The sequence below is a fragment of the Kogia breviceps genome, chromosome 8 (genome assembly GCF_026419965.1).
Source record: "Kogia breviceps isolate mKogBre1 chromosome 8, mKogBre1 haplotype 1, whole genome shotgun sequence".
NCBI classification, from domain to species: Eukaryota; Metazoa; Chordata; class Mammalia; order Artiodactyla; family Physeteridae; genus Kogia; species Kogia breviceps.
Window position 1 is genome coordinate 75317763 of NC_081317.1, and position 144179 is coordinate 75461941.

The following is a 144179-nucleotide window of genomic DNA, read 5'->3' on the forward strand; positions in this document are numbered from 1 at the left end:
TAGATTTACTGGGGAGAAAGACATGAAGTATAAGGGGGAGATGGGCAGAGTAGGCAAGGAGAGCCTTCAGACTGATGATCTGATAACTGTGGGAGGAGACCAGAAGGAATAATTTGTAGGATGAGCCTCCTACTGCAGCACAGTGAGGCTATTAGAGTGAGCCATTCTTGCTTGACGTGGGATTTCTCGATGGAGTCCCATGAAATTTGCTAAGGGATGCCCCGTTGACCTGGCCAAGACTTTCTCAGAACTGTGCCATGGAAGCCATTCTATGCTGTAGAAGAGGTACACAGAAGGAGAAGAGAGATATTAGCAAGACTACACTAGAAATTGCCTAGGGTTCAAGCCCTGGTCAGGGAAGATCCCACATGCAGTGGAGCAACTAAACCTGTGTGCCACAACTACTGAGCCTGTGCCCTAGAGCCTGTGAGCCACAACTACTGAGCCAGCGTGCCATAACTACTGAAGCCTGTACACCTAGAGCCCATGCTCTTGATTTCCAAGATTCAGTGACTCTAGGAGCTACAAGTATATTTTGAGCAATGGCAGTATCTTTTTAGGAATACCCCATAAGTAGACTCTTGAGACAAAAAATTGAGTGCAAGTAGTTTAGTTTGGGGGATGAAGGAGACCCTGGAGGGGAATGAGGAAGTGAGACAGGGGGGAAAATGTAGCCAATAAAGTCTATGAAATCATGCCAGCTAGGACTGTGGTGACTGGAGTTTAATCCCTTAATCCCTCTGTGGAAATTCTGGGAGCCTGTGTTGGACACACAGCTCAGAGTTATCCTACCTGGGAGGCAAGGCAACTGGAGTGTGCCCAAGCTCTGGTTAGTCTTTGGTTGAGGGCTGCTTCTAGCCAATTGGATAGCAACTGTTGGCTCAGGTAGCAAGAGAAAGCCCTCAAGAAAATAAATACAAGTGCTGATAGTTGGCAATTGAGCCTGTGTGCACTGAAGTGGTAGGGTGAGGTCATATGGGTGAGGCATCAACAGCGTCTTACTGGAAGCATCAATGTAGTATTTTATACACAGTCATCATACTCACTTTTCTCTAATCATCATCATCATTACCATCATCATCAGAATGGAATATAGAACAATAAACTTAAAAGCCCTTTCACATATTATCAAATACTTCTTTGATGTAAGCAGCATTGTGCAGATGGAAAATCTAGGTATAAAAAGTAACTGTCAATTGTATTGAACACCTTAGGATGAATACATTTTATCTTCTTCATGAGAATTTCTCATAATTTAAAAAATGCTTCTTTTCTTATACCAAGTTGATTATTCCAAGTTCTAGTTTTCCTTATTTTGTGAATTTTCACAGCTTTTTTTTTTTTTTTTTTTTTTTTTGCGGTACGCGGGCCTCTCCCGTTGCGGAGAGAGTTGTGGCCTCTCCCGTTGCGGAGCACAGGCTCCGGACGCGCAGGCTCAGCGGCCATGGCTCACGGGCCTAGCCGCTCCGCGGCATGCGGGATCTTCCCGGACCAGGGCACGAACCCGTGTCCCCTGCATCGGCAGGCAGACTCCCAACCATTGCGCCACCAGGGAAGCCCTTCACAGCTATTTTTGATGGGACAGGCATGGAAGTAGGAAAATTCAGGAGGTGTGGGGGATGGAGAACATTTTTGGACACCCCAGTCTAAAAACCTCTGAGAGGGCTTCCCTGGTGGCGCAGTGGTTGAGAATCCGCCTGCCGATGCAGGAGACACGGGTTCGTGCCCTGGTCCGGGAAGATCCCGCATGCTGCGGAGCAACTAAGCCCGTGAGCCATGGCCGCTAGGCCTGCGCGTCCGGAGCCTGTGCTCCGCAACGGGAGAGGCCACAACAGTGAGAGCCCCGCATACCACAAAAAAATAAATAAATAAATAAATAAATAAAAACCTCTGAGAAATAAGCTAGAACAGCATATTAGAACCTCATTTAAAACAAACAAATAAACAACCAAAAAAAGATATCAATTGTAATTGGAAAAAACAAGCCATGTATAGAGTTTAAATCAAATAAAATTTGTTCATTTATGCTATGTCACATTATGTAATAGAAGAAATATTTGCTTCATTAAATAGTTTAAATCAAAGTGTTCCTCCTTCCCCCCTTCTCCAAGTTCTGGTGAGATGAGCTTATTTCAAAGAAGTCACCACTGAGAAGTATTGGGAGAACTCTAGGACAGCCAAAAGAAGATTTTGTATTTATTAGCTTGTGTTTCAAGTTAGCTCAGTGAACAGTAACTCTGTCTGGACAAACTTTTTAAGGGATTGTCCCTTCTGAGTTGAACTGCTCTTTCAAAATATTCTTGCATCGGGCTTCCCTGTTGGCGGAGTGGTTGAGAGTCCGCCTGCCAATGCAGGGGATACAGGTTCATGCCCCGGTCCGGGAAGATCCCACATGCTGCGGAGCGGCTGGGCCCGTGAGACATGGCCGCTGACCCTGCGCGTCTGGAGACTGTGCTCTGCAATGGGAGAGGCCACAGCAGTGAGAGGCCCGTGTACCGCAAAAAATAAAAAATAAAAAAATTCTTGTATCCAAATCCACTTGTTCTTGGATAATGCAAAGGAGTGACCCTACTGCCAACACATTATAATGAGAAAGCAAAGGACACAGATTATAAGAACTTGTAGGGACTTCCCTGGTGGCACAATGTTTAAGAACCCGCCTGCCAATGTAGGGAACACGGGTTCGAGCCCTGGGTCCGGGAAGATCTCACATGCCACGGAGCAACTAGGCCCGTGCACCACAACTACTGAGCCTGTGCTCTAGAGCCCACGAGCCACAACTACTGAGCCTGCGTTCTGCAACTACTGAAGCCCGTGCACCTAGAGCCCGTGCTCCACAGCAAGAGAAGCCACTACAATGAGAAGCCTGCGCACCGCAATGAAGAGTAGCCCCCGCTTGCAGCAACTAGAGAAAGCCCGCATGCATCAACGAAGACCCAATGCAGCCAAAAATAAATAAATAAATTTTTTTAAAAAAAGGACTTGCAGGGCTTCCCTGGTGGCGCAGTGGTTGAGAATCCGCCTGCCGATGCAGGGGACACGGGTTCGTGCCCTGGTCCGGGAAGATCCCACGTGCCGCGGAGCAACTAAGCCCGTGAGCCATGGCCGCTAGGCCTGCGCGTCCGGAGCCTGTGCTCTGCAACGGGAGAGGCCACAGCAGTGAGAGGCCCGCATACCGCAAAAAAAAAAAAAAAAAAAGGACTTGCAGAGTTTCTTGTAAGTCATATTTTTGTTTCCTTATAAAGGGAAATATAATATTATGTTTAGAAATTAGAGGGTTTATATTTCAATCCTCCATAAAAGAGATTAAATCTTATTGTTTATTAACATGCTAGTAATTTATTAAATCTTTAAAGTTAAACATCAAACCACTAACAAATTAAATTTGAATAATTTTTATATCAGTGGAGAAGCACTGTGATTAAAAAGATGTATTCAGGATTTTTTTTTTTTTTAATGAGCACTAAGAATTTACCATTACGGAGTAAATTTTTTCCAAAATCGTAAGATTTCTATTTCAGCTGGCCCAATGTCATTTGTCTTGCCTCCAGCCTTTCTAGTTTAACACTCAAAACTAAGAACACAAAGGCAGCATGTTTGGGGACAATAGGACACTTTGGAGCCAAAGTGTCACAAGAGCAGGGAAGGATTGGAGGGGACAAAAGGTGCATTTGCTTCCGTTTGCTATGGTTCATCCAGCTGTTGCTGCCTTCCTGGTAGGGCCATTATTTTAAGGTCCAACAGACAGTAATTTTGGTTACTTTAGATTCTGTCAGTCATATAAATATGACCAAAGTAAGACATGAGCCAGCTTTTATCACAGAGTTGCATGGACTCAGATTGCTCACTGCAAATTCATTAGTAAATTGGCATATTATCAAGAATAAAAACTCCCTAAAAATTATCTAAAAGTAGTTCATGGCCTGACCCTCTTCATTTCTAGATAGAGATCCACTTTTAGAACATAACCTCTTATATTTTTATATTCCTCTAGAGCACTAAAAATATTCCCACTTAGGATTATCATTTAATCTTCATAGTAAACCTCCAAGGTCAACAGAGTGAATACTATTAATATCCCCTTTAACTGATGATGAAACTGGCTCCAAGAGATTCATTAGTATGTCTGAGTTTTCAAAACCTACCTACCCTCTCTTCTCCCTTTGTACTGCTAATTTTGCTATTTTCTTCTCTAATATAATAATTTAAAGAAAAGGAAAATGTGAAGTCACAGCTCTGAATTATGAGGCTATTCTATAAAACTTTCAAATGAAGAAAAGGAAAGTACCTCCTTGGAACATTTTCTTCCCTTATATTAATTTAGGTGTCAGGGAGCTTTTAGTTACCAAGGAAAAGGTAAAGATATATAAAGAGGGGAAGATACATTCTCTGCCTTTCAGAGATTTTCAATCTAACAGATAAGAAGGTAGCAGATAGCTTCTTGGAAGGCAGATCTGTCTCTCTGGGAATCTTCCTTTTTTTAAAACAATGCTCTGCATACCACCCTGTTTAGAGAACTACCTAGAACTGGTAGTATCAAAAGGGATAGTACAGTGTCCAATAGCTCTTCTGTCTTATTCTAAGCGTTCTTGGAGGGGGGCTTCGAGTAGATGACTTCTGGGAAACATTGGAAAGGATCTGAAACAATGGTACAGCCATAACAGCTACTGTTAGCTTTCCTTACGAGTCCTTTTACATTCTTTTAATCATTATTTTTGTTTATTTCTCTTAGGCTCTGAAGCACAAAAATACAGAGACAAAATGTGACCAAAATAAGGGCTTAATGAGTGCTAAAGAGGCAAGAGAAACTCCTAATCACAATCCCCCCCATTTTAGCCTGTTTCCAGCATCTCGAAACCAGTTCTACACTATTTACTCATATTCAAATTTACTTTTTACTTTTTTTTTTTTTTTTAATTCAAGACCCATTTATTCTCTAGTTATGCCCACATGGAGACACCCTCCTTGAAAAGGCCTTGAATCCTTCTGGTCACTTTAACACCTTGTGCTGAAGACACGTGTTCTGAGGTTTCAACTATGAGATCCACATTCTTAAAGCACTAATTCTTAAACCTCATCTAGATTTTTCCCCTTGGATGGGGGAGATGACCCAAACACAGAGAAGAACAGAACAGCTCAGGACTGTGGGCTCTACTCGCACAGAAGACTTTGCAGATTCCCCTGACCACCCGGCTGGAGCCAACATTAGGGCCCTGAGAGAAGGGGCACCTGCTGGGCTGCCACCAGCCCCCTAACTCCTGTCCTCTTCACTAGGCTGGCTGTCACCTCTAGTTTCCCTGGAGTTTGGGGATTCCAGACGGTCTCTGCTCACACTTCTGTATCACGCCTGCTGCCTCAGCACTGCTGATCCACACCAAGGGGCAAAAGCACACAGAACTGCTTTTCAACACAACCAATGTTCCACACAAAAGTTATTTGATAAGCCTGCAGGTTCTTTTTCATCAGAGGACATTCCCAAGGCCATGACTTCCCCCGGCTCCCCACTGCCCTTGCCCCCAGACTGGACGTGCGTGGCCACCCGTGCTGAGTCGGGCACACCCCCCTGGCTCCACTCCGGCCCACTCTCCTGAACTGAGGGTGGTGCCCTGGGCTCATCAGCAGGATCTGTCCTGAAGCCAGTCCTAGAGTGACAAGAGCCACACCTGCAGATCTATTCCACTGACCAGCCGCCCAGGACCAAGCTGGGCCCACCGACCTTGGTGTGGATTGTGTTTGCTGGTCATTCTTGCCTAGGTTCACAGGCCAGCAGCCAGTGTCCTTCCTTCCCTGCTCATCGCTGCACCAGCGGCTCACCCCTACCTGCTGCCGTCACGCGCCTGGCAACCTCGTGTTCCGAGGCCAGCCAAGAACTGAGACCCCAGCAGGACCCTAGTTCCCAGCAGGCAAACTCCCCATTAAACTACTGCGGCCTAGCCGTGTTCTGGAGGCTTCAGAGCCGGGAAAGTGCGGAGAGCATAGCAGGCCGCGGCGCCCCAGCCCCGGACCCGCGATGCTCTGCGGAGGCGCCGGATACTCGCCGCACCACCACGCCCAACACAAGCGACCTCTGGGCCCGCCTGTCTCGCGGCCCCGGGCGCACCTCCGGCCACCGCGACCCTGGACGGAGGCGCGGGCGCAGGGCTCGGACGGCGGCGGGCGCTGGGGCGGGCGGGGACCCGGGCAACGGCCCCGAGGCCGCGCGGACCCGCCAGGCCCTCCTCCGTCCCCGCCACCCGAAAAAGTTCAAATTAACTATTAACCGCGTCTTTTGCTTTCTTTTTTTCAACGTTGTTCTTGCAAAATATTCCTTAATTGACAAGGTGTTTGGACTCTACTTATACTTACCCTGCCTTGCTCTGATTATGCAGCTTTGTTTGGAAGGAAAGTTCTTGTGGCGTTCCGAGGACAATGATGCTTCAAAGACAAAGGGAGACCCGGCCTGAAAAAGTTTCAGCGTTACACCCCCTACCGGATTCTTAATTGCCATACCCACCATGTTGCGATGGTTATGAAATTCCTGAGCCCACCTCGGCGACGCCCACCTGTCCCAAACAAGAAAAGGCATCTGGCTAGTCCCACTCCCACCCTATAGAAGGAAGGTATATGTGCCTCGACTAATCAGTAAACGAAATTTTCACCTCGGACCATTCCTTTGTTTTCTGGCTATAAAAACTAATCAATAGCACATGTTTGGGCTCGACTCTCCCAGACTACTAGGAAGTCAACCCACAGTTCTGGCAGCAACCTTTCCCTCTAATAAATTCTATCTTCTTTACATTCTGCCTTGTGTCTGGAAATTCTTTTTCAACCTGCGTTAGGACCACAACAGTTCTGTTCCGTATTCGTTGATGTTTGCAATAGCTCAACCTTTTGTCTTCATGATTCTAAAGAGAGCACTTATTAATTGGTGCTAAATTCAAGTCTGGTTGATGCATGCTACCACTTCATATGTTCTCTTCAGTTTCTCAGATTGGTAGTTAAGTCATTTAGAAGCTACTGTTTCAACATTGGCAAAAGTTGGAAATGGTATGTTGCTCTGTTTCTTGAAAATTCATGACTTAAAAAAAAAGAAACATAGAAGATAACAGCAGTAACATTCACCAGAGAGCAAGCTCCTAGCAGCCAGCCCTAGAAATCTAGATCTTCTGGATAGAATCCTATCCACTGGGCAGCCAGAAACTAATTTTTTTTTTTTTTTCAGTACGTGGGCCCTCACTGCTGTGGTCTCTTCCGCTGCGGAGCACAGGATCCGGACATGCCCAGCAGCCATGGCTCACAGGCCCAGCCACTCCGCAGCATGTGGGATCCTCCCGGACCGGGGCACGAACCGCGTCCCCTGCATCGGCAGGTGGAATCTTAACCACTGCGCCACCAGGGAAGCCCCAGAAACTAATTCTTACCTCAGGGTGGGGGTAGCTTTGGTCTTGGCTGTCTGGCTGTAGCTCATAGCAGAGTCTTTCAGGGCCTTAAGCAGAGCCATGTTGCTCTTAATTTAGACATAATTTAATAAGCTCAGGTTTCTGATATCCTAGATCATCTGAATAGAAACACAGAAACAGCAAGTCAGAGCAGAAAAAACAAGCTCACAGTAGCATGTAGTGACAGTTAAGACTGTGAAAGGACAACAGAGGAAATTGGAAAGCAAACATAAAAATCTAAAAAGTAAAGCAGTCTGAGGCTCGTTAACATAAAAGCAGATGACTAATTATGTAATCTTTGCAGCCCTTGAACTGAGAGTACCAGGAGAGGACAGAAAGAAAAAAATCTTTTGAAAAATGGCAAAAGCTTCCCAAATTTATTGAAGAACAATAACCTACACATCCAGGAAACTCAACAAGCTCCAAGTATAAATGCAAAGAGATCACAAATAGACACATCATAATACAAAACACTAAAAGGCAAAGACAAGGATAAAATCTTGAAAAAACCTAGAGAAAAACATTGCATCACTTACAAGGAAACAGCTCACTTCTGGCTTATTAAGAAAATCATAAGGAAGAGAAAATACATGTACAGTACTGTATTGTCTTTATTGATACCACAGGTTTATATTGTCAGTTTACAAGATGAATCATCTCTCTGCCAATACCTATATCAGTATTGTCTTATATGACACAAAATACTGTAGATGTTATATGTATTACTAACACTAAATATCAAAAATGAAAAGATAATGTGAAAAAGAAGTTCGTGTTTATTTACAGGTATAACGATTTGTGCATTGATAACAAAGAAGCAGCAATATGTTTGCTTTATGGTAGCCTAGTGTAATCGCTACAATTGCTTCAAGGTAGACTAGCCTATACACAAATGAATGAACTGTTATAAAAATTGTAATGGTATACAGTATTATGGTCCTATTCATAATACAGTATTGGAAACAGTTACATTTAAAAAAAAAACACTTATGGGGCTTCCCTGGTGGCTCAGTGGTTGAGAGTCTGCCTGCCGATGCAGGGGACACGGGTTCGTGCCCCAGTCCAGGAAGATCCCACATGCCGTGGAGCGGCTAGGCCCGTGAGCCATGGCCGCTGAGCCTGCGCATCCGGAGCCTGTGCACCGCAGCGGGAGAGGCCAAAACAGTGAGAGGCCCGCGTACCGCAAAAAAACAAACCAAAAAAGAAACCCCACTTACCTGTGATAAGCTGATATGTATTTTCTCCAAATATGAGAGAAGCATACTGTACAGTAGTGTAATTCTTTTTAAGCAAAGCATAAAACAGTAAGAAAACTAACACATTATTAATTTTATATTAAATATTACCTTATGCCTGTGTAAGGATAGGCTATCCACTTCAATACAAGTCTTGCACACAATGTTCTATATGATGGATACTTAGGCAATGATAATGATGACACAAAAACGTCTCATACAGTTCTTGTTGTACAGTTATTAGACTTTCACATGAAGACACTCATACACATGCACAACAGATAAGTTTATTAACTATATGGCATAATGATTACTTACTATTCACTAGGAGGAAGTGAATCATCATAAAGGTCTTCATCTGCATCATCTTCATTTTGGGTAGGCTGAGGAGGGAGGAAGAGAGGTTGGTCTTGTTTTTTCAGGGGTGGCAGAGGCAAAAGAGGTGGAGGAGGTGTGAGGGGAGGCAGGAAAGGGAGGCGCACTTGATGTAACTTTCTGCAAATACACTGTAATTTCTTCCTGATTTTTGCTTTTTCATTTCTTTAAAAATGTTTCCATATGGTACCAATACCTCCTCCACCATTTGCTTTAGTTTCAGTGCCCATATCATAGAAGGTCCATGTCATAAAAGAAGTCAAAAGCAGTCATGAATAATCAGAACCCTTCTGCCAGTTGTCTAGTGTCAGTTTGTTTTCTGGCACTGCTTCTTCTACATCTTCTTACTCATTGTCTGGTACTGGTTCGAAAGCACTCTGCCCCATCAAATTGTCTTCTATTAATTCCCCAGGTGTGGTATCTATTAGCTCTTGAATTTTTCTAATATCCATATCTTGAAATTCTTCACCCCCACTTTTTTGCCATATTCACAGTCTCTTTCATTATTTCCTTGACTGGTTCTGTTGTAAATTCTGTGAAGTCATGCACAACATCCAAACACAGTTTTCTCCAGCAGGTACTTATTGTTTTGGGCTTGATGACTTTCACAGCTTTTTCTATAATGGTGGCATATTTAATGGTGTAATCTTTCCAGACTTGCATGATGCTCTATCAGGGTTCTCTTCCATAGTGTTGACAATCCTTTTCCATAGAGCACCATGTGTAATGAGCATTAAAAGTCCTTACGACTCTCTGATCTAAAGGCTGAATAAGACGTTGTGTTTGGGGGCAAGTAGACCACTTTGACACCTTTAAGCATGGAGCTCATTGGGTTCTGGATGGCCAGGGGCATTGTCCAATATCAAAAGAATTTTAAAAGGCAGTTCCTTACTGGCAAGGTACTTCCTGAATTCAGGGACAAAGCATCAATAAAACCAGTCCAGAAAAACAGTGCTCATTGTTCAGGCTTTCTTGTAGTGCAATCACAGGACTGGCAGCTGGTATCATATTTTCCCTTCAAGGCTTGGGGGTTAGCAGCTTTATAGACAAGGGCAGTCTGGAACATAAACCCAAATGCATTTGCACAAAACAGTAACCTGTCCCTTCTTGTCTTAAATCCTGGTGTTAACTTTTCTTCCTTACTAATAAATGTCCTTTGTGGCATTTTTTCTTTCTCCTCAATGATATTGATATTCTTTCTCCTCAATGATTTTCTTAATGGCATCTGGGAACTTGTTTGCTGCCTCTTGGTTGGGAGGAGCTGCTTCTCCTGTTACCTTGACATTTTTAAAGCCAAACTTCTTTCTAAAAATTATCAGACTATCCTTTGCTGGCATTAAATTCTTCAGCTTTAGATTCTTCATCTTCCTTTTGCTTTGAGTTGTCATATAATTACTTTTTCCTCAAATCATATTAGAGTCTATAGGTATGCCTTTCTTATAATAATCCTGCATCCACATAAAAGCTGCATTTTTCAACACAAGATAAAAAGGTATTTTGCAAAAAGTGGGAGGTTTTCATGCCTGCTGGTATAGCAGCAGCATGTTTCACTAATTTCCTTTTCTGCTTTTACAATGGTCCTTAAGCTGGATTCATTTATCTTGAAATGGAAGTCAACTGTGGCTGCAGACCTCAATCTATGGTCAATGGTACATACCAAGCAACTCAGCTTTTTCTTGTAATGTCATGACTTTTCTCTGCTTCTTGGGAGCACTTCCAGCTTCACTAGTGGCACTTCATATATGTCCCATAGTGTTATTCAAGGTTTACAGTATTGCACCAAACATGATGAAAACTATGTGAGAACCACAAGAGATCACTTTTTACTGCTCTATGCAATTTACCGGAGGAGAGATGAACTGCTCACACGGCATCTTAAGCAGATACTCAAAACACTTGAGCAAACTACCCTAGCAATGGTAGGTGGCTACAAATTTAATACAGCAGTACAGTAACTACAGTTAATTTTTTGAGATTACTGTATCTTTACTTACATTTACATTTCACTCAACGAGAATGGAACCATGTATGATCTGTTTGTAAGTTTTGATAAATTTTAACTTTTTATAATAGATTTGTATTTTATGATAGTAAAAGATAAAAGACTAGTATCTGGGACTTCCCTGGTGGCGCAGTGGTTAAGAATCCGCCAATGCAGGAGACATGGGTTCAATCCCTGTTCTGAGAAGATCCCACATACCGCGGAGGAACTAATCCCTGTGCCACAACTACTGAGCCTGCGCTCTAGAACCCATGAGCCACAACAACTGAGCCCACGAGCTGCGACTACTGAAGCCCGCACGCCTAGAGCCCTTGTTCCGCAACGAGAAGCCACCACAATGAGAAGCCTGCACACCGCAACGAAGAGTAGCCCCCGCTCAACGCAACTAGAGAAAGCCCACGCGCAGCAACGAAGACCCAACTCAGCAATAAATAAAATAAATTTATAAAAAAGACTAGTATCTATATATTTTATGCATTTATGACATACATCTTTATTTTTTCATTTCTAAGCTATGTGGTTTGTCTGTGAGTTTTTTCAAATTGTCACAAATCTCCAAAAAATTTTCCGATATATTTATTGAAAAAAATCTGCATATAAGTGGCTCTACCTTAACAGAAGTAATACGTAGCCATTACTTAGAAAATACTTTAGTTAGACTTGATACTCAGAGTAAGTTTCAGATATTATCCAATTTATTGCACTCCCTGACCACCCCCCCGTCCCTGACCCCGCAAAATTAAAAAAAAAAAAACCTCAGCATCACTCATCACTCAAATATAAGGAATCCTCTTCTACTTTTATTTGTTGCTCTGGCAGCCAGGCTAAAAACATATTTGAGAGTTACTTCTTGTTGGTCTATGCTGGGATCCTATGATTTCTTAAATCGAGCCAGTTTCTCCCAGTAAAAATAAAAACCAGTTTTTGTCTTTTTTTTTTAATCATAAAACATAGCAACATAAAAAGTTACCTTTCTAAGAAAAGGAAAAAACTCACCCACAATCCTATTCCCTCAACACAATAATTTTTCTTTGTATTTATTCTCTTTTGGTTTTATTCCAGAGGAATTTACACTTCATTTTATGGAGGTATAACCATTTATATTTTTACTTTTTCAGTTGATATTACACTGGATATTTCAGCAATTTAATTATCATTTTTGATAGCATCACATATATTCAGGGACATATAAGCTATTTTCTCATGTCTCACTCCCATATGCCCATTCAATTTTCTATTGGTGGACTTAGAAGGCTCAAGATTTTCAGATTCAAACCAGCTAGGAAAAAATAGCAAAACGTCAAACTTTGGTGAAGTAATATAGCCTCTTACTTTACCAAAGCTTTAAAACTGAACTTACACAATTTGAAATTAAGTGTTTAAATATAAATACAAGTTTCATCTGAATAAGATTTTTTTTCCATCTAATATTTATAACGTAAAATGCTATTAGAAGTTAAGTTTTGATATTCTATGAATCCACCATACTCTGCAGGTAATCTGAAAAAGAGCAGTACATTTAAAATTTTTGATTCAGATGCCCCTATATTCATAAACCTACCTGCTACCTTTATTACCTCAACTAATATACTGCATTAAGCAGTAATTTTGGAAAAATAAAGTTCAACTCTGAATTAATCTAGTACAATAGTTGAAATTTGCATTTTTATCAGTATGCACAAAATACCACAAATTATTTTAAAACAGCTTTTCTCACAATTTTTCTAATATAAGTATGTCATTTCTTAAAGTATACTATTAAATTTTTTTTCTAGGAGTGTTATAGTTGTATTATGCAAGTTCAGTACATGGCCTACAGGAGGAAATAAAGAGGGAGAAAAATAATTTCAGGTCCATCTGGCTTCTAATGTGATAACCAGTTTAACAGACTTTAGCTTACTGATATTTATAAAGACTCTATGCTTTTCCTGTTTTCCCCCCATCCCACCGCGGCCAGACTCTCAAGTGGGTCATTTCCAGGATAGAGGTATTTGATTCCTTCCTTAGCATTACTCAACCAATTCAGTCAGAGGCATAACCATTTATAGATGCAGTAGAGATCTCTCCATTCTGCAAATTATAACTCAATTCCAGTTATCATATGCACAACTCCTTTTTTGGTTACTGGACATTTGGGATATACATTATTGTTAGAATGCAACATGCTGTCATGGTCTTTGAACATACTGCCTGTTTTAAACCAAAACAACACACTTAAAGCCCATCCATCACCAATTAGTAACAACTGCTTTGATGCTTTTTTCAACATAACTGCTTATTCTTGGCATGCTATAATTTGTAGTAAATGTGCTGCTGAAGTAAACATTTGATTGTTTATTCATGTGACTATAGTTACCATCTTCACTAGGTTTTAACAGACCAAATAGCTGTTACTGAGCCTTGTAAAATGGATTAGTGTTAAATACTTTAAATATAGAAATAATTAGAGAAATGTTAAAGATACCACCTACCAATTTACTATTCAATGAATAACTAGCTGATATGGAGAAATCTAGGAGCCATTTAAAAAATACTTATGATTAATGTTGGAGAGCAAATAAGTTTATGCTGTATTATAGCTCAAAAGGATCATTGGCATATTAGTCCCGATAAATTTGGTTAAGAGAAGATAATGATAGTACAACTCTGGACAATTAGATTGTAGACCTTGGCAAAGTAACTTCTCTTGTTTGGGCTTCCCCACTTGTAAAATGAAGGGATTAGGCTTTATTATGTCTAAAGTTTTAAGATTTAAGAGTTTTTTTTTTTTTTTTTTTTTTTTTTGTGGTATGCGGGCCTCACTGTTGTGGCCTCTCCCGTTGTGGAGCACAGGCTCCAGACGCTCAGGCTCAGCGGCCATGGCTCACGGGCCCAGCCGCTCCGCGGCATGTGGGATCCTCCCAGACCGGGGCACGAACCCGTGTCCCCTGCATCGGCAGGCGGACTCCCAACCACTGCGCCACCAGGGAAGCCCAAGATTTAAGAGTTTATCTGGCTTCCCATAACACCTGTTCTTGAAGTTGCTTTTGCCATATAGAATGTCTGCTTGCACCAAGAACATCCTATTTACATGACAATTGAACTCAGTTTACAATTAAAAATTCATTTTCATTTATTAACCTTTCTTAAAGTGAGCAAAACCTATATATTTATAGAAATCACCAAGAAAAAAACTACTGTGGAATATATATTCTTAGCTGGAATATAGAACTGGTGATTTTTAGTAAGTCAGAAGTCTGGGGAAAGTGTGAAGATGATAAATCAATTTATTTAAGTTCTTATTCTGCTTTTTGTACTTGTAAGATATTGTAGGAGTTATGTACACTGTTGACCCTTATCCCAGGATTAACATTACTATTCAAATTGCACAGTGATGGTATGCACAAAAGCCACATATTGAAATATGCTGTTGGGGTTACTCTATTCAAGGAAGGTTAAAAATTGATATGTCATTACATATGAGTGGGGCTGATTTTCACATTACATTAAAAATGTAAGGGATTAATCAGTTCCATCTTTTCATTTCTAGTAGGAAGTTGTGGTTGTGGTCCAAAGAAGTGACTTGCCAAGGTCACAGATCTAATTACTGTCAGTTGAGAAGAGTGCCCAGATCTGATTGCCAATTCTACATCATACTGTCCTTCTCCTAGATGCCACAGAGCAGGCAATCCTTTGATTAGGTAGAACTCTAAATGGAATATAAAATCTGAAAGGCACTTTAAAGACGGTCCATGTAGTTCAATTTCTCAGTTAAATCTGAAATTTCTTCTGTAGCACTGTGTCAGATGTCATTCAGCTTCTGCTCCAGTGGTTAACATACTCATTTATCCTTCAGAGGTGATCCCTTTCCTTGATGGACAAAGAGCCATAAATTCTCTTACACTGAGCTCTAATCTGCCATTTTGCAACTTTCACCTAGTTCCACCGAGTCAAAGAGTAAATTGTACATACCTGTCAAATATGTGAAGACAGCTATCATTCCTTAGTGATAATAATCCTTCAGTTATTCTTTGGGTTTGTTTATGGTATTCTTCCCAACTTGGTAAAACACCCCAGGATTTGCTCTAATTTGTGAATATCCTTTCACTGCATCCTGAAATTAGTATTGCAGATGTGGTCTGACCAGCACTTTGTATATGAGGTTTATTTCCCCATGATCAATTTTTCATCACCATCATCTTACTTCAGGTTGTAAACAATTGGCTCAAATGTTATTTCCAGCAAGTTAAAATCTCTAGATATTTTTCTTCTTTTTCTTAAATTATGTTTTTGCTCCATAGTTTTTTTTAAAAAAATTATTTTTGGCTGTGTTCAGTCTTCATTGCTGCATGCAGTTTTTCTCTAGTTGCAGCAAGCGGGGGCTACTCTTCCTTGTGGTGGGTGGGCTTCTCATTGCGGTGGCTTCGCTTGTTGCAGAGAACGGGCTCTAGGTGCACAGGCTTCAGTAGTTGTGGCTCATGGGCTTAGTTGCTCCACGGCATGTGGGATCTTCCCGGACCAGAGATAGAACCCGTGTACCCTGCACTGCAGGTGGATTCTTAACCCCTGCACCACGAGGGAAGTCCCCAGATATTTTTCATCTATAAGCTCTTGACAAGTGTAGTTTCATACTTTTTTCAATGGTTTTCTACTACTTCTAGAATAATGATAATGATATCATGTGTGATTGGGCCCCTAACTAGCTCGCCAGCTGCCAGCCTCATCCCTCTGACATCATTTCCCCTTGACCTCTGACCAGTGTTCTTAATTTCAAATGCACCATCCATCCTCTAGGCTTCCACATACTGTTCCCCTCAGCCAGGAATGTTTCCCTTGGGCCACCCAGGCCCAGTCTTTTCTTAGTCATCCTTCAAAGCTCAGTTCAAATACCACATCTTTGTGGGACTCCTTGCCCTTCTTCCCATGTTCCCTCAAGAGTACCTTTCACCTATTATAATACTCTACAAAGCTCCTTCAGCCTTATACAAACAGTAATAATACTTGTGCAATAAGGTGACTCTCCTCAGTTATACTGTGAAGGCTGTGAGGACAAGGTTGATGTCTATCTTTATCTGGCATAGGGTTTTGAATGATTTAAACATTCAATAAGTATCTGTTGAATGAATGAGTGAATACTGAATCACTGTGATCAATATTTTGATTTTCCCAGGTGATTAAAGAAAACAGTTAAACTCTGGCGTATATGTTGTACAAAGAAGGAAACATATAGGCTTTAAGACAATCTTGAGAAGGAAAAACCTCTCTAAAAGAAAGAAGGAATAATAAAATTTAGAGAACTATAGATCTATATACTATAAAGATGAATGGTATTTTTTCTTTTAGTCCTTGTAGTAAGTAGGGAGTGAGGAGCATGGAAGAAGGAAAACAAGCACAGCTGAGTGGCATATTTTTGTTTTACTGTTAATTTGACACATCTGAACCAAAGCATTCACAATACTTGATATACTTTGAAGAGAATCATACACTATAGTCTTAGACATAACCACAGAACAAGCAGAACAATTAAAACTACATAAGGCCTTAAAATATATCCACAGTGTGTATTATTTCAATATTCATTCATTTACAAATTAGACTACATACCATTAATTTTATTTTTATATTTTTCTTTCATTGTTTTATTCAAGCAGGATTCATTCAAGGAAAGGCAACTTAGTTTTTGTGTGAGCTTTATTTTTTTCACTACATTCGTTAATATAAAAGTTATGAATTAAACGTTTTCTTATCTCCTGCATCCAGGAGTAAATCCATGAAACTCTCAGAGATAGTAATCCAAAACAACAGGTCCTATTCTTAAAAATAGTCAAAGTGAAAGGGATCAAACAGCCAGTCTGTTTGTGGTCTTAAAGAATATCTAATGGACTTTCAGGTTTTCTAATAGTGACAGTATTGCATTTCTACAAGTTTAGTCAAAATTTAAAACAACATTGCGTACAAAATTGTTCTTGAAGCTCTAAATGCCTTTTAAACTACTAAAATGAAAATTTTAAGTAGTTGCCTCACAGTACCAAACTTATAAATCTAGTTAAAATTCAGTGCTATTGTGACTTATCATTTACAAGGTAACTAGTGGGTAATTAACAAATGGCACAAAAATTAAGACTTACATCATTTTTTTTAAAGGAGAAAATGTATGATAACCAGGGAATACAGAAAATTCAATGTAATTTACAATAAAATAACCTTTAAATCTCTATCCCTGTACAACAGGGTTTAGGTCATCTTTAGTGAACTTGCATGTTTTCATACAGTTTATTCTGAGTACTTTAATTGTTTTAGATATACAGCTTTTTATTGAAAGAATATTACATTTGTATACCAGGATAAGATTTAGTACATTGAGATGTTTTAAAAATATTTATAAATTTGTTTCTGATATGCAAAAGCATTTGGCAATACTTTCATAGCATTTGATCTTATAGAGTTAAAATTTCATACAGTACTCATCTTGATGTTTAAAAAAAAAATTCACAGAAAAAATATAAATTACACAGCCTGACTGCATGATACTGTTATTTCCAGTTTCTAGTTTGGTAATTAAAACCTTCATTAAGTCTGTTAACAAATCATTACCTGTACATTTATGAAGGCAACTGACATGATTTGCAAACAAAACCTTCAGGTTTTATGTTATTTACCAAAGAGTGCAGTTCAGCAAGAAAGAAAACCCAGTATGCAAATTTTCAGAATATTTTACAAATTTACCAGTTCCTGTGACACAAACTGTTTCAATCTTTCAAGATACTGTCCATAAAGTTCCACATCATTGTGACCTGCCCCTTCAACCCACAGAGGCTCCACAGGTCTTTGGCAACGCTCAAACAATGCGAGGCCATGTGAAAAGTCAATGACTTCATCTTCAGTCCCATGAATTATTAATACTGGAGAGGTAATCTTAGAGATTTTGTCAATGCTGTAGGGAAAGAGAAGGACGAAAGAAGTCAACAAATTAAGTATGAAAAGGAAACAAATTTTCTTGTGTTATATTAGATAATTTAAACATCAGAACCATCTTTGAATCAACTCAGAAGAGACAGATACCTCTTGGATTTCAAATAAGATTCAAAAGTCATCTTTACATTACTCCCTACCTTAAGATTATCTGAGGACATTAACTTCATGCACTTCTGTTTTGAGGGAATCACTCAATAACTATAGTCATCCTACTTCGCCTTTCTACAATGTTGATATTTTAGCACAGAAACTTAGGTTGCAAAGAGAGGAAGAAACCAAGGACCATTTCAGCTATGTGCTAACTTCATACCTCTCTGCATTCACATTTTTTTCTCCCTCGCAATATCCTACTAAAATGATTGCAAAATATTTTTTTTGTTTTGGGTATTTACTACAAAAATAGGAAGAATATAATAAAACATAACATTTTGGAGCTGGAAAGCAGATGAATATGTGAGATAACAGATTAAAAGTATAGGAGAAAACACAATTTTTAAGAGGATAGAAGGGTAAAGTGAAGAACAAATCCAATTTATATCATGGAATACCCCAGAAGGCTAGGAACTGACATGCAGATAAAGGCGGGTGATTCAAATCTACAGAATTTGTTCAAAGTCTGTTTAAGAAATAGTGTCCTGCACACCCCTCGCCACCCCAGTTCTTTTCTTTCCCCTTCCTTTTGCAGCTGGGTAACTGCCCTCCATCTAAAACTGGAGGGTTTGTGGATTAGGGGATTGCTGGACACAGTTTAAGGCAGAGGTACCAAATAGCAAGTAAACATATACATGTTGGCTGCTATGAGCCCATTTTCCCTACTGGGCTCCCAGAATGCTGGCAGCCAAGCCTCCACCTTTTAAGAGAGTTGTAGGAAGAGTCTTCTTTGGAGACTATATATCTGCCTTAAGAGGAAAGATAATACTGACATCGGGGTGGGATCCCCAACTAATTGGCTTGGCCAGGTCACTGGATAGTGAAACAGAGTCAACAAGTCTTAATTCCCCACACTTCAGGCCAGCTCTTAAGTTCCTTAGTCTTCCATATGAGCACACAAGTAAGAATTATCGGACATCAGAGGAGATGTCACTTTACATGTAAGACAAGGATAAAAATAAACAGTAAAAAAGGGCCACTTGGAAGAGACAAACAATACAAAGAAGAAACCTTACAAAGAACAATCCTTTAAAAATTTTCTGAGAGAAAGAGGCACAAGGCATTATAAATAAACTGAGGACAGAATCTTGAAAAAGAAGAAAATCATCAACGAAATAATTCAAGGCAGCATTTGGTAAGGAAAAAATGCTTGGGTATATTATTTGCTGTCAACTCTTCAACAGTAGAGAAATTAAACAAAAAAGGAAACGTATGATCTTTTTCAAACAGTTTACTGTTAGTGCTGCACTGTTGGTGCAGCTGAAATGAAAGAGGGAGCTAAACAGAGATGTAATTTGGCAATAGTTTATCCCAAATGTCTCCGTATCATTCCTACCATTCAGCTACAAAGTATAATGCACATACCTTCCAATCCACCATTTTCTAAAACAAAAACAAACCCCCAATAAATGTAAAAACCAAAAACCTCCCAGAGCCTGCTCTGGTAATAATATCATATGCTTCCATACACTTCCCTACCGAAGTAACCCCTTACTGGCTAATGAAGAAAAAATTTGTTTTTGAAATGACCCTTGCTGTTCTTATAAACAATCAAGTGGTGACTTGGCCTTTGGCCTATCTATCATTCACAAAGAATCTTTGTATTGCTGCCAATTTGGGAAAGGAAATAAGACTGAAATTTGCCAGCCTGTCACTTCTTGCCTTTTTCCTTTCTTTGAGAAAAATAGGCAATCAATTTTTTTGTAACAATGAAGAAGAGAGCTAGTGGGAACTACCAGCCTGTGTTGAGAAGCATGAGGAAAGTAGCCCTTCTTTTAAATTTGTCTAACACTTAGGTTTGCAGACTTTGTGGGGGCAATAATTATTCTGGCTCATTTAAGACTCAACATTTTCACAATTCACTTCTTTTGTAAATCAGATATCACTAATTAGACATGTTCATTCATTTTTTACAGAAGATTTAAAAAATTTTTTTATTTATTTTATTTTTGGCTGTGTTGGGTCTTCGTTGTTGAGCGTGGGCTTTTCTCTAGTTGCTGCGAGTGGGGACTACTCTGTTGCGGTGTGCAGGCTTCTCACTGCAGTGGCTTTTCTTGTGGAGCACAGGCTCTAGGCACACAGCTTTAGTAGCTGTGGCACGCAGGCTCAGCAGTTGTGGTTCGCAGGCTCTAGAGCACAGGGTCAGTAGTTGTGGCACACAGGCTTAGTTGCTGCACAGCATGTGGGATCTTCCCAGACCAGGGCTTGAACCCGTGTCCCCTACATTAGCAGATTCTTAACCACTGCGCCACCAGGCAAGCCCCGTTCATTCATATTTTATGCACGTGTCTCATTTTCCCTCTACTTGTTCCTCTCCTCCAGTATTATGCACCTCACTGGATGGTACCATCGTCCACTAGCAGCTCAAGTCAGAAACCTGGGTATTATATTCAAATTCTTTTGTTTAGCATCCTATATACAGTCTGACATTTAGTTCTATCAATTTTTTCTCAAATTCACTCTCTTATCTCCAATACTAGTGCCACCATCTGGGGTATAAGGCTCTCAGCACTTTTCACTTGGGTTACTACTGCTCAAACACTTCAGCCTTCTGACAGATGACCTGCCACCACTTTCTTCACAAATTAATTTTTCCACAATTTCTATAATATATGTAAAATAGGAGCTCATGGCTGAGTGAACTGTATCATGAATACCGTAAGTGATGGAAAAAAATTCCCTCAAAAGTTTCTTCGAATTAAACTATTTGAATATTAATACTTACTTTGGGAATGCATCAAAACAGTAGGTCTTCTTGGTATCAGGAAAAGCGACTCGCATTCCTGAGGTCAAAGGAGAATGAAGAATAACAGCAGCACTCTCATACCGAGCAGCAAGATCCACTGATGGTACTGTCCCTATACTTTGGCCATATATAATCACATTTTCAGGGCGAATGCCATATCTACAAAGTTCAGAAGTTTAAAAAAAAAAAAAAAAAAAAAAAGAGTTGGAGAGTCAGACTGGTATGAAGTGTTCAATCACTACTAAGGACTTAATCTTAAAAAAGAATGACAGAATGAGACAATGTCAATAAATTTATATTTAAAATTTAAGTTTCTTAGTCATCACATTTAATGCCACAATAAAATCTATATTCAGTTATTTCATCTGTTTCAAGTCTATCTTTTGGAAAAATAATGGCTGAGGTCTCTTAAAATTTTAATCTTAAGGAATGAATTTATTAAATCATTTATGCAATTCAATGTAGCATATTATTGCCTATATTTGGAACATATTGTGTCACTAATATTTTAATGGACTGATGTTTAATGGAGATTTAGTATTTATTTTCCATTCAATGTAACAAAGGTTCTTTATTTCTCTAGGCATTAAAAGTGGTTCACTTTATTTTCTGAAGTTGGTCATAGTGACAAAAATGCAACATATAGTTACAGTGTGGAATGATGAATAAAATATATGTATTGTTTTAGCCAAGAGCAAATTACTTTTCTTGAGATTTGCATTTATTTACCCATAGAAATGGGACTAATGATTGGAAAGATCAATAGATGAATGAGAATTCCAAAAGCCACATGGGTCAGTGATTTATGAATACTTCCTTTAAAAATGATTCAGATTTAAATACATGAACTCACTAACTCAATTATATTGGTTATATACTATGTTCCAGGCATTGTTACTTGTCTACAGTATAACTGTCCTAACTATAAACTACTGCAAGTGTAAGTGAGGTACTATAGGAGCTAATGAATGTGGGATTAAGGGCTAGAGTGATATCAAATATGCCTTTCCACTTCAGCAGTCTGACAGCAGTCATTTCTGGATGCTAAGGGCCATTTGCACAACAGCTTTTAGTCTTCTGAAAATGTAATAAAGCTTTCCAAGTATCTGAACATTCACCAGGAAAGAGCAAGACAAACCCTATGCGCTCCCTATGGCTCTTCCCAGAGGCACAGGAGTATTTGGACTATCCAGGTGGTGACATACCTCTCCACAGTTTCTTCAAATCAGTCCTACAGAAGACCATGTCCCAAAGATTGGGTTCCATCTACTCCAGACCGACTCTAAATGTAACTAAACTCAGAAAAACTTTTTTTGCACTTCCCTGGTGATGCACTGTTTAAGAATATGCCTGCCAATGCAGGGGACACAGGTTTGATCCCTGGTATTGGAAGATCCCACATGCTGCAGAGCAACTAAGCCCATGTGCCACAACCACTGAGCCTGCGAGCCACAACTACTGAGCCCAAGTGCCACAACTACTGAAGCCCGTGTGCCTAGAACCCATGCTCCGCAACAAGAAGCCACCACCATGAGAAGCCCATGCACCACAACTAAGGGTAGCCCCCGCTCGCCGCAACTAGAGAAGGCCCGCGCGCAGCAACGAAGACCCAACGCAGCCAAAATCTATAAATAAATAAATAAATAAATAAATTCTCTACACAGAATCTTAAAAAAAAAAAGCTTTTTTCTTTGCAACAGACCTAGCTTCATAGGAATGAAGAAATTAGGAAAATGAACATTTGCAGCATCGCATCAGCATAACGCTAGGGGCTGCATGGATGCTGTTTAGCTGAAGCAGAACTGCTGCTGGCAACAATGGGTTTTAGGCTAAAGCTAGCAATGGCAAGGCTCCCGAGTAGCAGAAGCAGCTGCCAATTTACTATCAGAGAACTCAAAGCAATAACAGAATTTCAGAATAGTACACGTTAGAAAGGACTTCAGAGACCTTCTAATCTAGGTTGGCTGCTTACTGAGCAGATGTTCAAAGTCAGAGTAAGTTAATGACAGACCTGTAATTAGAACCCAGGTATCCTGACTGCAGGTCCAGTGCCTTTTCTATTACAGCACACAGATAATGAGCTCAAATACTGTGGGGGAAAAGGCTGCATAGTGAATATTCATATTTTATTTTCTGTTGATCCATCAGAAGTTCAGAAACATGGTTACTATAGATATTCAATTATCCTTTAAGAGAGGTTATTCAAATAATAATTATTTAAGTTCATTATTTTTTCCCTTCCTGGTTACTTAAGCCCTCTTTTTACCTTAATGAAGTAAAGGAAATGAAAGGCATGAATTCTAATTACACACATTTTATTAGATGACAGAATTCAAGAACTGGAAGGAATCTTCGAGATCATTTAACTCAACCTCTTCATTAAACAGACTAAGAAACAGGCTCAGAAAAATTAAATAAATTTCCCAAGACTTCCTAACCTTACTAACTCTTCCAACGATATTTAGAGTTCAACATAAGAGAAATTTTAAGTCTGAAATTCTATGCTAAACTAGTATGTGGGACTAGGTAGCAATCTATCTGTTCTACTCCTATTCTTCATTCATACTGGCAAGTATATAAAAAGATTAATTAACCCAGACTAGAAATCACTTTAGAAAGTTTCCTGTAAATTGATATCTGATAAGATTTTTAAAAAAATAATAAAGCTGACCACTTAGAAGAGGGGATTCTTTTACATAAACATAGAAAGAACACTTAACTGTATACTAACATGTTTTGCTTGAATAAATTTATACTTTTGTGCTACCTGGAAGCACTAATAATGAAGGCTATCTGCTTTTAGCACCTTTAAAAACTATACTAATTCACTGAAGTTTAATTACAGTATGTGAATTATATTGCAATAAATCTGTTATTAAAAATTATCATATTTTCCTGACAGTTATTATATATATACTATATTCAACTGGCTGAATCTGAAAAGGGGAACTCAGTTTTGTTTGCAGGCCAGAGGGGACTCACATGAGTATAACCGAAGCATGTTTTGACTGTGGTCATTTAAGGTTGTTTGTTTGTTTATTTATTTATTTGTGGGTGTGTTGGGTCTTTGTTTCTGTGAGAGGGCTTTCTCTAGTTCCGCTGAATGGAGGCTACTCTTCATCGCGGTGCGTGGGCCTCTCACTGTTGCAGCCTCTCGTTGCGGAGCACAGGCTTCAGACATGCAGGCTCAGTAGTTGTGGCTCATGGGCTTAGTTGCTCCGCGGCATGTGGGATCTTCCCAGACCAGGGCTCAAACCTGTGTCCCCTGCATTGGCAGGCAGATTCTCAACCACTGCGCCACCAGGGAAGCCCCAGTAGTTTTTAAGTTTATAAGTTTTTACCACTTTGTGCCTGCCTCCCTCCCACCCCTAAACTCCATAATTACTACTTACCATCTATTTTTTTCTTACTTGTCAGAAATATGTTTTCATATCATTTCAATTGACTTAAGAATCCCTTTTATAAAGAACTCTGCTATGAGACCATAGTTTTATTATATATCTTGGAGGGGTAAATGTTTCTAAAGATATTTTCTAAAAAAGGTTATATCTACTAATGAAATTGAGTAAGTTCTTCCCAACTAACTGAAACCATTAATATGTAAACATTAAATTAGGAATGGTAAATTTTCTTTATGTACTCTGGCTTCAGTCTTAAAATACTCTGAAGGGATTTCCCTCGTGGTGCAGTGGTTAAGAATCCACCTGCCAATGCAGGGGACATGGGTTCTAGCCCTGGTCCGGGAAGATCCCACATGCTGCGGAGCAACTAAGCCCATGCACCACAACTACCGAGCCTGCTCTCCAGAGCCGGGGAGCCACAACTACTGAGCCCTCATGCCACAACTACTGAAGCCGGCGTGCCTAGAGCCCACGCACTGCAACGAAGAGTAGCCCCTGCTCACTGCAACTAGAGAAAGCCCGCACGCAGCAATGAAGACCCAATGCAGCAAAAAAAACCAAAAAACAGAAAACAAAAAAACCTCTGGAAGTCAGGCAGCTTATTAAGGTACAATGAAGAATAATTTGTACTAAGGTATCTTTCTGTTTAGTGTACATTAACTGTCTGATGAGAAAATACACTGAAGGATACAAAATTGCAATCTTTTTCAAGAAAAATTTATAAGTATCTTCATGACTAGAAAAGATTAATGTTATTTCTATTTATTAATTTTTAATTATTAATTATATAAAATGATGCAAACCCTGCCTTAGGATTTTAACAATCTAGCCTCTTACTCTGTTAATGACAGATCAAGTGAATGATTAGCTAAATCATTGTTTTCTCTCATTCCCTTGAAATGTTGCAACTTTGAATAAACATTTTTATACCACAATCCAATAAGTTTCTAAAACCAAACATTTTTCACTGGCTTAAATTTTTAGGAAAATCACACACACACACAAGCTGTCAAACTCTTTTATGCTATTATACAAAATTTAAAATTACAATCTACAAGTGTAACTCTTCATAGGTTTATACTGGTAAATATAATCTTTATTTAGTACTTCAAGATGTGTTACAAAAACAGATTTTATTCTATTCTTATACAAGACAATTTTATCAACCATCACAAATGTGTTAAACAATTCCCCATCACCATTTACCTTGTCCTAAGAGCAAGCCAAGCAGCTTCTATGTCTGCATAGAGGTTCTTCTCTGTTGGTTTCCCAGAACTTGCACCATATCCAGAATAATCATATGAGAATATATTACAATTAATCCGTGATCCCAGTCCTATGTAAAAACTGCTCATCTGACCAAGATCAACAGCATTTCCGTGGGAAAAGAGTAAAGTGTATTTGGCACTGGGTGAGCAACGCACAAACATGCAGGCAATTCTGTTGCCTTTACTGGTTCTAGTCATGAAACACTCAATAGCATCTTTTTCTCTAGAAGAATATTGCCAGTCTGCTCGTTCTGATAGGTGTAACGTCCAGCGGCTTCCACTTTCATCACACATCAGCGTGTAAGTTGGATCAGGTGGCAAAAATGCTAATTTTGAAGCAATTTTCCCTGGACAAGGTGGACAGCAGAAGAGGCAACATAGCTCACTAAATGAAAGATTATTCATCTTCTGAAAAAGAAAAGAATAGTCAATGTTTTAATCACTGAATGTCCATTCTGCATTTGCATACAATAAAAGTTAAAACAAAGACACCAGTAAATTCTACTACTGGACAGTGTCTACTACTATTATATGAAGTATGCTTTCCCAAATAGATTTTTGGCATCTTTCTAGAAACACTTTAAATCGTGAGGTGAGGCAAATATTCCTGACCAGGAAACAGACTCAAATACTATATGACATGTTGCAAATAGTAGTTGTTATTTTATAATACTTAACCAAAATATGAAAAATGATACTCTTACCAGAGAGTAGAGGTATATACATTTGTTATTTCTCCACAAATAACAACATAGTAGGTATGAAATATCTTTAGTTAGCTTGTAATTTCTGTGTAACTCAGTGAAAATTCTCAGAACCTCGTGAGAAGCTAGGGATTTAACGTAATATAGTAAATATATAATAATAGCACTTACTATTTGTCAGGCATTGTGCTAAGGGTTCTATGCATATTAGTATGTTTAATCCTCTAAGCAACCCTGTATGGTAGTCTGAGAAAAGAAACCTGAACAAGGTGAGGAAGTGAGGGAGCCAGGATTTGACAACAGGCTCAGTCATTGTCCTACATCACTGGGCTACACTGCTTCCAGGGCTCAAAACACTATTTGTCTCAGAAGCTTATTATTTTAGCCATATTTGTCTCAGAAGCCTATTATGTTAGCCATGGTGCTAATGGCTTAAATAAATAACGTGTAAAACATTAAAATGTATATATGAATATATGTACGTATGAAATTATTGCCCAAATTAAGAAGGCATTATTATGGAAAAAAGATCTGCTCAAGGAAAATTTCCTAAATGGTTAGATGGAAATGAGCATAAGGTTTGAAGTCAGAGAGAGTTGTGGTAGCACTTACTAGCCGTGTTCCCTTGGGCAAATTATTTACCTTTTTGAACCTCACTGTCTTCTTAAGTAAATGAGGCCAATGCCTACAATAAACAGAGTGGTTGTGAAGAACAAATATAATGGTATCGTTAAGGCATTCAACATAGTAATGGCCAGTAGAGCTGACACACTCAGAAATGGTCCACTTTCTCCTATGCCTTTTTCATCAATATTTTAAAAGTATCCACAGCTCATATTAACTCAGAAACAAAATAAAGTACTACTTGTTTGCCCTACCAGCATTTCCTTCTAATTATCCTTTCTCAAATTCCTATCTCTTTTTAGCAGTAGACCATTGCTTAGTTCCAGGAAGAAGGCATTCAAAACAAACACCTTCCAGAGGTTTGGTGGCACCTAATTTTCTCCAAAAAAATCTAAATAAAAGGATAGGAAAAAAATAGTACTTTATCATACCAAAAAATGAGAAACTATCACCTCCCAAGAGTGACTAAAGTGTTGAGTACATATGGAAAGAAAGGAATGTCTTTTTCATTAATTACTGCTTCAAAATCTAGTTTATATTGCTTAATACAAATGTGTTAATTTCCCAGTGTAAACTAATTAGGTAGAAAGAAGAAGCAGAAACAGCACAGAGAGAGAAGAGTAGGAGTGACATGAAAGGCTTTAAAAGATGAGTAAGGGAAAGGCAGAAAAATGTCTCTTGGTTAATGGGAAGCACCTTTACTTGTTATTCTATTTTTATTCACTTTCGGCCTTCAAAATGAATATAGCCTGAATAAGTTAATGTCTTACTCTGGTTGGAACAAGAGTCAGATAGAACAGAAATGACAACTAGGTGTCATCCTTAGTGCTAACTCTAATTGGCTCCATGACATGTTGTACTGAGGAGGATTCTGAGAGCATGCCCAGGGCTTAGCAGGCAAAGAATGTGTGATAAATTAGCAAAGTCTACCACAGAATTTGGCTACAAATCTATTATCCTGGTCAGGAGGATAAAGGATCTGGTGAAGATGGCAGAGAAGCGAGTTCAAAGGGTCAGTTCCAAAGAAGGAGATGATCCCCCAAACAAAAACAAACACACAAAAAACCCTAAAAACAAAGAAGAAGATAACCTGGAAAAAGATGAGGTAGAAGGTACAATGTATCAGTGCTATCCGTTTATTAATCTGCCTATGGTCATTTCTTACCCCCAATTACCTTACACTCCACTCCATCAACTGCTTACCCTCAAGAGCATATTAAAAGCTTGAATAAGTAAACTGTATATAGCTATACTATGTTCCTGTAATTTACCACCTGAACGTGAAGACTTTTATGTACTACAGTAATTTTGAAATAACTGGCTGACCGAACATATATAATGCTGCAGAGATGATTCTGAAGATGAACACCAAAGGAAAAAATTACATGAGGAAAATGCTGCAATGCCAGGGTAAAGTCAAATGAAAAACAATCTGACCTTCTTAATGGTGGCAGAAGAAATTATTCCCACCTCCACTGCCTCAAACCCAGACAACTGGTATCCACTTAATAACATAAACTTGGAAATTATCGCTTTCCTAATGATAGGTCTGATATAGGGCAGTAACATAGACTTGCTTAAAAAAGTTATTCTCTCCTTTTCTATAAATGTGAAATTTTTCACAATAGAAGATATAAATAAAACAAATAAACCTAAGTTTTAGTATGATCAGAGCAGAGCTGGGCAAATTACTGAGGGAGAATATCTTATTCTTGATAAATCACTGAAATATCTTGTTAAATTTAGATAATTTAAATCCAATTTGTTTCATATAACTCACCTGAATATAAACATATTATTTACTAGTTATTTCTTTTTTCTTTTTTTTTTTTTTTTTGCGGTATTCGGGCCTTTCACTGTTGTGGCCTCTCCCGTCGTGGAGCACAGGCTCCAGACACGCAGGCTCAGCGGCCATGGCTCACAGGCCCAGCTGCTCCGCAGCATGTGGGATCTTCCTGGACCAGGGCACAAACCCATGTCCCCTGCATCGGCAGGCGGATTCTCAACCAGTGAGCCACCAGGGAAGCCCACTAGTTATTTCTTGACAACAAAATCTTGAGGAGACAAGGCAGTGAGTAATCAAAGATGGAAAACAACAGTTATGAGAGTACACAAAAGTCATACAACAAATTGAATAATTTGTAGCTGATTTTTTGGACCAGACAAAACAAGGATTTAAAATAAGTTATAATAAACCTATTTAAAAAGAGAGAGAGAGAGAGAGAGAGAGAGAGAGAGAGAGAGAGAGAGAGAGAGAGAGAGGAGGGAGTGAGAGAGAGAGAAAACTTAAAGATGAAGCAGAAAAAATTGTCAGAAAGAAAAATTCAACTGGAATCCCTGGTATAAAAAAATCAGTATCTGAAATAAAGAATTAAACTGATGGGTTTGGTATAAGTATTGGTAACAGTTGAAGAACACATTAGTGAGCTGGAAAATCAGGTTGAAGAATTCCCAGGTATGGAATTTTTCAGGGGGATGAAGAGATGGAAAATATAAAAGAAATTTAAGGAGGATTTCAGTAGAAATACCAATATCAATACTATAGGAGTCCCCTCCAAAAAAAGAGGAGAAAGTAAAGACAATCTAATAATTTTTCAGAATTAAAGAGAGAAAATTCAGATTGAAGTAACTCAGAATGCCAAATAGGTATTTAAGAAAACTTTCACAGCTAGACAAATTACAGTAAATATTAAAACTGCCAGAAGCAAAAATCTGAAAGTTTCCAAAAGGGAAGAACAGATTACTTACTTACAAAGGAACAAGAATCAGATGAACATCTAACTTTTGAATAGCAACACTAGAAACCAGAAGACACTGAAGGGATAAGTTTAAAGTAAGGAAAAAGCTTTGAAGCTAGAATTTCACACAGATAAAATACCAATTTAATATGAGGATAAAATAAGGATATCTGCAGGCACACAAAAACTCAGAAGGTTTACTAAGTCAGGACCCTCTTTGAAAAACTCCAGCAAGGAGGAAAAGAAATGCAAGAGAAGTCTGAGATATGACAAATAAAGAATAGCTAATATAATGTATTTTTTGGTAAGTAAGCAATGGGGGGGGGGGAAGCAGCAAAGTATATCCCTAATAACCCAGAATCAAAACTTTGGAGAATACCAATGTAGAGGGGATGGAGTAAGAGTTAGGGAGTATTTAAGAAGTAAAAATGTTCCAGGGCACTGGTCACTTAATTGTTCGGAATATTAATATTGATAAGCTTAAGACACAGAAGAAAAGCATGAATATGACTCTTATTTATTTACTTTGGCTGCACCAGGCGGCACAGGAGATCTTAGTTCTCTGACCAGGGAATGTACCCATGCCCCTTGCAGTGGAAGCATGGAGTCCTAATCACTGGGTCGCCAGGGAATTCCCATTATGACTCTTAATAAGTCAGACATAACCACCATAAAAATGATACTTTGATACACCTGAAGAGTAGTTATAGTTTTCATTACAAATGTCTAGCCTTGAGTATTTATCAACATGTTAAAACTCAAGAAGGAGTGTAAACACAAAGAAATAAGAAATTAATGGTAGATATCAACAAAATAGAGAACAAAATGTAACAGAAAAAGAGGTCATTCTGGACCTCTAGTTCCATGCAGAGTATCTGACACATAATGGGGTTTCTAATTATTTTTTAGATGAATGAGTTAGTAAATCATTAAGATTAACTCAACCCTCTGCACCTCAGCCCCCACAAAAGAAGGAAAAAAGTTCACAAATCACATGTTAAGAAAGAAATCCAACATATTTTGTGACAATTACTTAGGTTTCTTGTATGGGGGCAGAATAGAAGCAATCAAATAAAAATGTATGAACCTGAATGAGGGAGGGTTCAGGCAGGAAAAACATTGCTAGTTACTGAAATCATTCAGTGTGTTATGAAGACTACTGTTAAAGAATGTCCTTAAATAAAATGACATACTATAATCTCCTTCCCCTCTTCTTCTTCATTTTTTTTTTTTAAATAAATTTATTTATTTTTGGCTGAGTTGGGTCTTCATTGCTGTGCATGGGCTTTCTCTAGTTGTGGTGAGCGGGGGCTACTCTTCGTTGCAGCGCACTGGCTTCTCATTGCAATGGCTTCTCTTGTTGCGGAGCGCAGGCCTAAGGTGCATGGGCTTCAGTAGTTGCGGTATGCAGGCTCAGTAGCTGTGGCTCACGGGCTCGAGAGCGCAGGCTCAGTAGTTGTGGCGCACGGGTTTAGTTGCTCTGCAGCATGCGGGATCTTCCCGGACCAGGGATCGTACCCATGTCCCCTGTGTTGGCAGGTGGATTCTCAACCACTGCACCACCAGAGAAGCCCCTCCTTCCTCTCTTCTGACAAGAAATTACTGAAACGACTTCTGTCAATTCCTGATGTAATAACATTTACTGAAAAAAAAATCTCCCTTTCATCTCTTTTGCAATTGTTTCTTGGTAATGCAGATTGACTTACATTACTACTATCTACAAAGGACAATTGATTCTTTTAGGGTTCAAGATTTTGTCATAATGAACAGTACTAGTACTCAATAGTCTTTTAAAAAAGGTTTTAGAGAAAACACTTTAAAAGTATCAATACTTATAACTTTTCTTCATTTTGTGTGGTATTTTGACAATTTCACTCTAAATAGTATCTGAGCTGATTTAAAGTCTTATCCAATTTAGAGTGTAGTCAGTAGATGATAAACTGCTTAAATTTTGATATACTAGATTTGATGTTAAGAACTACATTCTAAAGTCCAAGATGAATTTCTTTGAATTTGGCTTCATGCATGGAAATCTGGGGAAGTAATATTGCATATTCTGTTTTGTAGAATGTCAGAATTTGTTACCTAGAGAATCTGAAATTTCTACTCTCAGTCAGTTATACATCTATCTATTTAGCAATCAGGCTTCAGGAAGTCCCAGTGATTCAGAATAACAGCAACACTTCCCAGAGATTAATTTTTTATGATAAACAAATCTCTGAGCATTCAAAGACAAAAAATAACTAAAAAGGGGAAGACTGCACAAAATGTCAAGACTGGTCTGTCTGCTACTGTAAAAACAACTCATTTTTGATGCTTATCTTTGGTTATAAAAATTAAAGCTTCATATTTTTTAAACTGACAGAAGAAACCAGAAAAAATAAAAATAGATTTATAGCAAAGCCTGCCTAACACCAGAAATGGATAAACGAGGTAGATGTTTGGTTATTAAGAGCAAGAGCTAGCAAAGATCAGAATGAAGTTTGAAGCAATGGCACAGAAGATACTCAACTATGAAAAAGCAGGAAAAAAAAATCAGATTTTAGGTTAGTTCTGTACAAGGGGGCCATGAGCCCAACACATTCCAGTTGACTAATCCAAAGGAAATCACCATAATACTAATATATAAAGGGGGTCAATCACATACAGCTCAGTAGCCTAGGGGTGTATCTAAATCAAATTAAGCTCACTTCAGTATCCTTGGAGGGCACCAAGGGAGTTAGGTACTGCCACCCTAAGATCCAGCATGTAATCTGTAGTAGCATTTACCAAAGTACAGCAACAAGTGAAACCACATGTGTTACTGTTTTTAGAGAGCTATATATATTACAGAGTTTAATGTAGACAGAGAAGCTGAATAATCACCATTAAAGAAGTTTGGCACCAGCCTTATTTTTCACTCAAGACAGAGTATCCAAAATACTTATAATGATCAAAATTTCTGCTAAATGTTTCTTAGAAACTAGGTGTTTAGTACATGTTGTTTTAACACATTTTCTTATTTGTATATGTCTTATGTAGAAATACAGCTTATGTAGCCCTTATCTCTTTGGGGTAGGTTGTATTTATTTCTTTTAGATCATTGTAAGAATCAGCAGCAGAAGTACTCCACTGTCTGTGAGATCAAAGGACTTGATTGGGCGATTTTGCTAGGAAAACTTGCAAGACAGAACGCCTGGGTTGTGTTACATGGGAATGGAAACTCTTAAAAACTTAGGAAAAGTTTTTTTAAAAAGCACTGTATTTTTTGTATTTCAAATTGGAAGGGGAAATTTGGCAAAATTATTTTCTTTTAAAGAGTCATGTCAGTTACTTTTAAAGATAGTTATAATTTTTAAATACTAATAAGATTCTAGAGATACTTAGTAACTGGGCCAATGTATCACTTGAAAACACCTATGAAACATGGTTTTTGTTGGTAACTTGAACAGATGCCTTAATAATTGCGAGTTTTAAAAAATTTAGAGAAGTTTCTCAAATAGGCAAAACATAATGGGTATGTCAAAATAAGTTTCCTTTCCCACTGGTGAGAAAAGTTGGGGTTAGACCCATAAATAAAGTTGAGGTTTACCAGAGGTAACAAAATAGTCCCAATCCTAGTGTTAATATGAATTTATTTATTTATTTTTTCTTCAGTAAAAAAGAAAGTTAAACAGTAAGAATCAGAAGTGAGGAAACTGGATTTATGACAAGATTATAGAAGATGGAAATTAAGGCTGAAGAGCCTATATTCTAGGCCAAGCAAACGAATTTGGCTCAGCACTCCTACACAGGTCAATGTAGCCATTTCTACAGTACTTATGTTTTCCCCTAGTTTCTTAATTCTTACTGCACTAAATACAGGAGGCACTAACCACATATGGCTACTTAAAGTAATTAAAATTAAATATTCAGTTCCTCAGCCACACTAGCCATATGTTGACTAGTGGCTACCAAATTGCACAGTGCAGAAGGAGCATTTCCATCACTGCAGAAAGTCCTATCAGGCAGTGCTGAAGTAAAAGCTTTTAAACCCAGGCAATGCAGAACCAAAACTTACATGCTTCGTATCCATACTAGCTTTAAATGTTGGAGCTCCTTCCTCTCCAGTCTTTCCATCATAGTACATATAACCTATTTTTGCGGTACACGGGCCTCTCACTGTTGTGGCCGCTCCCGTTGCGGAGCACAGGCTCCGGACGCGCAGGCTCAGCAGCCATGGCTCACGGGCCCAGCCGCTCCGCGGCATGTGGGATCTTCCTGGACCGGGGCACGAACCCGTATCCCCTGCATCAGCAGGTGGACTCTCAACCACTGCGCCACCAGGGGAGCCCATATAACCTATTTTTATAGGTCCTGTTGAACAATGTAACCACCCAGAGCTAAATGAGATTACCTATACAATACTGTTTTAGAAGATTACTATCTTGAAAAAATATTACATCAAACCCAACCTTAATGTAAAAGCCATTTTATTTAAAATGAGGAATGCAAATAAATTAGACTATCCATACATTTTAATGCATGGTTTTAATGTGTCAAAGGAATTCAATATTCTTGAAATGTTCCTTGTATGCTGGAGTTGCAAGTAAACCATAAGAAACTATAAGAACATTTGTGATTATTAGTTAACTAATTTCTGAACACAGTCCATACAGTATTCTAAACACTTAAAATCCTGATGATCCACTTAAGCAATGCCTGAACAAAGTGAATCAAGGTTTCCTGATTAAGTAGGACAGGTTGTTGACTTTTGCATCTGTTAATGTCACAGATTCCCATAAAACTCTTGGCGACTGGACAGTGCAATTTCAAAGTCACACCTATACACGTTGCTAAGCATAAGCTAAAACATGAACAGGAACACATTTCCCTACCCATAAGCATCAGTTTCTGGCACTTCTATTGAAAAACTTTCCAAAACATGCTTATCCTCAAAGTTCACAGAAAAGCTGTCAACGTACGTTGGTGAAGATATTCCATAAATATATATTATTTTCTCCACATTTATAATAAGTAAAATCTGTTTCTGGGATATTTTCCAGGTGAAAACACATTACACACCTTAAAATACCCATCTATAGCACAATATAATTAAAGTAGTCATAAGTTATAGAAAATTTAAGGACTATTTGATGATTATAAATGATGAACACAATCTTCTTCAAAAAGAGGGCTTATATTACTGGTATCCCAATTTGAATTCCTAAGAGTTATAAAAGAGATTATAAAACCATTTACCATCAACAATGAACAAGTACCCAATCAGCCATTCCTTACCAAGTAGTAAATAAAATAGGCTGTTCCAATAATGTAAGAAACTACTTAGCAACGGCAAAGTTTCTGTTCTCAGGCAATTGAATTGCTGTAAAATATCCTGGACTCAGAGTCAAAAGACAGAAATGTAAATGGTGATTACACTACTACTATATTTAAATAATTATTGAACAGGCTGCATAATTAAAATTACTAAAATACTAAAAAGTAACATTGTAATTATAAAAGTATTACAAGACATAGTTTTTAAAAAGTCAAAACACAAGAGGTTAAAAAATAAAAAGTCAGTCTTCCTGCCAGGCTAAAACAAGTACTGGTTAAAAGTCAATTTAAGAATTCAGTTCCCTAGATACTCTTCCCAACTCAGAAGACCAGAGGTTTACATTGGAAGAATCTTCTCTGAGGAATCAGACTAATCTGAAAGAAAGATCGAATGATACTTATATGGCAGAGGTTACATGGGGAAGTTGTGGGAATGCTAAGGATGTGTGTTACACTAGGGGGCCTTCTGTAAGTGGGATGTCAACATGTAAGAAGTAGCAATATAATACTGTTATCTAGCAGATGTTGAGAATGGACTTGAGGACACAGTGGGGAAGGGGAGGCTAGGACTAGTGAGAGAGTAGCACTGATATACATACGCTACCAAATGTAAAATGGATGGCTGGTGGGAAGCTGCTGCATAGCACGGAGAGATCAGCTCGGTGCTTTGTGACCACCTTAGAGGGGTGGGATAGGGAGGGTGGGAGGGAGATGCAAGAGGGAGAAGATATGGGGATATGTGTGTGCATATATCGTTGATTAACTTTGTTGTTCGGCAGAAACTAACACAACATTGGGAGTATTTACAATGTTATCCACTGCCATCCAAGTAGTGGGATATTTTATGTCACTGAATTCCAAGCGTGAAAGTGTTTATAACTGATAACTGCTCAAAAATAAGGCACATTTCAGTTTGTTTCATATTTGGACTTTCTGAAGAGCCTTTAATTTTCCTAGAGCTGCTGCCTTTTTTTTAATTTTCAGAAAATTGATAAGCTTTTATCACATTTAACATATTCCAACTTCTTATTCTTCGAATTTGTGCAACAGAATTTGTGCTGTTTCTGAAGATGTTCTTAGTCCCCAGTGAGTTATTTTAAACTGAAACAATTAAGTTCTGGGACAGTTCACAGCCCAGGGTTCTGTCTAGCTAGGATTTCTTTTCATCATCCTTCTGTTGTTTCATAATCTCATGTTTTAATTCTTCTGTGGGATTATTTTTTGTTTGGCTTTGCTAGAATACATCTCCAAGCATTTGCCCTCCCTCCCTCACAAGGGCCTGGGGTAAATAAAGCACATTTTAATGTATAATTTTAAAAAGTTCTTACTTCGGGACTTCCCTAGTGGCGCAGTGGTTAAGATCCCACATGCCTCAGCGCGCAACTACTGAGCCTATGCTCTGAAGCCCGTGAGCCACAACTACTGAGGGCTGCATGACTAGAGCTCATGCTCGGCAACGAGAGAAGCCACCGCAATGAGAAGCCTGTGCACCTCCATGAAGAGTAGCTCCCGCTTGCCTCAACTAGAGAAAGCCCGCACGCAGCAACCAAGACCCAACGCGGCCAAAAATATTTATTTTAAAACAAAGTTCTTACTTAGATTTCACAAATGGCAAACTAGGCATGCTTTAGAATTACAAGTTTTTATAGAAATTTCCACCCCAGTTTAAATCATTGGCCCACACCTTCTAGCATCCAATGTTGATTCCTAATACCAATCTGATTTTTGTTTTTTAAAGTAATTCCCATCTCTCTTCCACACACACAAAAAATCTATGAGATTTTCCTTCATCCTGAGCTCTGAAATTTTATAAGACTATATCTAAATGTGTGTTTTCATTCATTCTGTTGTGTATTTAACAAGTCATTTGGATCTAAAGCCCCAAGACTTTCTTTAGCTCAAAGAATTTTTCTTGTTTTTTAATTCCCTCTCCACCTCCTTCTCTTTCTACCAGGAATTCCTATTTAGGAATCCTAGGACTATTATACTTACAAACTTTTCTTTCCTTTTCCTTTCTCTTTCAGCTCTATTTCCTAGGTAATTTCTTCTGGTTTATCTCACAGATCACTACTTTGGTATTCTAGAGTATAAAATCAATTTTAACATTAAAACTTTTTGGTTGCGCTTCCCTGGTGGTGCAGTGGTTAGAATCTGCCTGTCAATGTAGGTGACACAGGTTCAAGCTCTGGTCCAGGAAGATCCCACATGCCACGGAGCAACTAAGCCCGTGCACCACAACTACTGAGCCTGCGCTCTAGAGCCCAAGAGCCACAACTATTGAGCCCATGAGCCTCATCTACTGAAGCCCGCCCGCCTAGAGCCTGTGCTCCGCAACAAGAGAAGCCACTGCAATGGGAAGCCCGCGCACCACAGTGAAGAGTAGCTGCTGCTCGCTGCAACTAGAGAAAGCCCGCGCACAGCAACGAAGACCCAACACAGCCAAAAAAAACCCCCCAAAACAAACCCCCCCCAACTTTTTGGTTTATGGGTGCAATATCCTCTGAAATCTCTTAGAATACTAAGTGAGCCAAATTTTTGTTGTTGTTCTGTCCATCTGTGTTTTTCAGATGTTTGTTCCTTCTGTTTGTTCATCTTTGATTTTCATGCTGGTAGATTGCTTCTTCACTGACTGTTCATATTTATGAACAAAGAATTAAATTGAGTATCCTTTATATTTGTGTAAGCATGCTGACCCAGAAGACTTCTAGTCTGAATAGGACTGACTGGCTGAAGTCTTAGAACTCCTATAACTATGAAAATAAAGACTGGGGATAGGGTACTTTACTTGAGTCAGTCTTTACTAACCACAAGGACATTTCTGTCCTTATTGTTTTTGTTTTTTTTGTTGTTTTGTTTTTTTGTGGTACGCGGACCTCTCACTGTTGTGGCCTCCCCTATTGCGGAGCAAAGGCTCCGGACGCGCAGGCTCAGTGGCCATAGCTCACGGGTCCAGCCGCTCCGTGGCATGTGGGATCCTCCAGGACCGGAGCACGAACCCGTGTCCCCTACATCGGCAGGCGGACTCTCAACCACTGCACCACCAGGGAAGCCCTGTCCTTATTGTTTTGAACCGTATCTCACACATACTCTTCTCATTGCATATACTCAACATTCAAGTATACCTACTTCTAGCAATGGCTGCCACACAGAAGTCACTCAAAAGCCAATGATAGCTGAGCTAGTTTGTAAAACAAAATAAATCAAACATTAGTATCACTTTTGACATTCAGAAATCTAAATCTGCAGATATGATATTTTGCTAGGTTACAAAAGCCAAGCTGTTTATTTATCAAAATACTTATATAGCTAGATCTTGTAAAAAAATAAAATAAAAAACTTCATAAATAATCCTTATAACAACCCTATGAAAGAGATGCCATTATCCTTCCCACCAGCCCAATTTATAGATGAGAAAACCGAGAAGTTTAGTTTCCCCCAGATAACTGTAGTGAAGCCAGCATCGATACTTCGCAGTTTGACCCAGAGTCCATGCTTCCCCCCACCAACACCGGACACGCGGGCCTCTTCACTGTTGTGGCCTCTTCCCCGTTGCGGAGCACAGGATCCAGACGCGCAGGCTCAGCGGCCATGGCTCACGGTCCCAGCCGCTCCACAGCACGTGGGATCTTCACGGACCGGGGCATGAACCCGTGTCCCCTGCATCGGCAGGAGGACTCTGAATCACTGTGCCACCAGGGAAGTCCAGAGTCCATGCTTTTAATCACTGAGTTAAGATTAGTATTGGGAATGAAATGTTTCGCTATGGTGTGAACGTGGAGAGAGTATGAGTCCAGTGGAGAAAGAACAAGGATGAAAGACCTTCCAATGTCATACACAAGAACAAACCAAAGCCAAACCAAATAAAATTTAAAAATCTAAGACTACATGAAAAAAAAAAAAAAGGTTTGTTTGGGGGTTCAGAATGTGAGACTATGTACCTGGGGCAAGAGGAAGGAAGTTGTCTTGGCCACCAGGTGGCAAAAAAGTAAGTAAAACCTGGACTGGCATTTATAAATTCACAGCTTTGATGTTCTTTTCTGAAGAATATGAAGTCACTGTTGAAAACAGGCAAATTTTACTTGTTACATGGAAGAAAGTGATATATTTCAGTGGCCTTCAAGTATGCAAGGATTTCAGAAGTCTTTGCTTTAATATTGTCAAATTTCTATTTCTTAAAATGTATCCAAAATGGACTGCTAAACTGCTCTGAAAGGTGGCATCAGTTTCCAGTAACAACTATATAACCACCCGATGGGGATTTGTCATTTGGATTAACTTTGACTTGATATTCTCTGGGATGCTGATGAGTGGCACTGAATCTAGAAATCAATTTGGGAAGAACTGAAATCTCTGAGTGTTTGTATTTCTGCCTTCTCTATTTAACCTTTTAAAAAATACCATGTTCTAATTCTTTGTTAATGTATAGAAATGCAATATGTTTTTGTGTACTACAGTATACAACAACAAGCTACGAATATTCCTTAATGCCCAGGTTGAAGGCATATCCTGAGGTCAGGAAGTCACTACTAAAATTGTAATCTGGATTGTGTGCACTGCCAAAAGGGAAAAAGGAAATTGAAGTCAGGAGAATATAGAGCTGAGAATATTAACCATACAGAAGTGAAGTTTGGGACAAAATGAGCATTTACAGAGTCAAGGTATAGGTAGGTTAGTTAATAAGACTTAAGAAGCATAAAATGACTATGTAACAGAAATTCTAACTCAAGAACCACCAGATTTTTTAGAAGAGAGTTTTGAGGTCACTCTGTTATTAAATGTTTTGGATCCTTTTTTCTAAAAATTTTGCATATAGTTTTAGGGTTCATAGAACCAAACATATCCTTAATAGTGCTGTTGGTACTAAGGTAATTTTCAGGTTTGATGCCCAAGCTGATAGCACAGTAACTGCTTTTGCATGGAATTGATTAAATAGTACCTAGCTCTGAACCATCCTGCTAAGTGTTTGTCCAATGTCAGTTCTTGAGAGAAATACAATATTATGTTATCCTGATACACTGCCATTTTGGGGTAGAAGATGTTAAGAAGAAACAATTCTAAGCATTAGAACACTGACAAGGTGGCATTACAGAAGCCGAGAGCTTGGCACATTCTTCCCATTGAAAATGGAAGTAGTCCAAACTTGCATATATGTATTAAACATCAATTCTCAAAATAACAGGCTCTTCCACTAGACCAGCTCTGAGATTTAACCTCTTAAAAATGTTTATTTGGTGAGGGAGTGAAATTTAGGTTATTTAAATTAAGTCAGTTTTATCCTACCATTATTTAATAAAGCAGTACAGAGAAGTGAAACATACAAATCTGTTTAAGCAGGCAACAAAAAAAACCAGAAAACCACATGGCTTCAGGGTGGATCAGAGTACAATTTCAAGTGTTCCTATAGATATGATTTTGAAAGAGGTATTTTCATTAAGCATTGGGACAAAAGAACCACAGAACTGCATAAGCAGCATACAAATATTCCTCATATCAATCCATTCTCCATATTTTTAGTAGAGATATGGGAGGAATGTTGGTACTTATGAGGCCTTAATATAAGTACAACATTCCTTAACAAGTATCATTACCTCTCTTATATAGATTGTGTAACAAGCCAGTCAATTCTTACTAATATGGCCTTCAGTTTGTCTATCAACACAACATAAACTGCCATCTCCACCACCTCCTTTTTCTCTTGGTTGCCAGCTGCTTTTCCTTAGCTATACTCATCTGTTAAGTAAAGGTCTGAAGAAATACTACCACTCCTAGAAAGTGTGTAATAATAAATACCCATGACTGTAATTTGTGCTTAATACCTTTCCTGGCCTCAACAAATCAACATTTTGCCATCATTTCTTCAAACATGGAAGTTTTGTGCAAATTTTCTTCAGAAGTGCCTGATAAGAACTAGAATAACTATTTCAAAGAAGAAAGGTTTAAATGCCCAATTAAAGAAAATAAGAACAACATATTTAACAGACTAAAAGTCAGTTTTAATTCTTTACGACCTCGGGCAAGTAATTTAACTCTTAATGTTTCTTCATTTGAAAAGATAAGGTAATTGGCCTAACATTCATTCAAGTCTTTTAGTTCTTAAATTCATGTGCTCTTTTGTAAACTGGTTGTCAGTATTTTAAATGTATTATAATGAATGAATATATATTATTAATAAATTAATGCTCTACAGGCTCTTTGCATCTTATAAAAAATTAAATGCTATGTAATATAGGGTAGACTTTAAGTTTCAGAAATCAGACTAAAGTAGATAACACTTAGGAAAGACCTTATGAAGGAGTTAGAACTAAAGAGTCAGTAAATACGATTTCCAAAAGCAGAGGGAAAACTCTCCAGGCTAGGAGAATAATACATGTAAAAGTATGACAGTTGAGAAAGAACTAAGGCAAAGGTACATGGTAGAAAGGAAATGGAAATTTAAAAAAATAAACAAATGGGACCTAATGAAACTGAAAACCTTTTGCACAGCAAAGGAAACCATAAACAAGACAAAAAGACAACCTTCAGAATGGGAGAAAATATTTGCAAATGAAGCAACTGACAAAGGATTAATCTCCAAAATTTATAAGCAACTCATGCAGCTCAATAACAAAAAAACAAACAACCCAATCCAAAAATGGGCAGAAGAACTAAATAGACATTTCTCCAAAGAAGATATACAGATTGCTAACAAACACATGAAAGAATGCTCAACATCATTAATCATTAGAGAAATGCAAATCAAAACTACAATGAGATATCATCTCACACCGGCCAGATTGGCCATCATCAAAAACTCTAGAAACAATAAATGCTGGAGAGGGTGTGGAGAAAAGGGAACACTCTTGCACTGCTGGTGGGAATGTAAATTGATACAGCCACTATGGAGAACAGTATGGAGGTTCCTTAAAAAACTACAAATAGAACTACCATACGACCCAGCAATCCCACTACTGGGCATACACCCTGAGAAAACCATAATTCAAAAAGAGTCAGGTACCACAATGTTTATTGCAGCTCTATTTACAATAGCCAGGACATGGAAGCAACTTAAGTGTCCATCAACAGATGAATGGATAAGGAAGATGTGGCACATATATACAATGGAATATTACTCAGCCATAAAAAGAAATGAAACTGAGTTATTTGTAATGAGGTGGATAGACCTGGAATCTGTCATACAGAGCGAAGTAAGTCAGAAGGATAAAAACAAATACCGTATGCTAACACATATATATGGAATCTAAAAAAAAAAAAAAATGTCATGAAGAGATTAGTGGTAGGATGGGAATAAAACACAGACCTACTAGAGCATGGACTTGAGGATATGGGGAGGGGGAAGGGTAAGATGTGACGATGTGAGAGAGTGGCAGGGACATATACACACTACCAAATGTAAATTAGATAGCTAGTGGGAAGCTGCAGCATAGCACAGGGAGTTCACCTCTGTGCTTTGTGACCACCTAGAGGGGTGGGATAGGGAGGGTGGGAGGGAGGGTGACACAAGAGGGAAGAGTTATGGGAACATATGTATATGTATAACTGATTCACTTTGTTGTAAAGGAGAAACTAACATACTATTGTTAAACAGTTATACTCAAAGATGTTTAAAAGGCAAAAAAAAAAAAAAAAAGATGTGGCACATATATACAATGGAATATTACTCAGCCATAAAAAGAAATGAAACTGAGTTATTTATAATGAGGTGGATGGACCTGGTCTGTCATACAGAGTGAAGTAAGTCAGAAGGAGAAAAACAAATACCGTATGCTAACACATATATATAGACTCTAAGGGGAAAAAAATGTCATGAAGAGATTAGTGGTAGGACAGGAATAAAACACAGACTTACTTGAGCATGGACTTGAGGATATGGGGAGGGGGAGGGGGAAGGGTAAGCTGTGATGAAGTGAGAGAGTGGCAGGGACATATATACACTATCAAATGTAAATTAGATAGCTAGTGGGAAGCTGCCCCATAGCACAGGGAGATCACCTCTGTGCTTTGTGACCACCTAGAGGGGTGGGATAGGGAGGGTGGGAGAGAGGGTGATGCAAGAGGGAAGAGATATGGGAACATATGTATATGTATAACTGATTCACTTTGTTGTAAAGGAAAAACTAACACACTATTGTAAAACAGTTATACTCCAATAAAGATGTTTAAAAAAAAATCAGGGAAAGGGGAGGATTAGATAAATGAGAAATTTAAAAATAAATCTGTTTAACAATGTATAGAAAACCATCGTAGTTCTTTACACATGGAATAAAGAATGATGCAGTAATTTAGGCAACTGCATATAAGCCTGCACTGACTTGGAATTACATTAGAATCTGATAGTACTGATGATTTTAGAGCACAGTAACTTGGTAACTTGTGTACTACTGAAGAATTTTATTTATTTAAATCTTAAGCTTTCAAAAACAAATCTCAAACAGGCATGATCTTCAACCTGCTACATGGAGGTACATCAAACACACATTATTTAGAAAGCAGAAGATTTAACAAATGGCTATATGGTACAAAATATATAAACCACATCCTTTAATTAAATATCAGTACATGACTACATTTAAAGGTAATTGTTTCTCCAAATTAGTAACACATAAAACTTACTCCCACACAAAATAAACTAGGTAATCTTGATTTACTGGATACTTTAGTTAATAAAAATTTTGTCTTAAATTTTCCTTTTAACGAGGCAAGTAGCAAACAAAGTAAATACTGCAGACATTTGTTTGTTTTCTTTTAGAGACAATTTCTAGAATAGGTCTGAAAAGTATTTTAGTAACAGCTGATACAGAACAATGATGTTTCTGATGCTGTATGCCCAGTAATGCAACTGGAGAAAAGTGGGATGGTGGGAAGGGGAACAGAAGATTGTAACAATAGTTGAGGCAAATCCTTGATACTTGATGTGAGAAGAATCTGAGAGCTAGTTTTAGTTATACGTCTTGTGTATCTCTGTACTTGTTTGGGAGGAGGAAGAAAGCTAGCATTAAAGATGGGTAGTCCACTCATCCTTTCAAATGTCATCAACTGGGTTACTAAATATCATCTTAGGCATGAGATATTAAACTCATCTAATGATTTTTGGTATTGTATACAATTTTTACCTTTTGAAGTCTTGTTTCGCATTATATGTACCTCATTTTTATAAAGTAAAGGAATGGTATAAACAGCACCAGCTGAGGAGTTAGGGAACTCAGGTTCTAGTTACAACTCTATTTAAATGAGCTCTTATGCCCCCAACGACCTCAATTTTAATGTGAGAAGATTCAACTATAACATCTAGAGCTTTTCCAGCAAGAATATTTTATTATGCTAAATCCTAATTCTCCTCTGTAATCTGCTTGGATTTTGGGGGCATTGTATCCTATGTTCACAATGTTGCTCTTTATACAACTGGATATAATTCCCTTCCTCTCCTTGACCCTATAGAAAGAGAAATGATTGTTTATTCTATTAAAAATACCAAGAATATATAAATAGCCTCTAAAATATAACATTTTTAAAGAGAACAAAAACTGTGAAACCTGTGGGAACATTATTGAAATTAAGTTAAAACAGTATCAAACAGCAGATAGTTTTCAATGACCTCAACCTCAATATTGTAAAGTCTAAATAAATACTAAACAGAGAGTTCAATTTGGAAAAACAATTTCTTTCATCCTTTATTGCAGATGAGAACACATGCAATTCCTTTGATTTACTGAGGTTACCTTTTCTACTCTTTTATAGTAATTCTTGGCTTTTACAAATGAAAGGACTGACCAGGGTTATGTAGAATAACACAGCAGAAGGAACAACTTAGAATGTGTGAGTAAACAAACAAATGGAAAATATTTGAGTAAATGTGAATTTCTTCCATTCATATGTTCTCCTAACCTACAATTTCTTTTCTACATAGCCTACAAGGTAATCTGCTCAAGAACTCCTTGATAGCTTCCCACTGTACCTGTAATAAAATCTAACTTCTCCACAGGTCCTTAAAGGCCTTGTGTGATCTGGCCTTTGTGTACCCCTCCAAACTTATCTTGATACTTCCACCTCTATGATTGCAGACTCCCTCACTCACCCTCTTTCAGTTCCTTGAAAGCTGTTTCCAAGTCAGGATTTGCACACTTGCCTCATTTGCTCCCTCTGACCTCTCAATATTCCAGTCTCAAATGCCACTTTTCCCAGACATCTTATAAGCCTCAAATCTAAATTGTTATTCTTCCTCATAGCACCCAGTTCTTTTCCTTTACAGTTGAATATTATGTTACCTGCCATGTGTGCTTAATTGATTAATGCCTACTGTCTTTACTATGGTAAAGGTTAGTGACCATGTGTTTTTCTTCAGCAGTATACAGGCAGCACCTGATCAATAATAATTTACTAATGAAATGAAAGATAAAGAGTAAAGCAAATAAGAACTTGCAGTTATACCTAAAGACCTGACACAACGTAAACTGAGATAGATAATGCTAAATATAATTAAAATAGGTTTTGTTTTGTTATTTTGAACCAGGATTCACAACACCAATGTATGTAATTTATGGCCTGAATCTTTCTGGAAACCATAATAATTCACAAATTATGCTTCTATTTATATTGCACTCTTTGCATTAAAAAAACACCTTCTGATATACTTAAAATCCTTAAGAGGCAGTTAAATAAGCAGACCAGTAAGTTAAGGATAATTACCACATGTACATTTTACTAATGTGCTAATAATTGGGGATGTTTTATCTGGCTAAAACCCATTAACAGCAATAACAAATCCATTTTCTTGATTATAAAGCTATAATACTATATTTTTCTATATTAAGTTATATCACAAATATTTCTGACAAGGCTAGAAAATCCTTTTTTAAAGTTATTTGAATGGTGGCCAAAAAAAAAAAAGTTGAAATGCTTCCAAGTTGATTAATTTGGGAGCCATTTTAGCGAGCCTAGTACTCATGAGTTACTTTGAAGAGTTAATTTAAATTTTGTATTGGCAAAAATTGAACATTCTCTGCTACTGACAGTTTCTTTTGGGATGAAATGTGTGCTAGTGGGAAGAATTTATATTCTTAAAGCATTCACTTTTAAATGATTTGGGCACTTAAAATAACTGAGTGATTCCCTCCTGCAGCCCTCAGGTGGAGCATATTGTCCCTAAGTGGTAAGGTTTCAGTCGGTGCCCCACTGTAAGCCCCCGAACGGTGATTTTTCCCCCCCTGTATTACTAGTACTACTTTCCAGTGCCATCACAGGCAGAAGCAGAACTTCAAACTTAAAAAGAAGTTGGAACTAAGTCAGTTCTTCACTTTGATAGGAACTGTAAAAAAATAAGATACACATGTGTTGATTAAAGATGTACTGTTATAGTTGGTTAGGCAATAGTTACACTTCTATAAGCAAGTAAGTTTATGCATCCAGGATAATATTCCCAAAGTGGGACAAGGTAGGGTAGTAAGCAATGGTACAAAATATCTGTTAGAGCAATTTGATTTTCTATTTCTGAAAGTATTTAGATTTACAGTGGCTTTCAGCAATTTAAAAAATAAGCCATAATACACAAAACCCAGAAGTATCTAACAAATTTACAAAAGGAAACAGTTTGTGAATTAATGCTTTGAATTTCTAGGAGTGCTTTTGTTTATCATTTTATTAATTTCTTACAAGTTTGGTAATGAGAACCCTTAGAAATCAATTTGCAGCAAAACAAAATATGAAAGAAGTTTCTAATATGGGGGAAATACAATATTTAGTTTTTTTGAACACAATAAAATATTCAGATATAACAACTGAAGTTTGTTGTACAATGGTAACAATGTACTATATTTTTGTATATATGTTTCATTTCATGAATTTTTGTTGGCATAGGTGGTTTGAGTGCTGGTACCAGCCTATAATCAAGTTTTTACCATTCTTCAGCAAAATGAGACAAGTTAAGGACAAAAGTAGTGAGTTAATAAATTTAAAGGTCTGCCCTCTATTAGGAGATTATATCCTTTCACAGTTTTCTAACATTAAAATATTTCTTTTTTTGTGAAAAACGAAACTCTTGTAAGAAACTAAGAAATGGTAATAGGTACTAAGTTTTTATTTTTGAAGTGATTGTACTGAGCAAAACTTCAATTGGTAGCCTCTCATTATCCTGCCCCCTTTTTGGAAATTTGATTGTTCCCCTAAAAAATAAAAACTTTTAGAACTACTGGGCTTTGAAACTAGATATAAATGCAATCAAATCACAGCTCAGTTACCTTCTAAGTTGTGTCGGCTTTAGACAAATCACAGTACTTCTCTGAGCCTCAATCTTATTTGTAAACTGTGCAGTAACTGGGAACATGAAATGAGACATCTAAATTCCTGCCATACTAGATGTTCTTTTTACTTGGAAAATACAGGCATGTATTTTATAATCCCTTTCTGGACCCTCGAAATCAATCAAATCCTGACTGCGAAGTGTCACTCCCTCAGGACCGACACACATATTCTGGAGGGTTCAATGCCTCTAGCATCTTCAGAGACCCTGCCTAATCAGTTATCCTCTCTGATGTTTCCTGTATCTTCAGCCTCTCCTGCTCTTCTGATTCCTCTGCTGGTTATAAACATATTCAAGAGTCTCCTCTTTAAAAAAAAAAAAAAAAAAAAAAAAGTGTATATATTTAGATTCTACTACCTTCTCTGAGTATCCTTCAAAATCAAACTTCTTTACTTCTCATTTTCCACTGTTCCCCATGAGGGCCAAAATGAATTGTGATCTAACATCTATCATGAAGTTGTTGATCCATTTAGGATTACCGGTAACCTCATAATTTCAAGTGCATTGGGTATTTCTTAGTCTTCCTTTTACACAATGACTTGTGGAATTAAACACCATTGTCCTCTCCTCTCCTTGAAACTAACTTCCAATCTAGGTTTTTCTGGTGATCTTTTCAAAGGTTATACTATTATTTACAAATTGCCTTCTTTTATTGTCCTCTTATCTTTTGTTTAACTCTCCCAAACCTATGCTTTAACTACAACTTTGGTCTTTTCTCTTCCTGTCTTCTGTTCTCAGCCATACCCCTGGTTTTGTTTTGTTCCCCGCCCCCCCTCGTACGCGGGCCTCTCACTGTTGTGGCCCCTCCCGTTGCGGAGCACAGGCTCCGGTCGCGCAGGCTCAGCGGCCATGGCTCACTGGCCCAGCCGCTGCGCGGCACGTGGGATCTTCCCGGACCGGAACACGAACCCGCGTCCCCTGCATCGGCAGGCAGACTCTCAACCATTACGCCACCAGGGAAGCCCCATACCCCTGGCTTTAACTACCATTTATAGACTAATGGTGTCTAAATCTCTAGCACAGACCTCTCCCTTAAGCTACAGACTCTGAATATCTAAATCGGTATTTCCTTCCCTCCTCCTCCCTCTCTCTCTGAGTCCTCTCATTCAACCAAGGCCTAACTCCTAGGTACCTCTCCATCCCCTCAGCCACATCTTAGCTCAACCACTTTTCAATTAAATATTAAAAAGTCACTCAGTAGTATCTATCTTATACCCCTCTAATGCACGCTCTACACTGTTGCCAAGTGATTTCATTTTCTTGTTTAAAATCTTTCAATAGGTCTTATATCCCTCTTGGATAAATCTAAACTCTTTAACATGTCATACATGATTCCCCCACCCTCTTCCCTTCCTGGTATCTATCCTTATTTCTGAGTATTTCCCTTTCCATTCATTCTACTGAGCATTTAGATAATCTCTTAGGTGCAATATTTTTTTGTGTGTGCATATGCATGTATTAGGTCCTGAAAGCAAAACTTCTTACGGATTTTAACAAAAGAAAAATTGAAAGCAACTACCCTAGGGAATTATATCAGAATGTCTTCCATGCATAGTTTTTAAAGGTCTTCCTCACTCCCATTAACTTAACCACCCTAAATCTTCATTAATAAAAGTGACAGTGAGGTCTGTTAAAAAGCTGTGAATGAAATGTAAGCTTGCCAAACCAAGTTACCGAATGGCATTATTTTCTCGCTAACAGCTGATGTGTGGAGAATAATTTTTACTTTTTAGGGGTGGAGATGGCAAAACTAAAGAGTGAAAAATTATCAGTACACCAAGCAGAATACTAATCAGAAACAAAGAATCTAGGCTACAGTTTGCTGATGGAATTCTGGGGGGAAGTTTATTACAGGAATCATTTCAACAGCTTTTAATTTTCAAAACACATTTAAGAATAATGTAAATTCAGAAGCCAAACAAATTTGTTGCACTAGATAAACTGATAATGTCTTCTACTTTTGTTCCTGGAGGCATTTTCTTTTATTTCAGGTTTGTTGGGATTGGAATGGAGACTTGCCTACACCAAGTTAATGAGGTTATTTCAATGCCTCTTTCTTCTTCATCCTGACCTATATCAAGCATATACTTATTTTCTTAATCCTATTCTTTCACTGTGGCTACATTCTAAAAATAAATCTTAGTTAAATATGCCAAGACAGACATAATGAAAAGAATTTCTTTAGCAGTATGTATTTTTAAGGGTAAAGACCCCTATCTCTATTGCTATAAAAATAAAGTACAGAGTGCTACATGAAATTACATGGCAGGGGGCTGGGGCAGGCAGGGAAGGAGGTAGGTGCTTTTACTTGTTATCTCCTTTAATCTTAATAATACTTTTCTCAGGTTATCATCCCTTTACATATGAAGAAATCAAGGTTTCAGGTTAAGTCAATCAACTTGTCCAAGTTCACACAACTTACTAAATGGGAGAGCCAGGAACACAGTTTTAACTTGACTATATTCTGTCCGCTCTTCCAAGATTGTCCACATGGTTAATGCCCTTACTGCACATTGTGCTCATTCTCCCCTTTGAGAAGGGGAGACCTATTTAATAGGTCAAAACTTCCTCGTTCAATTTCCTCCTTACCATTCTCTACCTTTTCTTTAGAAGTTATTTATTGCTTTCTAACATATTAGATATTTATTGTGCATGTTGTGTATGGTCCTCTGCTAGGTGGTAAGCTCTAGAAAGTTAGGGATCTTTGCTTGTTTTGTTTACACATGCACCCCTCAAACCTAGAAGAGTGACTGATAGTAGACACCGGCCCATTCTTCCTTTCCCACTTTTCATCTTTAACTGTACAAGGACTTGTTTAACCATTTTCACTTTTATTAAAAAAGTCAAAGTTGGGGACTTCGCCTTTCAATGCAGGGCGTGTGTGTTCGATCCAAATTAAAAAAAAAAAATTGGAATGACAAGAGTTACCAAATTTTAATTTTGCCACAAAGGGATGTTACAAACTAAATATAATATACTATCACTATAATTTCATAAGCACACATTAACATAAAAATAATTTCAGTATAAAGGGTAGTCATTTTTACTGAGTAAATTTAGATTCACAAACACCTCATTTATAAAAATAGCTCCATGTGTATTTAAGATTTACATGTGAAAAAGTAAAAGTTTTAAAACAAACTATAACAGAATCTTTATAATCTCAAGATAGAGAAGGCTTCCTTTAAAGAGAAAAAGCATAATCATAAAAGAATTTGACATTAAAATTAAGAATGGCTAGTCACCAAAAGATACCATACTTAAAGTGAAAAGGCATGTAAATGACTAGAAAATATCTGTAAAGCCTACCAAGCATTGTTATCCAGAATACATAAAAAGCATATACAAATCAATAAAATAAACCCATAGAAAAACAGAATAAGCAGTTCATAGAAGGAACATGAATAGCCAAAAAATAAATGAAAGTGTACTCAACAGCATGACTAACTGGGGAAGATACAAAAGAAACCTACAATGAAGTAACATTTCATACTCCTCATAATGTCAAAACTTAACAAGTCTAAAGTATCTAGAAGGTGAGAAAACAGACCCTTTAATCCATTCCTGATACAGACACTCTGGAGAGAAAACTGGTAGTTATCAAATGAAGTTGAAGAAACAGCTCCTACCCTGTGTTCTAGCAATCTACTACTAGATTTATATCCCAGGGCAATCTTTCTCAATAATGGCTTTTTAGTTGTTGTAACGAATGGGGTGTACTACTGTATAGATGCCAGGGACACGAGGCACACTTGGTGTGTAAAGATAATACTGTGCCACGTCCCATGACTTTTGAACATTCTGCTGGACACTCATTTAAGGGAACAGAAGGAAAAAATAAGGTCATGTATTAATAAATAGGATTTAACACAAAGTATATTTGTATTGTTTTAATATAGGTGAAGATTTTAAAGAATGTAACCCTTGTGTAAAAAGAGAAGACTGCACTTTTATTTTTGTTCCAACTTTACTGAAATTAGTTATTTCAGAAACTCCCTTATCAATATCAGTGCCTCTGTTGGTATCTGAATGGCCAATTCAACACAATAATCTGCTTTAGCAGCTGTCCTATTCATGGTGATCCTATCCGTGCAAAGTTATCTGACTACTACTATTTCTTCTAGCAGTGCTTCTCAGACTTTAAGGTGCACTCAACTCACCTGGGAATTTTGTTAATATTCAGCACGTGAGTCACTAGGGTAGGGCCTGAGGTTCTGATTTCTAACAAGCTCCCAGAATTCTAATGTTACTGGTCTACTATCACACTTGGTAGCAAGATTACAGTGTGGTTGAGCTTGAGCATTGACACAGTGCAATACATTACTTTGTTATAAATTCTTTATTTTAGTCAGGGCATTACTTTATTTAAAATATGAATGTAAGTTTATTATTATTAATTTCATTTTAGGACAGTATTGGGGAAGTTGTAAAATATTTCTTTTAAAATGGGATATAGGGCTTCCCTGGTGGCGCAGTGGTTGACAGTCCGCCTGCCGATGCAGGGGACACGGGTTCGTGCCCCGGTCCGGGAGGATCCCACATGCCGCGGAGCGGCTGGGCCCGTGAGCCATGGCCACCGAGCCTGCCGCAACGGGAGAGGCCACAACAGTGAGAGGCCCGCGTATCGCAAAAAAAAAAAAAAAAAAAGGGATATAGGTTCAAGAACCACTACCCTAGAGGAAGCCTTGCACATGCACCCAAGTAAACATATACCGGAATATTCCCTACGCACTGTTTAATAAGCAAACAATTGGAAACAACTAAAATGACCAACAGAAACCTGATAGTCACATAATGAAACACACACCATATGACAGTAAAAATAAACTAGAGCTACCTGAATAAACGTAGATAAATCTTGGCATGATCAGTGAAGAAAGCAAGCTACAGATACAAAATTCATATTTAAATAGTCTTAAACCAATCAAAGAAAAACCATATAGTGTTCATGTAGTAAAGTATAAACAGAAGGATGCATGTTGGCGGTTGGGAGTGGGAAAAAGAGGGAATAGGATTTAAGAGGGGTATCAAGTACAGGGGAAGCTCTGTTTTGTAGTTTTAACTTTCCAACTGGGTAATGAGCACATGAATATTCATTATATTGTATATTACCAATACTTACATTGCTATATTATTTCTCATTTCACCTCAGTTGGCAAAAACTGTTGGGCCTAGACAGATGTTTGGAAAATACTGCTCCAAAGCAAAGATTCAGGACTAGAAGTCAGAAGACCCAGATTCAAGTCTCAGTTCTGGTTCTTACAAATTGTGTAGCTTTAGGCAATGCAAATAACTAACTTCTCTAGGCTTTATTTCATCTGTAATAAAGTCATAAAGCATCACTTTTCCTCTCCAACTCACAAGGCTGGGTTTGAGAGCCATATCGCTATGTGAGAAATCTTTAATAGGGTAGGAAAGGTAGGAGTAATTTGAGAATTAAGAGCAAATCCTTGGATATATAAGAAATAAAATCTATCAGTAAACAAACCAACCAAGTCAAGCTGTCACTCTATTTTCTTGTCATCACTGACTCTAAAGATATGACACCAAATTATATTTTCTTCTTAACACTGGAGAAATTTTGAGTTTATCACTTCCTAAGTGATGTCATATGGATAGTCAGTCTCCCTATTATAACTATGTTTCTTTATCATAACTCTTCACCAAGGAACTGAAATTCATGATACCAAAACAAAATTGCATTAAAAAGTAGTCTTATTAACTAAAACAATCAATGTCACATAACCAGAGGAACTGTTGGTTCTCACTGCCCTTTCTACATAGCGAGTAGATGCACATTTTATTAGTCCTATATTACAGATGGAGAACCTGACTCAGATGTGGGATAGCTTGCCTGGAGTTGTAGACCAATTCAGTGACAAAACTTGGAACAGACACTAACTGCCTAGTTCTTCTGTGTTCATTAAACTACCAAAAACATTACTTTGCCATAATGCTTTATGGCAATTCTGTACGTCACAGGAAATAGAAAATTCTTTGTCAGATGTCATGCACATTTCAAAATGGGCAAAGATACTCAAGGAAACAAGCCACTTATCAACTACAGTACTGCACAGCAAATGACAAGATTAAAACTGCCTAGGCCTGCTAAAAATCTAATCCTATCCTTTACAATTAACCTTATTAATTCTACAGCAGGAGAAAAGAGAGGTCAAAATATAGGTGAGGGTGCTATTCATTTCCTCCTGGATCTCAAGTAATATAGCAATTATTGCACAACAGGGACCTTATTTCTTTTATAAGGTGAAACATGTCTATCTCTACTGCTCTTCTTTAAGTAAGCCTCCACCCCTACTCCCAATCAAAGAGCTGGGCACCCAAATTAGAACACTGGCAATTATGATAATTATCAAAATATTGGCTCTGATTAGATATTAGATAAATCACCCAAGAGTTTATGCTATAAACATGTGACAAACTCTTTATAGAGAAAAGTTCATTTCATTGTAAGTCTTCTTGTTAATGTAAACAGATGAATGCTCTTATAACATGTACCTGACTTTTTACTCAGACTCATTACCTAATGACTAGTAGTTTCAAATGACGCAAGATTTCCAAACTTCTTTTTATTTACTGGAGCCTTAAAAAAAATCAATGAATTATCTTACGGATCAAATACTGCATATTACAGAAAAGTTTTAAACATGAATACCTTTTTGTAAGCTAACAGCCAAAATTTAAAGGTCACCCTCCCTGTATTCCGTTAATCATCCTTCTGCTTAACAAATCCACTTCACGCTGACTTAAATCTATGCGTCATTTTAAAAAGTTACATTCTGGCGTTGGCAGAAATCTCCATGGATCAAAGCTCTGAACATTTCTTTTTTTTTTAAACAAGAAGCCAGGATTAATAAACTCTCTTCTTTACAAAAGTCCTTCACAACAGTACAATCTAACTTGACAGTACAATCTAACTTGACAATCTAACTTTTCGTTTCAGGGTTAAAAAAAATTCCAAAGAAAAACTCTAATTTTTCAATTAAAAACCAATTCCTGATGAGCCACCCTAGAGTTCGAAAACAAGTAAAGAGTTCAACCATCGAGAGAAAACCACCCTACGGCGTTGGACCAGAATACACAAATCACCAAGCACGGTGCAGATTCGAGCTAAAGTCTAGGCTGGCACACACGAGGACATTCAGGAGACAGCCTTCAGGCGTCGCGACTCTCACAATGAGCCAGGGAGCGAAATGTGAACCTGGACCCATCTTTCCGTCCACAGGGAGAATAGCAAAGGAATGAAATGAGGCCCTTCTCTGCAAGGAGGACCCAATACCTTTCCCAGTCCGTCTGTCCGTCCCTCTCCCGCCCCCAGCCTCCCGCAGCCTCACCGACTGCGAAGACTTTCCTACCTCTCGCCTTCACCGAACCAACAGAGAACCTTCTCAAAAACCCAGACGCGATCGGGAGTGGCTTCTCCGCCTTTGCCGGCGCCGAGAGGCATCCCAGTCGCCAACAACAAAGACGCCTCCCGCTCCCCTCCCCCCGCCCGGCCCCTGCTCGTCCCTCCCGCGCTGCTGCTCCGGGCCTAGCGCCCCCTCCCCGAGCCCAGCCGCAGCGCCCCGGCCCCCGGCGGCCCCACGCACCTGCACCTGAGGGCCGCAGCAAAGGCGTCAGGCAGAAAGGGCCGGGAGAGAAACTCTGCCGCCGCGCTGTCCTCTACAAGGCGTGATCCGCGCTGCTGCCGCCGCCCGACTCTCCCGGCCTGTGGGCGGGCCCGGCCAAAGAGCGGGGACAAGGGCGGCAGTCCCGGGCGCCGGGACAAGGAAGGACGGCGGCGCCCAAGGGGGCCGGCTCGCGCTCCCGAGTCTCGCCTCGCTCCGGCCCTGTTCCTCCACACGGGTTCGCGTTCTGCTGACTAACGGCCCCGGCGCGAGGCGCTGGAGCGGCCGCCTCCGCCGCCGCCGTCGGCTGCTGTTGGGCCTCACGTCCCGCGCGGCCGTGGTCGCAGCTGCCGCAGCCGCCGCCACCTCCCCTTCTGGCACTGCAGACACCACCCAGACCCGGCCAGGTCTTTCTTCTTTTTAATCCTCCTTTCTTTGCTCCCCTTCGGCCTGCCGGCAGCGGGGTTCACTCTCGTGGCGGGAAGGAGGCTGGAAGGGAACCCAGGGGCTAGCAGAGAGCTCACTAAGCTAGGAGTTGGTCACTGACTGAAGGAAAGTGCCAAGGCTGACCCGGACTCCAGCCTGCGAGCGGGCCGGGGGTTGGACGCAGTCCAGTTTAGCCCGACTTCCACCAATCACAAGCCGCCCAGAGGAGTAGGGCGCCGGGAGAGGCCGAGCTGAGTCGGCAGGAAGCGGGGATTGCGGAAAAGAAGAGCCAATAGGAGCAAAGTTTTCCCTCCCCTTCACTTGGAAGGACTGCCACATTCGGACCAATGGGGGAATTCTCGCTTCGAAGAAAGTGGGATTTTTCGCCGGGTTTGAGTTCGCGGATGGGGTGGGGTAGAGACTGGGCTGAGTAAAAGACCCTTGCTGGAGCTGAAGGGCCGAAAGGGGTCGTTTGACCTCCGCGATGCGTCACGTGGGATGCCGGGGGCGGAGGCAGAAATGCTGGTTAAGTTCCTTCCGGGTCAGAGACAGATGCGTGAACTCCGTGGAGATAGTTCCTGGTATCCTAGTCTTGTGTGAATCTTCCTTGTCCCACCGCGAGGTGGTTGTGGTTTCGGCGATGAGCTCCCAGAAAGGGAACGTGGCTCGTTCCAGGCCTCAGAGGCACCAGAATACGTTTAGCTTCAAAAATGACAAGTTTGATAAGAGTGTTCAGACCAAGGTAGGAACCTGCCTATTGCACTAAATCTGACTCCAGGGAGGAATGGTTCAGTGGAGTGGAGGGGAAAGAAGGAAGTGAGAGGAGTTGGCCAAGGCAAATGTGGACCGCAGCCCAGAGTTAGTTTTGGCTGCAGTGTAGCCCTTTCTTTGACCTGGATGTGTTGTGTCCTTGTAAATATATTTGGCGGTCAGCATTTGACTAATTGTACTTAATGAATGGGACCCTCATCAAACCTAAAATGCAAAGGGAAAATTGAGTCGTTGAACGCTCCCATCTGGATTTCATATTTGCAGTAGGAAAATGAGGATTATGACGCAAGTGTCTTTTTCAAATGTTGCACCAGGCTTATGCAGTAACTGTTTCTTTTTGGAAAATCCCAGGCCTATAGATTTGTAGGGAGAATGTGAAAGCTCTTAAGCCCTCTTAGCCCCAGTGTCCACACCAACATAATGGGAATTTCTCTCTCGTTTGTAAGATTGTTTTGAGAATCAAATTATTTGATGAATGCAAAACTGCTTGTTCTGCTGTTTATATTTCTTTAGAAGATTTCTTTAAGCTGGAAGGAAATTCAGACTGTATAGATAGCCAGAGGTCTTGGGTTGTATACAGCTACTAATCTGCTGTTACGTATTTCCCCTTCCTCACTTAGCTGTATGGAGGGGAGATAATTGAAGACGAGCAACTTGGGGGCAGCCGCCATCACATCAGATAAACCTGATGTTAACATAAAATGGAGCTCAAATTTGCTAGGTGTGTGGCTTAAGCAAGTTATTAAATATTTAATTTCTCTGAGTCTTACTTTGGTCTCAAATGAGAAACCCGCCTGTATTTGAGAGGGTAAACTAAATGATATATATAAATGATCTGGATCATTAGTGTCCAACAAGTGATACATTTCCCAACATTGGCTACGCAAGAAAAGTAACTTTTTTTTTTTTTTTTTTTTTGGCTGCGTTGGGTCTTTGTTGCTAAGTGCTGGCTTTCTCTAGTTGCAGCGAGCGGGGCTACTCTTCATTGCGGTGCGCGGGCTTCTCATTGCAGAGCACGGGCTGTAGGCGCGTGGGCTTCAGTAGTTGCAGCACGTGGGCTCAGTAGTTGTGGCTTGCGGGCTCTAGAGCGCAGGCTCAGTAGTTGTGGCGCATGGGCTTAGTTGCTCCGCGGCATGTGGGATCTTCCAGGACTGACGATCGAACCCGTGTCCCCTGCATTGGCAGGCGGGTTCTTAACCACTGCATCACCAGGGAAGCCCCAAAGTAACAGTTAATGGTAACCAGTGACTTCCTTTTTCTTTCCTCTTTCTGTCTTCACTATACAGATATTTAATGAGCATCTTTCATGCACAAGGTCCTATGTGCATGTGTATACAGTGTTCACAGAGCTGACTCTGCCTTCAAGGAACTTATGGTTTTCTGGGTCACAGGACAATAAGCACAGAGATATATAATTATAAATTATGATGAAGGGAAGCACAGTTGAGTAAAGAAGAATAAGGAGGGATATTTTCAATTGGGTGCTCAGAGGACCTCTCCTTTCCCTTAATTAGGTTCAGATTCAGAAGGAAAACCTGGAGCAACATTTGGGAAGACTTTCCCAAGTTTGTGCCTGTCATCAATAGGTAAACCAGAGGAAAAAAGCTGTACTATTCCAAATAGATGTCTATCTTGCCCTGTATTCTTACTCTAAGTTTTTTCACAAGCATTTACTGCTGATTGTTTTTCATCAGGTGATAAAAAGCAGTTTTAATAAATATTTAGCTACAGTGTCGCTTACTGTGCTTGTTGTCCTTGTAAGTACAGGACTTCTTGAACTTATACTTCTTGTTCGAGTACTTCGTCCTAGACTTCTTGTACTTTTCATCGTGTATTTTCTGGTGTTATCTAACAACCATGCCATTATGGTCTGAAATGTTTTCATGAGTCTCAAGTTCAGTCACTAAGTTTCATTTTGTTTATCACTTTTATCATTAATTCCTTTGTCTCTTTTAACTAGTGAGGAAGTCTCATTCGTTCATTTGTAGAACCACCAGGTGCTTTGTGATTGGAGGTTCTAACAAAAACAGCAAGAAATATTTTACTGAGGAAGATCATTAGGTTGATTGTTCATCTGTCTAATGGAGGACTAATAATTGGCTGCATTCATGGCAAATTCTTGAACCAGCTATGTGCAGCTGTCTAAAGCCAAGATTTTGTCAGAAGCATCTGACCTTGTCTTCATTCCTGTGCTTTATAACAGAAAGATGTTTGATTCAGCAACATCTAATAAAGGAGTGGTAAGATGTGCGTGATTCTCTGTAACTCTCCTTGAAGGATTGTAGTAACAATTGACTACTTGTACCTCGTTATTTTGTCATAGTCTTGCATGATAGTTCTCCTTCTCCTTGTCTGCCAAGCAGTTTGTCAGGACTGAAATTAGAAGTTGGATAATGACAGCTGTTTTATTGGAAAGTTTATCTAAGTAAAGCACCCGCTCCCCAAAACACACAGGTGATAACTGTCTTCCTATGCTTGAATATATTCCATAAGAGGAGAGAAGCTTTGCATTCCAAATGGCCAAACTTGAACCAACGGGTCAAAGTAAAAGAGATAGGTTTCAGCTCAATATAAGGGAATTGTCTTAATAGTGAGGAGCATGCACTAGAATTCTGTAACCTCCCCGTCACTGGGGTTATTTAAAGAAGCCTCTATGTCCATTGGCCTGCAGTGCCGTCTCATAACTTGCAGAGGTGAGGTGGAGATGGGAGTAGGTTTAAATCTCTTCTAGTCATTTGGTACTAAAATATTGATTGTATCAATATCAGGCTTGTGTCCCTTATTGGAAAGGCAATAATGTGTAGTGGAAGGAACACTGGACCAAGAAAAACAGCCACATTTTAGCCCCAGTTCTGTTGTTTATTTTGCTTTGTGGTGTTAGTTTACATACAGCTTTTAATCTATACTACAAAGTTAATACTATCTTTTGTCTTACCTGCCTCTCACAATTGCTATGGATATCATTACAAAAATATTTTTAAGAAATAGTGATACAAATAGAACTAAGCATAAAGCATATGATTATTTATGTGGACTTGCAGTTACTCAAAGCTTAAAAAATTAATTAGAAAAGAAATGCATGTTTGTTGAAGAATATTGAAACAACAGAGAAATGTATAAAGTGTAAAAGTGAAAGTACCTTTTTCCAGGCCTATTCCTCTTCAGGTGTAGTCACTGTTAACAGTTAGATGTGTATGTTTTTAGACATCTAAGCACAATATAGTACATATGAAATAAAATGCATTTCTCCTTTCTCATTTAGAAAAGTATGTCAGAACATAGAGATTAAGCTCATTCTTTTTAATGGCTGTATAATATTCTAAATATATATGTAGAGTAGCTTATTTAATTACTTTCCTATTAATAAACATTTGAGTTGTTTTCAGTTTTTCAGTTTCAACTATGACAAATAAAGTTGCAGTGAATTCTTGTATTCACGTATTTGTTCCACGTCAGTTATTTGGTACCAAACATTGTGGTAGATACTAGGGTTATAAGGTTGAGCATAATATACAGCCATGCCTTTAATTGAAGCTAATAGTTTGGTGGGCAAGGTGACAGGCATTAATCAAATAATCTTTTTGAGTATGTTAATACAAATGGCAGTAAGAGCTAGGAAGGAAAAGTCTAAGGGAACCTTGAGTATCTAGCAGGAAGTCTTGATTAAGTTTGGAGGGTTTAAGAAGGCTTCCCTGAGGTCTGAAGGATGGATAGCATTTAACTAAATGAAATGGGAAGAACATATATTATCTTCTTAAGGATGCTGTTTGTTTCATATGTGTAGTTAGCATTGTTTTTACTAGCATGTCTGAAAGTGTTAGAGCCCCAGGATCACATGATTTTGTTAGGGCAGAAGTCAATTTCGTGGTCAATACTAGATCTCACTTTTAGGGGGTCATAGTGTACATTAGCATAAAACACTTAGATGTTTTGCAGTTTAAAAAAAAATTATTTAGCCAAAACTTCCCTGGCTGTGGACTTTGGTTTACATAATACCAGTTGAATGTGAGTTAATTTGGGGGGGAACACACTCATTTTGGGAAACTCTTATTACTACCTTGAAATGGAAAAGGAAAAGGAAAATCTGAGGTCATACTCTATAAATAGTTTTGGAAATAAAGTTTTGTTAAAAATAGCTAATGCTATGTACTTAAGTGTGTTAGCATCTGCGAATACTTGATATGTATTATCTAATTTGATCTTCAAAAATAACCATAAGACAGGTGCTATAGTTATCCCATTGTGCATCTTGGGAAATTAGGACTCAGAGGTGAGTGATGCGCCCAAAGTTACATTAATAGCATGTGGCTGGCTATCCATTGATTAGGTGTAGTCTGTGCTGGGAGACCTTAAAGAATGGGTAGATCAAAAGTCCCTTTTTGTGTCTGTGTGTTGGTTTTTGTTTTTGAATACTGTGTTTTTGTCTATAATAGAAGCAATGTGACACCAGATTAGGGTTGGAACAGAGATGAGCCTTACCGACACTACCCCTAAACACTACCTGTTTGAAATGTTCCGGGGAAAGAGTCTCTTCTCATAAAGTGTGGCCCCCTGGAGTGTCACATATCACAGATATGGGCTGGTTGGAGCAGGTCCCATCGAATCAGCCAGGGCTCTGGAGCAGGGGTGGGGCTCCTCACTCATTTTGTGTGAAAGTAGATGCTAATTCCTTCAAGAGCCTCAGCTGTTTTAGGCAGAAAGCTGTCTTAAATTTAAGGCGATATGATTACATTTATACAGCAGAACAGGATTCTGTGTTTACAAGCACCTTTATTCACAATAGTCAAAAAACAAAACAAAACAAAAACCAAACAAAAACCCCCACAAATATCCTTCAACAAGAGAATAGATAAACAGATTGTGTCAATCATGTAATGAAATACTACTCTGCTATTTAAAAAAAAAAACTACTGATACATGCAAGCATGTAGGTAAATCTCAAAAATGTGTGGAAGGAAAGAAGTCAGGTGTTTCTCACATCTGTAGAAATCTGAACAGTAGTTGCCTTGGGTGGTGGGGGAATTGACTGGAAGGGGTTCAGGACAACTTTCTGGAGTGACGGAAACATGAAGATCACAAGCATTTTTTGAAACTCATTGAATTGAGCATTTAAGGTCTGTGCATGACACTGATATAAATTTTACCTCAATTATAAACAGATACGACAGCAGAATGACTGATTAACTACTCAGATGTCATGAAGTTCTGTTTTTGTTGTTTGCTTTTTTGTTTGGGGAAGTTTTAGAAATACTACCTATTAAGAAAACTATTTTTTTAACTTCTCCAGAAAGAAAACAAATGACAGGTTGACATTCTGTCATATTGAATATGTTAGCTAACCATAAGTCAAATTAATTCTAATAGCTGTCTTCTAATATTTTCCCATTTTGTAAGCTTTTATCTACAAACTCCAGTCATGACCCTTAAGTTAAATATTGTCTCTCTGTAAAAGGAATACAGATGATCGTTACAAAGTGGATCTTGGGAACTCCTTGGTGGTCCAGTGGTTAGGACTCTGCGCTTTCACTGCTGAGGGCCTGGTTTTGATCCCTGGTTAGGGAACTAAGATCCCACAAGCCATGTGGTGTGGCAAAAAATAAAAAACAAACAACAAAAACAAAGTGGATCTTGTTCATAAGATTACTGAGCCTGGATCTTATTTTTCCTAGATTGACTCCAAGATAGAGTCGTAATAATTTAGTTGGCCATGATGCCTGACACTGTAAGATGAATGAATAAAACCTTGCGATGGAAAAGAGTACTATTGGTAAGGCTCATTTTGTTCAGGTAGGTTGGAATCAAGTCATATGGGATCTTTGTCCTATCTCCTCTAGCCCAAAGATGTTGTAATTTAGGAAATGGTCTCAGATTGGTTTAGGTAATCTCCGATGTGAGTAATTTTGGTATGAGTTATGAAGTGCCAGTCATGGGAATAAGTGTTATTTCTTAATCAATGGGTTTCAACAATTAAGGTTTAAATGAGTGAGTAGCCATGAAACAAATCTGCAGCTGGGCAGAAATAGATTCCACTGTAGTTTCAAGGTAACCATCTTTGGCACTCTGGAGATCACCTGGGACTCCCTTTGATCTTTTTTCCAGATTGGGAAGTGCTCTTTGATATATTTCACCAAGGCTGTCTATTACATGGATTGAAATTAAATGTATCCTCCCCCCAATTGACTTCTTATTAAATTCAACATACTTTTTCAACTGACAAGGTGATTTAATCTATGTGTGCTGGGCATTATGATACATAAGAATATTGTACTAAATAAAAGTCATAGTGCTAGTGAATATTCACTATTTTGAATGTTTTGAAGTATTCCCTATATTTTACACAAAATAATCTCATCCATGTTTTGGGATATTTCCTATACCTACATTCCCAAGGTGCTTCCACTTGAAGCCAATAAATTGATTTTGCATGTTTCTTATTTGTTGATGCCTGCTACAATTGTTTTTTTCTACATCAACCATATGTTGTAGACATTTCATTTTATGTACAATGAATGACAACTGAAATTAATTTGTCTTGATTTGGTTTATGTGTTAAGGAATAGTACCATACTCACTGTTGGATTATGAAATTTTATAATTACATTGTCAACACTTGTTTCTTCGTAAAGTTAAATAGTACCCTGTTAGAAATAAAGTATTCTCAGAATTCTTCATCTAGGTAAATTAGTTCACCTGAGAGAGAGAAAGTCATAATGTATATTAACTGTTTCCCAAATGGGTCATTTTCCATTTGGAGAAACACTGTGTAGTGCAGAGTGGTGCTGTTGGACAAAGACCCTCAGGGATGACAGTTACAGGCTGCTGCAGCATTTGTTATTTTTATCTATAGGACTCTCCACACCTGCACAAGTGTTATTGTGAGGTCACAGGCAGGTGTACAGAGAATCGTGTTTGTCCTCAGAGCAACCCTGCTGCCAGCTCACTCCAGCCTAATTGTTATTGATCTTTTTCTTTGACTTTTGTGAAAGGAAGAAATGAAATGAGAAAGGGGATAAACGGATAGCTAACATGCCTAAGATTCCTTTCTGAGATTTTCCTTATCACTCCAGGCCAAATAGCACTTAAATATACTGAATGAATTAAATAAACATTCCTCTTCTGAACTTGTCTATGTATGCCAGGCCCTCTACATGAAGGTAATTATCATTAGGATTCTTTAGTTGCTAATGTAAGCAAAAAGGGAATTTATTGGAAAGATACTGAACTGCTCTCATGAAGCTTAGAAAAGGTGTTTGTTAATTTGTTTTGGTTGCTTTTTTAGTGTCCAAGATTCCCAAGTTGGCCATTTTTGCTGGGAAATTTTATACTCATTTGGCTTTGTGTATATCCTAACTTGATGCAGTCCTTGAACTTTTCAATGTCCCTTCCCTTAACCCTTCCAACTTGCCTCCTGGAACAGACAGTTTACTATCATCAAACAGAGACATAGTGTTGAAAATAAAATTTCGTTCACTTTCTTGCCCTCACTATTCCTGGGAACTCTGTTTCCCTATAGTCTTTAAGTAATGATGTTTTTTCACCCCACATCTTCAACCCCTCATTTAGAACCCTTTCTCCCATTTGTTGCTTCAGTCCATTTTTTCCTTGCTCAGAACCCCAGCTCTTCTGAAATGTATGCCATCAGACTATTATCCCCTCCAGATCCATCCTTACCTCCTCGTTAGTAACCTGGCTTACTGCTTTTCCACACTTTTCCTGTCATTGGACTTAGTGATTGCTACAGCCACATGGATAATCAAACGTCTGATCTCACAGCTTTTAGATCCCCCCACCTCAGAAATCTACTCCCATGGTCAAATGTTAAACCTCATTGCTGGTAACTGCTCCTCTTATAAACTTAAAACAAGCAAACAAACAAAAAGAACAACAAAAAAACCCACTGTCTACTTACCTGGTTTCCTTATTCCTCAAATAACTTTTTTAAACTCCACTGGGTGCTCATGTGCATTAACTTTTCCACTTTTCACTGCACCTCATTCATGTCCTTTTTTCCCTCATCTAGCTTAGAGACTATGTTCTATCAGTACAACTGCTCTTTTGCATGTACTTCAAATCCCTTATCCTTCTTTCCTTCTGTGGTACTTACCTGACAGAATCCTAACCTTGCTTAGATCCAGCTTTCTATCCACCATCATATCTACCAAACTACCTGCATCTGTACCCATACACTCTCCTTCCTGTTACAATGGATGAATTTAGTGCCTGTCTTTGCCTAAACCTGGTCCCTTTCCTTGCACCCTAGAGCTCATTTCTTCTTGCCTACCTTAGGACTTAAAGGCTTAAGACTTCTCAATTGTCCATGTTCTGTTGCATCATCAATCTTTCCATCTGTAATGGGTTATTTCAATTAAAAAAAAAATCCTCCTTAGATAGAACCCATGTTCTTTTCTGGCCCCACCCTATTTCTTTCTTCTTCTTTATAGAAAAGCTCCTGGATCTCCATTTCTTTACCTCCCATTTTGTTCTATCCCTATTTAAATAATTTTTGTACATACCATTCCACTAAAACCACCCTTGTCAAGGTCATCGATCTCTATGTTGCCAAATCTTTGTTAATGCTCAGTACTCATCTCACTCAATTGATCAGCAACATTTGCCTCTCCAGCACTCTCTTGCAATAATTTTTTTCATTCAGCTCAGTCCATGAAATACCATCTTTATGCTGATACCTTCCAAATCTGGAATTCCAGGCCAACCTCTCTCCTAAGCTGCAAAGTTGTATATTTAACTACCTACTTGACCTCTATATTCTTAAATATAAAAAAGGTTTCTTAAGCTTAACATGGCAAAGAAAGATCTCTTAATTTTTCTCTTTCAAACCATTTACTCCTCCAGTGCTTCCCAACTCTGTAAACAACTCCACTATTTACCCAGTTCCTCAAACCAAAATGTAAGAATTACCCTTGATTTTTGGCCTTTTCTCACATTCTGTGTTTCAGTTTGTCAGCAAGACTGACAACTGTTAAATTATCTTAATTTTCATAAACTTCTTATTATTTTGGTAATCGGCTTTTTGTTAGAAGACTATGGTTGACTGAGACCTTTTTACCAAAAAGCATAGTCGAATAGATTGATCTCAAGCTGTTAATTAGAATTCCAATACGGTCAATTTAGACCATCATTCCTATACATAGATGTGGTCTGTTTTGTTTTGGTTTTGATCCGGTTACTATGATGAATAAAAATATTTTTAAGTGCATGCATTGGATAGGAAAAATTTTTTTTGTCAATTTTTGTCAGATTTTAGATTTGGATTTTTGGCCACAGATATCAAGGTCTTATTCAAGACAGTGGCAGCATGGTGTGGTAGAAAGACATTGATCTTGGAGTCAGAAGATTTAGGTCAAATCCTCTAGTATGTACTGGCTCTGTGATCTTGGATAAATTTCTTAACTAGTCAAGATCTTAGTGGGTTTAGCTATATTGCGAAAGTTAAGTAAGGTTTATGAAAATGCTCACATGGTACCTGGCATGCAGTGTTAAGTATTCTGTAAATGCTAGTCCATTCCTTCATCTTACTAAGATGTTCATCATGCTCACATGCTATGCCCTCAGTAATGCCCTTCCTGGTTAATCCCACTGGAATGTCTCACTCCTTCCCTGTGGCATTTATTGCCCTCACCACACATATAATGCATGTCTTGCTAGTTATTAGTATATATGTCTTGGCTTCTTTCTCTTTCCCTTACACATACATACACAAATGCCATCTACCTCTGGCGAGAGGGGCTCAAGCATTTTTTTTTTAACTACTCATGGTGTACTACGCAATATGTAGCAGCAGTTCAGTGCTCTGGAATGAAGGAATGCAAATCAAGTAGTTCTTATTGACATTGTACAATTGATGGTTCGTCTTTGTTAATTCATCTGTCTTTATTGACATAACATCTGTCTTATTGTTATGTAGCAAGCATTTGCAAAAGATGAGTATGGTATGAATCCTTCATTCAGGAATCTCAGACTAGTAACTACTCTAAAAAGTGAAAAAAGGTAAATATGGAGCATTTTCATTTATTAAACTTTTGTTGAAGTATAACATACAACATATAGAAAGTGCAAAAATCATAATAGAGTTCAATGAATTTTCACAAACCGAACCCAGTCAACTCAGATCAAGAGAATGTCACTGGCCTCTCCTATTCACCACCACTCTCTCCTCTAATAACCATTATTTTGATGAATATGAAGTATTTTCAAATAACCTTAAAGTCACGGCTTTTGGAGTCAAAGGAAAGAGTTATAGGTGCCTGGATGACCAGCCTTTCTTTTTTTTTTTTTTTTTTTTTTTTTGCGGTGAACGGGCCCCTCAGTGCTGTGGCCTCTCCCTTTGCGGAGCACAGGCTCCGGACGCGCGGGCTCAGCGGCCATGGCTCACGGGCCCAGCCGCTCTGCGGCATGTGGGTTCTTCCCGGACCGGGGCACGAACTCGTATCCCCTGCATCGGCAGGCGGACTCTCAACCACTGTGCCACCAGGGAAGCCCTGACCAGCCTTTCTTTACAGAAATAATATTAGTGGATGTAGGCAAGCATCCTGATGGATCATCTTAACTGCTTAAATGTACAACACGACTTGATATGATCCTTCTTTGGGATGAAAGAAATTGGTGTGATTTGATTTTCCAAGTGATTGATTTGGTCCCTGTAGGATTTTTGACTTCTAAAACTATCAAGGGTAAATTTGAACTTTCCTTTTGCTTTGGAGTTGATTATTTCAACCTCAGTCCTAAATGTCTTCCAATTTATCTACTTATGAGGTTGAATTACATTTTTAGAACTTTATGGTGCATATTTTCTTAGATATTTTATCACGTTCATTTCTAATTGGAATAGTTAGATTTATATTCTAAAGTTAATGTAATTATTCAAATTGTCCTTACTGAACGGAGTTGTATGACACATTTTCTTTTTTCTTTGTTTTTGCTTTGGCAGAGTTATATGTTATTAACAAAGAAGTATTTCTTCTTGTAGGTGATAGAACTATACATGTATAATAATTTTCAGTGATGGCCCATTGGCATTAGAATTCTGTTGTAGCTTTATATTAATTGCACCTGGTTTTGAAGGCCATTTACAACACGAATATGAAATACCAAGCTAAACTCTAGGGATTGTTTTAAATGCTTTGTTGTTCTGTAAAGATTTATATATTATTAAATGCTCAGCCCTGTCTTACCAGGTGGCTGACTTGTTTGTTTTGAAATTACTCATGTCCCTGAAGTCATCAAATTGATTAACATACTTGACATCATAGTATATGCTTGTATTTATGAATGTTCTATATACCATCATTAGCCTTTATCACAAGACATTATAGTAATATGATATCATGTTTCCTATAAACATGAATGCTTGTAGGACATAATGCTAGAACTAATTTTTAATAAAGTTAGAATAGTCATATGGGATAAGTTGTCATTTATCATCCATATGAAAGAATATTATGGTTGCTTTTACATATGTGATGCTGTTGCTCTAATTTAAACTCCATATTATTGAACCATGGATGGTTCTTTGACCCTCATATGGTGACTTCGTCAGCTGTTCCCTAGTATATTTAAATAAAAAACCTGGTTTATCTTGGTAGTTAACTTTCATCTTAGGGATTCTCTAGAGACACCTTTATTAATGCCTACTTTTTGCTACCCAGTAAGAAAAAATCAGTCAAATTTTACTAAGGCTTCTTCTTCTTTTTAAAAAATCATTTCCTAAAATTATTATTATTATTTAATATAAATTTATTTATTTATGGCTGTGTTGGGTCTTCATTGCCGCACGCAAGCTTTCTCTGGTTGCAGCGATCAGGGGCTAATCTTTGTTGCAGTGCGCAGGCATCTCATTGCGTTGGCTTCTATTGTTGAGGAGCACAGGCTCTAGGCGCACGGGCTTCAGTAGTTGCGGCACGCCGGCTCAGTAGCTGCGGCTGGTGGGCCCTAGAGTGCAGGCTCAGTAGTTGTGGCGCACGGGCTTAGTTGCTCCGCGGCACGCGGGATCTTCCTGGACCAGGGCTCGAACCCGTGTCTCCTGCTTTGGCAGGTGGATTCTTAACCACTGCACCACCAGGGAAGTCCCCATCATTAAAATTTTAAAGTCTAAGTGCCCATTATTTGGTGTCTGCTAAGCAATAAGGAGATGAAAATAAGACCTTGTTCTGGCCTTCGTGGTATTGTAGTATAGCTGGGGAGTTAAGACCAGTGTACAAGAAGTAATAGTGAGCAAACTAGAAATTTTACTGACACCTTCTGGAAAGGCTGAAAAATATGGCCTGTGTGACCATCTGTACATAGTCTCTCCTGCTACTACTTGCGGATAAATCCCACTTCTGGTTTTAACACTTGACTGGTAGAAGTACAAAGAAGTTATGAAAGAAGATGAATTGCTGCTGTTTTAAATTAAACCCGTGTGTCACGTTAGGATTTGATCTGCAACCTTTTGAGGACTTATTTTACAAGATTAACAATGGTCTTTGAAAACATAAGATGTCTTCCCCATTCTGTGACACCTTTGCAAATTTGTCATTGAGTAGTAGAGATACATAACTCCATCTCTTTGTCCCATTGGGCTGGGACTGAATGAAACAATAGAGTTTTTAAATCTGCAAGGCTACCAGTCAGCCTTGAATCTCCGGTGACTTCCCCACCCCTCAATCCAAATCCTTCCAAAAGCCCAGTTTGAAGAAGCTAACAGTTAATCTATTGTTTTAAACACTATTTTAACTCTTAACAATACTATTGCTTACTATTCAGATTTCCTTCATGCCCATTACTTTTGTCTCAACTAGATGTGAAGCACTGTGAGGAAAGAATTGTGTATTGTAAATCTTCTGAATCCTTGCGATGCCTAGCATAGTACTGAGTACGCACTAGCTTGTACTTTTTTCGAATTGTTCCTGTAGACAGCAGAGAGATAGATGGTCATGGTACATGCTGTACTTACTTCTAACCTGTGATACATTTTATAATTTGACTGTTGGAAGGAGTCCTAAACTTGGAGTCAGGTCGAAGCAGGAGTAGACTCTTCAGATTCCTTCCTGTGTGGCTACTGAGTCACTCTGTGTAAACATGGGTAAGTTATATCAACTCTCTACAAATTAGAATAACAATAAATAACAATACTACTTTCTTCCTTCCACACAGGGCTGATGTGAGAATAAAATAAGAACTATAAGACAACTACAGATTTTAAAAACCTGTGGAAATAAAATGTAGTAGTGTTTTGTTATAGGTGATTTGCATCCTTCACTTCAGAACACACCTTAATTTTATCCCTTAGTTTTTTTATATTCTTGTCAGCAAAAACATCTTTCGTTTTTAAGAATGAGAAAATGCTCTCAACTGAAGTTAGGTAAGTCACATGTGAATACTGCGCTCTAGACTAAACGAATCATGGCACAAACCTAATTTTTTGTGGCTTGACTCCCCAATCAGTTGTCAGCATATACAGGTTATTCTTATGATATATTAATGTGACCAGAACAAGGCAACTATCGTTGAAGAAATTAACTAGCTTCAGTATGGCAGTTGTCCTTGTATGCCTGTACCCAAGTAAATGACATACAACGCTGATTTATTTTAAAAGATAAAATCATTTGATTTGTGGACATTGCCAGTTATTATGTTTGGAAGAGTTAAATCCATAAATTCCTAAAATATGCTATTAGAAGGAAATAAATATCATTGTTCTTTTTGTTTAATACATGCTAAACAATGGTTGGTCAGTAGTTTGTCTCTTTTAAGATCCCTAACTTGGGGCATACCATACTGGTTGGACAAGATCTCAAATTGTGACTAACTTAATGAGTGCTTATAAAAACACATGTGTTGCCTCATGACACTACACAATTGCTGCTTGAGTAGGGCTTTTTGCATTCCAATTGGATTGTACATAGTTGGCCCATGTAGCTCACTACTTAGTTTACACCTTATTTTTTAGGTCTCAGTGTATTGAAAATCTGTGAAGAACATGGTAGAAAAGTAAATCCTCCTCTTTGCTTTTTTTTTCCGGCACGCGGGCCTCCCACTGTTGTGGCCTCTCTAGTTGTGGAGCACAGGCTCCGGACGCGCAGGCTCAGTGGCCATGGCTCACGGGCCCAGCCGCTCCGCGGCATGTGGGATCCTCCCAGACCGGGGCACGAACCTGTGTCCCCCGCATCGACAGGCGGTCTCTCAACCACTGCGCCACCAGGGGAGCCCCCTGTTTTGTGCCTTTTAAGCAAATAACATATAATACTGCAAGGTTACCTTAGGAGCAAGCAAGCAGGTTTGGCCCTATTTGCAAAACAGTTAATACCAGTGTTAGAATTTGAGTCAAAACATAGGGCAAAAACGTAGACAGAATTTTACTCTGCAAAATTTTGTGCTTTTCTTTTTTTCTCTTTTCCTGTACTATTTAGAAAACCTTGAAAGCTGTAGGGGAACACTTTCTACTTGTAACTTTAATAGAATGCCCTAAACTAAAAGGCATCTTTTTATGGGTTCTGCCTCTGCTGTCCTGATTAATTGTGTGACCTCAGGCAAATCTCTTAATTCTCTGAGCCTCAGGTTTCTCATCTGCAAAATGAAGATAATTATGCCTGCCCCTAGCCACAGGAATGTTCTAAGAATAGCAGCAGGGAGAATTTTTATAAAGGATTAGGCATGTGGTTTATAGATTTATGATAGCAGTCTTTTATGTAAAAATTATTTAGTTTGCTATTATTTTTATAGTGAAAACCAAAAAGACCTGTTTTATAATAAACCATGTAAATAAATAACCTTTCCCTAAGCATGCTTTTGTCTAGACACCTGATCAAAGTACAGACATGTCCCATAGATAAGAAATCACTCAAGGACTTGCATAAGCAAAAGAACATTGACCAGAACTGTAAACAACCAAGCAGGAAGTTAAATGATAAGTATAGTAGAAGATTTCTCGAGAAGCTAGAAATACATGTATTTAGCTCTATCTCCTCTAGTTTTGATAGACATCCTCTGTTGGAAAAGAATGTATCAGGACCTCTCTTCCCTGTGCTTCCCCCAAATACTCATTAACTCTCCTGTTAATTAAGTTGTACTATTTTCTGTATTTGATGATGAGAGTAACATGGGGTTGTGAACAGTAGAGGGAGAAACAAAGGTTGAGAATCACTGATCTGGAAATTACCCAGATTTCTTAGCATGTTCCTAATCTTAGATTCCATAGCTAATTGAGATTTGGTCTGACGTTTGACCTTTTAACTAAGGCAGGGTTAAAACATAGGGAAGAGTAAGAAGAAGTAATTTCCCAGCTTTCAGAGTGTTTAGATTTGGCCTAAATTCCAGGAATAGGATAAAGGCCATAAACTATTTCTATAAATTCTATTTTTCCTGACCATGAGAAAGTCAGAGTAGAAAACAGATGCTTTCTATACAGTGCAATACCACTGTGAACCATGTCTGAATTAAGGGACTTTAGACATACAGACTGACAATCTAGGATAAATTACATTTAGGGGTGATATCTGTTGATATTAAACTTTGGAAAAGCTTCTTAAGTAGTAGCTCTTCTGGACTCTTGACTTATGTCGCTAACATAGGTTTTCCTGTCAGTTCTGAGGTTATTCTGGACAACACTGTACGTTTCAACAAACACTGTACGTTTCAAGGATTTCTCTGAGTTACTCGATTGGAAATCAAAGTGCATCTTCCCAAGTAATGATGCTTTCAATGGGGAAACTAGAAATCAGACTGAGATTAGTTTCTTTTTCTTTTAAATTTATTTATTTATTAATTTTGGCTATGTTGGGTCTTCATTGCTACACATGGGCTTTCTCTAGTTGCAGTGAGCAGGGGCTACTCTTCGTTGCGGTGTGCAGGCCTCTCATTATGGTGGCTTCTCTTGTGGAGCACAGGCTCTAGAGTGCGGGGGCTTTAGTAGATGCGTCACGTGGGCTCAGTAGTTGTGGCTCGTGGGCTCTAGAGCACAGGCTCAGTAGTTGTGGCACACGGGCTTAGTTGCTCTGCAGCGTGTGGGATCTTTCTGGACCAGGGCTTGAACCCGTGTCCCCTGCATTGGCAGGCGGATTCTTAACCACTACGCCACCAGGGAAGCCCTGAGATTTAGTTTCTAAAAGACAGACAGTATGGAATGGTGGGGCAAAATATGGAATTTGGAGTCAGCATGGTCTTGAGCCCTGGTTGTATGACTTTGTAGTTGTGTGATTGTAGGCAGATTGTTAAACCTGTCTGTATTTGTTCCTTCATCTGTAAAATAGGAATAATACTATTTATCCCCTAAGATAGTCATGAGGAAATGATACTGTGAATTAACTGTGAATATTGATTTTTAAGATGATACTATATAAATATCATTATTATTATTATTACCATTATTGTTATTATTTCTTCTCACACTAACCAGTGGTGTTTCAACTATAGTAATCAACTTTCTGTCTAAGGAAAAGTGTATCACCTCCTTGGTAGACATCTAAGTTGAAGGAGAGACAAAGACAGAGAGAGAGTGGGCAGGTGAGTGAGTGAGTTGATGACTAAATATTGAGGAATGGATAATTTTAAGGGGTAATCAGAGAAAGAAGTATTAGCAAAGGACCTTGAGAAGGAGCAAATGGAGTTTGGGGTCCAATCCTACTTTGTAAGGTGGGTCTTTTTTCAGGAACGACACAGATTATCCCTAGATAAAATCATTGACATTTTAACCATTTACAGCAAAATTTTGAGGGAGAAAAAACTTAATTCCCGTAAAACTGCTCTGACAGTAATGCTATTTCCTCTTAGAGAAGTTATTCTTGGGTTATTTATTTACTAAAAACGTCCCATAGTTAATAATGAAGATGGCTCAAAGATAATTGAAAGCACATTATCTTAAAATACTAAGTTCCCAATGTTTTAATTGTTGTAAGGCAAAATTTCTCTTGTCCTCAGGAGATTATTCTATGTTCTGCTTATAATTTGTTCTTAGCGTTGCATTTTGGGTCCTTCTATAAAAATATTTTCTAACATTCATAACATGTCCTCCTGAACTGTGCCTTTTAGAACAAGACGGAGAGAATTAAAAATCTTCATACCAGAGTGCTCTTTGTTCCAACTGACGACATCTTTTAAAGATGTGATTGAGTTATCAGTGCAGTGATTTGGTTGTTAGAATCCTTTAGAAATATTTGCTTGTTAAAATTTACAGCACCGGGCTTCCCTGGTGGCGCAGTGGTTGAGAATCCGCCTGCCGATGCAGGAGACACGGGTTCGTGCCCTGGTCCGGGAAGATCCTACATGCCGCGGAGCAACTAAGCCCGTGAGCCATGGCCGCTGGGCCTGCGCGTCCGGAGCCTGTGCTCCGCAACGGGAGAGGCCACAACAGTGAGAGGCCCACATACAGCAAAAAAAAAAAAAAAAAAATTTACAGCACCAATTTATTTTAATTTTTCCTTAAAAGTAAATGAGTGAAATATACTTTGGAAAAAAAATTGCTTTCTTAATAGGTTTTGCTACTGCCAGAAGATATTGCAACAGCATGTTTCTGCCTGTAGGCAGGTGTGGCTTCTTTTAAGTGTCTGTCTGCATTCAGCTTGTCAGTGAAAATCTGAGTAGTTTGCATGGCTGCTGAAATAAATCAGTAGGTAGTTTGTACATAGACCCTCTCTGTATAATTGCAACTGACAATAGCTCTACCCACTTTTTGAGAGAATAGTCCTCTGTTTAGGATGATCAGAACTCATTTTGTATTCAGTCTTTGGATGAAAATGCAATTGTTTATTTTTGCAGATGTCGTTTGTTAAACATTTCAGCAGTAAAAAAAAAAAAAGTGGGAGAGGAAATCCAATATTATTTCGTGACTAGAAAAGCTAGTATTGTAAATATGTTGAACAAGAGGAGAATTTTGAGTATTTCTAGTATATATTTTCACTTTGCTCTGCTTGGTATTGGTGTTTTAAGGACTTAAGATGAATACAGAGTGAATGAGAGGAAGATGGACTAGACTTCAGGGAGAAAAATTAATTATTTTAACTTACAGTAGAAATATACCTCATTTTATGCCTTAGGTATCTTTAAATTAGAATTTTATATAGTGAAAAATCAAATATTGGTAACTGAAATGTTTATGTATTTGATGTATATATATATGTATATCAAGTATTTTAGAACACTAAGGTAATATTTTGCTTATAAATGTTGAGAGCAAATCTCTAATTAGCTACATTAAACCAATGTAGTTTCCTAAAAAGAAGTAAGCGTATAGTAACTTTGGTCTTCTGTTTGTCCTTAAATGACAATAAAACCAATTTTATTACGAGAACTCACTTCAAAAGTATTTCTGGTCTATTTATATAACTAGCTCATTTTGTGAAATAATAAAATACATAAAAATAGTAAGACTCAGTAACTTATCCAAATAAGGTATTTCTGAGAGTAATAGACATTCAGACTATTACTTCTTATTACATTAAAAAAGAGTTTGTACGTTTGAAAGTTTTAAGAGACTAGAACTCAGTATTAATATTCTGGATCATGTAATAGTGGTGTTCTATCTATAGTAATTGTGGTATTGTTGATTATAGCAAGAATGCTTTTTTTGGGGGGGGGGGGGCTGTCCTGAGAGGCTTGTGGGATCTTAGTTCCCTGACCAGGGATTGAACCTGGGCCCTTGGCAGTGAAAGCACCGAGTTCTAACCACTGGACTGCCAGCGAATCCCAGCAAGAATGATTTTTAATTCCCTTTTTGAAAAGGAAAGTGGCAATGTCTTCTATTCTTTTTAATTTCCAGGATAAAAAAACAGAGCAAATTTTTATAGACAATATTAGGAAACATTTGCTTTAATGTCCAAATAATTATGTTCTTGATTTAAGAAAGGGACAGTTATTCTTTACTATAAGTTTTTACCTCTGATAAAATTCCTGTTATTTTTACTGTTTTGTTGAAATGAGATAAGAACTTGTTATGTGTACATGAGAATTTGCATGTTCATTAGAAATTTTCTGATATTTATAACACAGTACATTTAAAAATATATGTATTCAGTCAGAAGTTGGAAACAAGCAAACTCTCAGAGAATAGGTTAAGTAAATGAAAGTATTATTACTCTGAGAGAATATAATACAGCCAATGAAAACATGTTTTAAAAGTATATATACTCTTATGAAAAAAATTGATGTTATAAAACAATACGTACATTAAAAAATGCAAATTTCTATATAATGCTTGAAATGCTGGAAAGTATACAATCTCTGACTGATAAGACTTGTCTTTTTATCTGTATTTTTATAAAAATTTCTATAATGCGAATATTTATATATAAGTGCTCATATTGTTTTAAATCTATAAAATTGATCAGTAAAGTTATTTTTCATTTACAAAAGTAATAAATTCTTGTCATAAGAAAATTATACAATATAGTGTACAATTGTTAATACACAGTGTAAAAAAAAAGCATTAAAAGGAAAGAACTGGGGCTTCCCTGGTGGCGCAGTGGTTGAGAATCCGCCTGCCGATGCAGGAGACACGGGTTCGTGCCCTGGTCCGGGAAGATCCCACGTGCCGCGGAGCAACTAAGCCCGTGAGCCATGGCCGCTGGGCCTGTGCGTCCGGAGCCTGTGCTCTGCAACGGGAGAGGCCACAACAGTGAGAGGCCCGCATACCGCAAAAAAAAAAAAGGAAAGAACTAGTTGTAAAACCAAATGAGATGGTAGGAGATGAACAAAATTTACAAACTACTGGACAGAATACAAAAGAGATTTCTATGTGAAGCTTGAACTCTGTTTCTTCCCCTGCCCCGTACATATTTATTGAGTGATAAATTTGATTTCCTAAAGTGTTATATAATATGATAAACCAAAGGCTAACTATAAGGAATTGAACTCCATCTAGTTAGGATAAACTTTTTCTCGGTTTGTAACCAAATAAAACACTTAAAAAAATATAAATGTACTTTTAAACATTTAAAAATACGGACTTGAGCTTATTCTACAAGACTTTTAGTATTCTAGTGTTCTTCTAAGATATATAAAATCTTTACATTTGGGCTTCCTTGGTGGTGCAGTGGTTGAGAGTCCGCCTGCTGATGCAGGGGACACGGGTTCGTGCCCCGGTCCGGGAAGATCCCACATGCCGCGGAGCGGCTGGGCCCGTGAGCCATGGCCGCTGAGCCTGCGTGTCCGGAGCCTGTGCTCCGCAGCGGGAGAGGCCACAACAGTGAGAGGCCCGCGTACCACAAAAAAAACCCCATAAAATCTTCACTTCTTTTTTTTTTTTTTTTTTTTTGCAGTACGCAGGCCTCTCACTGTTGTGTTGTGGCCTCTCCCGTTGCGGAGCACAGGCTCCGGACGCGCAGGCCCAGCGGCCATGGCTCATGGGCCCAGCCGCTCCGTGGCATGTGGGATCCTCCCGGACCGGGGCACGAACCCGTGTCCCCTGCACCGGCAGGTAGACTCTCAACCACTGCGCCACCAGGGAAGCCCTTTACTTCTATTTTAAGTCCTTTTAACCCTTTTATATGAATCCTCTGGTAGCTGAACTAAACACCCAAACCAGAGATGTTATTAAAACAAATGAACAAACAACTATGGACCAATATCCCTCATTGAACATAAACACAAAAATCTTCAATGAAATATTAACATATTGTATTCACCAATAAGAAGGATAATATACCTCAGACAAATGAGGTTTATCCCAGGAATGCAATGGTGATGGATTGGAATAATCAGTATTGTTAAGATGTCAATTCTCCCTCAAATTTATTTATAGTTTCAATATAATCCCAATTGCAATCATAGAAGGCTTTTTAAAAAAAATTTTTTTTAACATCTTATTAGAGTATAATTGCTTTACAATGGTGTGTTAGTTTCTGCTTTATAACAAAGTGAATCAGTTATACATATACATATGTTCCTGTATCTCTTCCCTCTTGTGTCTCCCACCCTCCCACCCCTCTAGGTGGTCACAAAGCACCGAGCTGATCTCCCTGTGCTAGGCGGTTGCTTCCCACTAGCTAGCTATTTTATGTTTGGTAGTATATGTATGTCCATGCCACTCTCACTTTGTCCCAGCTTACCCTTCCCCCTCCCCGTATCCTCAAGTCCATTCTCTAGTAGGTCCATAGCAGGCTTTTTTTGTTACAATTAAGAAATTGATCCTAAAATGTATACAGAAAAGCAGAGGAACTAGAATGCCCAAAACAATTTTGAAAAAGAACAAATTTGGAGGAGACTCCATACTGATTTCAAGACCTTAAAGCTCCAGTAATCAAGACAGGGTGGTACTGAAGAAAGAGTAGACACAGATTAATGTGATGGAATATTGAGTCCAAAATAGAGTCACACATACTTAACTTTTGACAAAGATACAAACACAATTCACTGATGCTGGAACTTGGATGCCCATAGTTTGTTTGTTTGTTTGTTTGTTTGTTTATTTATTTATGGCTGTGTTGGGTCTTCGTTGCTGCGCACGGTCTTTCTCTAGTTGTGGAGAGCGGGGGCTACTCTTTGCGGTGCGCGGGCTTCTCACTGCGGTGGCTTCTCTTGTTGCGGAGCACAGGCTCTAGGTGCGTTGGCTTCAGCAGCTGTGGCTCGCGGGCTCTAGAGCACAGGCTTAGTAGTTGTGTCGCACGGGCTTAGTTGCTCTGCAGCATGTGGTATTTTCTATTTTCCTGGACCACGGATCGAGCCTGTGGTCCCTGCATTGGCAGGCGTATTCTTAACCACTGCGCAACCAGGAAGTCCCGCCCATAGATAATTTAAAAAGAACCTACGTGGGCTTCCCTGGTGGCGCAGTGGTTGGGAGTCTGCCTGCCGATGCAGGGGACATGGGTTCGTGCCCCAATCCATGAAGATCCCACATGCCGCGGAGCGGCTAGGCCCGTGAGCCATGGCCACTGAGCCTGCGCGTCCGGAGCCTGTGCTTCACAATGGGAGAGGCCACAACAGTGAGAGGCCTGCGTACTGCAAAAAAAAATAAAAAAAGAACCTCCCACCAGTATTTTGCACCATGTACAAAAATGAACTCAAACTAGATCATAGACTAAATGTAAGGCCTAAAATTGCTGAACTTCCAGAAGAAAACGTAGGTAAAAATCATGATTCTTCAAAGACTTCTTAGATTTGACACTAAAAGCATGGCCCATAAAAGAAAAAATCGAAACATTGTTCTTTGAAATTTAAAAGATTTTGTCTTAGAAAAACGCTGTTAAGATAATGAAAATAAAAGCACAGTTTGGGAGAATATATTTGCAAAGTATGTATCAGTAAAGGCCAGGTATCAAGAATATATACAGAACCTCACATCTCAATAATGAGAAAACAAACAGTCCAATTAAAAGAAAAATAAACGGCAAAAGATTTGAACAGACAGTTCACTGAAGAAAATACACGATAGCGTGTAAGTGCATGAAGACATTCAACATTATCAGTTATTAAGGAGATGCAAATTAAAAGCATAAATAGATAACGCTATCCACCTATTCAAATGGCTAATATAAAAAAAATTTACAATTTCAGGCACTGGAAAGGATATGGAAAAACTAGGTCTTCATACATGGCTAGTGGAAATGCAAAATGGTATAGCCACTTTGAAAAATTGTTAGTTTCTTACAAAGTTAAGCATAAAATTATACAACCCAACAATACCATTCTTAGATAGTAAATCAAGAGAAATAAAAACGTTCCCACACAGAAATTTGTATGTCAATATTAGCACCTCAAACTAGAAGCAACTCAGAATGTCCTTCAAATGGTGAATGAATAAACATTATAGCACATCTGTGCAATGGAATACCGTTCACCAATAAAAAGGAATGAGCTCCTCAAATAGTTATATACTTGATCATTTCATTTATATGACATTCTGGAAAAGGCAACACTATAGGAGAAGATTGAAAATTAGTGTTGTCTGAGGGTTGACAACAAAGGGGCATGAGGGAACTTTTTAGAAGGATGGAAATGTTCTGTATTTTGATTGTCAGATTCATGGAACTATACACCTAAATTGGGTGAATTTTACTCTATGTGTATTATACTTCAAAACTGACTTAAGCTGGCAAACTTTTTTTTTTTTTTTTTTTTGTGGTACGCGGGCCTCTCACTGTTGTGACTTCTCCCGTTGCGGAGCACAGGCTCCGGACGCGCAGGCTCAGCGGCCATGGCTCACGGGCCCAGCCGCTCCGCGGCATGTGGGATCTTCCCAGACCCGGGCACGAACCCGTGTCCCCTGTATCGGCAGGCGGACTCTCAACCACTGCGCCACCAGGGAAGCCCGCAAACTTTTTTTTTTTTTTAATTTAATTAATGTAGAAAGAATGATAGAGTTAGCATTTAAAATGATTGATTCAGGCAAAGAACCTTGAATGGATGCTAAAACCATGAAGTGAAATGTTATTGTGGAACAGCATATTGACATGATCCCTATACATTATTGCTACTCTTTATAATTTGAAGAGATCTGGACAGTCACTACCTTAACCAAGTGATCAGTCAAATTTCTCATCACTGACTAGGTGAGAACTGGACATCTTGTGCCTCCTGACTTGGAGTAATATGGAGTACATAGCAGCAGCACAAATGAACTATTCTTGTCAAAAAAATCTTAAACCTGGATCTAATCAAGCCTGTAAACCTAACCTCCACCTTGCAGAACTATAGGACATAAAGCAATGAGTTAAATTACACCAAGAGAAAACAATCTTACAAATACAGAATGTGGAATATTCTCAAAGACAACTTGCCTGGTATTTTCAAAAACATCAGTGTATATGTATAATTGATTCACTTTGCTGTATACCTGAAATTAACACAACATTCTAAATCAACAATACTCCAATAAAAATTTTTTTTAAATAATTGAAAAAAAATCAGTGTAATAGAGGGTAAAAGAGGGAAACCCTTCTAGATCAAAAGAGATAACAAACTGAACTTGAATACTGATTGGGGGGGGCAAGGGTGCAGTTGAGGACATTTCAGTGTAGACGGGCTACATTCAATGATATTAGAGAATTATTTTTCATTTTTCTGAGGTGTGGTAATGGTATTGTGGTTAAGTAGGAGAAAGTCTATTTCTAGGGTACGTATAATTGACAGGTGAAGTGTCTTGATGTTTGCAACTTATTTTAAGTGTACACACACATAAAATGTTAACAGTCGTCTCTAGATAGTGTATATGGCTATGCATTAGTATTATTGTTTTAACTTTTTTCTGCATGTTTGAATTTTTCGTAATAGAGGTGAATGTTTTTAGAACTCATTTGGGAGAAAGTATTTATTGAAGTGGCCTTATGATTTGCAGTGCATTTCTATAGATCTTATGAATATCAGGCCTGTATCAACTTTGCACGCCTGAAAATAACTTTTTTACTACACTGTGTTTGGCATACTATAACACTGGCCTACTTTGAGAACTAGGGTAGAAAACAGCTCTGTGAAATACTTTGAATTGTAAGGATGTTTTTGAGAGCATTGTTTACTGTATTATATGGTGTCTTTTTTGGGAAAATGAAACTTGGGTTTCAATGACAAGAATAGTTGTGCTGCTTCTGAGAAACTGGATTTTTGTCATGTTACAGACATTGAATCAGGTAGGTGAGCAGAGCTCATGTTTTTTGACTGCTAGAAAACTTACATCTCACTTGTGGCCAATCTCTAGCAAGTGCACTTTCCAGTTGTACGCCTGACTACTTTGTAATTTTCCCTACCAACTCTTATTTTTCCCTAAATCGGACTCCCTCATCTATTTTTGGTTGTATTTATTTTATAAGCTACTTTATGCCCAACAATGTTCTAGCCATATTAAAAGGATTTAAAATAATACAGTTTATGATTTGAAAGTCACAACCTAAAATACAGATTTTCACATTATTATTATTAGTCGTATAACATCTTACTTCTAAATTCAGAGATCCTTTATCCTCTAACCAAATTTAAAATAAAGGAATGTTACTAGAAAATTTTAAAATATATACTTTTAAATATAGTTAAAATATAAAATTCCTATTTTCTGGAATAACACTGTTGTAGCTATATTGGCAGCAAATACCGTATTTTGGTGTAAGGCAGGGGAGAGAACAAGGCCATTCCATTCCATTCCATGGAAATTAAGCTGCAGTTAGAATTGGCATTTTTCTTGAGAATTTGATTTTTATTATTATTTTTGTGTGTGTGTGGTACGCGGGCCTCTCACTGCTGTGGCCTCTCCCGTTGCGGAGCACAGGCTCCGGACGTGCAGGCTCAGCGGCCATGGCTCACGGGCCCAGCCGCTCCGTGGCATGTGGGATCCTCCCGGACCGGGGCACAAACCCGTGTCCCCTGCATCGGCAGGCGGACTCCCAACCACTGCGCCACCAGGGAAGCCTGAGAATTTGATTTTTTGATTTCTTTTTTTTTTTTTTTCAATTAATGAAGGGAAGTAAAATATGCCATTGTTTTACCTTTAGCATTTCTGAAAAAATTATGATGTACAGAAAATCCTAATGAAAGATTATATTACTTCCTCTTGAATGTTATTCAGATTCTTGCCCCCCAACACAGTAGTGCCTTCCTTCTGTTAAATGACACTTTATATTTTATAAAATATTTTTCAGCATCAGCATATTGATACAAATGTTATATTTACAATTTGCTCTTGTTACCTTCTTGGAGTTGTAGTCCTCACTCGGTTTTCTTTTGGGGATTGCTGTATTATTTTACCACTGATGCATTGTGGGGTAACAACATTTAACAGGGATAACAGCACTTACTATAAAATGTGTTGTTTGAATTAGTAATGGCTTAGACAGTTTTTAAGACTATTTGTATGTGAAGTAGTGTCTTCTGATACATCTTAAGTCTATTCTAATTTTTAAAAGAAGTATTCATTGATAAAGAAGGTTTTCTTTTTTTAGCTAAGATTCTTAAGTCCAGTGGAATCTTCCACTGATGATTTTTTTCCTTTAGAGATCTGGATAGTAGCTTGTTAAACTAAATGATCTTTAAAGGCTTTTGTAGTTATAAAACTAAGTTTTGATTTTATATTTGAACATGCTTAAATCATAACCTTAAATAAACTATTATCTTCTACCATGAGGGACATGCTAAAATTAACTGCCAAAACAGGGTTAGTTTGAAACATAGGTGTGAGGTAAGATTGCCATCTCCTTTGCTCCAGGCGGAGTGATTCCTAGAACTAGGATTTGGCTTTCTTTACTCACGTGTCTGGAATTCACTTTTTCAAGTTTGCCAAAAAACGGTAAAGCAAGGTACACAGTTTTCTTTCCGCAGTTATTTTTAAATGAAAGTACTGTTCATTCTCATTCATTCATTTCTTTTCTCATTCATTTCTTAACACATGAAAATCAAGATTAATTTTGTAGTAGTGCCTGCTGGTCATGTGGATGCTGTACAACGTTTCCATTTATACTGCTTCACACATCACATAAAGGACAAGTTCCCACAAAGACCTGTTTTGTGCTACTCTCGATCCACCCTAGAGAAACCAGTTTCCAAACTATGCACAGCTTTGTAAATCAAGATGAAATGGTCGGAAATTGGAACAGAAACAAGCAAGAAACCAAATAATCCTTCCTAGTTAACAAGTAGAGTATGTCGTATATGATAAAATTGCAGGTAACGAAATGGTGTGCATTCTAAGAACATTCTAATTAGAAAGTTTATATCACATTCATATTATAGTCATAGATCAAGTCATTAGTTTGTTTCTATTATTGTTAGAGTTAGGAACATATAAACAATGCTTTTGGTAAGATATTCTAGGCAACAGAGGGCAGTGAGAATCAAAGATGAAATGTGAACCTTAGTTCTGGATATTTCTTAGCAAGCCCTGTATGCGATAACTAAGTGCCAAGGTTGATAAGAAGAGGAGTTTGGTGTTAGGCACAGATTTCCTTCTTTCTGGCAACAGTCAGTGGACCACAGAAAAGAGGGAATATAGGGGCATGCAGAATTTATCTTACCAGGGACTCTCCTTCTAGGTCAGGAAGAAAAGAATCCCCCCACACAATTCATAAGTAATAGAATACGTTTTTCACCACAGCGTTAAATTCACACATAATGTATTCACAGTTTAATTTATGGTTTTTGAAAATACCCTTGAAATATCTCTTTGAATAAACGTTTTGTCATTATTTTACCTTCTTGTTTAGAACTTTAAAGAATATCAAGTGCTGTTCAGAAGTTTTATTTTCTTTCAGATAATTTCTAAATATTGTGCTTTTAACTCAGTATCAAATAACCTTCCAAAGAATCTGCATCTTTTGGATGCTTTTTTTTTGCTCCTTTTGAGAAATTAAAAAAGGAAACAAAGGAAGTGAACTTAAAATGTCCTTTCTTCATTATTCCAACAATAGGCAAAGACCAGGCTTCCACAACCAAAGTAAGTTAGAGAATTCCCAGAGTACTTAGTGAAAATATATAGTCTAGGTCCTGAGTCAAATAAATGTGTTATAAAATATAAAGCTGTTGTGAGAACACATGACACTTTAAAAAATTTCCCTTCCTCATTTCCCAACATATTTTGAGATGAATATTGTAATAAAAATGTTTATTTCCTTCATAAAGCCCCTTTTCTACCACAGTCACACGCACATATTTATTTTCTGTTTTGAAGAAACCAGGTTAGCAAGGTAACTTTTCTAAGAAATCTTTACATGAGAATACAAAAGGTTTAAATTGAATAATTAAATACCTTCTTGCTTCTAGCTGCTTTTCCCTGGCTCTCCTTTCTTAAGTTTCTTAGTCTCTGCTGTCCCCTGCAGACTGACAATTCAGGACTGTCTAATTTCTCATTTCTCAGTGGTAAGATTTGAATTATCAAAACAGTAGTCTTAAAATATGAATTAGATTTTCTTTTTTATTACTACCATTTTTTGAGATATAATGTACATATAGTAAAATGCATATATCTTAACTGTACAGTTTGAGTTGTAAAATAAATATGCATCAGAATGAATGGGGATGTGCTTAAAATACTCCTTCCAGGAAATTAAAAAGCTCCCTAGATGATTCTGAGGTACAGCCAGTTAAGGATCTTTGCCTTTGTGAAGAGCCAAATTGATAATGTACATAAAAATACATAGTATACCATAAAATGTTACCCAATATGTTACCCAGGTTGAAGTTAGGTTGCTATTTAAAAAAAAACTTAGGCCTTCCCTAGTGCAGTGGTTAAGAATCCACCTGCTAATGCTGGGGACATGGGTTTGAGCCTTGGTCCGGGAAGATCCCACATGCCCGTGTGCCACAACTACTGAGGCTGTGCTCTAGAACCCGCAAACTGCAACTACTGAGCCTGCGTGCCGCAACTGCTGAAGCCCACACGCCTAGAGCCCATGCTCTGCAACAAGAGTAGCCATCACAATGAGAAGCCTGTGTACCACAACAAGGAATAGCCCCCACTTACTGCAACTAGAGAAAGCCCATGCAGCAACAAAGATCCAATGCTGCCAAAAGTAAATAAATTTATAAAAATCAATAAATAAAATTAAAAATTTAAAAACCCTTAAATTTCTCATGTACCTTTTGGGGTTTGTAATGCTGGCTCGCAAGTGAAATTCTCAATTTGTTTTTCTGTTTCTTTTTAAGAAAATTAATGCAAAACTTCATGATGGAGTATGTCAGCGTTGTAAAGAAGTTCTTGAGTGGCGGGTAAAATACAGCAAGTACAAACCCTTATCAAAGCCTAAAAAATGGTAAGTTAACTTTCTTAATTACCTCACCAATACTATCAGTATCATAGTGTATTACTTCATTCCCTGATTTTCAAAATCATGTCCAGATAGATATTAAGGTGAATAGAGAAAAAATTTCCATTCCCTGTAGAATAGAATTTCATCTTACATCCTGAATCCTAGCTTGTGAAGGCAAATAGATTGAAAGGGTGGATTCACCATTCCCCTCCCCATTCTCCCCTAAATAAATAATGCCCCATTTTTATAGCATCTTGTTCATAAAATGAGACTAGGCTTAAGGCAGAGAAGGGAAAGTTTGTTTTGCAAAATTCTATCTCCCACTGATGAGATAATAATATTTACTATTTAATTTACTAAATTAAATAATATTTTTTACCAAAGGGGGTCTTACAAAGGGTCTGACCTTTTAATTTGACCCATGAAGATTACTGAAATGGCTTAGATTGAATATCATAAATAAATCACTAGCTTGATAATTTATAATTTCAATTCCTTTGAAATTTGGGTCTACATGAAAAGATACTGGACTTTGTTTCTATCTCTCTCTGCTTTACCCTTCCTCTGTCATTTTGGCATTCTGTTTTATCAGCTTTATGTACACCTGGTGCTGCTCCCTTACATCCTTTGGCTCAGCTGAGTAAGGGCCATATTGGAGGGTAATTGCTGCCTAAAAGAGAAAACTGATTATTTTACATATAAAAATTAGCATTAATATGTACAATATTATTTTTACAATTCTGAGTTTTAATTTGGTAGTCTGTATAGTAGCTATTTAGAATACACTTGTTCATTGTTGCTTTATTTTACTTTGAGCTATTCAGTAGTAGCAACTTCCTTAAATGTATTCCCTCTTCCTTTTTGGGCGGAAATTTTAATTAAAGTTTGGAAGTCAGTCTAAATAATAAATTTGCTATAACCTTTGCTTTTTGTTTCTATTGAAAAATTATGTCAGCTTTTTTGTGGATCTTTAACTCAAGCTATGGGGTAATTTGTTTATTTGAGAATTTTAACAGCTTTGAATGTTTGGGCATTTTAGTTTGCTTTAAGATACTTCTTTTTAATACTGAAAGGTAAAAAACCTCAAGTAAAGATAGACTAACTTCAGCTTTTTAGAATTTTTATTTCTGTGTTGCTCTTTCAGAGCAAATTTTTAGTATTTATTATAGGTATAGCTGACCCCCTTTTAAATAGCTATACAAGTTTCTGTCTTCTGTCTTCCAGTCTTTTCTTTGTATTCTCTAGCATTTCCTCCCCAAAGAAAACACTTTTAAAGAAAATTTAAAAGTTTTATGCTCATTGGCCCAAATTAGCATTAGGGAAATTTGGCAACTGTTTGTACTGTTCAATGCTAGATTTCCATGAACGGATTAACTGTTCCCTACCACATAAATTAGATGCTGATTCACTATAAACTGTGTAGTTTTAGTTAATAGTTCTAATACAAGATTTGTAGTTTTTTGAATATTTTCAACAGGTCTTATTATAAAGGTATTTTGAGATTTCATCACCAATCTCCATTTTTCTCTTGGTGGTGCTAGTTCCTAAAAGAATTTTTATTTACGTAGCTGTAGAGTTTTAATAGAGTCATGATATAACAAAGGAAATAATTTTAAAACATTTGTGCCTTATCCATTATCTGCATTTTAATCTCTTATCTTTAATTTGTGCTGCATCCTTTATGTTTATCTTCATTGAATGTGCCAGTATATAAAAGATCATATCAATTATTATACATTTTTCAGATGCTGTGATTTGGTATAGAATTTCTTTTTTTTTTTTTTTAAGTTTTTATTGAATTTATTACAATGTTGCTTCTGCTTTATGTTTTGGTTTTTTGGCTGCAAAGCATGTGGGATCTTAGCTCCCCAACCAGGGATCAAACCCACACCTGCCACATTGGAAGGCAAAGTCTTAACCACTGGACCACCAGGGAAGTCCTATGCTATAGAATTTCTGAACTTAGTTATTTTAGACAGCTCTTGAATTTTTATTCTTTTTGTGTGTTACTTATGGCCTTAATATTTTTATGTTTCCAGAAGAACTTATATACTATAATTCCTAGAAGAACAGATATTTTATTCAGATAGAAAGACTCTGTTAAAAACAAAAGGAAACAGTAACAAATCTTATGTTTAGTTCCAGAAAACTTATAACACAACAACCTAAGAATGGTTGAATGTGGACACATGGACCCAAAGGTCAGCAACTCTGTCCTATCTTGGAGTCCTTGAAGTCTTTGGAGTCAGGGAAGCTCATGGTGATGTTGCCAATAGCCAGTAGTATGTGACTCAGAGGTCTTCGAAATGAGAGCTAGAAGAGGACCTCAGGAGCTGCTGTTCTATATCACCCTGAAGCAGATGAGGTTAGCCATACAGTAGCTCCCACTGAATGCAAAATGAAGGAAATACATTATACAAATACCGAAGTACAGGTACAGGTAACAAGACGTTAAAGCATAAAGGAAGATCTCTAGTAATAAAGAAGCCCAAGTTAATACAAAAATGGTAGCTTATGAGAGACTAAAAAACTACTAGTTAAAACAAGTCTGAACACATTATTTAGGAGGTCAACTTGCCTGGCCTAGAATATCATGAATTTCAGGTTACATTAGAATTTTAGATTACATTAGGCATTTTAGAAAGCCTAGCTTTCAAACTCCAAACCAAGATTGAGTGTTATAGAAGGCATAAATCACCTATGTACACTTGGCTGTCTCTGCATATCAAAACTTGACCAGTACTATAAGGTTTTTAAATCCATTGATGAACAGTGCTTAAAGTAGCATAACTTGTTTTGAAATTTTAAATGTTTTGTTCAAGCTAATCACTTATAAATTAAATTTGTCCTTTGTTAGGATTTGTATAAGAAGTTTACTTTGACACTAGATGTGTCTTTTGTGTAAAGATTCATTTTCCAGCACCCTGAATATTACTTTTGGTTAAAATGCTGAGCATTATTTCACTTGTCTAACTGTCTCATGCCACAAATTATGTAACCAAATGATGTACATAAAGAAAAGTTCAGCAGAACATAAAATGGAGGAGGAGGTACTGTTTATAAGTGACATTTCTTTTGGAATGAGGTAATATTCTGAACATTGGGAAAATTAATGCCTTTTCTCCCATTTGTTTGGCGTGTGAATCACCAAAACCACGCACATCTAGCAAATTTCCATTGTCCATGGGATCTGATACCAAACAGTTAGATCCAAGAAACAGAGTTTGACATCTGAACTCTTCAAACTTCCTCATTTCAACCATGGGAAGCAAAAATTATATGGTGTTTTGTAAGTGGCAGAAAATACTTTCATGTTTCTCTTTTTCCTTCAGTAAGGTGACGTGCTACAGGATTTTTATAAGCATGTTCTTTATGACAGTTTCTCCCAATTACTGAAAACAACCCTGGACCATTCCCAGAGACTTTAAAGAATAGATGTCCTAACTTGAGCTGAAAGAGGGAAGAGTTGAAAACTGTGTTTTTGCTAGAGAGGGATGGGATGATGGCTGTGAGGAGAAGGGGATAAAATGCATGTCACGTATTAGTGATGTGTGAACAATGCGAAACTCATATGATACTACCCTTTGATATGGCAAGCTAATTTTTTTTTTTTTTTTTTTTTTTTTTTTTTTTTTTTTTTTTTGCGGTACGCGGGCCTCTCACTGCTGTGGCCTCTCCCCTTGCGGAGCACAGGCTCCGGACATGCAGGCCATGATTCACGGGCCCAGCCGCTCCGCGGCATGTGGGATCTTCCCGGACCGGGGCACGAACCCGTGTCCCCTGCATCGGCAGGCGGACTCTCAACCACTGCGCCACCAGGGAAGCCCCTGGCAAGCTAATTTTAAATGTCATTGAGTATGCAAAGCTTTAGGTCTTTATAGAAATAAAGTGAAAGGCTCATAAACATAATGCTTTTTTACAGCTTCTCATCTCTGTAAAAGCAAGATGAGCTGCCATCCTTATTTTCCACTGTTACTTAATCAGAGGTCAGCATAGTTGTACCAGGATTTCCCCATCATTTTGGCTCATGTTTTTTTATTTGAAGGCGAGAAATCGCTACTGCCTGGTGAAGGGCTGTTGTGGTGCTATGACAGACATCTCCCTTGACCCCTGAATGGTATAATCATTATTAAGATTACTGCTAGATGTAAGAATTGTGGTTCGGGACGAGACTAAATCTTTTTGTATAAAATCTCATTTTTCAAGGCGAATTACCTGGTGGTCCAGTGGTTAGGACTCTGCGCTTTCAGCACTTTCACTGTGGAGGGTGGGGTTCTGTCCCTGGTTGGGGAACTAAGATCCCTGCAAGTCCCGCAGTGAGGCAAAAAAAAAAGAAAACAACCCCCAAAACACTCATTTTTCAAGTGCCTTGTTTTTTCTTTTTAACATCTTTATTGGAGTATAATTGCTTTACAATGGTGTGTTAGTTTCTGTCAAGTGCCTTGTTTTTGACTTTGGGGGAAAAGAAAAAAACCCAAAGATAAATTAAAACCATTCGTTACCTTTCCTGGTCAGTCAAAAGCCATTCATGAGCACTGTAAATAATTTTAGGTGTGGAGCTGAAAATTATTGGAAAAGCAAGAAATCTTAAAAATATAAAGTGATTTGTATAACTCTTAAAGAAGAAAGTAATCTTGATATTTTTCACTTAAAACTCATTTATAGACATTTATATTATTTTCTGGGTACTAGAAATACAGATGGTTAAAAGACTGTCCCCTTCCTCAAGCAATGTAAGGAAATGAAATGGGCTCTTTTCTTTCTTTCTTTCTTTTTTTTAAAATTCTGGGCTCAGAGGGATTAAATGTCTTACCAAGATAAGAAAGTAAAGGAGATGGAGTTAAGATTCAGATGCAGATTGTCTTATTGCAAAGCTCTGTTTTTCCATTTTCCCACAGTGATTTCTGTGTTTTATTATTCATTCAAAAAGTCCTTTTTCCCTCTTCACCTGAGCCTAATACTATATTAATTTTTATAAGTCACCTATCTTGTTTATGGAAGTTTCCTACTGCTGAGTAGTATATATAGTCCTGCTTTTTTTTTTTTTTTTTTGAAATGCATGTATCTAGACAAATAGATTTTACTTTTAGGTCCTGAAATGCCTAAGGCATAGAAACTTCTTATGCCTTGTGTTTCAGGTAACCAAGCAACCTTTTTCTCCTGTCAATTTTGAAATATGGTAGGCAAATACCCACATATCTGTTAGTCTCTAGCCTGTTTGTTTTCTCTTCCTACCCATTAAAAAGAAATCACCAATAATGTAGTGTTAGCTCATGTTTAACATTACCATTAGAAGAGAAAGGAGAAGCTAGTATAAAATAGCAACAGGCCACAAACAGATTAGAGTCTTGGAGGGGAGGATTTTGCCTCCCAGGAGATATTTGGCAGTGTCTGGAGACTTTTTGATTGTCATGACTAGAGAATTTGGGAGTGATGTTACTGGCATCTAGGAGGTAGAGGCCAGGTGTAGGCTAAACATCCCACAGTGCCTAGGACAGCCCTCACAACGAAGCTATAGCCGCCTGACCTGGCAGTAGTATTGTGGTTGAGGAACCCTGTTGCATACAAAATAGATGGATACCCACAGGGTCAAGCCACCGAAATGTATACATATTTGGTTCAGTGGTTTTCAAACTTTGCAGCTGTAGAATTTTTGAATAAAACAAAAGGTTACCCAGGAGTCCACTGAATGCTATAGACCAAAATGGAGCTGCCCTGAATGGAGAGAAGACCTTAAATGCCAAAGGAAGAATGTTGATTGAAAGTAGATTTTATCTGAAACATATTTCAAGTGAAGAGCAGAAGAACTGGTGTACCATGCCTTGGAACCACATTGCCCTAGGGATGTCTGGCCAGTTTCATGACTTGTGGGTGCTTTATGCCTAAAACAATGTTTGCTTTTCATTAAACAAAGTCACTCCCCCTGGTCCTCACATCCAGGTATTCACTTCTTTTTTATTAAATAATTTATTTTTGGCTGCGTTGGGTCTCCGTTGCTGCGCCCGGGCTTTATTTAGTTGTGGCGAGCGGGAGTACTCTCAGTTGCGGTGCACGGGCTTCTCATTGCAGTGACTTTTCTTGTTGTAGAGCATGGGCTCTAGGCACGGAGGCTTCGGTAATTGTGGCCCGTGTGCTCAGTAGTTGTGGCCTGCGGGCTCTAGAGCGCAGGCTCAGTAGTTGTGGAGCACAGGCTTAGTTGTTCTGTAGCATGTGGGATCTTCCTGGACCAGGGATCGAGCCCATGTCTCCTGCATTGGCAGGCAGATTCTTAACCACTGCGCCACCAGGGAAGTCCCCAGGTATTGCACTCTTACTTGTAAAACGTATTGCCTCTTAATTTTTATCTCCACTGACTGCCCTGGTGCAACCCTTATCTCTTCACACGTCATTGCGTTAAATAAATAAATTCTCCTCTGTCTCATCTCTACTCCCTTGGTTCAGATGAATAAAATAGTGTTTTTAAAAAGGCTTATTTCACATAAATGTTTCAAGTGCTCTTGTGGGGAAGAGTTGGGTCTCCAGCAGCAGGAAGCTAGGTTAAACTTTGTCCCCCCAGAAGTTTTGCTTTTGTATGTTTACTGTAGTGTGCTGGGGGGATGGATGGGGGTGGTCTCTAAACTGTGGGAGAAAACAAAACGTAGTGCTGTTGGGGAGAAAGTGACGTGTTGCTCAACAGGTCAAGCCACCCTATTGCTTGCCTCTCTACCCAGATGTTTGCTTCATCTTTACTACAAGCTTTTTTTTTTCTTAATTAGCCAAACTAAATCCTTAAAGATAATCTTTTATAGACCAACTGTGTTCTTTTTTTAAGTTGTCTGTCTATCTATCTATCTATTTTTGTAGTGGTGGTAAAAAACACATAACATAAAATTTGCCATCTCAGCCATTTAAAAGTGTACAGTTCGGTAGTGTTATGTATAATCACATGTGCAGTAGATCTCCAGAGCTTTTTCATCTTGCAAGTTTGAAGCTCTATAACCCATTTAACAACAACTCACCTTTTCTCCTTTCCTCAGTTCTTGGTAAACACCATTCTACTTTCTGTTGTTTTGAATTTGACTACTTTAAACACCTCATATAAATGCAATCATACAGTGTGTATCTTTTTTTTTACTTTCATTTCACTTAGCATAATGTCTTCAAGGATCATTTGTGTTGCAGCATGTGACAGAATTTCCTTCCATTTTAAACCCGAATAATAATTTTGTGTGTGTATCACATTTTGTTTATCCACTCATCCATTGATGGACCTTTAGGTGGCTCCCACCTCTTGGCTATTTTGAATACTGCTATGAACATTGTTGGGCAGATATCTCTTCGAGACTCTGTTTTCAGTTCTTTGCATGTATACCCAGAAGAGGGATTGGTGGATCATATGGTAGTTCTGTTTTCATGAGGCTTCTCCATACTTTTTTCTATAGTGATCACACTATTTTATAATCCTATCAACGGTGCACAAGGGTTCAAATTTCTCTACATACTTGCCAAAATATGTTAACTCACTTTTTTTTAAAGGGGAGAAGTATTGTACTCTTAAAATTCTGCCTAATAAAGAGTACCACGGCCCTCACTTTTCAAAGAAAGCAAATTAATGCACAGAAAGCACCAGGTATATCCACCAGCTAGCTAATGGTTAAATCATGATAGTACCTTGCACTCATTCCTTGGTGCTGAATTATTGTATTTGTCCATCAGTTGGCATTCATTACTTGTAATTGTTGATTGCGCCAACACTGTAACATGAATCTCCTTGAACAAGTTATAATCACATTTTAGATAGATAGATTCTATTTGTAAGTATCCAAGGTGTACTTGCTTTCAGTGCTTAGGAACTGAGCATACTACTTACTTCATTATGAGGTACCTGAAAAATAATGTTTGCAATATGCCGTGACCAGTCCAAATTGAGCCCTTATTCCTCCATATAATTTGAGTTTATAGCATCTGAGTGAAGATCCATTGTTTAGGTGGCTAATTCTACAATCCACATGTTTTGAACATTTTGACTTGCCTCCCTTTTGATGTATTGTAAAATTGAGCACATTTATTAGCTCTTTGCATTCTAGAAGCACAGCTTCTGTTATTAAAATACACCTTTGACAAGTCCCTGAGCCATGATTGGCCTAAAGCTATATTGCATGCATGGGAAAGATAAACAGATTCAAATGAAAAGGAAAAATAAATGGATTTTTAAATAAATTATTAGAGAAAGAATTTTTCCTTTTTTAAATTTGAAGAAAATGTTTATGTCAGGACATCTGAAAATTAAATGCTTTGTTTATTGTAGAATCTTCTAATAGAAAAATTGTCTCAGTGCTAATAAACATTGGTGCTTAACGAAATTAATTGGGATGGAAATGCAAAAGCTTTATATTTTATAAATATTATATTTCATAGCCAGAGAAGGCTCTTGACTTGGTGATATTTTATATAACGAAATGGCTACAGATTAACGAACAAAGTTGAATTCCTTAAAAACTGGTAAAAATTGGGGACTTCCCCGGCCATCCAGTGGTTAAGACTTGGCCTTCCAATGCAGGGGGCACAGGTTGGATCCCTGGTCCAGGAGCTAAGATCCCACCTTAAAAACCCATGATGCTCGCACCATCCACTACCCTGATCCCCTCATCAAGGTGAATGACACCATTCAAATTGATTTGGAGACTGGCAAGATTACTGCTTTCTTCAAATTTGACACTGGTAACCTGTGCATTGTGACTGGAGGTGCTAACTTGGGAAGAAATGGTGTGATCGCCAACTGGGAGAGACATCCTGGTTCTTTTGATGTAGTTCATGTGAAAGTTGCCAGTGGCAATAGCTTTGCTACCTGGCTCTCCAACATTTTCGTCTCTCTTCCTCGCGGAAAGGGTATCTGCCTTACCACCATTGCTGAGGAGAGAGACAAGAGACTGACAGCCAAACAGAGCAGTGGATAAAATGATCTCTAAGTGACGTGATTGGGAAAGTCTTTGTACTTATAGATAATACTACATAATTAATAGCCTTTTTAGTGTTTAAAAAAAAAAAAGGTGCACATCAAAAAAAATCTTTAAAAAAAACTGGTAAAAATTGGATGCTTAATTTATCGGTTTATTGCCTGACAACTGGCTTTTATTCCCTTCGTTCCTTCCTGTTTTTCTATTTTTCTTTCTTTCTTTCGCTTGCACCATGTATTATATATATTGTATATACCTATATATAGCATATATATATTATTGTGGTAAATAAAGACTGGCTTTCTATACATTCTTTTATTTATACCATTTAAAATAAACATAGCAGTTGGATTGTTTATCTGTTTTATAGATTATTAGGCTCTTTCTAATCGTATCCCCCAAACCCCAACATTTTTATTATTAACTTAGGGTATTAGACTGGGTGCAAATAGAAGGTGAAGTTTATACAAGTTGTGTTCATTACATTTTACAAATTTTACTGGCTTGGCAAAAAGCATTGGAATTTTTAAGTGGTGAATTAAATTTTACACCAGGTCTAGGCAACATCCCAATCAATTTCATTGAAATAAATACATTATTAAATATCACGTTTCCAGACCAGTGAAAAATTGATTACTTACTGTTGCAAAGAATGTAATAAATTAGGAAGAAAAATTGTTCTAAAATAAAATCGGAGAAAAGGATATTTAATGATTAAACCTTCGTTGTCAGTCAGGTCCTCTCTCTAGACGTGTGTGTACCTATATGCAGTTTATTTGGAAATTCAAGTAAGTTTGTGATGGCAGAGGTGATTGGCATGAAGCCAGTTTAACAGTGTATGCTATCTGCCAGAATCCAAGCAGAATTAAAAGATAGTAAAGACTCAACTGTAGTTTGACTTTCTTTTCCTTCCCCTTCCTGCCTTCGCCCCCCATCACTGGGAAAGGTGTACTGTAAATAGCTGGAGAGGGCTTCCCCGGTGGCGCAGTGGTTGAGAGTCCGCCTGTTGATGCAGGGGACACGGGTTCGTGCCCCGGTCCGGGAAGATCCCACGTGCCGCGGAGCGGCTGGGCCCGTGAGCCATGGCCGCTGAGCCTGCGTGTCCGGAGCCTGTGCTCCGCAACGGGAGAGGCCACAACAGTGAGAGGCCGGCGTAATGCAAAAAAAAAAAAAAAAAAAAGCTGGGGAAACCCCTGCAGTTGAGTGCCTTTTTCCTTTCAGACAGCATGACTTGCATGAATAGGAATTGGGAGTGGCATTGCACAGACTATGTCTTAGATCAATAAAGTACTTTTAGTACTCTGGGATGCAGAAATAGCTTTGTTATTATAGAACCTTCTCCTTTACTGGTATTTTAGAAATCCAATTTTACTTTTACTGTTTGGGCACTGAAATGATGTATTCTTTCTGATTTGGATCTTAATTGTAAAAGGTAGAAGCCAGAAAGCTAAGAAGTCCCTTAAAAGTGGAAATTATATTCTGTTGGTGAGACTTGGGAGAATTTTTTATTGCTGGAATTCTTCAGAGAATTATCAGGAACTTGATACTGTTTGAGGAATCATGGTAAAAGGAAAGGAAAAGATCTCAAATACTTAGAGCTGGCCTAAGATCACATAAAGCTAGCTTTCACTTTAACCCTAATACTATACGTTTTTCCATTTTTCTGATAGCGTCTTAAGCAAGTAGATAATTAAGATATTTGTATTGAACTTTGCATGTCTTCAAAGCTTTGTCATATATATTGGCTTCTAGTAAGAACCCTATGGAGGTAGGAGCAGCAGATGAAAAAGTGGCCTTAGAAAAAACCCTAGGCACAGCCAGTAAACAGCAGGTTCAAAATTAGAATGCAGAGTTTTTTTTGTTTGTTTTTTCATAATCTCTCATTCCTGGCTTTCATTTTAATGTCAGATCCCTAAGGTTTGACTCAAAGTCATCCACTATGACTTGAACCATTTCTATACCTTAAATTAACGAACACAAAATTTTCCCATGTAGAATGAAAACATATCTGTTAAAAAACTGTATTTTATATAACCAGATTTTCCTTACTTGACCTACAAGAACGAAGAAACCTGCCCTGTATTTGAAAGATAATTTAGTGTAATCTACATGTTTTGTTAGGAACAAAATTGTCTCTAGGAAGAGTCCAGAGTAGTGATGGAGGATATTATCCCAAACATAGCTATTTTCTGACAAAGAAATGGGATTGCTAGGGATAACAGATAAAAAATTTTGTTCAGTTTGCAATCATTTAAAAAAAAATAAATTTATTTATTTTTTTGTTTTTATTTTTGGCTGTTTTGGGGTCTTTGTTGCTGCACGTGGGCTTTCTCTAGTTGCGGGAGCAGGGGCTACTCTTCATTGGGGTGCGCGGGCTTCTCATTGCAGTGGCTTCTCTTGTGGAGCATGGGCTCCAGGCACGTGGGCTTCAGTAGTTGTGGCGTGCGGGCTCATTAGTTGTGGTTCGTGGGCTCTCTAGAGTGCAGGTTCAGTAGTTGTGGCACACGGGCTTAGTTGCTCTGTGGCACGTGGGATCTTTCCGGACCAGGGCTTGAACCCATGTCCCCTGCCTTGGCAGGCGGATTCTTAACCACTGTGCCACCAGGGAAGCCCTGCAATCATTTTAAATAGCATCTTCAATGTAGAAGACACTATGCTATGTATTATAGAAGATACCAAAATGTCTCTGTGACACCAAGGAATTTACAATCTGTTAGGAGAGGTGGGCCCACAGGTAACTCTGTTGGCAGGTTGCAAGAAGTGCTAGGTGTAAGTAAAAGGAGACAGAGACCCAAAGGGCACAAGTTAAGACTACAGAGGAATACTAAGATGAAAATAGGAAAGACAGATCTAGAAAAGGTAGTAGAGTCCTGTAAACAATGTTTACAGGAAACCCTATGAGGAAGGCACCAGGGAATGGAGGGAAAATGAACAAGAATCCCCTGTTCTCTTTGATGGAAAACGCAGATACTCTCAGTCTGTCTCTATATGTCTTATCTTTGGGTTCTATGTAAGTTGTCATTTGTTCATTCATTTGCTCTTATTTTTTCTTTCCTCTTGTTACATAATCTTGGTGAATCATAAACATTAATCAATGTTCCTTGTCAAAAAGATCTGCTCTGAGTATACATTTAACAAAGAGAAAACAAGACCGAATTTTGGTTTAGAGGTTAGATTTCTAGCCTTAAAAAAAGTGTATTGGGGCTTCCCTGGTGGCACAGTCCTCCTGCCAATGCAGAGGACACGGGTTCGTGCCCCAGTCCGGGAAGATCCCACATGCCGCGGAGCGGCTGGGCCCGTGAGACATGGCCGCTGAGCCTGTGCGTCCAGAGCCTGTGCAAAAAAAAAAAAAAAAGTGTATTGATCACTAATTTTTTTGATCTTTTATCAAACAAAAATAAACATTGTTATTTACAGTATGATCAGTCCTTCCATGTATACCAGTGTGTGACAATAAACTAATATATAAGAGAGAAAGACAGTGAGTGTCAGTTTGGCCTCTTTGGTTTAGCTCTTCAACTCCAGCATTTCTTAGAATAGTTTGCGGCTCTGATGGTTAATCAGTGATATGAGAGTCACGTCACCACATTCCAGGAGTTTAAAATGTCCTAGAGTGGAGTTTTAGTCACAGGCCACTCTGCATCATATTATAGTATACAGTGACTGTAAACCCTGACTTTATTCTTGCCCAGAATTTTGGTCTTTAATACTTAAAGGTAAAAGTGGAGAGTTTTCATTACTATCATCACTTGTGCACCTGTGCATAATGCCTACTTTTTGACATTAATATTGATCGAAACAGCAAGCTTTGATTTTAAATTACCTGCTCCAAGTAATAGTTTTGAGCAGTAGTTTCCATTTTCTCTCTTTTTTTTTCTAAACTACTCTTGGTCAAAGGTGAATATTTTGTAATCTTTTAAGAATTATTCTAATCAAATCTACTGCAATAAGAAGAGGTAAAATCTCTCCATTTATTTTCAAATACATCATTTAGGGACACAGGGAAGTGAATTGAACTTCTACTCAAATTTCTTGGAATTTAGGGACATTGTTTCCTTGAAAACATTTCCTAAGTAGCATATGATATAATTCCTTAGTATGGTTTCTGGATCTTTCAGTGTTAGCACAGGTTACTTGGAGCCACTGTAGGAAATGTAACTTTATAGAACTCTGTCAATGTGAGTTTCTATTACTTGTACACCAAGGGTGTAGTATCACAGCTCACTGTTTACGAAACCACCTAGCTGTCACCTGTGAGAATATTACAAGTGGAGCTGAACTATGATAAAGGTTAAAGTGTAATAATATAACCAGGAAATGAAGGCAATACCAGAAAAGTTGTGGCAGAGTAAAATGAGTCTTTTTTTTTTTTTTTTCCGGTACGCGGGCCTCTCACTGTTGTGGCCTCTCCCGTTGCGGAGCACAGGCTCCGGACGCGCAGGCTCAGCGGCCATGGCTCACGGGCCCAGCCACTCCGCGGCATGTGGGATCTTCCCAGACCGGGGCACGAACCCGTGTCCCCTGCATCGGCAGGCGGACTCTCAACCACTGCGCCACCAGGGAAGCCCTAAAATGAGTCTTTTACTTCTAGAAGTTACTAAAAATATCAGATCAGTTCATTTCCCATTGGTATTTATTGTCCAGATCAGTACTTCTCAGAGCTTTTGTTCTCAGGACCTCTTTATACTGTTAAAAATTACTGAGGACCTCAGATAGCTTGTTTTTTGTTGTTTTTTTAAAAATTAATATATTTGTTTATTTTTGGCTGCGTTGGGTCTTGTTGCTGTGCGTGGGCTTTCTCTAGTTGTGGTGAGCAGAGGCTACTCTTCGTTGCAGTGCACAGACTTCTCATTGCAGTGGCTTCTCTTGTTGCAGAGCACGGGCTCTAGGCAGGCGGGCTTCAGTAGTTGTGGCTCACGGGCTCTAGAGTGCAGACTCAGTAGTTGTGGCGCGTGGGCTTAGTTGCTCCGCGACATGTGGGATCTTCCCAGACCAGGGATTGAACCCGTGTCACCTGCATTGGCAGGTGGATTCTTAACCACTGTGCCACAAGGGAAGCCCTGATAGCTTGGTTTATATTGGCTTTTATGGGTTATGTCTAATGATATTTATTAGACATAATGATATTTATTGTATTAGATATGAAAACTGATACATTTTAAAAATAATTGTTTAATAAATAATATGAATGTAAGCAACATGCCCATTGTGTTAATATTAATAACTTTTTATGAAAAAATAACTTTTGAAGCAAAAATATTAGTGAGACAAGTGGCATTGTTTTATATTTCTATGAATTTCATTAGTGTCTGACTAGTAGAAGGAAAAGGAAACAGTACATTTCAAAAAGAGTATGAGTAAATTTTAATAACCTTTTCCAGATAATTGCAGAAATTCATCTTTGTTACCATACCAAATCTCAGAAGGGTAATTTTCTAAACGTTTGTTATGGTATAGAATTTGAAACCACATCAGAGAACACTTTGTTATACTAAAATCCATTGGTCTGTCTTGCAATTGAATGGATCTTTTCACTCATGCATGCTTTTGTAACATCATGCATTTGCTCATTTGGAAAATATTATAATTGAATTATACAGATCTTCCAAATGTTGCTATGTTTTATTATACAATAGAAAATGTGTTAATACTACAAGAATGTCATTAGAAAGTCTGTGGGTTTTTCATTTATGTTATTTAGCTATGAATTTGTGGAGGTGACAAAATACAGTGATTACTAGTACAATTTGGTGCTGCTGTCTTTGTTCATGCTAAGTTGCCAGCACTTTTAGTACCCATTGTAAAGAATGAGACTCAAAGAAGTTAAAGTGACTTTCAATGATTATGTGGCAAGGATATGTCAAAGTTGGGCTAGATCTAGGTTCCCAAATCAGTGCTATTTTCAAAATACATAATATTTTCTAGTATTTACAGTGGTCCTCAAAATCAAATTTTGTCTCTGATTTTTATCCTTAAATAGGTAGTGAACATTTTTTAGCTTTTAATTTCTTTTTCTTTCCTTTTGTTTTTCATTATAAGAAAAATAAATATAGTAACATTTTAAAAAAGTGTATTACTGTCTCCTTTGTTAGTAAACATGGTTCATAGGAGTAACCTGTGCTTTTGTTTTGAGCACAGTTCCCTACTAAAATGATTAGTTGTGGTATATGCATGGTCAAGATTGATTATTTCTGGGAATTGTATTTCATGGAGCAATGAAAAGAAGGAAAAATCACCATTATTTTAACATCTCTGGAGTTCGCTTGGTAATGAACTCACCAAATATTCAAAATGTAGCTATTTTCAGGGGAAATTAGGTAAAATTTATATTTAAGTGAATTTCAAGTTTTTCCTTACTACGCATTTTGCAAGAAAAACATAGTGATGAAATAATTTACAGCTGTTTTTAAAGATGTTTCAAGATACTGTACAAGTTTTATTACAACTTGGAATGTATATCTCTTATCATTAAAATAATGTCTAAACCATTTCATGCTTAAGATCAAGATTCTTTGGCTAGATGAATGTGATGTATTTAGGTGAAAAAAAGAGGCTGAAACTCAATTACTTTCGGGTCTTCTCTCACTGTCCTCCCCATGAAGACATAAAGCCTAGGTTAAGAGATTTGAAATTGAAGGCGCACAAGGATCTCACTTCTGTGACAGAGAAACTGGAAGGTTGTAAACGTCTAAAAATGTATATAATTTACCTTTTCACAAACATTTCACGTTTATAAAAAGGAAATGTGTCATTTGAAAACTGTGTATGTGTGGGTATCTCCTTATAAGATAGGTATATTTATACTCAGAGCTACTAGCCTAATACAGCCTGTTTTTCTGAGTGGATTTAAATTTGAAAAGAGCATAATTGCTTTCAGCAAAAAAATTCCTTCTCTTCTCAACCACATTGAAGGATATTGGAAGACCTCCCTATCTAGGCAGTAGTACTTCGATCTAGTCAAGAGTTCTCAAGTAGTAATGTGCATAAGAATTTCTTGAAGAGTTTGCTAACAGATTCTTGGAACCCATCCCCAAGATTCTGATTATGTAAATAATGGGTGGAGGCCAGAGATCTGCATTTTAATAAGCTGTGCAGGTGTTTGAGCCAGTGATAAAAGTCACTGTTTTGAGGATTAGCTGTGCTAGAAAATGTAGAATCTGGTATCTTTTAACTCTAGATTCCAAAACAGGATATCCCATTTTTGAGCCTATTTTACATGTAAATTTTAACATTAACAGTTCTACAAATACAGTTTTATCCCCGAATTAGCAATTTGAATACTTAAGGATTAGTTTACCCCAGGAGTCCCTGTTATAAAACAGCATATTCATAGAAATGAATTTCTTTGAAGCCTCAGAGGAACCTAACCAAAACAGACTTTCTTTAAAATTATTTTAAAAAAAGAAATTAAAGCCAAAAAACACTGAAATTTTTCCTAGTCCATTTGTATTATTAGAATTTTGTGTGTATTCTAATGGCATAAAATTTTAATCTAATTTTTATTGCAAAGTAATTAAGTAAAGCTTTTTGGAAAGTCAAAACACAAAACATACCAAATTATTTAACAAAAAAATTTCATAATTATTTTCACTTCTATTGTGAAGTTTTTTTAAAAAAATTCGGATTCATTTTTCCTAGTCAGGTCTCTTACATGCAATAAAATGTACCCTTTGTAGTGTACAGTGTTAAAAAAACAAAATTCAACTGAGTGAATTTTAGAGATCTTACTGACTTTATCCAATTTAGCAGATGGAAAGGAGCTTGGAGGAACTGTAGAAAATGAAAGACTTTTGTAGGCAGAAGGGTGTGGGAACAAGAAAGTCACACTAGACAAAAAAGCAGGTTGATTACTGCAGGGTCACTTTCCTTTAGGGAGTGTCAAGGGCCTATCAGGCAGAGTACTTAGCTTGTGCTGATTAGATGAGTCCTGATTGGTTTAAAATTCCATTTCTGGGAAAGCCAAAACTGAAATTGTCTCAGTTTGGTGATTTGGGGCTTAGCTTAAGTGACTCTATTTTGGGGACTATTGTTTTGTTTTTAACAACAGTTTTATAAGTTCTGACAAATGAATACAGTTGTGAGACAAACACCACAATTAAGATATAGGACAGTTCTATTACCCACAAACATTCCTTTATGCCACTTTGTAGTTCCTCCTACCTCACTCCCAGTCCCTGGCAAACACTGATCTGTTTTCTTTCCCCATACTTTTACCTTATTGCAGAATGTCATATTTTTGGAGTCACACAGTATATGGTCTTTTGAGGCTGACTTCTTTAACTTAACATAGTGGATTTGAGATTCATCTGCACTGTTGTGTGGATCAGTGGTTAGGTCTCTTTCATTGCTGAGTAATATTCAATCAGGATGTATCACTGACTGTTCATCCATTCACCGGTTGATAGACATTTAGGTTTGCTAGTTTTTGGTGACTGTGAACTACACTGCCATAAACATTTCATGTACAGAGTTTTGTGTGAAGGTAATGGTGAAGATATGTTTAATTTATCAGGATTTATTGATGATGGTTTTGTTGTAGTTAAGAAATCTTTGCCTAGGGTCACAAATATTTTTTCCTTTGTTTTCCTCTAGAAGTTATGTAATTCTTGGTTTTATATTGGGTTTATGATCCATTTCCTGTTAATTTTATGGATATCCAACTGTTCCATGGTTATTTGTTGAAAAGTCTGTACTTTCTCCAAAGCATTCCCTTTGTGTACTGTGTTGAAAATCAGTTGATTTATGTGTAAGAGTCTATTCTGTCCCGTTGAAGTATGTATCTATCTTTCACCAATACCACACTACCTTCCTTGATTACTACAGCTTTAAGATAAGTCTTGAAATCCAGTCTTAAGAAAGTCTTCTGGGCTTCTCTGGTGGCGCAGTGGTTGAGAGTCCGCCTGCCGATGCAGGGGACGCGGGTTCGTGCCCCGGTCTGGGAAGATCCCACATGCCTCGGAGTGGCTGGGCCCGTGAGCCATGGCCACTGAGCCTGCGCGTCCGGAGCCTGTGCTCCGCAATGGGAGAGGCCATAACAGTGATAGGCCCGTGTACCGCAGAAAAAAAAAAAAAAGAAAGTCTTCCAACCTTGTTTTTCTTTTTCAAAATAGTTTTGGCTAAATATTTACTTTGCTTTTTCTTATAACGTTTAGAATCAGCTTGTCAATTTTATTTTTATTTTTTAAAAATTTATTTATTTTTTTATACAGCGGGTTCTTATTTGTTATCCACTTTATACATATTAGTGTATATATGTCAATCCCAATCTCCCAATTCATCCCACCACCACCACCCCCGCCACTTCCCCCCTTGGTTTCCATACGTTTCTTCTTTACATCTATCTGTGTCTCAATTTCTGCCCTGCAAACCAGTTCATCTGTAGCAAGTTTATAGGTTCCACATATATGCGTTAATATACAATATTTGTTTTTCTCTTTCTGACTTACTTCACTCTGTATGACAGTCTCTAGATCCATACATGTCTCTACAAATGATCCAATTTCGTTCCTTTTTATGGCTGAGTAATATTCCATTGTATATATGTACCACATCTTCTTTATCCATTCGTCTGTTGATGGGCACTTAGGTTGCTTTAATGTCCTGGCTATTGTAAATAGTGCTGCGATGAACATTGGGGTGCATGCATCTTTTTGAATTATGGTTTTCTCTGGGTATATGCTCAGTAGTGGGATTGCTGGGTCATATGGTAATTCTATTTTTAGTTTTTTAAGGAACCTCCATACTGTTCTCCATAGAGGCTGTATTATTTACATTTCCACCAACAGTGCAAGAGGGTTCCCTTTTCGCCACACCCTCTCCAGCATTTGTTGTTTGTAGATTTTCTGATGATGCCCATTCTAACTGGTGTGAGGTGATACCTCATTGTAGTGTTGGTTTGCATTTCTCTTATAGTGATGTTGAGCAGCTTTTCATGTGCCTCTTGGCCATCTGTATGTCTTCTTTGGAGAAATGTCTATTTAGGTCTTCTGCCCATTTTTGAACTGGGTTGTTTGTTTTTTTAATATTGAGCTGCATGAGCTGTTTATATATTTTGGAGATTAATCCTTTGTACGTTGATTCATTTGCAAATATTTTCTCCCATTCTGAGGGTTGTCTTTTTGTCTTGTTTGTAGTTTCCTTTGCTGTGCAAAAACTTTTAAGTTTCATTAGGCCCCATTTGTTTATTTTTTGTTTTTTATTTCCATTACTCTAGGAGGTGGATGAAAAGAGATCTTGCTGTGATTTATGTCAAAGAGTGTTCTTTCTATGTTTTCCTGTAAGAGTTTTATAGTGTCCGGTCTTACATTTAGGTCTCTAATTCATTTTGAGTCTGTTTTTGAGTATGGTGTTAGGGAGTGTTCTAATTTCATTCTTTTACATATAGCTGTCCAGTTTTTCCAGCACCACTTATTGAAGAGACTGTCTTTTCTCCATTGTATATCCTTGCCTCCTTTGTCATAGATTAGTTGACCATAGGTGTGTGGGTTTATCTCTGGGCTTTCTATCCTGTTCCATTGATCTATTTCTGTTTTTGTGCCAGTACCATATTGTCTTGATTACTGTAGCTTTCTAGTATAGTCTGAAGTCAGGGAGTCTGATTCCTCCAGCTCTGTATTTTTCCCTCAAGACTGCTTTGGCTATTTGGGGTCTTTTGTGTCTCCATACAAATTTTAAGATTTTTTATTCTAGTTCCATAAAAAATGCCATTGGTAATTTGATAGGATTGCACTAAATCTGTAGATTGCTTTGGGTAGTATAATTTTCACAATATTCATTCTTCCAATCCAAGAACATGGTATATCTCACCATCTGTTTGTATCATCTTTAATTTCCTTCACCAGTGTCTTACAGTTTTCTGCATACAGGTCTTTTGTCTTCTTAGGTAGACTTATTCCTAGGTATTTTATTCTTTTTGTTGCAGTGTTAAATGGGAGTGTTTCCTTAATTTCGCTTTCAGATTTTTCATCATTAGTGTATAGGAATGCAAGAGATTTCTGTGCATTAATTTTGTATCCTGCTACTTTACCAAATTCATTGATTAGCTCTAGTAGTTTTATGGTAGCATCGTTAGGATTCTCTATGTATAGCGTCATGTCACCTGCAAACAGTGACAGCTTTACTTCTTCTTTTCCAGTTTGGATTCCTTTTATTTCTTTTTCTTCTCTGATTGCTGTGGCTAAAAGTTCCAAAACTATGTTGAATAACAGTGGTGAGCGTGGACAACCTTGTCTTGTTCCTGATCTTAGAGGAAATGGTTTCAGTTTTTCACCGTTGCGAACAGTGTTGGCTGTTGGTTTCTCATATATGGCCTGTATTATGTTGTGGTAAGTTCCCTCTGTGCCTACTTTCTTGAGGGTTGTTATCATAAATTGGTGTCGAATTTTGTCAAAAGCTTTTTCTGGATCTATTCAGATGATCCTATGGTTTTTCTTCTTCAGTTTGTTAATATGGTGTATCACATTGATTGACTTGCGTATATTGCAGAATCCTTGCATCCCTGGGATAAATCCCACTTGATCGTGGTGTATGATCTTTTTAATGTGTTGTTGAATTCTGTTTACTAGTATTTTGTTGAGGATCTTTGCGTCTATATTCATGAGTGATATTGATCTGTAATATTTTTTTTTTGTAGTATCTTTGTCTGGTTTTGGTATCAGGGTGATGGTGGCCTCATCGAATGAGTTTGGGAGTGTTCCTTCCTCTGCAATTTTTTGGAGGGGTTTCAGAAGGATGGGTGTTAGCTTTTCTCTAAATCGTTGATAGAATTCACCTGTGAAGCCATCTGGTCCTGGGCTTTTGTTTGTTGGAAGATTTTTAATCACAGTTTCCATTTCATTACTTGTGATTGGTCTGTTCATATTTTCTGTTTCTTCCTGGTTCAGTCTTGGAAGGTTGTGCTTTACTAAGAATGTGTCCCTTTCTTCCAGGTTGTCCATTTTATTGGCATAGAGTTGCTTGTAGTAGTCTCTTAGGGTGCTTTGTATTTCTGCAGTGTCTGTTGTAACTTCTCCCTTTTCCTTTCTAATTTTATTGATTTGAGTCCTCTCCCTCTTTTTCTTGATGAGTCTGGCTAATGGTTTATCAATTTTGTTTATCTTCTCAAAGAACCAGCTTTTAGTTTTATTGATCTTTGCTATTGTTTTCTTTGTTTCTGTTTCATGTATTTCTGCTCTGATCTTTATGATTTCTTTCCTCTACTAACTTTGGGTTTTGTTTGTTCTTCTTTCTCTAGTTCCTTTAGGTATAAGGTTAGATTGTTTATTTGAGATGCTTGTTGTTTCTTGAGGAAGGATTGTATTGCTATAAACTTCCCTCTTATAACTGCTTTTGCTACATCCCATAGGTTTTGGATCGTCGTGTTTTCATTGTCATTTGTCTCTAAGTATTTTTTGATGCCTTCTTTGATTTCTTCAGTGATCTCTTGGTTACTTAGTAACGTATTTAGCCTCCATGTGTTTGTGCTTTTTACGTTTTTTCCGCTGTGATTGATTTCTAATCTCATAGCATTGTGGTCACAAAAGATGCTTGATATGATTTCAATTTTCTTAAATTTACAGAGGCTTGATTTGTGACCCAAGAAATGATCTATCCTGGAGAATGTTTCATGCACACTTGAGAAGAAAGTGTAATCTGCTGTTTTTGGATGGAATGTCCTATAAATATCAATTAAATCTATCTGGTCTACTGTGTCATTTCAAGCCTGTGTTTCCTTATTACTTTTCTGTTTGGATGATCTGTCCATTGGTATAAGTGAGGTGTTAAAGTCCCCCACTATTATTGTGTCACTGTCAGTTTCCTCTTTCATAGTGGTTAGCAGTTGCCTTATGTATTGAGGAGCTCCTATGTTGGGTGCATGTATATTTATACTTGTTATATTTCTTCTTGGATTGATCTCTTGATCATTACGCAGTGTCCTTTCTTGTCTCTTGTAACATTCTTTATTTTAAAGTCTATTTTATCTGATATGAGTATTGCTACTCCAGCTTTCTTTTGATTTCCATTTGCATGAATATCTTTTTCCATCCCCTCACTTTCAGTCTGTATGTGTCCCTAGGTCTGAAGTGGATCCCTTGTAGACAGGATATATATGGGTTTTGTTTTTATATCCGTTCAACAAGCCTGTGTCTTTTGGTTGGAGCATTTAATCCATTCACGTTTAAGGTAATTATTGAAATGTATGTTCCTATTACCATTTTCTTAATTGTTTTAGGTTTGTTTTTGTAAGTCCTTTTCTTCTCTTGTGTTTCTCACTTAGAGAAGTTCCTTTAGCATTTGTTGTAGAGCTGGTTTGGTGGTGCTGAATTCTTTTAGCTTTTGCTTGTCTGTAAAGTTTTTGATTTCTCCGTTGAGTCTGAATGAGATCCTTCCTGGGTAGAGTAATCTTGGTTGTAGTTTCTTCCCTTTCATCACTTTAAATATGTCATGCCACTCCTTTCTGGCTTGTAGAATTTCTGCTGAGAAATCAGCTATTAACCTTATGGGAGTTCCCTTGTATGTTATTTGTCGTTTTTCCCTTGCTGCTTTCAATAATTTTTCTTTGTCTTTAATTTGTGCCAGTTTGATTACTGTGTGTCTCGGGGTGTTTTTCCTTGGGTTTATCCTGCCTGGGATTCTCTGTGCTTCATGGACTTGGGTGGCTATTTCCTTTCCCATGTTAGGGAATTTTTCGACTATAATCTCTTAAAATATTTTCTTGGGTCCTTTCTCTCTCTTCTCCTTCTGGGACCCCTATAATGCGAATGTTGTTGCGTTTAATGTTGTCCCAGACGTCTCTTTGGCTGTCTTCATTTCTTTTCATTCTTTTTTCTTTAATCTGTTCCACAGCAGTGAATTCCACTGTTCTGTCTTCCAGGTCACTTACCCGTTCTTCTGCCTCAGTTATTCTGCTATTGATTACTTCTAGTGTATTTTTCATTTCAGTTATTGTATTGTTCATCTCTGTTTGTTCTTTAATCCTTCTAGGTGTTTGTTAAACTTTTCTTACATCTTCTTGATCTTTGCCTCCATCCTTTTTCCTAGGTCCTGGATCATCTTCACTATCATTATTCTGAATTCCTTTTCTGGAAGGCTGCCTTTCTCCACTTCATTTAGTTGTTTTTCTGGGGTTTTATCTTGTTCCTTCTTCTGGTGCATAGCCCTCTGCCTTTTCATCTTGTCTGTCTTTCTGTGAATGTGGTGTTTGTTCCACAGGCTGCAGGATTGTAGTTCTTCTCGCTTCTGGTGCACAGTGCCTGACACACAGTGTCGATGTCGGTGTAGAGGTTCCTTGGAGGGCTTGCCCAAGATGATGCTGTAGCCCAAGTAGTCGGAGGAGAAGATGTTGCAGTTGATGCCCGAGCTGAGGCCAATGTAGAAGCTGCACATCTGGCCCAGGTCCACGGCGTTGCCATGGAGAAGAGCAGCATGTAGTGGCTGGAGGGTGCACAGTGCACGAACGTGCAGCTGAGCCCCAATTTTATTTCTAACACTTTTTTTTTGTATATTCTGTGGTATTTTCCACATAGACAATGAATTTTTTAAAAAATGAAGACATGGGAATTACCTGGTAGTCCAGTGGTTAGGACTTGGTGCTTTTATTGCCATGGTCACAGAACTAAGATCCCGCAAGCCGTGTGGTGGGGGAAAAAAAAAAAAAAATGAAGACAGTTTTATTTCTTGCTTTCCAGTCTGTATGACTTTTATTTCTATTTTGGCTTTATTGTACTGCCTAGGGCTTCCAGTATGTTATTGAAAAGGAGGGATGAGGGCAGATGTTCTTACCCTGTTCCTGATCTTATGGGGAACATACAGTTTTTTATCGTTAAGTATGATATTAGCTGTAGATTCTTTGTAGATGTATTTTACTGGGTTGAGGAAGTTTCTTTCAATTCATAGTTTGCTGAGAGTTAAACTGCCACCATAGTTTAACATCATGAATAGATGTTAAATTTTGTCAAATAACTATTTCTGTATCTAGATGATCATATGGTTTTTCTTCCTAGAATGTTGATTTGATGAGTTACATTTATTGATTTTAATATTGAATCAGCCTTTCATGTCCCTAGATAAACCCCACTTGATCATGATGTGTAACCTTTTTACATATTGCTAGATTTGATTTGCTAACATTTTGTTACATTTTCTTGCATGTGTTCATTACAAATACTCGTTTGTAATTTTGTCTTTTTTTTATCTTGATGTTAGGGCCTCATCAAATGAATTGGGAACTGTTTCTTTCTATTTTATTTTCTGGAAAGATTTGTGTAAAATTAGTATTATCTCTTAAATGTTTGATAGAATTCACCAATTCTAAAGCCATTTGGGCCTGGAGTTTTATTTGTTGGAGAGTTTTTAACCATAACTAAATTTTTCTTTAATGGGTAGAGGAGTTTTTAGATTATCTATTTCATCTTAAGCAAGTTTTTATACTGTGTCTTTCCAGAAATTTGTCCATTTCAATGAAGTGGTTGGATTTATAGGCATAGAGTTTTTAGTATATTTTTCTTATTATCCTTTAATATCTGTTGCATCTCTAGTATTGTTCCCTCTTTCTTTCCTGAAATTGATTATTTGTGGTCTCTCTTTTTTTATCTTGATCAGTTTGGCTATATGTTTATGAATTATGTTAATCTTTGCAAAGAGCCTGCTTTGGATTTTATTGGTTTTCTCTTTTTCTGTGTTTCATTTTCATTGATTTCTGTTCACATTGATATTGCTTCCTCCCTTTTGTTTACTTTGAGTTTAATTTACTCTTCTTTTTCTTCTTTCTTAAGATGGACGTTTAGATAGCTCTTTTTGCTTAATATAATCATTTAATTATATAAATTTCCCAAGAACATCTTTAGCTCCATTCCATAAATTGTGGTGCTGTGTTTTAATTATCATTCAATCGAAGTATTCTAATGGCCTTTGTGACTTCCTCTTAACCTGTAGGTTATTTATAATTGTTTTGTTTAATTGTTGTATATTTGGGCATTTTCCAGATGTTTTTCTGTTACTGATTTCTGGTTAATTTCATTGTGGTAAGAAAACATACTTTATATAAATTTTAGGTTTTTGTTTTTAATTTGTTAAGGTTGGTTTTATAGCTCAGAATATGGTTTATCTTAGATTCTGTTCCATGTGTGCTTGAAGAGAATATATTGCTCCTCTTGGGTGAAGTGTTCTGTAAATGTCAGTTTGATTGATAGGCTTCTATCAATCAGGTGTTCTATATCTTTACTGATTTTTGTCTGCTTGTTGCTTCACTTACAGAGAGAGAAGTGTTGAAGTCCCCAGTTGTAATCGTGGATTTGTCTATTTCTCTTTTTAGTTCAATGCTTTTGCATCATTTATTTCAACACACGTTTTTTTGGTGCATAAATATTTAGGATTATTTCATGCTTTTGGAAAATTGATTCCTTCATTGTCTTGAAATATCCTTTCTTAAACCTGACACTTTGCTTTGCTTTGAAGTCTGTTTCAATAATAAGGTAGCTTTCTTCTGATTAGTGTTTGCATTTGTTTTTTTTCCTGCCCTTCTCCTTTTAACTCTCTACAGGCATATCTCAGAGATATTGTGGGTTTGATTCCAGGGCACCTCAGTAAAGCAAACACTGCAGTAAAGTGAGTCACATGAATTTTTTGGTTTCCCAGTGCATGTAGAACTTATGCTTACACTATATTGTAGTCTATTAAGTATGCAATAGCATTATGTTTTTAAAAAATCAATGTTTTACCTTATTTTAAAAACATTGCTAGAAAATGCTAACCATCTTCTGAGCCTTCAGCAAGTCGTAATCTTTTTGCAATAGTAACATCAAAGATTACTCATCACAGGTAACCGTAACAAATATAATAATAATTTTAAAATTTGAAATATTGCAAGAATATCCAAAACGTGACACAGAGGAACAAAGTGAGCAAATGTTGTTGGAAAAAATGACAACGATAGACTTGCTCAACACAGGGTTGCCACAAGCCTTCAATTTGTTTAAAAAAGAAAAAAAAAAAGCAATATCTGTAAAGTACAATAAAATGAGGTATGCCTGTTTATGTTTAAAGTGGATTTCTTGTATCTTTCACTCCATGTCTTTCTTATTTCTAATATATTTCCATTGGCTTTTAAAAAATATCTTTATTAAGATTCCCATACTATACTGTTCATCCATTTGAAGTGTACAGTTTAGCAGCTTTTAGTATTATATATCACAGAGTTTTGCAAACACATCAGTTTTTGAACATTTTCATCATCTCAGAAAGAAACCTCATACCCATTAGGAGTCAATCTCCATTTCTCTCCCAAATATTCCCCCATTCCTTGCTTTCTCTTTCTATAGATTTACCTATTTTGGACATTTCATATAAACAGAATCATATAATATGTAGTCTTCTATGACTGCCTTCTTTCACTTAGCATATTTTTTTCAAGCATGTTGTAACACTTATCAGTGCTTAATTCTTTTTTATTTATAAGTAATACTCCATTGTATGGATATATATTCTTATTTACCCATTCATCAATTGATGGACATTTGGATTATTCCTACTTTTTTGGCTGTTACAAATAATGCTGCTATGAACATTGATGTACAAGTTTTTGTGTGCATATGTGTTTTCAATTCTCTTGGGTATGTATCTAGAAGTAGAGTTTCTGAGTTAGGTGATACTTCTGTATTTATAACCTTTTGAGGAACTGCCAAATTGTTTTCAAAAGTGACTGTACCTTTTTACTTCCCACCAGCAATATGAGGATTCCAATTTCTCGACATCTTTACCAACACTTGTTATTGCCCTTCTTTTTGATACTAGTCATTCTAGCCAGTATATGGTGGTTCCTTATTGTGGGTTTGTGTGTGTGTGTGTGTGTGTGTGTGTGTGGTACGCAGGCCTCTCACTATTGTGGCCTCTCCCACTGCGGAGCACAGGCTCCAGACGCGCAGGCCCAGCGGCCATGGCTCACGGGCCCAGCCGCTCTGCGGCATGTGGGATCCTCCCAGACCGGGGAATGAACCCACGTCCCCTGCATCGTCAGGCGGACTCCCAACCACTGCGCCACCAGGGAAGCCCCTTATTGTGGTTTTGATTTGCATTTCCCTGATGACTAAAGATGTTGAGGATCCTTTCATCCTTTATTGGCCATTTGTATATCTTCTTTGGAAAAATGTCTATTCAGATTCTTTGTTTATTTGTAATTGAGTTATTTGTCTCTTTATTATTGAGTTATAGGAGTTTTTAGTATATTCTAGATGCCAGTTCCTTATCAGATATGATTTCCAAGTATTTATTTTCTCCCATTCAGCAGGGTTTTGTTTTCACTTTCTTGATAATGTCCTTTTTTTTTTTTTTTTTTGGCGGTACACGGGCCTCTCACTGCTGTGGCCTCTCCCGTTATGGAGCACAGGCTCCGGACGCGCAGGCTCAGCGGCCGTGGGTCATGGGCCCAGCCGCTCCACGGCATGTGGGATCCTCCCGGACCGAGGCACGAACCCGTGTCCCCTGCATTGGCAGGCAGACTCCCAACCACTGTGCCACCAGGGAAGCCCGATAATGTCCTTTGATGCACAAACATTTTTAAGTTTTTGAAAATTGAGATATAATTGACATATATAACATTATGTTAGTTTCAAGTATACAACATAATGATTTGATATTTGTATACATTGCAAAATGGTCACAATAAGTCTAGTTAACATGCATCACCATACATAGTCACACAATTTTTTTTCTTGTGATGAGAACTTTTAAGATTTACTTTCTTAGCAACTTTCGAATATGCAGTACAGAATTATTAACCGTAGTTACCATGATGTACATTACATCCCGATGACTTATTTATTTTATAACTCAAAGTTTGTACCTCTTGACCCCCTTCACCCATTTTGCCCACCCCCTACCCCTTGCCTTTGACAACCACCAATCTGTTCTCTGTACCCATGAGTTAGGTATTTAATTTATTCATTCATTCCTTCATTCATTCAAGATTTTACATATAAGTGAGATTATATTGAATTTGCCTTTTTCTGTCTGACTTATTTCCCTTAGCATAAGTGGACACATGGGTTGTTTCCATTTCTCTTCCCTTGCAAATAATGCTGCAGTGAACATGGGGATGCATATATCTTTTCAAGTTACTGTTTTTGTTTTCTTTGGAATAATATCCAGAAGTAGAATTGCTGAATCAAATGGTAGTTCCGTTTTTAATTTTTTGATTAACCTCTATAATGTTTCCCATAGTGGCTGCACTGATTTACGTTCCCACTAACAGTGCATAAAGTTTCCTTTTTTCCAACATTCTCACCAACACTTGTTATTTCTTGTCTTTTTGATAATAGCCATTCTGACAGGTGTGAAGTGATATCTCATTGTGGTTTAGATTTGAATTTCCCTGATTGTTAGTGATGTTGAGCGTCTTTTTATATACTTGTTGGCCATCTGTGTGTCTTCTTTGGGAAAATGTCTATTCAGATCCTTTGCCCATTATTTGATCAGATTTTTTTTTTTTTTTGCCTTTGGGTTATATGAGTTCTTTGTATATTTGAGTTATTAACCCCTTAACAGATACATGATTTGCAAATATTTTCTCTCATTCTGTAGGTTGCCCTTTCATTTTGTTGGCGTTTTCCTTTGCTGTGAAGAAGCTTTTTAGTATGTTATAGTCCCACTTGTTTATTTTTTATTTTTTTGACTTTATTTCCAAAATGATTTCCAAAAAATTGCCAAGACTGATGTCAAGAGCTTACTGCCAGTTTTCTTCTAGGAGTTCTATGGTTTTAGGTCTTACCTTCAAGTCTTTAACCCATTTTGAGTTAATTTTTTTGTATGGTATAAGATAGCGGTCTAGTTCCATTCTTTTGCATGTGGCTGTCCAGTTTTTCCAATACCATTTATAGAGGAGACTGTTCTTTCCTTATTGTATATTCTTGGCTCCTTTTTATAAATTAATTGACCATATATGAATAGGTTTATTTCTGGGCTTTCTATTTTGTTCCATCAATCTATGTGTCTATTTTTATGCCAGTACCACACTGTTTTGATTACTGTGGCTTTGTAATACAGTTTGAAATCAGGAAGTGTGATGCCGCTACCTTTGTTCTTCTTTCTCAAGACTGCTTTGCTATTTGGGGCCTTTTGTGGTTCCATACAAATTTAGGATTGTTTGTTTTATTTCTGTGAAAAATGCCACTGAAATTTTGATAAGGACTGAATTGAATCTGTAGATTGCTTTTGGTAGTGTGGCCTTTTAAACAATATTATATGGGTACATATGGAATATTCCAACCAAAAGCAACAAAATACCCACTCTTCTCAAGTGTCCATGGAACATTCTCCAGGATATATTTTATGTTAACCCACAAAACAGTTCTGAGAGGGAAGTTCCTAGCAATAAATGCTTACGTCAAGAAACAAAAAAAATCTTAAACAACCTAACTTTGTTCCTAAAGGAACTAGAAAAATAGATGAAGTCCAAAGTTAGTAGAAGGAAGGAAATAACAAAGATCAGATTGGAAATAATTGAAATAGGAACTGAAAAGACAACAGGCAAGATCAATGAATCTCAGAACTGGTTATTTGTAAAGATAAACAAAATTGTCAGACCTTTAACTAGAATCACCAAGAAAAAAAAGAGAGAACTCAAATAAATCAAATCAGAAATGAAAGAGGAGACATTGCAACAGATACCACAGAAGTACAAAGGATTTTAAGAGACTACTATGGACAACTGTATGCCAACACATTTGACAACCTATAAGAAATGGGTAAATTCCTAGAAACATATACTCTACAAAGACTGAATCATGAAGAAGTAAAAATCTGAAAGTTCAATTACTAGTAAGGAGATTGAATTAGCAATCAAAAATCTCCCAACAAACAAAAGTCCAGGACCAGACAGCTTCACTGGTAAATTCTACCAAACATTCAAAGAAGAACTAATACCAATCCTTCTCAAACTCTTCCCCCCCAAAAAAAAACTAATACCAATCCTTCTCAGACTCTTCAAGAGGAGGGAATGCTTCCAAACTCATTTTATGAGGCCAGCATTACCCTGCTAGCAAACCACACAGGGATACCACAAGAAAAGAAAATTACAGGCCATTATCCCTGATGAACATAGATGCAAAAATCCTCAACGAAATATCAGTAAACTTTGGGCTTCCCTGGTGGCGCAGTGGTTGAGAATCCGCCTGCCGATGCAGGGGACATGGGTTCGTGCCCCGGTCTGGGAAGATCCCACATGCCGCGTAGCGGCTGGGCCCATGAGCCATGGCCGCTGAGCCTGCGTGTCCAGAGCCTGTGCTCCGCAACGGGAGAGGCCACAACAGTGAGAGGCCCGCGTATCACAAAAAAAATAAATAAATAAAATTAAAAAAAAATAAATTAGTAAACTGAATTCAACAATACGTCAAAAGGACCATTCACCATGATCAAGTGGGGTTTATCCCAGGCATGCAAGAATGGTTCAGTTTCCTCAAATCAATCAGTATGATACAGCACATTAATAAAATGAAGGATAAAAATCATATGACCATCTCAATAGTTGCAGAAAAAGCATTTCATACAATGATATGATAAAAACTCTCAACAAAATGGGTATAGAGGGAAACTTTCTCAACATAATAAAGGCCATATATGATAAATCCACAGCTAACCGTATACTCAGTGGTGAAAACTGAAAGCTTTCCCTCTAAGATCAGGAACAATACAAGGATGCCCACTGTTGCCACTTTTATTCAACGTAGTGCTGGAAGTCCTAGCCAGAGCAATCAGATAAGGAAAAGAAATAAAAGGAATCCAAATTGAAAAGGAAGAAGTAAAACTGTTAATATTTGCAGGTGACATTTTTTAAAAGCTTTAAGAGAGTAGATAAATGTCTACTATTATTCTGAGCTGTACAGTGTTCTCTAGAAATGCTATGTAATTAACCTAAAGTAACATATGAGAGTAATATCTGAGATTGAGGCTTATCAGCTATACACTTAGCCACACACCCCCTTATTTCATTAAACAAACCTTAGATAATGAGTAAAAAATTAAGATTTTATTTTCTTTTCTACTTTTAGTGTTAAATGTTTACAAAAGACAGTGAAGGATTCTTATCACATAATGTGTAGACCATGTGCCTGTGATCTTGAAGTTTGTGCCAAATGTGGAAAGAGAGAAGATGTTGTTATTCCGTGAGTATTTCTTTTTATGTTTGGGATTTACTCTTTTAATTAATATGTGAATTTTCTTTTAAGGAAACATTCAGTAGCTCTGAGAGTCTTAAGATGCAGAATATCACACTAATGTAGACATTGTTCTACCCAACAGGAAGAACATCTTAATTAATTGTTAAATGTTTCTATCATTATAATAAAAGTGAAACATCATTTTTAGAAAGTTAAAATATTTATGAGGTTCACATTTTTATTACACATTACAAAAGAATTACTCATTATATAACTTATTTTCTTTAATGGACATCATGTGTTAATTTCTTTGATCATACTTTATTGACAACTGTATTATAATTGGTTGGCTCTTGAGTTAAGTTAATCTTCAAGGATCTTTTACTCTTTATTTCATTAGGCTCCTGTTAATCAAGAAATGTAGTGTAAAAGTCTTTTCAATCTACACAGTTAAACAATGAAATCCTGAGAAATAAAGTTTTTCCTTCCATCTTTAGGTTTAATATAGAACCAGAAAAGACAGAAAATGTTGAAAATAATCTACCTTCCAGCCACAGAAGAAGCTGCAGAAGAAATGAAGAAAGTGATGATGATTTAGATTTTGATTTAGATTTTGATTTAAATGACACAGAAGAAGACAATCAGATGGATTGATATAACTATATTAAAAGATAGTTTGAAAGCATGAAATTTTGAACAACTTTGATTTTGAGGGTTTAAAAAAAAATACTGTGGAATCCTAGTAAGGACATTGGAAAAACCTATAGAAAATACATGGACAATGTGAACTGTGTATGATATTTGAATAGTGATAAAGCTTTCATCCAGAGTTTTCTTATAATACATTTTTAAGTAGCAAAATGAGTATTGGAGTATCGTATTGAAGTTCATGGGAATTATTTAGAAGAATATACTATCTAGTATCAAATTAAGCAAGATTCAGAATTGATGGTTGTATAGAAACTATCTCATGGAAAAATCAGATGACATTATTATGTTGCTAGCCTCAAAAATTGGTCCTCAGGAGGTACCTTTTGATAGATTGATCTCAGGTTAATGTCCCACATAACAAAAGCACTCTTGCTTACACTTGCTTGTTGTAAAGCAAAAAGTTTATTGTTTTTTAATAAAGTATATAGCAGTTTTTCTTTGAAAGTGTTTTTAGGTATCTTATCACATTATTTTTAACATTTTTCGCTTATGAAATTTACATACAGAAAAAAATGCATAAAATCTATATGTATAGTTTAACACATAATTATAATGAAAAATCATATATTTATCACCCACATGAATAAAATACTCCTAAACAACATAAGTTAGCTTTGTCTGATTTCTGAATATTTTTTCTATCTTTTTGTTTTGAAAAATCTCAAACCTAAAGAAAAGTAGCAGTGTAGTACAATGAACCTTTGTATGCTCTTCACTTAGATTCACAATTGTTAACATTTTGCCACATCTTCTTTATATTTGAATAGATATATGGATATATTTTTTATTTGCTGAACCATTTGAAAATAAGTCGCAGGCATCGGTTTCGAACTTTATATGAACAGACTTATACTATGCATGTTAATTTGTATCTTATTTCATTATTATGAAACTTGTGAAATTGATCCATGTTGTTGCAAGAGCTCTATTTTGTTAATATTACATTTTTTATTCTACATTTTATTCTGTTTTATTCTATTGTATTTACATACCACAATTTATTTTTCCTCTCTAGTACTGAGGGACATTTGAGTTATTTCAGAATTTTCCTATAACAAACAATACTAGGTGTTTCTTGGTATAAATGTCTTATTTCTCAGTACATTTTCTGTTAGGTATGTAATAGAAGAAGACTGAAATGTTTCCTGGTGTATTTGTCTTGTTTCTTGCTACAGTTTCTGTTAGGTATGTCTAGCAGTGGTAGAGGGCATCAGGTATATATGCATCTTCACTATTACTATGTAATGCTGTCTTTCCAGAAGGATTGTTATCTCCCTTCAGCATAGCAATGTATTAGAGTTCCTGTGGTCTGCATCCTTTCCAACACTTGGTATCATACTTTAAAATTTCTGTCAGTTAGATATGTGTGCAACAAATGTCTTTGTCTTATTAATTTGTATTTTTCTAATTACTAATGTGCTTGAGCCCCCTTTAATGTTTATTGACCATTGGTCTTTGGGTAACAGATGATATTAAGGAATCATTTTGGTAAGGCGTAATAATGTTATTTGAGAAATACATATTGAAATATTAAAGGGTGTATAGTCAATTTACTTTAAAATAATTGAAGCATAAAAAAGTAGAGATAAAGATAACATTTCAGTGGCATCAAAAATATTTACCTAGGAGTAAATTTTAAAAACACTCAAGAACTCTGTTGACAAAAATATAAAATCTTATCAAGACATTAAAATTAAATGGAGACATAAATGGAAAAAGATAAAAATAAATGGAGAGAGATATCATGTTTATGATATAGAAACCTCTAAGTTTACAGCCTACAGAAAGTTTTTATACCATAAATTCGTGTGGCTTACCTTTTTCTTTGTAAATTTGTTTTCTGAACTATGTAACTTTTGTGGTTAATGAGCCAACTTAATTATTATTAGACCTAGCATAAATTCTTCCCCATCTGAGTGAGTTATAATTCCTCAGATTACCTTACTAGGAGAGAAATTTAATGAAGAGCATCACCTAGTGACATGTACTAATATCTGCATTTCATTCTTTAGTGCTAAGAGAGATTTTGTTTTGTTTTTTCAACAGACTGAAATTTAATTGTTATGTTTAGCTCATTTACATATCTTTAGGTCTTATCCTTTCTAATCTAAAAATTATTATTATTATTATTATTTTTTTTTTTTTGCGGTATGCGGGCCTCTCACTGTTGTGGCCTCTCCCGTTGCGGAGCACAGGCTCCAGACATGCAGGCTCAGCGGCCATGGCTCACGGGCTTAGTTGCTCCGCGGCATGTGGGATCTTCCCGGACCAGGGCACGAACCCGTGTCTCCTGCATCGGCAGGCGGATTCTCAACCACTGCGCCACCAGGGAAGCCCTAAAAATTATTTTTATTGGAACTCAGCATGGATCTAAGTCCTGGCTCTGCCAGTTACTAGCTGTGTGACTTGGTACAAATTAATTAATCTTTCTGTGCCAACTATTAATGCACTAAACAACTGATATTATTATTGCTACTGTGATTTTGTGTGTATATATATATTAGTAATGAGTTAGTAATTATTAACTGGAAATGAAGTAATTGGTAATTATTAGTAATGAAGATGTCAATTTGGTTGTTTGCCTATGTTCTTCAGAAGAACATATATATGTGTTTATATATGGAATGCAGAATGTTAGAAGGTGAAAAGTTCTATGGGAAAAAAAATAAGGTATAGTAGGGTGATTGGGAGTCTAAGGGTATGGGTGGGGTGGGAATGGAGTGCACAGGGGATGGGAAGTGGTCTTTTTAAATAAGGTGCCTAGAGAGACATGTTGGGGAAGAATGTTCCAGGCAGAGGAAACAGCCACTACAAGGCCTCTAAAGCAAGATTGTGCCAGGTGTGTTCAAGGGACAGCAAGGAAGGGAGTGATTAAGTTGGAGAGTTGAAACAGACAAGATCAGGAAGGTAATGGAAGGCCAGATGATGTGAAACCTGCTTTTAAGATGTTTTTTGTTTATCTTTGGTTTTCAGCCATTTGACTGATTTCTAAGGTGTGAATTTCTTATTTATGCTACTTAAGATTTTCTGAGTTTCTCATACCTGTTGGTCAATGTCCTTGAACAGACTTGGAAAGTCATTAGCCATTATTTCTTCAAATATGCTTTTTCCTATTCTTTCCTCTTCTTCTAGCACTCCCATTCTATATACATAGGAGTGTGTCCCACTTCTTTCTCATGCTCTGCTTTCTTTTTTCTATTTGTTTTTTCCTTTTTGTGTTTGTATGTTTTCTGTTGGCCTTTCTTTGCATTCATAATTCTGTCTTCTATATAAACAGGAGTAATGTGTTCAGTATGCTTTTATTCTTTTTAATTTTATTGAAGTGTAGTTGATTTACACTCTTAATTTATGCTGTACAGCTAAGTGACTCAGTTATACATATATATATTCTTTTTCATATTCTTTTCCGTTATAGTTTACTACAGAATATTGAGTATAATTCCCTGTGAAAAGGGCGTGTTGCTAGTATGCTTTTGTTTATGTATTTATATTTATTTGTTTATTTTGGCCATGAGGCTCACGGGATCCCAGTTCCCCAACCAGAGATCAAACCCGTGCCCCCAGCTGTGGAAGCATGGAGTCCCAACCACTGGACCACCACCCAGGCAATTTCTACTAGTATGCTTTTAAACCCATCTAATACATTCTTAATTTCAGATACTGAATTTTGCAGTTCTAAAATGTTCATTTGATTCTTTTTTTAAAATAGATTTATCTCTGTTGAAATATTCTGTGCTACCTATCTTGTACATTTTTTCTCTATTTTTTTAATGTATTAATTACAGTTATTTTGAAGTTCTTCACTTTTGTTTGCTTTTTTTTGTTTTGTTTTGTGGTATGCGGGCCTCTCACTGCTGTGGCGTCTCCCGTTGCGGGACACAGGCTCTGGACGCGCAGGCTCAGCGGCCATGGCTCACGGGCCCAGCCGCTCTACGGCATGTGGGATCTTCCCGGACCAGGGCACGAACCCGCGTCCCCTGCATCGGCAAGCAGACTCTCAACCACTGCACCACCAGGGAGGCCCCACTTTTGTTTTCTTTTACTAATTATTTTATCTCTTGATTGTTGGTCACCACCCCCGGCTTTGCATATGTTATAACTTTTATTGTATGCTAGAAATTGTGGATGATACATTATAGAGACTTCCTCTGAAAAATAAAGTTCTGCAGATCACCTTGATCCTGTCAAAACTTGGGTTTAGGCTTGGGGTGGTCTATTTCAGTTTCACACTTATTCCTGGCTCTCACTCCTTGAGTATAGTTTTTATTCCTAAGCGTGTATTTTCTGAGGTCTTAATGCCACTGGTGTTCACCAAGGAATCTCCCCTCTGGGTAAGCCCAAACTGCAACACTGGGTGACCTCTGAAGTCTCTGCCTGCCTCTCAGCCTCACAGCAGCTGTTCTCTGCAAGGACTCCTGGAGTTGTGCCCTGCATGTGTGCAGTTTAGGAGACTAAGGAGTGACCAGAGAAGTAGGAGAAGTAAGAAAGGGTGTCCTGAAAGGCAACAGGCACACATATTGAGTGCTTACTGTATTCTGACAGTGCTCTAAGCCCTTTACATGATAAACTCCTTGAATGTATACCATGGCCCTGCGTAGTGATAACTATCGTTATCCACATTTACAGATGAGAAACAGATTAAATAAATTGACATACAGCCACAAAGTGTTTAGGTCCAGGTTTTGAACCCACACAATCATCTGATCCCAAACCCCATTCTGCCTATTAGGGTTAGTATGCTTAAGAAAAATATGTGAGTTGCTGACTGGATAACTCCACTATTTTTCATACTACTATTCCAGGGCTCTGTTGACAGTCATTTCCACTGCCACACTTTCATATTCCGTTATTTGAGAGAATTTAGAGCTTTTCTCTCTTTTTTTCTGAACCACTGTCCCAGGCATCACTGGAGAGAGCTTAAGTTTTTAGCCACTGCTGATACACCTGAATTCAAGTCACTTTTTTTGTACTCTCCTCCATGATTGTTGGTTTTCATATATGAATCATAATACCTGTGATCTTCCTAATTAGTGATGTCATATTATTGTGAGACCTACTTGCATAATGGAAGGAATATAGGTGTTTGCAAGCAATTCTGGATATATCTAGTAGCTGTATTGGGAAGGTAAGTTGTAGTGATTATCTCCTAATATGGTAATAATTATTAGGAGAGTAAAAAGTTGTTATATGTACGTGGTGCTTATATATATTTTTTCATCGTAAAAGATAAACAGCAATGTTCTTAGTGTTCTCCATTTTTCAGGTGACTTACCTAAGGCTCGAGGTTAAGTAACTTGCCAAAGTCAAAAAGATAATAAGTAATAAACCTGAGGTTCAAACCAAGTCTGTGTGACTGCAAAGCCTATATTATTTCAACCACTTTTGTGCAAAATTACAAATATTCCACGTTCCTAAGAGCTTTTCTTCTTAAGTGAAATGTGTAACAACATTAACCTGAACACACCTCTATCCTTTCCTTATGTCCCTCTTTCTAGGTCTTTTCCCTCTCTCATAACATTAGTCCTGTACTGAATGATTGCCCTGTTTAAAAGCTACATTTTTTAAAAAATAAAAAGACTATAGATATCCTCCATCTTACTTGTGGCATAGAATTTTTGTCACTCATTATGTTCAAATTTGTCAGTAATGTTAAATGTTGCAAGATCGTTTTGCACAATTTTTACTGGCAAACTTATGGAGTCAGGGGAGTACGTTGGGATTACTTATCTCTACGCTAATAAGCTGCACAATTTCATCAACAACTATGGAAAAAATTATGCATCCCCAAATCTCTTAAATAAGACTAATTTTTAAGGAATTAAAGTACCAGGCTTTCAAAAGATATCATTACATAAAACAACATATAAGGTTACATCAGTTACTTCTATATAATCTTAAAATTTTTAAAATTTTAGAGTCTTAAAAATGTTTCCTTTCAAATCAAATAGTTTGCATTATAAAATGTATAGTTGATACTTGATGCTAATATGGAGGGTTTAAAAAAATATATTGGATATAAAATTACAAACAGTACCTAAGTGTTCAAAAGTTGACTAAGTGATACAATATTCCATCAAAATTTGGTTTAGAAGTTTCTATAACCTCCAGAAATATTAATTTGTAGTATATAAATTAAATAAAAATATTCAATATTTAAATGTATACTATTTAAATATTTAAAATTAACTTTTTTTCTGTTTTCTAAGGCAAATGAAATATCTTTGAATTGAATATAAACATTAATTTGTAATTAACATTTTAAAATTATACATTGTCCGTGGATGGACCTCACAGGTAATGATGAACAAAAGAATCCAAACACGAGATTATATATTTTATGATTCCATTTGTATGAAATTCATAAATAGTCAAAACTGGGAATTCCCTGGCGGTCCAGCGGTTAGGACTCAGAGCTTTCACTGCCAGGGTGCGGGTTCAATCCCTGGTTGGCGAATTAAGATCACACAAGCCATCCGGTGTGGCCAAAAAAAACCAAAAAAAACAAAACCCCAAATAACAAACAAAACCAAACAGAACAAAAATAGTCAAAACTAATGATGATAGACATCAGAATAGTGGTTACCTTTGAGAGTGTGGTATTGACTAGGAAGGGACACAATGGAAACTTCTGGGGTGCTGGAATTGCCCTTATCCTGATCTAATGATAGTTACAGAAGTACCTAAAAATATAAAATTTAACAGTTAGGATTTGTTCACTTTATCTAAATTTTATCTGAATTCAAAAGTAATTATAGTACTTAATTTAAAAAAATTAATAGATACCATTAGCAAATCCATTCCTTGAAATAAAGCAATGTGGATTTTGGTGTCAGGAAGAGTAGGCGGCAGAGAGACTTGGAGGCAGAAAGATCTGTTTGAACCCTAACCCTGCTCCTTCACTAGCTTTGTGACTCTGGGCCAATTTCCTTGTGAAATTACCTTCTGTGCACTTTACCTAGTTGTAAAATGAAGACTGATTTCTACAGTATAAGATTGCTATTAATTTAAATACAGTATCTAGGGCTTTCCTGGTGGCACAGTGGTTGAGAGTCTGCCTGCCAATGCAGGGGACCACGGGTTCGAGCCCTGGTCTGGGAGGATCCCACATGCCGGGGAGCAACTGGGCCCGTGAGCCATGGCCGCTGAGACTGAGCGTCTGGAGGAGCCTGTGCTCCGCGATGGGAGAGGCCGCGACAGAGGCCCGCATGCGATAAAGAGTGCCCCCCCCCACTCGCCGCAACTGGAGAAGGCCCTCGCACAGAAGTGAAGACCCAACACAGACAAAAATAAATTTAAATAAATAAATAAATAAATAAAAAATACAAAAATACAGTATCTATATAGCTCCTGGCCCATAGGTGCTCTATTCATAGAGCTTATAAATATTACTTTATAAATTTTGGCTTAGACGTTTTCTTTCAAATTATCCCAAGATGCTTTGTGTGGGTGAGACATAGGTAAACTGAAAATTCTTGGGTTGGGGAGAGAAAAGAAACCTTGATACAGAATTCCTATACGCTGAAAGTAAGAGGCAAACCCTTCCATTTGTAATAAGACATGTCAGGCTTGCTATCGGCTATTTCTAGTATTTGTGAGGGATAGGCCCTTCAATAACATCCAGGGACTTCCCTGGTGGCACAGTAGTTAAGAGGTCACCTGCCAATGCAGGGGACACGGGTTCGAGCCCTGGTCTGGGAAGATCCCACATGCCTCGGAGCAACTAAGCCCGCAAGCCACAACTACTGAGCCCGCATGCCTGGAACCCGAGCTCCACAACAAGAGAAGCCATCGCATTGAGAAGCCCGTGTGCTGCAGCGAAACGTAGCCCCTGCTCGCTGCAACTAGAGAAAGCCCGCGCGCAGCTACAAAGACCCAACGCAGCCATAAATAAATAAATAAATAAATAGATTAAAAAAAAATAACATCCACAAATTTGTGAGTACAATAGTGAGCTTTAGAAAAAATATTTCTGACAGTAACAACTTTATAAACTGCCCTTCATTTCTTTGTTAAAACTAAGTAATACCATATTGCCAACCGTAATTAATATCACACAGACACAGGAACTGAGAAACTTCAGTAAATCAAATGATCAAAAAATTTATATTTTTAAACTTAGCTAATGAATTAAAAATACCAAATAAATTAGAAAAGCATATTCCGTTACACTGAACTTTTATTTAAATTATAAGCTTGCATATTTAAATTATAAACATTATTTGTGTAGTTGTTTATAAGTGTTATTGTTTATTCTACTTTTTATTTTCACTTATTTAATCTAGTCACAATTTATTTGTGGGGTATATTTTCTTTAATCTGTAAAAGAGTTATTTTTTTCTCTTAGTGTTATGAAGAAATATCACAGTAATGTGGAGAACAATGACCTAAATGGCTGATATAGGAAATGAATTGGCCCTGGGGAAATTGCCAGGACCAGCTGAGGTTAGGAAAGATGATCTTCTAGGGGACAAAACTGACGTCCCTTAGAAGAGGATATTACAGCATGTCTATGAAGTTCGGAAACATAAACTAACTTAAATTATGTTATTTACACTTTCAAATAGTATACTCAGTACGTTTCTTGATGAAGTGCTCTAAATTTAAAGCAATAGGTCCAATTGTTATTCTAGAAAAATATATAATCGATACACTACAGTGTCCAGAACATCTGGAAACACAGGGAGAATAGTGTATTTATTATACTTCATCCAAGTGCATACTGAACATACTATTTGGAAGTACAACTGAATAGTTACACACTGTTTAAAAAAATAAGTTTCTCTGATGTTTCTCGCCTTTGCAACATTTGTGACTACCAGCTGAACAAAGCAGGTGCAGGAGAGCGGCTGCCAGTGGACAGTGACAAAAACAAGACTTACTGAAACAAACAAGTGTTTCTTATAAATAACTTGGAAACAATTTGGGAATCCACTTCTTGGCAATGGAAATAGTGCATTTCAGATCCAATTAAGTGATTGATTTATATGTGGGAAACCCTCAACTGGTAGTTCTGGAAATATTTAATGACGCTATGCCACTGTCTGTAAAGTTGAGAGGATATCCTACAGAAAATGAAAATCCCAGAGGAAGGAAGACATGTGGGAGTATGCTGTCTCTGCATGGTCACGATCACCTAATACAAGGTTTGTGCTGGAGAACTGTAGTGACATGACTGGTTACAACTGAAATGGGCTCTGAGGATGGATTGGAGACAAAACAGGAATCCACAAAACAGTTCCATTGTATGTTTGAACAAGCATCCAACCAGCCAAACTTTCTGTATTTTTCCAGTCATACGACTTCTCTTTTTCCATGATCCACTTAAGTACATTTTGCCCCCATGTGGGACATACCTATAGTCCAAAAGTCAGTCATGTTCTTCCCAGCTGTAAACTGACTATAGAGATGACTAAAAGACCATGGAACTGAACTTAAAGTAGTAAATTTGCTTTTTTTTTTTTTTTTGGTTCAGTGCTGCATTAGGAGATGAAAAATTTCGAAGTTTCAACTCAGCGGCTACTGACCCCACCAGTATTCAAGAAGCCTATGGGGCTTCCCTGGTGGCGCAGTGGTTGAGAATCCGCCTGCTGATGCAGGAGACACGGGTTCGTGCCCTGGTCCGGGAGGATCCCACATGCCGCGGAGCGACTAAGCCCGTGAGCCATGGCCGCCAGGCCTGTGCGTCCGGAGCCTGTGCTCCGCAACGGGAGAGGCCACCACCACAGTGAGAGGCCCGCATACCGCAAAAAAAAAAAAAAAAAAAAAAAAAAAAAAAAAAAAGCCTATGAATCCACATGTGCACTCAGCATTGACAGTAGACTGAATAAATAATACGTCTTACATATGTATCTACTACTTTTATGTGTAGAAGTGATTAGTTAAATGCAAATTCAATTAAAATTATTACTGAGTTCACAGTATTCTTGAAATTATGTTTCCTCAATTTATACCAAATGTTCAATTAATATATATAAATATGCAGGGCTGTCACTATTTTTGCTGTTAAAAAAGGATTCTAGTCCTGGAAATGGTTGAGAATCACTGCTAGAAGTATCAGTCTTCACTATGCTATAAATTCTGTAAAATTCTATAAAAGCTTTTCCTACAACATAGTGATAATTCCATCTCTATACTTTTTAAATGCTTTATTGAGGTATAATTTATATGCCATAAAATTTACTTAAGTGTTTAATTTTATGATTTGGTAAGTTTACAATGTTGTACAATTATCACCACAATCTAGTTTTAGTCCATTCCCATCACCTCAGAAGGATCCATCATGCCCAGGTTTTAGTCACTCCCCATTCCTATTCCCAGCCCCAGGCAACTAATCTCCTTCCTGTGTCTATAAAATTGCTTTTTATGAACCTTTCAGATAAATGAAATCACAAAATATGTAGTCGGTAAGTCTGGGTTTTTTCATCGAACATAACATTTTTGAGGTAGATTCATGTTGTAACATGTATCAGTAGTTCATCATTCTCTTTTTCTTTTTTGCTAAATAATATCCCATTGTATGGCCATACTAATTTTGTTTACCTATTCCAATCTTTATTGGTTCCACTTTATGGCTATTATGAGTAATGCTGTTGTGAACATCTGCATTGTGTTTGTGTGGACATATGTTTTCATTTTTCTTGAGTGTATGTATACCTAGGAGTGAGATTGATGGATCCTATGGTAAATTTATATTTAATTTTTAAGAAGCTACCAAATTTTTTCTGTTTTTTAGAGTGGTTGCACCATTTATAATCCTGCCATCGGTGTTGAGGGGTTCTCACTGAGGAGGTTCCACATCCTCACCAATACTTGTAATTGTTGATCCATTTTGATCACCATTCTAGTGGGTGTGAAGTTTATTATGGTTTTAATTTGTATATTCCTAATGAATAATGATGTTGACTTAGCATCTTTTCGTGTGCTTATCAGCCAGTGGTATATCTTCTTTGGTAATATGTCTATTCAAATATTTTGTCTATTTTTAAAATTGGGTTGTTTTCTTACTATTGAATTGTAAGATTTCTTTATATATATTCTATATACAAATCCTTTATCTGATATAACTTAGAAATATTTTTCTGCCAGTCTGTGGCAGATATATATAAATGTAACTCAGTTTAAAAATAGTATCACATTAAGAAATTACCAGTGTAGAGACATAATAACCCGTCTGGTAGCTATGGATGTTTGCAGTCCTGAAGCCTGACTAACTGTCCGCTGCCCCTCCCAGCTACATGCTACAACATTTATGAAAATTTTAGAGTAACTATTGCACATGCAGTCTTGTTTGGATACATTTCTAGAATTGGAAGACAGGTAGAGAGCATGTAGTCCAGCACATTGCCCCAGTAAGTTAGTATGAAATTTCCTGTTAGGAATTTTTGTTCTCTTCTGTGGTGGGTGTACTGTGGGCAAGTCCAGTATGACTAGGGAGTGTGGGCGGGGGGGCGAGCGGCATCTCTTGAGAATGTGAAGAAATGTCTTTCGTTATCTTTAAGTCAAAGTAGTATTTCTGTATTTCAGTATGTGTATAAAGGTACGTGTGTGTGTATGTCTGTGTGTGTAAATAAACAAACATGGTTGGAGGAGGTGGTTCAACCAGGTACTGCATGAAGGGCACAAAAGAATAACTGGATCTACCTTCAGTAATGAAAACTGTGTATACAGCAAACCATAAAAGCCAAATGTTGATTCTCATATTAGCCTCTGGTTCTTCCTAAGAAAATGGTGTATAACCATTGTAGTAGCAGGAATCATTTTGGTCCATCTAGAGCCTCTTTTTTATTTTGTAGTTTTATTTTCAAGGTTGCTCTTGTCCACCACTGGCCTGGAAGCTTTTTGCTCCACATCAGAGAGTTATTAAGTGTTTGCTTATGTTCTCATTCAAAAATGAGTCTAGGGCTTCCCTGGTGGCGCAGTGGTTGAGAGTCCGCCTGATGATGCAGGGGACACGGGTTCATGCCCGGGTCCGGGAAGATCCCACGTGCCGCCGAGCGGCTGGGCCCGTGAGCCATGGCCCCTGAGCCTGCGCGTCCGGAGCCTGTGCTCCGCAACGGGAGAGGCCACAGCAGTGAGAGGCCCACGTACCACAAAAAAAAAAAAAAAGAATCCACCTGCCAGGGATTCCCTGGTGGCGCAGTGGTTGAGAGTCCGCCTGCCGATGCAGGGGACACAGGTTCGTGCCCCGGTCCGGGAAGATCCCACATGCTGCGGAGCAACTAAGCCCGTGGGCCACAACTACTGAACCTGCGCTCTAGAGCCCGTGAGCCACAACTACTGAAGCCCGTGTACCTAGAGCCTGTGCTCCACAACAACAGAAGCCACTGCCATGGGAAGCCCGCGCACTGCAAGGAAGAGTCGCCCCCGCTTCCCGCAGCTAGAGACAGCCAGCGCAGCAACGAAGACCCAATGCGGCAAAAAATAAATAAATTTTTTTAAAAAATGAATCTGCATCAGTTTTCTATAGAAAACATTTAAAAATATCTTATATATAAAAATGCCCTGTGGGACTTCCCTGGCAGTCCGGTGGTTAAGACTCCAAGCTTCCACTTCATGGGGCTTGGGTTTGATCCCTGGTCAGGGAACTAAGATCCTGCATGCTGCGCGGCCTGGCCAAATTAAAAAAAAAAAAAAGCCCCTCACTTGCAGTCTCTGCCTGATGCAGTTTCTTTTCTCTTCTCTCTTCCCATCTGGTGGAACGAATTTGTTCCTGTTTGAAAATATTTTCTCCACTGCCCCAAAGTGTGGACACTAAGATCACTGTATAGTGCCATTAACCCCCTCAAAAAAACCCCAGCAACTGAGATATTATATTGGGCAGTGGTCCCCAGACCTGGGTGTATATTAGAATCACCTGTGATGTGCATTTAAACTACTGATCCTCCAGACCCTTAGGCAAAGCTCTTCTGCAAAGTTGATACCAGCTAGTTTGGGGAGCCAGTAGGGAAGGCTGAAATGGCTCAGCAGGCCAAGGTCCAAGCTGCCAGTGCATTGTGTCATTACAGTATGTTTAGCACGGCTAGAAGGATGGACTCAGGCACAGGGCTGTCTAAACCTCAGGCGTGGGCCATAACTGATGGGGACAAGCTGGCCATATTTGGAAAAATTCTATTGTAGGGGGCAAATGTGGGTGAGGTTTAGGAACCATAGGGAAATATAGCAGGACAGATTAAATCTTGTGCTATGCGAGAGATGTGGGAGAAACTAACTATTGGCAGAGAAGTCTCTGACTCCTGAATGGATGTCTTGTGAGCATGTGGCCCATTTGGGTTGCAGCAGCTCAGCCTTTGGGAGATAGTTGAAGGAGGGGAGAAGTGAGAGGTGTACTGAAGGGCAAATGCACCCTTTCCTGGGCAGGGGTCAGCATTCAAGCTGCTGAAGGGAACCCATAACCTCTGTTTCCCATCTCTCCTATCCTCCTCAGGTCCTTGTTCTAGAGTATATGATCTGCTCACTTGCTCAGGATTCTTAAGTTCTTGCAAATAGGTTTATGGAAAAAAGTTACCCTCACCCGCCTCTTAAATGTCTCCTTATTTTGTTTTTTGGTGAGGGGAAGTAGTCTCTCTTTTAACATAGCTTTATATGACATAGCATTCTGAGATATCCAATTTTGGTTCTATCAGATGAGAGGAAAACTGATTGTGAGGCTCCATTCTAATTATAACTTTGTCACTAACTGGCTGTATGACTCCAGTAAATTACTTCGACTGCCTAGGCTGTAATTTCTCCTTATGTAAAATAAGAGAGTTGATCTGTATCAGTGGTTCTCATCATGTGGTCCCAGGACCAGTAGCATCAGTATCACCTGGGAATTTATTAGAAAGGCAAATTCTTGGGCACCCCCCCCCCACTGAAATACACTTGGGATGGGGTCCAGCAGTCTGTGTTTGAACAAGCCCTCCAGGGGATTCTGATGTTCGGCAAAAAGCTGAGAACCACCGGTCTAGATTAGTGGTTCTCCATCATAGTTGTACATTAAAATCACCTAGGCAGCTTTTATCACCTACCAATCCTGAGCTTTAACCACCAAAGAATCTGATTTAAATGATTTCTGGTGGGGCCCAGACATTGTTATGTGGTTCTAATGGACATCTAGATGCTATCTGACATCTGTTACAACTGAAAGTCACTATTTCCAAATGTAAATGTGGGCATCCAGACCTGTAGCCTTCTTAGGCCACTCGGGGTTGCTATAATAGGAAAACAAACAAACAAACAAAAAAAGAGGCATTTTCAAAACTCTGCTGCTGGATATGCCCAGAGGAGGAAAATGTATTTCTTAACTTATGATAACAGGTTATTCTGTGATTTATATCTGAGTATAATTTGTTAAATATTCATTTGCAATTTTTTCAGTTTTATTCAAAGGAAAAGTCCATCAATGATAGTACGAATTGTAGTATATACATACAATAGAATACTCCTCAGCAATTAAAATAGATAAACTAGTAATGCACACAACCACAGTGCTGAATCTCACAATTTGATGATGAGCAAAAAACGAAAAGAACACCCCTTCTCTCCCCAGGAACTAGACACAAAATAGAAACACTGTATGATGCCATTTAAATAAAAATCAAAAATAGGCAAAATTAATCTGTGTTGATAGAGGTCAGAATAGTGGTTACCCTTGGGGGGTAGGGTGGTAATAACTAAAAGTAAGCACAAGAGAACCTTCTAGAGTGCTGGAAATATTCTACTTCTTCATCTGGTGATACTTATATACATACTATACATATGTATATTGAACTGTACTCTTTAAGATTTGTGCATTTTACTGTACAAATAATAAAGACTTACAAAACAAGTCAATAGTAAAGACTTAGAAGAGTTGAAATATAATCCTTAAGGTGAGTACTTGGCACATCAGCCCACTATCACTCAGTAGACTATTTTTTTGTGCCATCTGTGGTCACCAGTCATGAACACAGCACTTTGTTTTCATGTTGATATTAAACTACAGTGTACAGTATATCAATCTCTATGACCCCAAGTTAAGAAGGTAATGGCATGATCTCTATATATTTAAAGCCCTTGTTTGTTTTGAATATTTGTATGTGTCCACGGTGCACATTCTGCAGCAATACACTTGGGTAATTGATTTGCTTAGGGCAAACCTCTGCTATCTCTTCTGTACTCTTCAAATCTTGTAATAGAATCTAAGGAATAAAACTGCCTGTTCTTTGTTATCTGCAGAAAAAGCCTTCACCACCTCTCCTGTCAGTGATAGGAGGTCAATTGCATCCTAACAAATCAAGGTGAGATAAGAAGAATCGATCTGTAGCAGAGAGAAACAAATCCTTGCAAATTGTACTAAGCCATTCACTGTCAAAACAAGGCATATTAGAAGGGCATTCAGGGAAGAAAAATGTGTTGGGGAAAAGAAAACTAGAGTCACTTAGCAGAATGCACAAAAATCCATTGGAAAGAGAGCATTGTCATAATAGATGGGAAATTACCATCCATTACTCAGCTATCACTTTATTTATTTTTAAAATTAATTTATTTAATTAATTTATTTTTGGCTGCGTTGGGTCTTCGTTACTGTGTGCGGGCTTTCTCTAGTTGCTGTAAGCGGGGGCTACTCTTCGTTGTGGTGCGTGGGTTTCTCATTGCGGTGGCTTCTCTTGTTGTGGAGCACGGGCTCTAGAGCACGGGCTCTAGAGCACAGGCTCAGTAGTTGTGGCACATGGGCTTAGTTGCTCCGCGGCGTGTGGGATCTTTCTGGACCTGGGCTCGAACCTGTGTCCCCTGCATTGGCAGGCGGATTCTTAACCACTGCACCGCCAGGGAGGCCCAGCTATCACTTTAAAGTCACATGCTGGGTGATATGATTTCATTTTAAGCCCTGCTAATCAAAAGCCGGAGCTGGACTGGCTGACGCCTACCTATAAAATCACTCAAGGAGAGCTGAAATCTATGTTCAGCTGGGACTATATTAAATGCCATCAGAGTTTTCCCTGATTCAGTCATTTTGAAATGCTGTGCTCTATCTCATTATGTTCCAATCACTTTGATGTCCTTCTATGGGAATTGGGCAGAATACATAGGGCAGATTTTTTTTTTCTTCAGATAATTTTTTTTTATCATGCTTTATGAGTTACTATCATGTAACTCAGTCTGTGGACGTGTTATGGCATAGCTCTGAACATTGAAGTACTTTCATTCATTCACTCATGCCAAACTGTCCCAGGTGCTATGGGAGAATCCATGGAAGGGTAAGACATTTTCTGCCCCAAGGAGTTTATAATCTACTTGTGGGGACTGAACATAAACACACAACGGTTAATTTGTAAGAACTACAAGATATTTTCCATTTGTCTCTCTAGATTAACTCTATCCTGCTGCCCCTGCCCTGTGACCTGGGAGCCAGACGTTATGGGTTGCATCCATGATGTCCTTGCCCTTTGGCTTCCAATTGAATTTGTTCAATGGGAATTCCTGAAAGAAGAGTCCAGATTATTCCCCTGATTCCCTTTTTCTGGGGTCACCATGGGCAGGCTGAGTAAAAGCAGAGAGAAGTTCTGATGGTTCTCTGCATATAGACCTCTCTGTCAGGACAATCTCATATCTCCTTCAGGTCTAGGGGTGGTAATGATGCCATGCGGTTCCTAGCCTCAGGGTACAGTACCATGCTTTGTGGGTTCCCTATACCCTACTCATATCCTTGTAAATAGTCTCTTTTAAAAACTCTCTTTAAACAATCCAATTTTAGTGTGTCATCTTTTTTTTTCTGGGATCTTGACTGATATAGAAATTGCCGTTACAAGTGGCCCCAGGAAATAGATGCTCAGAATGGGATTCTGGGTTTAGGTTGCACATCTCTTTGAAGAGCGCAGAGATATCTTATTTGCCAATGAGAAATAGGAAAGATAATTGTGATTGTGATTATTAGTTATTAATAAAATCATATAATTGTGCATTGTGATTATTCAGATTATCACTGTGTGGACATGAGATGAAGTACAGGAAGAGGACGAGGCATTGGGAAATCAAGTAGCTGTGGCATTCAGTCATTATGCTGATAATAAATGATTATATAGATCATGGAGCCACCTGGCTTCTTTTGACAGCCTTAGAGAGTGTATGAAAGAAAAAGGAGAAATGAAACAGTGAGTTTCCAACTGTAAGTGGATAATCCGAAAGACTTTTGAAGCTTCTGAAGGTTGTCAGATTTTGAAAGATGAGAGCATCTCCTGTAGTTATGGAGCAGATGTCATTGTGGTTACTATTATAGAAAGGGTAAAGTGAAAACGCTGGAGCTACACAACTCTCCCCATCAAGATAGTAAGCCAAAAGCGATTCTCTGTTTCTAGAGAAATTGCAGAGGTTGGTGCCACCATCAAACACTTGAAAGATGCAGTGGTGTGATTCTACCATATACCCTTTTGAGTTGCTTGTTTGGCTAGTATAAAAGTCAGATGGGTTATGGAGATGTTACTGCAAACTTAAACAGATGGTAATGACAATCATAACCATGGTCTGACTGGAGTATCATTACTAGAACAAATCAGTATAGTCCTACATATCTGTTTACAGCTGTTGACCTGACAAATGCTTTTTTCCATTCTCATCATTAATAAAAATCAGAAGCATCTTGAAGTAGTTTGCCTTTTCAAGGCAGGGCAACGTATACCTTTCCTGATTTGTCTAGGCCATGTGAACCCTCTTTCTCTGTTATAAAACAGTCCAAAGGGAATTTGATCATCTTGATAGTCTACATAGCATCAGTGTAATCCACTACAATAATGACACAATGCTAATAGGAACTGGGGAACAGGAAGTAGCATGTATCCTAGATGCCTTAGTAAGTCACATTCATCTTAGAAGGTGGGACAAAAGTCTATGAAAGTTCAAGGGCCTTCCACATGTGTGATGTTTTGATGTGTACAACAGGCTGAGGCATGTCTCTCTAAAGTGAGAGGCAAGTTGCTGCACCTTGCGTTGACTACCACAAAGAAGCACAAGGTATGCTGGGTTTCTTTGGATTTTGGAGGCAGCATATGCCACATTTGAGCATGATGTTCCAACCCACTTACCTAGTAAGCTGTGAAGCTGACAGTTTTGAGTGGGCTCCAGAGCAAGAAAGCATTCTGAAACGGGTGCAGGCTGAGCTGTAAGTTGCCCTGCCACTTGAGCCTTATGACCCAGTAGACCCAATCATACCCCAAATATCTGTGACCGACAGAATGTCTTATGAAACCTCTGGCAATCCCCAGTAGGAGATTGTTCATGGCAACTTTAGAGCCCAAAGCTGGGGGGAAAAAAACTAAATGTTTATCAACTGGTGAACGGATAAATAAATTGTGATATTTCAATAGAATACTACTCAGCCAAAAAAGGAACAAATTATTGATATGTGCAACGATAAAGATGAATCTCAAATAATTATGCTAAATGAAAGAAGTGATATACAAAAAGCATAATTGCTGTATGAGTTCATTTATATACAGTTTTAGAAGAGGCCAACTAATCTACAGTGACAGAGAGTAGATCAGTGATTGCCTGGGGCAGGAGGGGAATTGGGAGGGTTGACAGGAGGGACCACAAACTTTTGGTGATGACAAGTATGTCTATTATCTCAATTGTGGTGATGGCTTCATGGGTTTAGAGATGTATATTTAAACCCAAGAAATTGTACATTTTAAAAAATGCAAGTTATAGTATGTCTATTATACCTCAGTAAAGCTGTTTCTTTATATTTCTTTATATTTATAACCCAATCCAGGAAGAAATTGCCTGGATTTAATTAAATATGTAGTATAGGAGTTTCAACAGAGAAATAGTTCATGGAAATCCCGCACAGTTAGGAAGATGAGAGAAGGGAAAGGAAGAAAGGATGCTTTTGTGCTCAGTACCTTACTATGGTTTTTGGGTTTTGTTTTGTACTTCATCTCATGTAATCTTAATGACAATCCTAAGAGAGGGTAATATGTTGATTGTAGAAATAAGGAAACTCTAACTCAGAGAGGAAAAGTAACCTAAATCCATCTAAATCTACTGCATATTCTTCTGCCTATACCATGCTGTCTTTCTTTCTCACACCAGAAATTGAAATGGGCCTCCTATAACAGATATAAGTGAAAGTAAAGATTGGGGGAAATAGATTCCAAAAGGTTAGAAGAAACTCTAGCAATGGCAGCAGGAACAACTGTGTTTGAAAAACAGTGGGCAGGCTAGTTTGACAGAGGAAAAGTATCCTTTGGGGAAAGCAAAGGCAGGAACACTTATAATGGTGAGCAATAGTCAGATTTTTGAAGGCGCTGAACTTCTGTATAGAAAGTTGGGACTTTGTCCCACAGCCTGTGGATCTTAGTGAACAACAGGATTCACTTACCCCTTAAGCAGTAGGCACGGTGCCTAGGACTCATGATATTTTCAGGAACCCACAACAGTGTTTGAATTTTAATTTATCTCAAAATGAGAAAAAAAAGAATATATAAGATGAATCCAGTCTGGATTGTATCCATCTTTATAACCATACAGTTATAAAATTTTATTATATATATACATATATATGTAGGAGGATGATCCAGGAATGTCTTTTTAAAAAAGTTTTATTGAAGTATAGTTGATTTACAATGTTGTTAATTTCTGCTGTACAGCAAAGTGATTCAGCTATACATTGTATATATATTCTTTTTCACATTCTTTTCCATTATGATTTATCACAGGATATTGAATATATTTCCCTGTGCTATAGAGTAGGACCTTGTTGTTTACCAATCCTATATATAATAGTTTGCATCTGCTAACCCCAAACTCCCAATACTCCCCTCCCCACTCCCTTGGCAACCACAAGTCTTTTCTCTATGTCTGTGAGTCTGTTTCTGGCTCATAGATATGTTCATTTGTGTAGTATTTTAGATTCCACATATAAGTGATTTCATATGGTATTTGTCTCTTTCTTTCTGACTTCACTTAGTACGATAATCTCTAGGTCCATCCATGTTGCTACAAATGGCATTATTTCATTCTTTTTAATGGCTCTAATATTCCATTGTATGTGTACATATATATACCACATCTTCTTTATCCATTCATCTGTTGATGGACATTTAGGTTGTTTCCATGTCTTGGCTATTGTAAATAGTGCTGCTATGAACACAGGGTGCATGTATCTTTTTGAATTGTATTTTTTTTCTGGGTATATGCCCAGGAGTGAGATTGCTGGATCATATGGCAACTCTATTTTAATTTTTTTGAGGAACATCCATACTGTTTTCCACAGTGGCTGCACCAATTTACAAGGAATGACTTTAAAGTTTAGAAGCTGAAAAGGTTAAACAGAAAGGCTAAATGTGTCATGGCCTGAGATGGCAAAATCAGGAAAAGCTGGTTTATGGGAAATACTGATGCTCTGCTGAGTTGGAGGCTGATGCTGAAATTCTGGTATGAAGTGATAAGGATTTTGATCTGGTGATGGCTTTGAGAAGAGGACAGTGTCTTTGAATTGGTGTCTAATTGGATTGGGAAGAGAGGGTTCAGTATGGGAAACCACCCCTGGAATTTCCCACCTCTCTATCTGCTAGATGACCCCAGGCTTTCCTCTTACTGCCATGACAGGAAAACAGAGGTTGAGAGGTTCCTCTCACCAAAGGCTGTACTGGGTCACAGCCTCCCAAGCCATTAACTCTAACCTCTTTCATGCCTCCTGCACCCCACCTTGTTCTCTGTGGTCCTATATACTTATGTAGATTATTGTATCATTTACATTTGAAATTAACTATAATGTGAAGAGCACGACGTCATTGTAATATCAGCAATCACAATTTTTATTTGTAGAATACCTTACAGGTGCAAAAGTGTTTTCTAGGAAGTGCCTTATAGCATACGACACCCCCAAGAGAGAGAAAGGGCAGATTTCCTAGTCTACAAATAAAAGCTTGTCCGGGGTCTCTGAAACAGTAACTTCAAAGTCACTGTTTTCTTAAATGTTATTGCCTTTGAACATAACACAAATGCTTTTTATTTTTATTTTATGTTTTTAGTATTATGAAGTATATTTTTCTCAACAAGTAAGTCATTCTCTTGCAGCTTGACACAATGTCCTTTCTCTTTTGTTGCAGAATATTCCATAGGTATTGTGGTGTTGTGTTCTGTGTACTGTTCCTTGAAAAATGAGTCTTTTAGGACTTCCCTGGTGGCGCAGTGGTTAAGAATCTGCCTGCCAATGCAGGGGATATGCGTTCGAGCCCTGGCCGGGAAGATCCCACATGCCACGGAGCAACAAAGCCCGTGAACCACAACTACTGAGCCCACGTGCTGCATCTACTGAAGCCCTGGCGCTCTAGAGCCCATGCTCCATAACAAGAGAAGCCACCACAATGAGAAGCCCGCACACCGCCATGAAGAGTAGTCCCCCACTCACCGCAACTAGATAAAGCCTGTGCGCAGCAACGAAGACCCAATGCAGTAAAAAAAAAAAAAAAAAAAAAAATAATTTTTTTTTTTAAAAAGAGAGATCTTCCCAACCCTGAAATTTGCCAGCAGAAGGGTGGCCTGCCCTGCCTCCTCCACACTTGGGAGCTCTTGGACTCCTCTCTGATCATTAGTGGGGTCTGCTTTCAGTTGTAGCCAGAAGTAGTTCTCAAGTGGTCATAGAGTTCAGACTCCTGGATTAAGGCTGGCTCTTCTTATGGACCTGCTACTTCATCACTTAACCTTACAGAGAATTTATTCCTTGGTAATTTAAACTAGCTTGCAATTTCTTGTTTTGTTTTGATCAGAAGTGGTACCTGAAAAACCACAATGCCTAGAGAGCAACACTTGCTTTCAGAGCCCTCCTGTGCTCACGGCCAGCATCAGCATCACTGCTTATGCTGCATTTCTAGGGTTTGAAGACTCAGAATGGATAGAGAGAAAGTAAAAATCAGTTTAGGGATGTGGCAGTGGCTTTAACTGCCTCAGAAGAGGTACTACAGTTTTGGGGTGACCTCTTGGTTTGTCCGTGGTGGATAGGAGAGTGAGAATAGAGGAAGTGGGTCTGACGTTTACCTCCTTCCTGCTCAAACACTGTACATGTAGCTTCAGGGGTTCACAGCTGACCCCTGTGCTGACTGATCCATGACATGTGCTATCTGTTGTTAAGTATTTTCACTATCCACCCTCCACCCTCCACCCTCCATCCCAGTGGAGGCTTTGTTCTCCTTTCTTACTTTTGGCTATGAAGTTTACAAAGTTTAGTTTCAGGGGTCATAATTTGAACCATTCGGTGATGGTTTCTCAATCACATTATATTTACTGAACATTAGGATCTGCCTTCCTGATGATGGATATTTTTATTTTGAAGTCCTGTTGGGACTTTCTATTCTTTTGTACAGTGTCTCTCTCTCTCTCTCTTTTTTTTTTTTTTTTTGGTAAATCCCATTAAGCCAGGGGGATGATTCAGTCAAGTGTTCTATAGCTGCCCTCTTAACCAGGAAGGACTGAAAAACAGCTTTTGGAACCAAACCCTGAAAGTTGTATCCAGTTTTTGGTTTGACTTTTCTAGAATTTGGTGTGCTAATAACACTCACTGCTTATCCATATTGTAAGTAATATAACAATTTATTGGATTGTTTATATTTTGAGTTAAGAAACACTGACCCTAAGTGAACCAAATACTGGAATGTCTCCCTGAGCATGTGATCTACTGATGGGTTATAACTGGGGTTGCATCAGGATCACCTATGATGCTCGTTAAAGGCCGTAACGTCTCGCTTTTATAGGTCCTAGCCTGGCCCTCCTGGTAGATGGGTACTTGAAAAAATGGGGATTGATGTTTGACAAGGGACACGGGAAGACCCATCTGCTTAACCCACTTACTTGGGTTTTCATTATTCTTAGAGTAGGATCCAGATTCATTTCCAAGGCATTCAGACCTGTGTGATCTGTGGCCTGCCCACCCTGAACCTCAGCTGATAGGGTTCTTCTCTTTTCTCGTGTTTCAGCCACACCAGCTTTTGCTGTCTCCCAAGAACACTAAGCTCATTCCCACTTTAGGAACTTTGTATTAACTGCTCCTGTGTCAGAGTGCTGCTCCCCAGCTCTTTTCTACCCAGCCCCCTCTTATTCTTCTGGTTTCAGGTCAAATATCCCTTCTTCAGAGAGGTCTTCCCTGACCTCCTTAACCAAAGTATCCTTCCCCAGAAACTCTACATTTCATCATCCTGGTTTTTTTCTTTTCCTAGCATTTTTCAAAATCTGTAATTTTTAAAATTACTGACATTCTCATTGACCAACCTCTCCCACTAGACCCTAGGTTTCATGTGGAAGCCTAAGTCTGTATATGGTGGGCCCCAAGTCTGTATATGGTGGGCCCTCAATAAATATAAAGTAAAAAGAATGGATGAACTCAAAGACATACCACAATCCTTTTGGAAATTAAATGGCAAGAATTATGAGGAAGATACGGCATACAATTCATGTTTTAACATAAAACATCTTTAGAGAGATCACTGTGGTAATCCCAGGGTCTGTGGCAGGAAACAATTTCCCTCAGGCCACTAGGGGAAATGGATACCCAAACCACTGAGTCTCATTAAACTGTGGACAAGAATAACTCATCATGAACTTTTACCTATCAGGGTCTCTTCTCACCAGGGCTCCGTTTTTATATGTGCTACTGTTGCTTTACTTTTCATTACCTTGAAATAGATTTAACTGAATTGCTAATACTTTCCTGCCTTAAAAAGAGATAATCCAATTTATTCACTTATTTATGGTTAGAAGTAGAAGGTTCTGGAGCTTGCAGGCACTAGGCAGAGGTACTAGTGAAACATTTTCAAGAATCTTAGAGATTGAAAAAAAACTAAAAATATTTTAAAAACTTAATAAAGAGGTTTTGAATTGGATGCATTCTTAGAGATCGTTTGGTTTAATGCTATTTTCCTGGAAGACTAAATGGTAAAGTGGAAAGAGATGCTTGGTGCGTAGACTGACACTTAAGAGCCTGTATGACCTTCGGCCGATCACTTAATCTCATGGAGCTCCACTTGCCTCAGCTGTAAAGAAGAGGGAGAGAAAGAGAAGGGTCAGTCTGGCCCAGTTATTCCATGATGATTGCTGCAGGTGGACTTAATTAAGTCAGCCGGTCAACAATTGCTTTTGGAGAGTTTTCGAGGTGTTAGCAACTGTGATGTGCTTTCAAGTCATGACTGTGAGCTTCCAGTCTCTAGCAGAGGACTGCTCTTTTCTTTGTCCTGCTGTGGGTTTGGGGATATGGTTTCCCTGCTCTTACTACTCTATGTAAGAACCCGCACTGTTTTAGTTTGATGGTCTGTGTCCCCATTTTGCTGTTGCTTCTGAAGCTATTAGAAATTTATGCTTTTAAAAATATTTTTTTCTGCCATTACAATGGGATTTGAACGGTGATAAGTACATGTTCTCATTACATCATCTTTGAAAAAATATTATGAAATACAGAAGACTAATGTAATAAACATCAGAGCCATTTAATACATAAACTGTTTCCAGGACACTTGTTATTACCATGTTTCTCTCCCCTGAGAAGGATCCACTATTCTGAATTCATGTTCTGTCATTCCCATGTACTTCTTTATAATTTTCCGATATGTCTGTGTATCCCTAAACTATACACACATGCACACACATGTATTTGCATACTTTATATATATATATATATATATATATATATATATATATACACACACGTGTGTGCATATATTTTCTGACTGGTTTTATACTTTATAGAAATGGTATAATATTGCACACATCTTTCTATAACTTACTGTTTTTACTCTGGTTCATTCCTTTTCACTGCTCTTAGAGTATTCCATTTTACAAGAATACCACAATTTAGTACCTGAAACTTTTATCAACCTAGGGAACTTCTTCAACCTAATAATATTTTTTGCCTTAAATTCTATTTTGTATTAGTACTATAGCTACAAAAGCTTTTATTTTGGTTAGTGCTATCTATATTTCAGTTCTTTTATTATCAGTTTTTCTATGTTCTTATGTTTTAGGTCTTTCTCTTATATATAGGATATGACTAGAGTTTTTATTTTCCAGTCTGACAATCTCAGTCATTTAACAGGTAAATTGAGTTCATTTTTTTTTGTGATTCCTGATGTGCCCCAATTTATTTCTAAGTTATCTTTTGCTTTCTCATCCTGCTGTTTCCTATATTCCCTCTTTTTTTCTACCAATGCTTTTGTTACTGACCCTTTCGGGTTGGTATCCAAAAAGGGTCTTCCTGCCCAGTGTCGTTGTAGCCAAGAGAATGAGACCAAGTTTGGTTCAGAAGCAAAGGAAAGTGCTATTCATCGATACAAGAGTGGAGAGGTGCGAGCTAGCACTCTAGAATACTTGTTCTCCTGAGCGGCTGTGGGCAGGGCTGTTTCATAGGGATCTTGTCAGTGGGGAGGGGAGGGAGCAGAGTTCTTGCATGTTGGATGCAGCTGTGCTGCTTAGGCTCCAAATCCCAGCGCCCAGCGTCTCTGCACACAGCTCGCCGCCTCCATCTTGAACGGAGGCGTCCTGCGCAGCGCTTCTGCGCACGCTCCCTCCGAGTGCAAGCGTCAGTACAGCCCTTTCTCATTAGGAGCTCCATCTGAAGTGCTGGGTGCAAGGTTTCCGCGTGCGGCGTCCTACGAGCAAGTGAAAGACTAAGCACAAAGGGAAAGGGAAAAAAAAGGTTAGACTTTATTTTATTACCCAGAATGGGCTTTGCTGGTGACACTTTCTTCTGAATTTATTTTCAATTTGACTTTGGTTTCTTCTGTTTTGGATTTTATGCACTCATTTCTTTTTCTTTAGTGCATAGCCTTAATTAACAATCCGAAATGCGTAGAAAATATTATAATATCTTGCTACTGAAAATGTGGTTCATGAAGCAATAACATCGGTACCACTTGAGTGCCTCTTAGAAATGCAGAATCCGAGGCCCCCAGAACTGCTAAGTCTGAATCTGCATTTGAACAAGGTCCCAGTTGATTCATGTGCACTTTAAAGTGTGAGAAGCACTAGTTTAATGAAAAAACATCTCCTATCTTTAACAAATATTAGCATTTTGCCATAAGTACTTCATATATTTATTTTTTCTTTACATATTTAAAAGTAAATTGCAGAAAGGAAGAAACTTGTAGTTTAAATAGTTTTATACGGGTCTCTTAAAAATAAGAACATTTCTACATATTTGCAATATCGTCATCAAACTTAACAACATTAACTATAATTCCCTAATATCACTGAGTACTCAGTTAGTATTCAGATTTCTCCAACTATTTCCAAAATAGCTTTTGCAGTTACTTAGTGTGTACTGGGATCCAATCTTGGTCTGTATGTATCTTTTGGTCATAATGTTTTATGTCTCAAGCTTCCTTGAATCTAGAATACTCCTCTCCTCCCTCCCACACACGCCTTTTCTTCTTAAGACATTGTCTACTTAAGGACAGGTCAGTTGTCTTGTAGGATGTCTCAGTTCTGGTTTTGTTTGACTGCTTCCTTGTAGTCCTGTTTAACTTGTTCTTCTAGTCCCTGTATTTCCTGTAAACTACAAATGAGAGCTAAAGGCTTGCTTAGATTCAGGCTAAGCATTTTTGGCAAGAATACATCATAGGCAATGTTGTTTACTTCCCATTGTATCACATCAAGTTGCACGTAATGTCTCATTCCATTTCATAGTGATGAGAATATCCATGCCTGGGTTCAGATGGGGTAAGCCTAATGCCTTCAACATAATGTTTGGTTTTTCCTCTTGTAACTCACAAGTAACCTGGGAAATATTTGCTTTGCAAATATTTCATTCTCCATCAAATTTTTACCTGTTGGTTTTACTGTTCATTTGTAATCCTTGCTAGGCCCATTTGTTTGTTTTGTTAGAGGCTACAAAATGGTGACTTCCTAATTTTTTATTTCTTTTACATGTATTAGCTGAAATTCTTTGATAAGGAAGAGCTTTCTTTTTGGCTAGGGCTGTTGGGTTACTCTTTATTTTATTTATTTATAAATTGCGGTACGCGGGCCTCTCACTGTTGTGGCCTTTCCCGTTGCGGAGCACAGGCTCCGGACGCGCAGGCTCGGCGGCCATGGCTCACGGGCCCAGCCGCTCCGCGGCGTGTGGGATCTTCCCGGTCCGGGGCCCGAACCTGTGTCCCGGGCCTGAACCCGTGTCCCCTGTATTGGCAGGCAGACTCTCAACCACTGCGCCACCAGGGAAGCCCTGTTGGGTTACTCTTAATTGCAGTTCTTACTTCAAAGATGGTATAAAGGTTTAATTATTTCCTGTTAACCCTTACAGTCTTAATGTACATTCTTAACAAAATCTAAGTTAATCCGTTTCCCCCCCAATTCAAGAAGCTTGGCATTTGTCTTACACATTATTTGTGTCAGGGTTTTAATCCTATCTTCTTTTGTTTCCCCCCCTAATTAGACTTCATTATTATTGACTTATGTAGTCAATCTCTATGTGTTTATATTTACCAGGATCTTAGCCTATTTCTTTATCCCCTCCTTCCTATTTCCTTCAATCACCTGTGATCATTTTCCATCTTCAGGTATGTTTTTTAACATTTCTCTAGTGAGTCTTTTGGTGGTAAGCAATTTTAGTCTTTGTTTTTCTAAAAAGGAAAAGAGTTTTGGGCTCCCCTGGTGGCGCAGTGGTTGAGAGTCCGCCTGCCGATGCAGGGGACACGGGTTCATGCCCCGGTCTGGGAAGATCCCACATGCCGCGGAGCGGCCGAGCCCGTGAGCCATGGCCGCTGAGCCTGCGCGTCTGTAGCC

General features: G+C 38.0%; 2 protein-coding genes across 2 annotated transcripts; one reads left to right on the plus strand and one right to left on the minus strand.

Moving 5' to 3' along the window:
* Positions 1-16405: 16405 nt before the first annotated feature.
* On the minus strand, positions 16406-55512 carry ABHD17B (abhydrolase domain containing 17B, depalmitoylase). The gene is made up of 4 exons (XM_059072739.2): positions 54813-55512; positions 25488-25957; positions 20860-21039; positions 16406-17943 (listed from the first exon to the last, which is right to left on the minus strand). Exons 2-4 carry the CDS (start codon positions 25952-25954, stop codon positions 17724-17726), a joined length of 867 nt encoding a protein of 288 aa, XP_058928722.1. The 5' UTR covers positions 25955-25957; positions 54813-55512; the 3' UTR covers positions 16406-17723.
* Positions 55431-117596, plus strand: C8H9orf85 (chromosome 8 C9orf85 homolog). The gene is made up of 4 exons (XM_059072750.2): positions 55431-55998; positions 84576-84682; positions 115635-115748; positions 116240-117596. Exons 1-4 carry the CDS (start codon positions 55741-55743, stop codon positions 116394-116396), a joined length of 636 nt encoding a protein of 211 aa, XP_058928733.1. The 5' UTR covers positions 55431-55740; the 3' UTR covers positions 116397-117596.
* Positions 117597-144179: the final 26583 nt, after the last annotated feature.

Excerpts from the sequence above, each read along its gene's own strand:
- ABHD17B (XM_059072739.2), bottom strand. The coding sequence starts at position 25,954 with ATGAATAATCTTTCATTTAGTGAGCTATGTTGCCTCTTCTGCTGTCCA. Across the intron at positions 21,040-25,487 it reads TGGCTTGCTCTTAGGACAAG|ATATGGCATTCGCCCTGAAA; the intron begins GTAAATGGTGAT and ends TGAACTTTGTAG. Across the intron at positions 17,944-20,859 it reads TGTTTTGATGCATTCCCAAA|CATTGACAAAATCTCTAAGA; the intron begins GTAAGTATTAAT and ends CTTTCCCTACAG.
- C8H9orf85 (XM_059072750.2), top strand. The coding sequence starts at position 55,741 with ATGCGTCACGTGGGATGCCGGGGGCGGAGGCAGAAATGCTGGTTAAGT. Across the intron at positions 55,999-84,575 it reads ATAAGAGTGTTCAGACCAAG|AAAATTAATGCAAAACTTCA; the intron begins GTAGGAACCTGC and ends TTTCTTTTTAAG. Across the intron at positions 115,749-116,239 it reads AGAGAAGATGTTGTTATTCC|GTTTAATATAGAACCAGAAA; the intron begins GTGAGTATTTCT and ends TTCCATCTTTAG.